The following is a 130,983-nucleotide window of genomic DNA, read 5'->3' as shown; positions in this document are numbered from 1 at the left end:
TGTGTGTGTGTGTGTGTGTGTGTGTGTGTGTGTGTTGTAGGACATATTGGTGAGAAGCCTTGGTTTTAAGCTTGAGGACACACAAAAGACTACATTTCCCAACCTTCTCTGTAGCTGATAGTCATGTGACTGAGTTTGGATCACTACAATGTAAAGAAGAGGAAGATACAACTTCTAGGAAATGTTCTAGCTGGGCGTTGGTGGCCCACGCCTTTAATCTCAGCACTCAGGAGGCAGAGACAGGCGGATCTCTGTGAGTTCGAGGCCAGCCTGGTCTCCAGAGCGAGTGTCAGGATAGGCTCCAAAGCTACACAGAGAAACCCTGTCTCAAGGGGAAAAAAAAAAAAAAAAGGAAATGTTCTTACAAGCTACAGGCTACCTATACATGCTGTAATGGCTGGAGCCTCAACAGCCATCTTAGACTATGAGATGAGAACTACATGAGGCGAAGCGATCCACCTGCCCAAAATTGATTGTGACAGAAAAATGACCTTCCCTTGTTTTAGCGACTGCTGTTTGAAATTTTCTGTAATCCACTGCTGACTTTATGCTGTAAGAGTCATACCTTCAATTCCTGGAGGCAAAGGTTCTGTATTCTTACAAGCACCATTATACACTGTATAGAGCCATCCTGTCCATCCTTCTCCTACTGACAACAATCTGAAGTATGGATTGGGTCTGCCCGACTCCATCCTTCAGCTTCAGGAGGTAGAGTCCAGGCCTGGGTACCACACAATTTGGGGCCTAGGGCCCAGTGGATTCTTTCTACTGTGCCCACACAGCCTCTGCATCAATGCCCATATTCTCAGCATGTAAAGGCTCTCCCTCCAGTTCCCTTAAGGATGGCCTGGCTCCAGATTACCTGCTCCCCGTGTGAGGGAAACAGCCCTTACCAGGATGTCTGTATCCTCAGAGTCCTTCCCTGAAGCCAGGCTGGAGCAGTTGCGGAGTTTAAATGCCCAGTACTCCTTGGCAGTGACAAAAAAGTTCCAGGGCAGTAGGCCCCCAATTCCCAGGCTGAAGAAGATGATGTAGGTGCCATTGAATCGGTCCTCTGGCCTCTGCAGGCCTGGAGCTGGGTAGTCAAGTAGTTTCCCCAGCAGGGCTTCCTGGTCAGCATTGTGAGGGTTGCTCAAGGCTCCGTAGGTAGCATTTGAGCTCTGATATATATTGTCTTCAGAGTCAGCCACTGTGGGAACAGAGAGAGATACACAGAGCAGGTGAGCAGGCATCGAGGCTGGGGACTGACTTATTCTAGAAGATATCTCTAGCCCATGTTGGGTCTTCCCTGCTGTCCTTGAAGTCTGAATGGAGAGCTTCAGGTTTTAGGATCAGGAAGAAAGACAAAAATCAGGCGAGAAGGCCAGGCTATCAGAACTGTAGTGACCTCAGAGGTCATCTCAACTATGCAAAGACAACACAGGGAATGAATAAGTACGGGACAAGTGGTGTGAATATCCTTGCAGGTACAAATGAGGCAAACAGGGCAGAAGGGTGAGCCTGGGTTAAAAGCATTCACATAGGAGTCAGAACCCTTGATGGGCAAAGAATGAGCCTCCTGCTCTTCTATTTTACACAAAAAGTGTAAGCAGAGGGAAACTACACACACACACACACACACACACACACACACACACACACACACACACACACACACACGTGCGCTCGCGATTTTGTACATGTGCTCAATATACCTTGGAAGACACACAGGGGTCTTCCAACAGTGGGTGTCTTTGGAGGGAGACTGTGACAGTGAGGGAGCTTCACTGTTAATTCTTAGTTTTTGTGCCTTTTGAATTTGGGCAATGTATATTAGCTATTCAATCATCAAACTGGGCCAGGAATAGTGGCACATACATGCCTATAATTCAGTAGGACCCTGGAGGTGGAGGCAGAAAGATCAGGATTGAAGGGCAACATCTCCTACATAGAGGGCTCGAGGGATAACCCAGACTAAGTGAGACCCTGCCTCACAAAGAAACGACTTCGGTACTTCAGAATGCCACAGTCACACCCAACATATGAGCCATGACAGTCAGGTGTTAGGTACTATCCACAGATAAGAAGTCTGAGGCTCAGAACGATCCAGCCACTTGTCCAGGTCACAGCAGCATGAAATGATTCAGCCAGGCAGTCTGGGTGCCCCCTGAGGATCCTCAAGCCCCACCCCCAGGGATAGTCTAGGAATGTGACTCTGCTGGTTCCAAGTCCCTGTAGACCTCCCTCCTGAAGGCATCCTGCAGCAAGAAGCTCTGAGCAGAGCAGGCCCAAAGGGACCATCATCAACACTGCTGAATAAATGGACCTGCAGGGCCCGGACATCACCCTGGACTACTGCAGCTATGCCCTAGAGCAGGCAGGCAGGAGGTTCTACAGTGTTCTGTCAGGGTAAGCAGGGCCCCTCTATAGCCTTGAGTCACATGGAGACCAAAGATGACCATCTAACCACAGTATGTATAGAGGTACACACACACACACACACACACACACACACACACACACACACACTTAAAATTATTGTTAAAAACATGTAAACAGGAGCTGGAGAGATGTCTCACCAGTTAAGAACATTTGCTGTTCTTCAAAGGACCTGAGTTCAGATTCCATCACCCAAGGCAGGTGGCTCAACTACCAGCTCTAGGGGATTCGGTGCCTTCTTGTGGCTTTTGAGGGCACCTGAAAGACCTTGCACATGCCCACACAAGAACACACCTATGTACACCTAATTTTTTAAAATGTAAAAGATAACCATGAACCACAGAGGCCACCGGAGTACTGGCAAGGAGCCTAGAAGTTCAGGCTAGAAGGGTGGGTGCAGGGCCCAGTGCAGGTAAGCCAGACCCACACAGGGCCAGAGTCCCTTCTCAGCTGCGGTGTGTATTCATCAAGGACCATTCAGCCTTGACCAAGCATCTGAAGTTGCCAGGGATCCTCTCTAATCGGGTCACTGGCGGTGCAGCAGAATGAGCAAAGTCTTATTACTCTTTATAAAAGGTAGCTGTGGCTTTGGATGAACAGAGAAAGACAAAGAAAGGAGGGGAGACCAAGAGCTTCCTCAGGCCAGGTTGCCCCTGCCCATGTAAGAGCCAGTCAGAGCTGGAAAGGCTGGGGACAGAGAAGATGCCTGGCCAGCCTGTGTGTCTCCATGACTCCTGAAGAAGCAGGCTGGGGACGAAGAGCGAGCCTGACAGCAGGCTGGGACAAGTTCTCTCCACAGAGGCAGCTGTGGTACCCGATCAGGCCCCGCAAAGCCTTCTGGATCCTTCAGGCTGACCCGTCCCCACACGCAGGACCAAAGAGTGAGGCGGGGAGGCCAGGTTCAGCCACGGGAGGAGGAGACCCAGACAAATATGGGCGCCACTGTACCCGCACTTACTGTCGCTGTTGCTGCTACCTCCACCAGGTCCCGGCCCGAGCCACTGCAACTAGGGCTCAGCCAGGCCCGGGCTCTGCCCTCACCCTCCCAGCCTCCCTCCCGTCCCCAGCTCTCTCCGCTCCGCCCAGCGCTTCCGGGTTCGCTGACACCGCCCACCGAGGCCTTCCCAACACGCGCGCCCCCGCCTGGTGCACGGCTGCAACTGCAGGCGTCGATTCGCAAACTGCAGAAAGAAAAGCTCTGGGCCAGGTCCCGCCCTGCCTCCCTGTTAGCATCTCCTCCGCCCCACCCGGGAGAGTCCCCCACTCCACCTCGTTACCTGGTTCCACTCTCTGATCCCCACAAACACTTCCAGAGCAACATGCAGCCCCAAGGATGAACTTGGCCTCCCAACCTAGGTGGAAGAGACGCAGAATTTGAAGCTACTTGGTAGCAGTGAGCGAGGCCAGCTCGTGCACTCGGGGCAGGTGTGTGTGGAGGGGCAATCCAGATGCCAAACCTGTTGAAGGAAACTTTTCGGAGACCCTGAGACCATAGTTCAGGAAAGAGCGGAAGATGGTTCCGGAGCTCTGAAGAGTTGGGCCGAGTAGGCGCTAAGGAGCGGACCTGCTTTGTTTTGTCTTCTTTTTGAGGAAAAAGCGGGATGGGTGGGGGGCACGAGGGAAACATCAAGAGTGACTGGGTGGGGGGCGCGAGGGAAACATCAAGAGTGACAGAAGTCTGGTCTCTCTACCCATTCATACCCTTACCAGCTGGGGGACCTGGAGCAAGACTCTTCCTCCATCGCCCTGCAGGGGGCGTGGAGATGCTCACCTAGCACCCAGTACTTGGAAGGGGCTGAGGTTCAGTCCCACCTCAGCTGCAAAGTGAGCTTGATATCAGCCTAAGCTACTTGAGACACATGTGCACACCTACAGGCAGACATGCACATTCATATGTGCAAACATGCATGTACACAATGCATACATGTATGCACGCAAGCACATACATCACACATGCATGCTCGTATGTACACATGTACACACGTGCACACTCACATATACACATGCACGTGAGGTGAGGTTCAAAAATAAGCATATCTCAAAAAACATGGCCTTAACTTCAGGCTTAAATAGCATCCTCAAGTGCAAGAGGAAGAAGCGGGTACTGGAACACGGCCCTGTGGGAAAGCACAAGCTAGAATGCTCCAGACCACCATAGGCACATCCCCCACAGGGCACAGAGTGGGTAAGGGCACCTTAGGACCAGGAAAAGGAAAAGCCAGCAAATAAGGTAGAGTGTGCAGTTCTCCTTGTCTCCCTGTGTCATTTACTGCAATAATAATAATAACAACAACAGTAATAATAATAAACGAGTAAAACCAACTTGGGGAGGAAGGGGTTAATTTCACCTTAGAGCTCCACTGAGGGAAGTCAGGGCAGAAACTGAATGCAGGAAGCTAGAAGTAGGAACCAAAGCAGAACTCAGGAAGGAACTTCAGCTTATACGACTTTCTGTCAGTGGTTTGCACAGTCTTGTGTGTGTGTATGCTTGAGACAGGGTTTCTCTGTGTAGCCCTGGCTATCCTGGGACTCACTTTGTAGACCAGGCTGACCTCAAACTCACAGGGACCTGCCTGTCTCTGTCTCCCAAGTGCTGAGATTAAAGCTGTGCGCCACCATTGCCAGGCTTCAGTATTATTTGTTAAACAATTGAAGACCACCTGCCCAGGGTAGGCACATGCACCCGGAGTGGCTTGGATCCTCCACATCAATCATTAATCAAGAAAACGCCCCACAGGCCAATCTGATTGATGGTGGCTATTCCTCAACTGAGGTTCCCTCTTTACAGATGTGTTTGGGATTGTGTGGAGTTGACAAAAACTAACCAGCAGAGCAGAAATGGAGAGGACTATGTTGTTGTTTTGCTGCAGCTGCTGGCAATGAAACTCGAACCACAAAACTCAATAAAACCCACGTGGAGTTTACTGGGGAAAGGGAGCAAAGAGAGGGGTAGGTGTTGGCCAACCGGGAACAGAGATGGAAGGGGAAGGGGGAAGAAGGGTAAAGAAGGAGGAAAGGGGGGGGAAGGATGGGAAGAAGGGGAGAACAGGTGGGAGTGCTTGCTTAAAAAGGAAAGCTTGCACATGTGTACAGAGTCCTTATGCCGCCATGTAACACATGAGGTAGCCATGCAACACAGGGCCCTTTGAGCTGTCTAAGTATCTGCCTGAATGCTGGTGTGGGTACCTTGCCAGTTGTCAGGGGGTGGGGCCAGCATAATTCGTGAATCCTTATAAGCTACCCTTACACACAGAGGCCTTCTTTGTATATGTAAAGTCCCCTTACCAAGCTTTTCTTAGCATGTGTCTTAGGGTTACTATTGCTGTGATGAAACACCGTGACCAAACCAACCAGAGGAGGAAAAGGTTTATTTGGCTTACACTTCTGTATCACTCACTGTTCATCCTTGGAGGAAGTCAGGTCAGGAACTCAAACAGGGACAGGAACCTGGAGGCACGAGCTGCTGCTGAGACCATGGAGGGGGGCTGCTGACTGGCTTGTTCCTCATGGCTGGCTCAGTCTCCTTTCTTATAGAACCCAGGACCGCCAGCCCAGGGATGGCCCCACACACAATGGGCTGCCCCACCCCTCCTTATCCTTGCCCCCATCAAATCACTAATTAAGAAAACACCTTGCAGCTGGATCTTCTGGAGGCACTTTCTCAATTGAGGCTCCCTCCTTTCAGATAACTCTAGCTTGTGTCAAGTTGCCATAAAACTAGCCTGCACAGTGGAATGAAGGGAAAGAAGAAGGGTTGTGCGTCTTTATTTACTTTATACTGCTTAGATAAACACCACGACCAAAAGCAACTTGGGAAGGAGTGAGTTTAGTGGCTTACCTGCCCCAGTCACACACAGTCCATATGAAGAGAAATCAGCACAGAAACTCAAAAGGCAGGAACTAAAGCAGAAGTCATGGAGTAAAGCTGCCTTCTGTTTTGCTCAGCTTGCTTTTAATACAACCCAGGACCACCTTCAGAGGCATAGCACTGCCCCCAGTGGACCAATCATTGTCAAGAAGATGTCCCATAGACTTTCCACCAAGCCAATCTGATGCAGGAATTTTCTTGGTTGACATTCCCTTTTCTAGAATGACTCTTGCTTGTATCAAGTTAACAAAAACTCACCAACATAGTCAGCATTGTAAAGATTCAAGCCTATGAAAGCATCTGGGCCCTCTTCTTCCAAGACTGGAGGTCTACAAGTTCTCCCTTTTCTGCCTCTACCAGATGGCTTCGTTTACTTTTCTGCTCCTGTGATAAAACACTCTGACTAAAACAACACAAGGGAGAAAGGGTTTCTTTTAGCTCACAGTTCTGCCTCTCTGTCTCATCAGGGGAGTCCAAGCAACATGAACCTGAAACAGCAGATTGCATTACATCCATTTTCAGCAGTGACTGCTTGCTTGCTCCATCCTTATACAGTTCAAGATTTCCCCGGCTAGAGAATGGTTACACTCATGGTGGGCTGGTTTTCCCACCTCAATGAGTGTAATTTAAATAATGCAATCACCGATGTGGCCAGGGGCCCATTTGCTAGATGATTCTAACATCTGTCAGGTTGACAGTTGACAGGGATCATTACACCTGCAATCTTTGTCTTTTTGTTCTGTTTTGTTTTCTTTTGTCATGTGGTCTTTTCCTACAACTGGCCAACATGTAGAGAATAAGAGACTGTGGAGTGCTCAGTCCTAAATGGAGCGTCTAATACCACACCCTTCCCTCTCAGGGCAGACTCGGGAATCCCTGAAAAAGGGTGGAAAGATCGTAAGAGCCAGGGGTGGTACATGACTGCCAGGAAACAGTGTTCAGTGTTCAGGGGCACAACAGGGCACAACAGGGAAGTTACACATATGAACTCATGGGCACAAGACCCGTGCAAACTTAAGCCAGACAAAATCCCATCACGGAGGGAGAAAGCTAGGCAATTCCACCCCTACCAGAGAGGTGCCAGGAGAGGGAGAGTCAGAGTTCTTTAAGGGCATGACCCCTGATAGATTGACCACTATCCAGGGGGCACCACACTAGAAAATTTAGACAACAGAAATTGAACTCCATGAGTTGAGAGAGAGATGGAAATAGATAGAGAGAGGAGATCATGAGCCGGAGAGCACAGCAAGTTGGGTAGATAGGGAGTTGGGGGTGAGTATGATCAAAATACCTTCTATAAAACTTTAAAAAGTAATACAATTATTGAAAATTTAAATCCATAAAAGAAATCGTTATACACATTTCCAGAAAAGTTAGTTTATATCTTTCCTGTCCGAAAAACAAAACTGCCCCCTCTCCACCCCCCACCCCTCAACTCCACCCCCACCCCTGCAAACACACACGTGGTAGGAATACCTTCTCTGGAGTCAGCCTGGCGTCCATCGGGATTTACCGGTAGATGCTGCCATCTTGTGGCCATTTTCCTGTCATTGCACAAGCTCCTGGTTTAGGCCCATCAGTATCGCCCCACCCCACCCGCCAGAGTTCCAGGGCTCCCAGAGGAAACACTAACTACTTCTAATATTCCTACAATAACTAGTTCTAATCCGTCTCTCCAAAGCTGACTCAAGTCATCTCTCCTTGCTGTGTGCTGGCTCATCAGCCCCCTCAGAAATTCTGACCTTTAGGAAACTCTGGCCCTTGAATCCTCTGTCCCTGCTTCACCCGTGGTACACCCCTTTACTTTCATCCTGGGCCTACTTAGAGCCCAAGATCTTAGTAACTGGGATTATGGCTGTGCACCACCATACCTGGATAATCTTCATCTCTATGTGGAGAGTGTCCAGGTCATTTTGTAAAGAAATCACAGCAGACCAAGATACTGTGCCACAGAGACCCCAAGACACTCCACTGCTACAGCCCCTACTGGGGCTTGTGTTACTACTCTGTAGTTTAATTCTACGGTGTTTGAGAACTCAGAGAAGCTCCCTCTTCTTGTTGTCACAGCTGCTGTTATTTCTGTCCAGATGCTCTTTCCGCTATCCCTTGCTCAGCCCCTCTTCATGCTTGCCTCCACTAAAAATCTTTTCTGTTTCTGTCAAGGTCAGTCTGTTAACCTCTACAAGGACAGATTCCAGGGTCACCTAATAACTCAGTGGGTAAAGGTTCGGGAACCTATGTAAGTGGTGGGTGGAGAGAACCAGCTACACAAAGGTACAGGTGCGCTCTCTCTCATACACATTAAAAATAAATACATATTTTTAAAAGAAGGGTCTCTTCACAAGGTCTGGAATTCTAGTTGGTTTTCTTTTCATTTTTTAACGGATGCTAATTCACCATTTGCTTCCAATGGTGATTTCTGTGACCCAACGCTGTCCCACTGCTATTCCCATTTCATACCAGAGGAGGGCGCTCCTGGGATGCCTGGAGAAAAGCATTCCAAGCTCCCTGGGTTGAGGGCAGAAACAGGAACACCAGAACTTTAGGGCACCAGATCCTTGCTGATTCTAACTGCATTTGTTTTCAGGCGCCACCTAGTGGTTGCTTTCTTATTGTCCCTGTGGCGTGCTGACCCCACGGCGCAGAATGTGGCTTGGCTACAGAACCCAGGGCCAGGAGGTTCTGAGAACCTTTCCTTCACACCAAGCTCTACTGCCCCTATTCTGCTGTGGCTCGATGCAGTTTTGCCAAAGTGGAGACCTCCTGCCCTCCCTGGGAAGTGCTGCAGTGGCTTCTCTCACCCCTATCACAATCTTTAAATCTCAGTCTAGGTAAAAAGTTCCGAGATCCAGGTTCTGTGATCTAGAGCCAATAGTGGCTTTGGAGACCCCATCGTGTGTCCTCCCTGCTTTCTCATGCTGCCAGCCACTGGGCTTCACAGCTCTGTACCCAGGTCCTCTCCTCCCCATTAATCCCAGACAATCTCTATCTCTTCTTCTCCCTCTCTTGAGGCAAGAAGGACCCTTACTTCCTGTCCTCACCCTGCCCCTGGTGTGCCATCTGTAGGTTTCACTTTTTTACACTATGGGTTGTCCAGCCTGGCTCACTCCCCATGCCCTACCTCCAGGACATGTCCTGTCAGATCAATAAATTCCCCTTGAATTTTCAAACCACAAACAGTCACCCTGGGGCATCTTCTGGGGCCTTCAAAACTCGCTGAATGTGGCTGCCTCTGGTCTTGACAGCCCAGGTAATGAAGGCAGGTCAAGTGGCGGTGTATACACACTTGTGCCCTGCCCCCCTACCAGACCATAGACACCCAGAGGACACATGGATTTCCCTTTTCCTATTAACTTCTCACCTCGGGGCTGCCTCACATGCTCTCCACACTGAGATGGCCCTAGAGCCAGCCACAGGTGCTGGGGAGCCAGAGCTGGCAAGGAACCTTGATCTCTGGAAACACCCTGTGTTAACTTAAGAGGAGTGTCTTACCAAAGGACAATAAAAAAGCAACCACTAGGTGGCAGCACTCTTACGTGTGTGGTGAGCTGGTGGGCATCATGATCCTCCATTAACAGGGTCAAGGGCTCTCCAAACTCAAGGGACTGGAGGCAACAAGGACTGGGGACTACCAACTGGACCCACAGGGTGAGGCCTGAGACCCCCAAGGCTATGGAGACCAGTTTAAATGGAGGTAACTATCAGTCATGAAAAATAAAACGTGCACGCCTCCACCTGCAGGAAAATTGACAAAGACCTACTGATTAGCAGGAACCACCTGCTGAGAGAACAACGATGTCAATGCCATCTGTCTGTCATCTGCGTGAGGATGCTGCCACCCTCCTCCTTAGATGAGTATTTGTCTGGGTTGTAAATGTCCTGCCTGTACAGCATCCTCCACCACAGGTTGACATGCTGACCTGACCCCCCACCCCCACCCCAGCCTCAGTTGGGGCTCATCCTCATGAAAGGGGAGGTAGAGGGGTGTTCGTCTTAGTCCGTGATCCCTGCTACCTACGCTCTGGGCTTTAGGCCCTGGCTGGTGACCACAGCGAGGTCCAGGCCCTTCATGAGGATCTAACTTGCTGTGCAACTGTGAGAAAGCCCATTCTTATCTCGGCCCATTTTCCCTTTTGTAAGGTGAGGCTGTTGAGCTGGATCAAGGGTTGGAGCTCTCAACTTGTGTGGAAGAACAAGACAGTCACACACAACTGCCATTAAAAGACACCAAGAAGACATCAAACCAGGACCTGGGTTTTTTCTTTTTTATTAGACTAGGAAATATAATTTATTTCATAAAAATTAATCTCGTTACAAGAGGAATGCTAAAGGCTATTTACAGTTTGTTTACAGGATGAATGGGTGGGCCTGGGACCATCCCCCACCATATTGGAATCCAGGGACACAGAGCCATGTTCACACCCCCACATCCAAGTTCGCAGCCACTTGCCCTCTGAGGGTGAGTGGAAGGGGCTGACTCAGATGCCTGGGAGCGTCAAGATGGGGACCAGAGGGCCCTGGAAGATCAGGATGAGGAGGGTCCCCATCCCTTGGGAGGTGTCTGGCCAGAGCTCAGAATCATGGGCCCCATAGGAGGGCAGGAGAGGCACATAGGAGATACACTGACTGACCCTGTGACTCGGGGACAGCAAACAGGCATTCCCACCTCCAGTGGCACAATCCTGGGCACAGAGGCCATGTCCACATGCGGAAACAGGTGTGTGCGATCTGGGAGGGGTGCCCTGATGTGCCCAAGTTGAAAAGCACAGGCATACATACATACATACATACATACATACACACACACACACGCTGCACGCACACAAGCAGGCTTGCAAACACACACAAACACACCCAAGATGACACACAAATACCCTGCAGAACCCGGCAACACCAAGCTGGCCAGAATGGAAAAAGGAGGCTCCAGCTCACTGAAGGCAGGAGTGGAAAACCCAACCCAAGAATCCTGGCTCAATCCAGAGTTGGCAGATGTTACCTGGGTTGCTGCTACCAAACTGTCCACTTGGAGCCCTACCCCAGGCTCCAGCTAACTGGGACCTATTCACCAAGTGTTCCCATCAGGGCCCAGGCAGGCAGGTTTCTGAGGATGGGTGGGCAAAGGAGGGCATACAGACCACAATCAACTTCTTTCTACTTGATTCCCTTCTGAAGCCCAGAAAAGTGTAAGACACTCCCCGCCCCAGGGGCCTCACGGAGTTCCAGGATAAAAAGGACATTGGAGCCCAGAGAAGGCGGTTATGTGCCCTAAGTCACACAGCACAGCTAGAACTTAAATCCTGGTCTTCTGACTCCCAGAAGGGACAGAGGCCCCTTCTGTGCATGGGCTAACAGTGACCAGCAAGATCATGCCCACAGGGATGGGCATCTTTGGCAGGAAGAGCTGAGAGTCACTGTCTGAGGCATTGTTCAACCTAGGTGCAAGGATACCTGGGTCCCAATCTCAGAGCCCCAGGCCTCAGGAGCTGCAGCGGAGAAGCCAGGACACAGACGCTGAAACGAAACATGCTCCCCCTTAGAAGCCCCAACTTTCAAAGCCCAGGACGTGCCCAAACTGGCCTCAATGGCCAAGAGTGAAGATGTCTACTTAGAAAGGCTACCTTCATATCTCCTGACCCCAGCAGAAGAGTGAATGGCTGAACCAAAGACTAGATAGAGTTGCAGGGGTGGGTGCAGCGTCCCCCTAGACACAAAGCCATCCAGCCTGAGAGGGAACCTGGAGGCCCCTCCCTCTCTGCAGGAGCCTTACCTGTGGGCCACATTACTAGATCAGGAATCACTAGGGCAAGAGACATGAAAGGGTCTCCCCAGGTGACAGCCTGCCTGGGCCTCCAAGCATATTCTCAGAAACCCAGAGGAGGCCACAGACAGAAAGGCATCTGCCTAGGGCTCTGGAGGAACAGAGGCCCCAGCTTCTGCCTTCGTTTTTAGGACTCAGTGCCATGGCTGAAACCCTGTATCGGCTCCTTGCACAGCTGGAGAAACTGAGGCATTTTCAGAATCCAGTCCACAATGGATTCAAGAGTAACAAAGCATTTCCCTGACCACACCCATGCACACACACATACGTGCACACATGTGCCCATGAATGCACTCGCCTGTGGCCCAAGTCACAAGCATACCTACCCACTCTTAAACACACTGGAGAATAAAAGTGCCCTACCCCCTCTTTTTTCTTTTCTTACTTTTTTGCATGTTTATTTCTTAAAAAGGACCTATCCAAATATCTGGATAATAAATCATTTGCGTTTCCTAAGAAACTGGTTGTTTTTTTTCCCTTGTGGTTTTTGCTCACTGAGTTCTGAAGCTTGCATTCATTCATTCATTCTTTCATTCATTCATGCTTGCTTCCTTCCTTTCTTTTTTCCTTTTTTTTTTTTCCTTGCACACAGGAGACAGCAGTTTCTCTGAACTCAACTCAGCCTTTCAAAGAGGACCCAGGATAGGAGAGAGGTCCTTAGCCAAGGACAATATGAACACAGAATTGAAACCTGTGGGCTCCCAAAGTCACAGGGCTGAGGGTGCTGGGTTGTGACAGGGGGAAAGCCTCTGGCCTTAGGCTGCCCCAGAGGCCTCAGCCTATCCCAGTGCGAGCCAAGAAACGGTGGGGCAGAGGATCCCGGCCTCTCATCAGTAGAGCACAGAGGTTTTCTAAGGCTGGTGGTGGTCTGAGGGTGCGGCAGGGAGAGGGGGTGAGGGACCATTCCAGCTATGAGCCAGGGATGGCAGAGGCTGGACACCCCCACGGGGAGGCTGCTAGGCCTCCTTGTACTGTCTCATACTGGTCTCCACTGTCCTGTGGTCACAAGCACTCAGCAGTCCCCATCAGTAGCCATGGCCACCAGCATCTCGCTCTTGCCCATCTCCTCCAAGGCACTGGCCAGGCTGTTGAGGTCCCCATCATCTTGCTGCTGAGCTTCCCAGAGGTCCAAGATTACACCCGTGGGACTAGTTTTGGTGGCAAAGTAATTCAGGTACCTGTGGGAAGGAAAGGGCAAAGTTGGCTTCCCTGAGGTGATCAGCCTGTGAATTGGGAAAATCTTCAGAGCCCTAGGTCTGAATCCCAGGTCCTCCAACTGAAGGCTATGCAGCCCTACACAAATCAGTGTGCCCTCTAAGACTCATCCCCTCTCCAAAATAGGAACAAGGTCAGCTATCTCCTGTTAGAGTGTGAGAATACAATAATCCTGAAAAGGCTCACGGATGGACAGCCGGACTTCCTACCAGCAGTGTTTAGAGGTGGGCTTTGAGCAAGTGCCTGGGTCATAAGCTTCTACATTCATCGACAGATAAACCCACAGAGGGACTCAATATCTGAATAAGCGCTGGCAAGACAGTTCTGTGGGTAAATGTGAAGACTTGAGTTCAAATCCTTGGAACCAACATAAAAGTCATATGCATTGCACAAATGTCTGTAATCACAGTATTCTTTGAGCACCCCATTTCAGGGAGATGGGAGGCAGAGAGAGGGTGGCAGCTCCTGGGCTAGCCTGGCACACACGCTCACCCAAAGCATCCTCTCATCTTGCTCACTGCCATCATCAAAAGATGCTGGGACCCTGCCAGACCTTCCTGGCTGGCATGCCACACGCTTCCCCGACATTCACTTTCATTCTGGGCCTGATCCTGAGGCACAAGCTCCTCTGAGGATAGGAACAGTGTCTTAGTGGTCTTTCTAAGCCCCTGCTGTTTCTAGTAACCAGGCCAGCCAGTGGTAGTACATGCCTTTAGTCCCAGCACTGGGGAGGCAGAGGCAGGAGGATCTCTGTGAGTTTGAGGCCAGCCTGGTCTATGAAGCGAGTTCTAGGATAGCCAGGGCTACACAGAGAAACCCTGTCTCAAAATAATAATAATAATAATAATAATAATAATAATAATAATAATAACAACAACATTTAACGTGTGGGGGGAAGGGGGGGTCAGAGGATAATCTCCTATGTCATCATCCTTAGGAACACCATTCACCTCATTTGAGGCAGGGTTTCTCATTGGCCTGGAGCTCACTCTTCAGTTAGACTGGCTGGCTAGCTTATCCCAGGGACCCTCCTGTCTCCCATCTCCCCAGTGCTGGGATTGTACATGTGTATCAGCAGGCCTGATGCTTTGGCATGTGTTCATCAGTTCCTCATGCTTACACATCAAGCACTTCACTGACTGAGCCAGCTTTTCTACCTGCTCAAGGCCAAAGGATAAGGATTTCTAGTAAGTGACCATTTAACATCTTTGCCATGTATATCTGACATTCAGAGTTTCCCAAAAGAGCCTGAGCACACCCCTTGTATGGCAAGGAAGCATTTGCCTACACTGTGGAAGAGCAGGGCTTAGAGAGCGGTGGCGGTCACTTAAAGTTCACAAGCCTATTCTCTGAGAGGAACATTGGGCAGAGGGGCAGTGACCTCAGTGCATACAACCCCAGCTGTGGATCTGTCACTGATTATGGCACAAGGGGAATGGAGCTGGGAACTGGCCTTGGTCTGCTGGGATACGCACCCCGCTTCCCTGCCAGACCCCAGGCAATAGGGGGTGACTGTGGCTTGGGATACTCACCGGTCCATTGACAGTTTCTGTGCCAAGAGCCGCCAGTCGTTGCCCCGTGAGCTAGGGGCATCAAGGCTGTTGCAGATCTTCTGGCGGATGGACAGTGGTATCTTGAAGGCATAGGGTCCCAGCTGGGTGGTCACAGCATTGACAGGAGCAGAGCAGAGTACATCCAGGGAGCCAGCAGGCGTCTGGAAGGGTAGGGAAGAGAATGAAATAGCCACACGGCTGGACAGAAAGAAGCTCATCCAGTCTTCCTGCCTGGATAGGGGCTTAAGGGCTGAGGCTGTAGCTTAAACTGGTAGAGTGTAGATGCCCTGAGCTCTACACTCACTTTTGTCTTCTCTAGGTTCTCTAACCATCCACTTCTGGAGGGTAAGGGTTGCTCGGTGATCCATGTCAGGTGTGATCTTGCTTGGGATCAGCCCTGGGCACATGCTGACTTAGCTTTGAGAAGAGGAGGCCCCAGGAGTCATGGCCATGGCCTAGCCCATGAGAACCAGCTTTGTCACAGGTGGAAAACAGAATCAAGAGAGGACAGGTGACCTATCTGGGCTGGAGCTGGCTTGAGAACTGTGCTGAGTGCTTTATACTATACTGGTTATCTTAGGAGTCCTGACTTTGTCTAAAGCTCGAGTTAGTGGTTGAGAGCCAAAGGCCAGTCCTTACCTTGGCCAGGTTCAAAAGCCAGCCTTGCCTGTTGGCCAAATATAGTATTCTGATACTCCCTTCCCTAAGACCTTTTTATTTTATTGAGCTGGGGTCTCATGTAGCCCAAGCTGTCCTCAAACTCACAATGTACCTGAAGATGATCTTGGATCCTCTTGTCTCCACATCCCAAGCACTGGGATTGTAGGTATGCACCACCATGTCTGGTGTAGTTGATGGTGGAGCCCAAGACACCATACATGCTATGCAAGCACTCTGACAGGTGAACTACAGCCCCAGCCTCGAGACTCTCATCTTCTACACGGGGACCACCATAACCCTCTCCCTGTGGGTGTGACAACCTGATATGGTGATATATGTCATATGAACCGTGCTCAGTTAGTGATGGTTGCTCGTTCAAGGTGACTTGGGAGGTGAAGAGGAGATGCTGGGGAGTGAGGTGAGTTTATGCCAGAGCCTCAGTCCCCTGGGCTGTCACTGACCCTCACCTCTGCCAGCGTGGTGTGCAGCTGGAAGATCTGGCCTTCCCCTTCCACCTGCCGCACGCAGACCTTACAGGTGAACTCGGTGGAAGCCAGGCTGTGCCTCTCCAGGGTGAAAGTGCAGTGCAGGGCTTTCTGGCTGCCGTTCCAGATGTGGTAGAAGGGAATCTCCTGCAGGGGAGACAGGGCTGCAGGTGACACTGGGCATTTGCCAGAAGTGTGTGGGAACCAGCCTCAGGGAGTAATTCAAGTCTCTCTACGAAATGGTTTTAGTGTAGGGAAAGCTGGCTAGCTAAATGGTGCTGACTCCTCGGTTCTGGGAGGGAGCTGAGAAATGGGCCTGTGCGGGAGGGAGGGGAAGACAGAAGTGTGTGTGTGTGTGTGTGTGTGTGTGTGTGTGTGTGTGTGTACATACATACATGTGTATACATGTATACATGTATACATGTCAGCATGTATACACAAGCAGGAGCATGGAATACCTAGGGCCTCAATGGTGGCATACATTGCAACATGGAACAGAGAAACATGGGTACCAACCAGTGATAAGCACAATCAGCCTGCGAGGCTTGTGTTTGTTTAGATGGGTCCGGCCCCAGACCAGCAACTTGAAGTATAAAGCACCTGAGGCAGGATGTGGAGGTGACGGGCATGGGTATTGGTGTGGGTGGAGGCGAAAGACGGACTGAAGATGTGGCTGTCAGTTGGGGTTGGGCCTGAAGATGGCCGGAAACATGAGGATAGAGTGAGGAGACGGGACGGGGATGAGAGACCTGGGAAACAGTGCTTGCTTCACTGCAAAGGATGTGGTATCGGTTCCTCTCTGCCCCTCCCCAGGCCTAGTGCTTACCTGGTACTTGGCCAGAAGCTTGCTCCTCCAGTGGGCATGGGGGATGTCGTGGAGGGAGAGGCGCAGGTTGTGGTAACTGTCCTTAAAGAGCAAAGGCTTGGGCTCTTCAACCAAGTAGCCTCCCAGAGTCCGCTCCAGCTCTAGCACCTCCTGTTGATGGGGCAGTGGGAGGGACTTGTTACCCTTGGTCCATGGGTCTTTTATACTGCAACTTGCTAGACTGGGGTCAGACCCATCTGATTCAATTAAAAAGAAGGTGTTTCGAGTGAATGGATAGGCAGATACACAAGTGGATGAATGGAAAATGAGTGGGCGGATGGATGATGGGTGGATAAATGGATGGATGGATAGATAGATAGATGGATAGACAGATACATATAGAGAACATTGTGTGGGTAACAGGAGCTTGGAAGGAGAATTAGATAAATGTATAGATGGGTTGAGCATACAGGTAGGATGCCAACCAAGTATATGACTAGGTGAACACAAAGATGATGGATGGATGGATAGATGGATGGATGGATGGATGAATAGACGGATGGATGAATAGATGGATGGATGGACCGACAGATGATTGAATGGATCACTGGATGGATGTGTGGGTTAGGTGGGTAAACAGATAAATGGATATACAAATGAGTGGTATTTGAATAGAAGAATATTTGGAAGGAAAGGTACATGAGTGAAGAGAGGAATGGTAGCTGGATGGCCTTGTAGGCTATTTATCAAGTAAGTGTTTTGGTAAGAAGAGTGAAAAGAGTGAGTAGATGAGCTTGAACAAGGAAAGGATGCAATCAGGCCCAGAATGCGACAATTTCCCTGTTGACCTTCACACCACCCTCTGGCCAGGATGAGCACTTAGCAAGCACCCATGCCACCAGCTCCAGCTGCAAGAGATTGCCAGCAGTGCCCCACCCCTTTTGGAGGCCTCTTGGAATGTCAGGGTAGTACAGTCCCCACAGGGGATGTTCCTTCTCCCACAAGGCCTTTTCACCTATGTTGCATCAGTTCCTAGCTTGGAGCCTGAGAAAGCCACGTGAGACTCAGAGACAGCGTTGACTAGGAGAGACCCCAACTCAGGGTCTGTCCAGGCTGTCAGAAAGAACCATGAGGCTTCTCAGAGTCCTGGAAGGATGGAGAAGAGAGCCAACTCTATATCCTCTAGTATCATGTGAGGATGGGACAGGGTTAGGAGAGGAAGGGACAGTGGCTTTGAGACATGTGTGACAGGAGGTACCTACATTGGTCTCCACATCTGCCAACATTATCCCCCTCCATCTGTCCAACATCTCCTCACCTGCCCCTGCCTTTCCTTCACGTCTGGTCTCCATTGGCTTTGCTTTGTGTCTGCTAGAAGCCTGGGCTATCCTTGCTCAGTCCTGTCTGCCCATCCTACTGACTAACCACAAGGGCCAACCTCATCTCCTGGCCACTGCCTGCTGTCTGGGCCTTGGCCCCAGCTTTCCAACTGGCCTTTGCCTCTTGTTTACCAACACACACACACACACACACACCATAGCTGCAGGCCGTTCCTCAGAGCACCTGTGAACCGGATCTGCCACAGCTGGGTCCCTTGCCACTGGACAGCATCCCAGTTACTAAGTATAACCAGAGCTTACTAAGTAAGCAGCTCGTCTCTCCAGCCCTCTCTCTCACTACACAGTCACACATACACACATCCTATACTGTCCACACATGCTGAGTTGCACACCTGTCTTGGCAGAATGTCATTCTGCTGGTTGGACATGTCCTCTTCTCTACCCAGAGTGACAACTTGCTATCCAGGGCTTAGATCTGAGGTACACTTTCTCAAACTCCTCAAAAGAGATTTCCCTGTTTGTCTCCACCTCCAGCCCAGAGTCAGGAGCTGTGGCCTCCATCCCTGTCTGACAGTCCAGTGCTGTTCTGATGTCTGGTGAAAGTAAGAGTGACTATGATGGAAGCCGTTGCCAGACAGAAGCCTGGCAGGGACTGTGCACCCTGGGAGGGGTGCCAGCAACTGATGGGCTGTGCTGATGCCCCTGCAGTGCCCCCACAAGCTCCCACCTTCAATGCCACAGGCGTGTCCTCCAGACAGTAGACCCTGAGGCTGTACTCCAGGGAGGTACAGAGGGCTGGGGCAAAGATGGCCAGCTGGAGCCTCTTGACTGCAGAGCGGGAGTAGGACTCGCCAGTGAACACATAGGTGCCTAGCTGGTCCAACAGGATGTGACAGGACTTAGCCTCCAGCTGGCAGTAGCAGGGGGTGTTCAGGGTCTCCTCATCCAAGGTCACTACCTCCTACAAGGGGAGAAGAAGATGTTGTCATGTGGGCAGAGAGCAGTCAGGAGAAGGGCAGTTCTGAGAGTCAGCCGCTCCCCACCCAGCGTCTCACCTCCCAGTGGCCCTGATGGGTCTGGGTCTTGAGCTGGAAGATCCAGTCTCCGGCGATGACTTCAGCACAGTGGGGCACAGTGAGGATGACAGGGCGGCACAGGAGGAGGCCCGTGGGACCACAGGTCACTGAGGGGCTCAATACTGTTTGGGTCCCCTCCGAAAGCGGGCTTGGGAAGGGTAGAGGGACTCAGTGAACAGAAGCTAGAAATACTCATACAGTATGAACATACCCCACCCCTGAAGGACCCCAACTCCACCCAGAGCCTGTGCCAAGCCAAGTCTCTGCTGCTCGGGGGACAGACACCACAGTGGTGGGAAATAGGGAACTGCATTCTAGGTTTTTGCTGTCACATCAAAACAGTCTCGGCCAAGGCTTTGCCCAGCCTCAAAGGTCTGGGGTTTTATAGAACATTCTGGTCTTTCTTTACTTTCTTTAAAACAAAACAACAAAATACATAAAAGTCATTTGAGGCCATTAAGAAAAAAAAAAAAAAAAAAAAGAACATAGTGGCACACGCCTTTCATCACAGCACTTGGGGAGGCAGAGGCTGATGTGAGTTCGAGGCCAGCCTGTCTACATAGTGAGTTCCACAACAGCCAGCCAGGCCTACATAGTATTGAAAAACAACAACAAAACCATTTTGGAATGTGTGTGTGTGAGAGAGGACAACTTATGGGAGTCTACATGCTGTCACTCTGCCCTTGGGAGAGCCGGTCCCAATCTACATAACCACCAGTGTGTCAGGAAGGCGATGTGCCTGTATTCTTGGAGGCGTGGCACCCTTACAGGTTCCTTAAGCAAAACCCTTCTTAATGTCTACCCATGTTGTTTCATGAGCTGTCTGTGACTACAATTCAGATGGAATGACTTGTCATGAACAACATACATGGTGTACGGACATGTGAATCACTTGTTCATGTTCTAGGCCCATGGTCAAACTGAGATGTTCTGTTTTTCTTACTAGCTGTGCTAGTTAATCTTTTCTGTCAACATGACTGGATTTGGGGTCACGGAGGAGATGCAACCTTGACATGCCTGTCTGTGAGTGTGTCCCTGAGAGGGTTCAGGAGAGGGGGAGAGACCTTTTCTGAAGGTGGGCAGCATATCCTCTGGGTTAGGGATCCAGACTGAATGAAAAGGAAAGGAGAGGGAAATCTTGGGCACAGGCGCTCACCCCTCTCTGCTTCTTTCTGGCCATGGATGCTTCATGCTCCTGTGACCACAGCTAGAGGGGCTGGCACCATGATGGGCCCAAATTAATGCCTACCTCAAGTTCTTATCAGACATTTGCCACAGCAATGGGACAGGAAGCAATATACTCCCTCATTTACAAATCCCCTTTTTATAGGAAGGACTTGCTGCTGCTGGGTTTTACCCAGTTAGAACATACTTTCTCTGGGGGACCCTGGACAATGGGTACCAAGCTCCCAGGGGTACATGGAAATATCTGTGCCCAGGGTGAGCAGAGGGGAAGAGGCGTTGCCTGGCCAGGGCTCTAGTGTCTACTCACAGGGTGCTTTCAGCTTTGTTGATAAGTAGATACATCTCATAGAACTTGCCCGGGGGAATGGCTCCATTTGGCACCAACAGGCTGACCCCTAGGGAGGAAGGGAAGTTCTCATCAGGAAGGGCTTAGAGGAGGCAGAGGTGATAAGAATAGGACGGGACCTGGCTCTAGCTTAGGGAAGGGACAGACTATAGATTAGGGAGAGGTGGGGGCAGACATAGGGAGCAGCCAGGCCATTCAGCCATAGCTGGTATACCCAGGAGTACATGGGCCTCTAACATTGCTGGGGGGTGGGGCGTTCGGAAGACCCCTGTGCTAGCTCCATGCTGGCTTGGGACAGCACCTTGAAAAGCTGCCAGCTGCTACTTTCGCAAGTCAAGATGGGCAGTCCTGCCCTGCTGCCACTCAAAATTAGGACCTCTCTGTGGAATTCTAATGATAAGAGCTGTTCTTCCAACCTCACAGGGGCAGTGAGGCCCCGGCAGGCCTGGTGTCAGGTCTTCTACCAGACTTCTCTATGTGTAATCTGCCCTGAGCTTCACTTTCCCATTTGAGCAATAGGACCAAGGGCCTACCTGTGCCAGGAATGCTCAGCCTCCCACCCAGGCAACCAAAGGTGCCACTGAGGCTGCTGCTGGGGTCTCGAGGTACGCCCAAGAGCTGTTGGGAACCAAGGCTGGCACTGCGCAGGTGCAGCAGGTGGGTGTCCCGGGAGAAATCGCCTGGGTATGTGCCAGGCGGTAGGACACCCAGCAGGTCGGCTCCATCAGGCAGGCCAGATGCAGAGCCAGTGGTGCTGGAGTTATAGACCTTGATCTTGAGGCTGGGTAGGGGATCCAGCAGGGGTGAATTAGTCATAGGGATCTTGTCGGCGGAGTCCTGCAGGGCATACACAGGCCCCCGGTAGATGCCAGCACTGGCTGTCAGGTCTGGAGGGGCGGCCGGGTGCAGGAGCTGTGGGTTGTCTGCAGGGGTGAATGTGAGAGTCAGAGTCACCTTCCTCACCCCTCACCATACTGGCCCTGCCCACTCTGTTTCCTTGGTGCCTTCTGCCCAGTCCACATGTCTAGTCATAGAAGGCTCAGTTCCCGCCTGTCACGGGGAGTCTTAGACAGATGGGGAAAGACATCAGGGGGCTGTCAGGACCCCAGCTCTGGTGACAGCTACACAGCTCTAGGGTCCCCCAACCATTCCTGCTACCCCAGGTTTCTCCAGGTCCTTACTAGGCCTTGCAGTCTTGAAGTTGACAGGATGGAAACCACCAGTGAGGGCAGCAGAGGAGTCGGTGATGTCTGTGTCAAAGTCCCGGCAGTTTCTTCGGTACACCACCACGCCCACTGCCATGAGAACTGCCACAACCACAAAGACAGCCACCACGAGGCCTGCATACAGCGCCACATCTCCTGAGGGTTCCAGGACTGTAGAAGCAGGAGGGTTAAGTGAGGGGCAGGCCCTTTAGGGTCCCAAGGAAAAAAAATCTAGATTCTAGGCTTCACCTGCCAAGACAGAGCAGTGGCCTCAGGCAAGCCTCACAACCCTCTGAGTCCATCCCTTCCCCAGTAAAGTGTCCTCTGATCCCTGCCCTACTGCCCACCTTCCTGGCATAGTGCTGAAGGTAACACAACCAATAGGTCTGATTCACAAGCTCACTCATGGCTCATGGCTGCAGCCAGGGGTATGGGGCTCAGAAACTGGAGGGCACACAATCACACCTAAATGCAAAACTCCAAGCCTACACCTTCCATATGACCAAAGTCCGGGCTCCCTGAAACCTTAATCAGTCTCCTCGGCTATGCCAAGGATGGGAGTTGGAGAGAGCGGAGGAGCATGGTGTGAGAGGCGAGGCAATGGATGGAGAGGTGGTGAGGAGATGGGAGAAAAGGGATGGAAATGGGGGAGGCCACCCACGGCTACACCTCCTTCCTCCAGCAGGGGGCTGCAGTTGAAAGTAAGTACTCATTATCAGGCAGAAACACCGCAAGGTCAGAGGTAGGGTCCACAGGTCAGTCTAGGAGGGACTATCCTGTCCACACCATCCCTGGTGTACTCAAGTAGACATATGCAGCTACTGAAAACTGAACTGTGGCCTGTGTGACTGAGGAGCTGTGTTTTCTAATGAATGTACTTTTAATGAAGTGAAATATGAATTTTAAAAGCCACCTGCAGTGACTATCACATCAGCCAGCTCAGGTACAGCCAAGATGGGGGACACCAGACAGCTGCTCTTTGACCTTGTTTCTTTTGGGACCTGTGCTTCATTAGAAATAGGGAACTCTGGGAGCATAGCCTGAGTTCCACCGCCTGGCTGTCCGCACCGGTAGGCGAGCCCATGCTGCCGCCTAGAATGGAGCCCATGCTGCTCCTGCTCTGGGAACCTGCTCATTTTCTACACTGCCTAACAGTCCTCACTAGGGGTCCCCAGAGCATCCTGACAACCAGGGAGCTGCTAGAGATTCTTCCTCAGGACTGACCTATCCCCTCTGGGGGGAGGGGGAGCTCCTGTCCCAGCAGGATCAGGCTCTTCCCTAACCTTGGCTCCCACACTCTATCATGTCCTCACTGGCACTGGGGGCCACTTGCTTGGCGATTTATACTCTAATCAGCCACTGGCTTGGCCTCTCGGGGCGCTGGGCTGAAGCCTTCCCTGCAGGTTTTATGATTCCAGAATGATCTGAAATTGTTCTTTAATTACCACAGGCTGGTCTGAGGGAGAGGCTGTGTTGCTCTGATATTGCAGTCACAGCGGCAAGGGCCCTAGGGGCAGGAGTCGTCCCTTGGGAGCTGAATCAGAGCAGTGCCACTGGTGCCAGAGTTAACTTGGGAGGTGTGGCCCGGCTGCTAAGGGTACAGTGTGGGGCAGAGGTAGACAGGCATGACACTGTCTCCTGGCACGTCTCAGAGAGGAGAGTGATTAAGACTGTCTGCTTTGGCCACAAAAACATTTGGGTTCAAGTCCTGGCTCTGCTACTTGCTGGTTTGCTCCTTGGACAAATTTCTTCTCCTCTCTGAGATTCACTTTCCTATTCTATAACAGGCGGATTAAGGGGGAGTCCTGGGGCCTTTCGGTCGGCCAAGAGTCTGGTTGCCTCTCTGAGATGGGGGTGTGGCAAAACACATGAGGTACAGGGATCTTATGGGTTTGTACTAGGGGGGAAATAAGAGTCAACTCTCCCTGCCTTGTACCCCACACCCATGGAAAGCCAGCCAAGGAGAACCAGGGATTCCCAGAAGAAAGAGGACAGTCATGAAATGGACTTACGGTGGCTTTTAGGGTCGTTTAGAGTTCTCTTATCTGTCAAGGGAAATAAAGGGAAAGACAATGACACAGGTGACAGAAAAAGGATGGTAGAGAAGGTACTGGGGTGTGGTATGGATGAGATGAAGGATGTGGGGGTCAGACAGAGGCCCTATGGGCTGCTCTGCTCAGGTGGGCACAGTGGCCCAAGGCTGGGCAGGGGCAGAGGGGTCTGTCACCTGACTCCAGAGCACTCACTCTGCACGCACAGCCCATCGGTGCAGTTCTTGGAGTCAAGTAGTGTTCCACTGCAGTCACGGCCTCCGTTCTGCGGTGGGGGCGCCATGCATTCACGACTGCGCCAGTGCGCGCACTCCGTGCTGCAGGCTGACCACTTGCTCCACTCGGTCCACGCTCCATCCACTGTGGGGAGCACAGCACATGCAGTTATGCATCTGAACAGCAACACAGAAACAGTAACAATGCATACACGCATGCAACAAACACGCCAATCAGTAAAGTAACAGCATAGGCCACACTGCTTGCTACATACAGTTAGACGCACTCAGTGGACGAGAACAAAGATGCTTAAGGTTACTGGCACAGAGAGAGCCCAAAACCCGGGTGAGAAAACGGCACACACATGGACTGGAGGGACAGCTACGCCGTTAAAGGCTAGGCTCACAATCAAAAATATAAGAAAACAGCACACAGTCACATATACACAACCAAAGGACAAGCATAGCTGGATGGACAAGGATGGGGGGGGGCAAAGGGCAGATGAACCTAGAGAAGGGAGAAGACAGACAGTCAACAGTCATCTCAACAGATACATTCAGGGAGCTCTCTGGGACCCTGGCAGCTCTTGAAGTCAGGAGCTCTATCTAGCTTCGGTTCACTGCCTCTGATTCCAGTTCTCTAGCCGCTTGGGGCAGAATCAGATGCTAGAGGCGACAGAATATGCTGAGGACCTGGGGTCTGGACACTCTGTTGCTCAGGGAGAAGGTGCTACATCTCATAGGCAGAGGAGCCTGGGCGGGCTTGTGACTCCTACCAGGGCACACAGTGGTACAGGCTGTCTTCTGGAAGGCTTGTCCCTCACAGAAGGCACCTCCATTGAGTGGGGCTGGGTTGGTGCAGGTCCGTGTTCGCTTCTGCCAGCCTCGGCCGCATCGATTAGAGCAGGGTGACCACTCTGCCCAGCTGGACCAACCACCATTCACTGTGGGGATGGGTCATCACACAGTTAGCATGGATCTGGGTTCAAACCCATGACCCACCTTTACTAATCCAGGCACTCTGGTTGGAACCCTTCACTTATGGGGCTGGGCACTGAGATACCACTTCAGTACCTGAAAGGGCTTAGGAGGTCACTGTCTAATCTTGGTCTACTGTACAGTGACACAGGAAGGCTAGGTGGGTTAACACTTAACCTAGGTCACCCAGTGTGTGGCAGGGTACCTGGACTTTGGCCTGGGACTGAATCCCAGGAGAGGACTTCCTAGTACATTCTAGTCACTGCCACTATGATTCTTCCCGCCATCTTTGGACTCAAAGAAATAGCAGAGAGCAGCGTGCAGGCCTGGACAGCATCCTTACTAGGACAAAATGACTTGAGTGTGGGGATCTGGTTGTGACCCTGCCTTGGGCCCAACTCAGGAGAAGTGGGTCTTTTTAAGAGGTGGCCAAGGGGCCCTGAGAAGTAGGGAGTGCTCCAGGCTGGGGACTCAGAGTGCCTGACTTGGCCACTTATCTCTCTAGATTTCCTCTCCATACAGTTCAGGGGGCCACTGACCTCCTGGAGCTCAGGATAGGTGGGATGTGTTGCCTCAGGCCTCCCCCTAGCACCTGAGAGCTCCCATCTTAGAGGACACCCAGGATAACCACATCATATCCCAACAAGCACCCCGTCCACACCGTAGACGATGACTGTGGCAGTGGTACTCCGGCGCTTGGCCACGATATTCTTGGCCACGCAGGTGTAGTTGGCTGTGTCTGATAGACGAGCCTGGCGGATGATGAGATTGTGGTCAATGGTGAGCAGGAAGTTGGTATCCTGAGTGGGGTCAATGACATCTTCATTCTTGAGCCACTCTACCTGTGGAGGGGAGCAGTGAGATCTCATTATTTGCCTGCTGGCACTGGGGCTGGGCCTCCTACAGAGGGAAGGAGGGGGCCAGGCATAGCTAGAATATCCGTCCTGCCTATGTCCACGCCTAGGGTCACGCCTGGCAGCAACAGGTACCAGCACCTCTGTAGGGAATATCATTTACCAGCAGAGTGATCTTGGGAGACCCAGGACCTCAACTTTACCAACTGTAAGATGGACCCTGAACAGCACCCATTCCACGGGGCAGGGGTGAATTGACACGCTGGGCTCACAAAAGTACTAAAAACACACAGGCTGCTAGCGTCTGTCCTACCCTAAGCTCCCGCAGCAGGACCCCTGGGTTCAGTCCTCAGCTCTGCTACTCATTAGCAGTCACAACCTAGGCGGTCACACCATGCCTCTCATCTCTAGAAGGGTGGCCTAGACCATATTGCAGGGCTGCTGAGACCAAAGCCCAACAGGCAGCAATCACCACCCACTGAACCCACTGCCCAGGAGGGCACAAGAAGAAACCTGGGAGACCAGTACCAAGTTTGGGGGCTTGATAGCTGAGTCCCGAGTAAGAGGTCTGTCCTTGGGTGCAAAGCCACATGTCCCCTTTGAACTTCTACACCAGTATGGGGCGTGAATGGGGAAAGAGGAAGTTGGTGTCTAGCTGAGAGACTGGACATCTGAGCATACACACTGAAACCTGCTGATATCTACAAGTGTGGTTTCTTGCGTCTATGTCAAGTGGGGGTGTCAGGGACTAGGCATGGGGCCTACCCAAGGAGCCCTGGGGTTCTCTTCCTGTGAGGTAGCACCTATGGAAGGCTGGACGAGGGCTGGTGTGAATGGAGTTCATGAGAGGCAGAACCACAGAGGTCTAGAGGCTGTGGCATCCCAGCTGCTGGTAAAGGCCCTGCCTGCCTGGCCACATCCCCCTCACCTCAGCCACGGGCACTCCCTCCGGTGGGCGGCACTGCAGAAGGACCTCATGATCCAATGGCACCTCCTTTGCCAGAGGCTCCTGATCGAAGTTCTTGCGCAGGTCTGAGAGGAGAAGGGCCAAGTATAACAGGTGAGGGCTGGATGAGAGCATGAGGTGACCACTAAGGCCACTAGGGGGCAGAGTATATCTAAGGACCTATTTGCAGGCACCCTTCACCTGGGAAACAGGGTCTGCTCCCTGACTCTGGGACCTTGCCTAGAAGTCTCTGGTTTTCCTTCACAGGTGGCAAGGACTGTTGGAAACCCTGGGGCCTGAGGCCTGGTTTCTGGGTCTAAGAGCCCATGTGGATGGCACCCAAATGTCCCTTAGCGGACATTTCTTTCTCTGATTTCAGTGGGCAGAGTAGGTTAATCAAGGTAGCATACAAGCAATGCGGATGTAGGCTCGGCGACTCTTGGTGGTTCCTGAAGAGCTCCAGGCTACACACTGGCACCAGTAGTCCTCCAGCCCAAACAGTTCCTCCACCTGCTGCCGAGATACCTCGATCTGCACCTCTCGCACCCGCAAGCCTGGGAGAGAGAAGTCGAAGTCGGGTCCTTGGTGGCAGGGGAAGACGCTATCTCCCTTCCACCCCAGCCTGCAGAATCCACTTGGAGCTATCTACAGCTGTTCCCCAGGTCTGTGTTAAAGCTAATGTATCCTCAGCCTTCTGTATCCTCAGACCCATTCACCACCCAGCTAGCCTGTGCTTGTCAAACACACACACACACACACACACACACACACACACACACACACACACACACACGTTCTACAGATTCCCTCAGAAGAAAGACACAGCATCTCCACAGGGCCTCAGAACACTGTCTCCTCCCTGGAACTCTACTGTCCCTTCTATGCCCAGGGCACTTCCATTTGGGCTACCTGCTGGTCCAGGCAGGAGCTGTAAGTAGGCCTGACCTTCTTGTCTTAGTCACAACTGTCCTCCCATGAATGGGCCGTGGGATCAGTCACTAGAGGAACAGCTAGTGGGTCCAACAGAACCCCAGTTCCCATGGCTTTTGATAGCAGGAGCAAGAGCCATGCTGGCACTGTTATTAGGAACCATGGGGTTGTTATTGCCATCATGGATCATCATCATCTGAGGACCCCAGCAGGTAAACTGCCTCTTGGTTGGGCTAGAACTCACTGGGACGAGAAGGGACTCATAGGCCAAAGAAACTAATTGTAACGACTAATTCTAAGAGGCCAGGACAACGCCCCAGAAGAATACAGAGGTGTTTGGCAGGGCCCAGAGGGCCCTGGTACTCTGCCTGCCTGGCACTATACCTGTGCCATCTTGTTGCCTTTCCACTGGGACCTCCTGCTATAATAGAAGGAAGCACAAGGGGCTCAGAGAGGCTGAGTGACTGCCTCATAGTCACACAGCCAGAGTGATGTCATCTGAGTGGTGGGTTAAACTATTTATTCTCTTCTGTTTTGATTGAGACAGGACCTCACTTTGTGGATCTTGGAGAGTGTCAAACTTTTCATCCTCCTGCCTCTAAGGCCTCCTCCAAATGTTGGGATTGACAAGCCTGCTTGTTTGGTTTTGCTTCTAATTCTTTTATTCACCAGATTTTGGACAAGAGTGGGATATGAAGTCTTTATTTTAGAATCCTGGTACCATGCTCACACCTGCAACTGAACCTCGGGAGCAGCACTGAGTGTTGGTTAGGTCTGGGGTGTGGCTTTACATCAGGGTGGGCCTGAAATCAGGGCTTTTCAAGGCAAAGCAGTAACTGAAGGAGAGAAAAGGTGGCTGGGTCTGGAGGAAAAATGTAGGAGACAAACAGACGGACAGAGACTGAGAAGGGAGCAACAGGCAGAAAAGAGCAGGAGAGAGCAAAGTCAGAGCCAGGCCGGGTGTCAGCCAGACCTGGGTTGCCCAGGTTTCTGTTTGTCTGTCAGGAGTCTCCCCTCTGTCGGGGGTCTCCCCTCTGTTAGGGGACACCTGTGCGTGCTCCCTTGCTAGGTTCTGGGAAAGGCATTCTATCAGGGCTCTCACACTAGTGACAGGGCCTGGTGACAGGCACCTTCCCTAAACCAGGGGCACTGGTGCTCGCCAGCAAGCAGGAGATGTTTAGAACTGCTGAGCCTCCACGTGGCAGCAGGGTGGGCCTCACCTCAGCAGGAAGGGCCCTTGTGCCTCTTCTCATCCCTGAGGTTCAGTCACTGTCCTACCTGCAACCCAGTATCACTTGTTTGATCATTCAGGTAATATTTACAGGACAGAGCAGCCCCAATCTGCAATCCAAAATGCTCCCCCAAATTTACTTATTTGTTTTGAGACAGGGTTTCTCTACATAGCCCTGGCTGTCCTAGAACTCACTCTGTAGACCAAGGTAGCCTCAATGTGAGATTAATCTGCCTCTGTTTCCTGAGCTGCGATTAAAAGCAAGTGAAATTTTATTACTTAAAATATCTTTACATTCAGTTAGTGTGTGTGTGTGTGTGTGTGTGTGTGTGTGTGTGTGTGTGTGTGCGCGCGCGCGCGCTACAGCATGCATCTGGAGTCAAGGGACAGTTTTCTGAGTCAGCTCCTTCTACCATGTGGATCTAGGGACTGAGCTCACGTTGTAAGACAAGTGTGCCTTTACCCACCAAGCCATCTGGCCAGCCAACTTCATTTTATCTTATTTTGCCGCGTAGGGAATTGAACCCAGGGCCTTTTGAATACTGGCAGGCACTGAGCTACAGCCCCAGCCTGTTATTCTTTTGCTTAAATTTGAAATTCGAAAGATGGACATGGACTATATAGAGAGCTCATTAACGAGTTTATTATAGGGCCTTGGAGCGAGAGGGGGAGAGAGAGAAATGGAAGAACAGAGCAGGGCAGAGAGTAAGAGAGAAGAGAGACAGAGAAGAGGGCATGAGTGAAGAGAAGAGCGGAAGAGAGGAGAGGCGGCGGGGGTAGGTGGAACTTTTAAAGGGAAAACAGCGCATGCGCACTGAGGTTCCATACATGCGCAGAGTCCTCACACAGGTCCGTACATGGTGAAGGCTAGCACGTCCCTGTGTGTGCCCCGCCCATCATCAGGGGGTGGGGTCAGCCTGGTGTTGGTCCTAACACGGCCCCTCTTCTCACTTTTTGAGACAGTGTTCCCAAAATAAACTTGAACCTGTCATCCTCTTGCCTCAACCTCCTGAGTAACTAAGGTCACAAGGCTGCATTCCAAAACCAAAACCTTCCAAGCACTGACAGAAAGTTGCAGAAGTTTCAGGTTTTGGAACATTTTGAATGTTGCTTTTTTTTTTTTTTTTTTTTAATTAGGGGGGACTATCTGATTCACATCTGGGCAAATTCTCAGTCCAAAAAATCCTGACATCTAGAACACTTCTGGTCCCAAATATATTGACAAGGGTGAGTCGTTTCTGTTATACCAAGAACAACTTTTGTCAAGGAAACACATCATGAAAGTAACTGGAAAATGGCACCATTTTCCCCCAGTGGAAAGTTATGGAAGGGCAACACCAGGGTTGAATCTTGTACAAGACTGGCCACTGTGTGGGAGGGTGGGGGAGCCCTAGTTCCCTGCTGGGGACTTGTAGCCAGCAATTGGGGAACCAGAGGGGACATTGAGGCCCAGAGGAGCCAGGCAGGGTTGGCCTCACCTGTGGCCTCATCCAGGCTCTCCTGTGTGATGTGGTCGTTCTGGCTGACCCATTCGCCATTACACTTGAAGTAGATCTGTGTGGCGGGAAGGGCGCGGCAGCGTAGTTCCACGGGCTTGTTCTTTACAATGTAGGCATCCTGAGGCTCCTGCAGGAAGTGAGGCAGCTGCTCGGCGGGGGCTGACGGCAGGGAGTCTGGGAGCACCTGACCACCTAAGTCAAGAAGGCCTGTGGAGAGAGAGTACCATGAAGTGCAGGCTGGACACCCCTCATCCTGGGCACCTGCCCTGTCACTCATACAAGATCTCCTGAGCCTGCAGCTTCCCTATCCTGCTTTGCATCTAAGAGGCCAGATTTTGAGGGTCTGGGGTGTTAGTGGTCCTTCTAACTGGAGAAGTCCGGGAGGCCAGAGGTGAGGACACCCCCACTGGACCTGCCCACGTTTGCTGTCCTGGCTCTGCCTGGCCTCAATCATCTCTCACAGGCTGAGGCTAAAGCACAAAGCAGGTCAGTTCTGCCCCGAAGCCACCACTGCCCTCTGCAGCCCCAGCCAGCATGGCTGGTGACACAGAAACCCAGGACCAGGGTGGGGGTTGGGAGATGGGGGTGTGTGTAGTGCCAAGCCCAGAGCTCTGAGCATCCTGCAGCCTCCTCCCAGGCTCACACCCTTAGCAAGATAGAGGTGAACCTTCAGAGCATACGGCTAGGCTAAGCGGGTGGCCACCCCTCCCCCACGTGACCTGATGGAAACGTCTCTGTCCCTGGAAAGAACAGCACCTTAGGAGGTGAGACAAACAGGAAGGGAGGAAAGCAGGCCAGGCCTATGATTGGTCACAATTCACTTAGGAAAATTGGCTCTGCATCACAAATGCAGAACAATCAGGCAGCTCGGGACAAGCAGTAGGGGGCTTGTGCTCTGAGCTCACTACTCCTGGGAAAGTGGAAATAAGCACAGGGTGCCATGTGGGTTTTTTTTGTTTGTTTGCCTGAGCACGTGAGGCCCCTCCCACCAGCCATGTGCTTGCCGAGGCAGTGGGGCCCTGGGAGGTGCTTGTCCCTCAGGGTCAAAAGGCTGTGTGTGGCCCTAAGGAATCCCCCTGCAGGCAGAAGGGCAGGGGACACACATGTCTGTTCTTTCTCTGTGTGCAACAGGCGACTCTCCTAAGACTGGGGTAGCTTTGGGAGAGAAGATCTGGACAAAAGATACTGGGGTGGGAGAGAGAGAGTGTGTGCACAAATATACCCCCACCTAATGGTAAACAAGAAGCCAGCCAATGAGGTGCAAACCCATCTCTTCCAGCATCCTCTATGTGACCCAGAGAGAGAGACAGAGACAGAGAGAGAGAGAGCGCATCCCAAGGGTGTCCTGCTCTTTTGTTGCTGAGGAAGACTGCGAAGGGGTACTTTGAAGATCACTTGATGGTCCTGAGAGAGCCTGCCACTTGGTAAGGACACATTGCCCTGTTGAAGTCTTCCCAAATGCCTACACAAGCAGTGAGCCATCGAATATTTGGGAACAGTTGAGTTATCAAATTCTTGCAACAACCCTGTGTTCCCTTGTCCTCGTTTTATAGAGGAGAAATTGAGGCCCAGAGGGGTTAATCAAGTTGCCCAAGTTCACACAGCAGAGCAAAGGTTTGAACCCAAGAAACAACATCCAGACTGGGCCCGCCCCTCTAGTGCCATAGCAGAAGCCCAGGAGGTGTGGTGGCCTCAACTAAGTCCTGTAGCAATAGCCAAGGATGAAGTACTTGGGATTCCTGGGGCTACCCTGCCTGGCCCTGCTTAGAGGATATTTCCTAGCCCTAGATACACCTCACGATCACCCTCAACACAGCCGCCTACACTTTCTAGTGTAGTAGTAGTAGATCAATTTTAATGGTATCACAAGGGCACAAAGAATTCACAAGTGAGGAATGTATTACATAGTCAGAGTCAAAAAACTCAGTATGGATTTATTCCTAAAAGCTCGTTCCCCGTTTGGAAAAATACCCAGTATAATTGCACATTCATGGTCATCACCGCTCTACTCACAATAGCAAGGGAATGGAATCCGCACAGATGCCCATCAATTTCGATGAACGGATAATGAAAATGGGGTAAACACACATGCCATTCATCCACAAAGAAAAGAGAACTCTGCAGGGAAATGGGTGGATGTGGAAATTTACCTTAAGTGTGTAACCTGTGCTCAGAAAAACAAATACCTCATGTTCCTTCTCACATGTGAATCTGTGGATCCCAGCTTCTAATTCTCTCTCTCTCTCTCTCTCTCTCTCTCTCTCTCTCTCTCTCTCTCTCTCTCTCTCCATTTCAACAACTATTAACTGGAATGGCATGTGAGCAAAGCAGAGTGGACACTATTTGTCCTTTGCTTTGCAGTGACATGGCCAGCTTTGCAGTGACATGGCCAGCTGAAGGAGGGCCAGGTAACATTAGTGTTGAAACAGTGAACTTCTGCTACTGTTTCCCCAGGATTAAAAAAATATTCCACAGCACCCTGAGGTGACATGGCACATAGCGTGGGAATCACAGCCCTAAGTCAGGGGTCCCAGTCTCCCCACTTTACGGAGGCCTTTTAGCCCAGGGGTGTGACCAGGCATCAAGCACAGGCTGGGCCCACACTAGGTGAGTGAGGGTGACCTTGAACTACAGGCCCTCCTGAGATTCCAACTCCTAGGTTCCCGGATCACAGGTGTGTACCATCCAAGCCTGGCTCTTAACTTCCCATCCCTATAGAATGAGAGCTCCATGGGGGTGATTTAAATGCTGCTCTCCCCTGCCCAACATTAACTCACACACACACTTCCAGGGACCAGGGAAGACCCTTCTCCCCTGGGTGGCTTTGACAGACCAACTGCTACTCAGAGATGCCATTGGCTGGCCATTCTAGCCATGACGCTAACCTTGAAGGTCACACAGCCTCTCCACCTCTGGAGGTCTCAGACTCTCTTTTGTCCTGTCTCTAAGGCCAGATTTGAGTCCAGCCACCACCCTGCTCTCCTAATAGTGACAAGTTCCCTTTTCTCTTGGGCCATGGTCACACAGGCAGGTGTGGAGCCAGTGGTCCTCTCAGGCACTGTCTGTTGGAACTCCAAGGCTCCTTAGCCGTTTTACTGGCTGTTCTGGAGGACAGGGGATGTATACCACAGTCCTCCAAGGGACCCCAGTGTTCATGTCAGGGTGTTGAAGAAGATCAGTGGGGATGGCAAGATCCCCTGGGGCTGGGCTATGCCCGGACAGTGAAGAGACTGACTCCACAGGTGCCCGGACCTGTGGCACTAGAGTAGGCAGGAGGCAGAGGACCAAAGAGGAACCAGCTTCCCAGATGCCCCAGTCCAAGCACTCTCTGCTCCTTTCCTTCCTTCCGTCCCTCTCTTCCTTCCTTTAAAAGGGTCAGTCTCACTCTGTAGACCAGGCTGACCTCAAATCTGTGACCCTCCTGCCCCTGCCTCCTGAGGGCTTGAATTATAGGCACATGCCACCAACCCCAGTTGCTCAAGCATTCCTTGAAGGGAGAGTAGCTTTGCTTCCCCTGTGGTGACCTTGACCCCAGTTCAGGCTAGGCAGGAGTAGACAGGTTTTCCAGAGCCCCTGTTCTCAAATCCTCAGTCTGAACCAGAAGATCTGGAGACGGTGGTTTGCCTCTGGGGCCTCAGCCCAAAGAACCAGATGAAAGTGTGTCTTGAGAACAGTGGTGTTGCAGTCCCTGTGGCAGGTGGGAGGAGCTGGAGACCTGCACTTCAGGCTCCTTGATCCACTATCATCTGAACCCCTTAAAGATGGACCAAATCAGGAAGGGGGAGTAATCAATGCCACACAGCAAATTAAACCAGATTACAGTTTAATGGTCAGAAAGATGCCCAGCTGTGGCAGGATGCAGGTATGCGCCCAGTGTCCCACACTGGGATACAAGCACCCATCATTCTTTTACAGTCCAGACTCTGTTCCCAGGTTGGAAGACCCAGTACAAGCTGCAGCTTGGCGGGGAAGTTGACACCACCATCACTGGCCTTTGTCCCTGGGTCCGAGGGACTCTGGCACAGTTCTAGGCATCTATTTAAAGCAGAACAGGGCCATGTGTCCAGAGCTGGCTGGCACAGGACAGGGAGGGAAGGAGGGGGTAAGGGAGGTATGGGCAGAGCTGCCCCACGCTGGGCACACTTATCATCAGTAATGACTGTGGTTCTTCAGCTTCTGGACACCGGCTAATTCTCCCAGCCCCGACTCCCACTGCATGGAAAATCTCTCCCATTCACTGCCTGCCGCTGTGCTCGGTGGGGAGCGGGCAGAGCTGGAGGAGACAGGCTAACTTATTATTATGTTTTAAAAACACAAGCCCCACAGGCTAGACCCCTCCCTGAACACAAAGCTCTGCCTCCACCTGCCCTGGCTCCTATGGGGTTCAGGCTGTGGTCCCCCTCAGAGGCTGTCACAATGCCAGTTACTGATGACAAATGGGAGCTGGACAGCTTGGAGGATACCAAGTTGCTCCTAACAAAGAAGGCCTCTCACCCAGCCCTGTTCCCACACCCTTCACAGAACCATCCATGCCCATGATGTCACTTCCTGTGATGGCCACAGGAAGTGGCCTTTCCAAGATGCTCCTGTGAGGTCCCCTCTGAGGCCCAGGCATTGGGCTAGAGTGGGATGTTACTTACAGAGTGGGGATGGACTGTGTGTCCATTGGGCTACCCAATTCACAGAAGCACTTGGGGAAGTGCTGCACGCCCTCCCTCTACACCTGAACCCTGGGCTCCCTGGCACGGACACCTCTACAGTTAGCTTTAGTGCTGGGCTTGGAGGAGTCAGAGCTGTGAGGACACTGTTGTCTCCTTCCTACTCTCCTGGGAAAGGGGACCAAGGCTTCTCAGCCATATTCCAGAAAATGACTTCTGATCCCACTCAGGACAATTATAAACCTTTGTGGTGCCACCACACACACTAGCCATGCAACAAGCCTGTGTCGGCATTCCATTTTACAGAGCCAAAAACCAAGACTTAACAAAAGCCAAAGGCTACACCCACGATCACAGCTACTCAGAAACACAGCATCGTCTCTCTCCATTCAACCACACCAATGATCCTGTGACCAGTGGGAACAGCTTTGTCTGTCTCCTCAGAGGTGAGGACCAGGCCTCAGCCCCTTAAGCCAACCATGTGGGCCCCCTTCCTCTTGGCCTGATGCTCCCGTGCTCCAGATCTATTTGTGAACACCTCAGCCAAACATGCTCATACCATCTGACTCCCACATACCCTTTCACCAGACACCAGAACCCGAGCCTGGCTGGGACAGAGGTTCCATCCTTGAGGCCACTATACTAATGCTGCCATACCTTCTCAGGTGATGGCCAGTCTCCTTGCCTTTTTTTATTTGTTGATTTACAATTTCAGACTCCACCAAACAGTTGCTCAGGCAGACAGAGTGAGAAGTGTTCTGGTACCTGGATAGGGTTCTCCTGGTACAGTGGACAGGGTGGGAACTATGTTCCTGGTACCGTGGAGGGGCTGAGATGTTCTCTCCTAGTACCGTGGACTGGGTGGGAACTATACTCCTGGTACAGTGGACCCGGTGGGAAGTGTCTTCCCAGTATTCTCTTCGTTGTCTCCTCAGCCAGACCCTGATGCTGGATGGACCCAGATGCTGTGAATAACCCCCCTGATGCTTCAGACCACATGGCAAACACCACCAACCCCTTCTTGTCACCTCGAAGCCGGCAGGCTCTGCCAGACAGACCTTCCCCTTTTTCTTTGACCCCTGGACCCACCCTGCTCCCAGCCTGGGGTGGTCTTAAGAGTCCTCAGCTATCCTTCCAACAGCTTCTCCAATCCTGCTTTAGACATCCACTCACCCTTCCTGTTCTAGAGCCATCCAGAGCTCCTGGGACACCCTTCCCTAACCTCTGCCTCGGGGCCACTTTGAAAAGCAGCCCTTTCCCAGGTCCATGGCTCTCGGGGAACCATCTCTGCTCCAATGCTGTGACCTCAAGGCCTTCCTGAAACAAGCCTCCCACGCTACCCATTCTCATCTTCACCAAGTGATGCTCACACTACTGTCCTTACAGTACATGCCCTAACGCTAGTTAGGTCACTATAAAGAAAACCACTTGAGGGCCTGGAGCCCTGTCTCTCTGTGTAGCTGGGCTCACTGGGGAGGCAAGGCTTTTGTTTGGCTGTGCTAGCCAGAATCTGTGGAATCGGGGTGGCAGTTGAGGTACAGGGAGTGCCTGGGCCACAGGAACCAGGCCCTTTGGAAACCTGTATCCTCAGAGCTCATCTGATCATTGTCCTCTGAAACAGATACCAGTAAGGGTATGTTTTGGCCTAAGATCACACTGCACAGAGCAGCAGACGTGGGCACCAGACTCCACAAGGGGTATAGAAGGGACTTTACTTTTAAAATCTTTCCTTGGGGCCCAGGGCAAAGTTCAGCAGTAGAACACTTGCTAGCATGCACAACACTTGCTAGCATGCACAAGGTGTCGGGTTCAATCCCTGACATTACATAAATAAGTTAAATCAAAACCTTTCTCTAGGGGCTGGAGAGATGGCTCAGAGGTTAAGAGCGCCGACTGCTCTTCCAGAGGTCCTGAGTTCAATTCCCAGCAACCACATGGTGGCTCACAACCATCCATTATGAGATCTGGTCCCTCTTCTGGTGTGCAGATATACATGGAAGCAGAATGTTGTATACATAATAAATAAAATCTTAAAAAAAAAAAACCCTGTCTAGAAAAGTCCAAAACCCTTTCATTTGCTTCTAATGAAAACACTTTTCTGGGTCTGTTCTGATTATAAAGGAAATCACTCCCTTGACATTAAGAATGACTTTCGGAAAATAAGAAAAACCACCACATTCCTACCTTGATGGCTTTTTTCTTTCTTTTCCTTTTTTTTTTTTTTTTTGAGAATTTCATATTTGCATGGCCATGGCCTCTTCCTCCTCCATGCAGCAGGCATCAACTATTTATGCCCACAACTGTAGGAACTGCTCATCTCCAGGCTCCTACCATCCCATACCCTTCTTGGTCTGGAAGTCATTGGTGCTATCTGAATCATGGCTGTCCTTGGAGAGTCCACTTCCCATAGGGCCTTGATTTTCCCATCAGATGGGATCATTTTAATTTGCTTTGCCAATGTCAAGATGTTGGATTTATCAAATTCAGAAGTCTAAAACCCTTTTCTCAGCTGGCAGCCCTGTCAGCTGTTGCTCTCTCTAGAAAAAAGATAGGTGGGGCTGCAAGGGGTGGGTATTAGGGTGCTGGCTAATAGCTTTTGTTGTTTTGAGACAGGGGTCTTGCTATGTAGTCCAGGCTGTCTTTGAACTTGCAGCAATCTTCCTGCCTCCTGAGTGCTGGGATTTCAGGCATGCAACCATGCCTGGCTGGGGCTAACATATTCATAGACAGCTTCAGGTTTCAAGGGCCCCACCCCCACCCCCACTCCAGCATCTGCCTAGCCTGCTCTGTGATGACATGGAGCTGTAAAAGGCTGATGCAAGCTGGAAGAAGGGAATGAAACAGACTCCGTGGGGCAGATGGAGATGTTGCCAGCCCCCATGGGACACAGGTCCCTGCTCCGCCCGCCTGTTTGCGCCTGCTGATGTAATCGCCAGGTCTCCTTGGCTCAGGGCTGGGCCTGTTCACCTGGTTTTCCAAATGAGCTGCAGGCAGAGGGTGAGAGGGCAGGAGGGCAGGGGGAAGAGAGCAAGAGTATGAGGAACTGCATGAGCATGAGCTCCAGATCACAGGGCCCACTGTCACTTCAGGGGAGCTGGTCCCATCTCTGAAGTCCCCATGGCATAATCTGGGACATAACAAGTTCTTTGTTAGTTCTCACCCATGGAGTCCTTGGGTGGAATAAGGAAGGAAAACACTTGAACAGTCCCTGGTCAGCCGCTAGCCTGCTGGGTGACTCTGGGCCAGCTGCCTCACCTCCCGAGGCCTCAGTTTGTTCATCTGTAGAGTGGATGTGGTGGCACTGTACCCACTGAGGCAGTTGGGGGGCCAGAGAGTGAAAGCGCAACATGACACACTATGGCATGTGGATGGCTAGGGCACTTGGGGACAGCAGTAGTGAGTGGAGGAGTGCTTGAGTCCCAGGGAGCCAGGGCTGTAGGCTGGGCAGAGAGGAAGCCCAGGAGCTTCCCCATAGGGAAGAAGCATGGAAGAAGAGTGCCAAGTCCCCGGGGTCCTGGAGGAGCTACCAGAAACATGCTGGGGCAGAGATCTGCTAGGAACCCCAGAGGCACCGGGAACAAACAGAAATGGTGAGACCCGGAGCCTCGGGGAGGCTATGCCTCTGATTACCACCCTGGAGCTGGCCTTCTAGAGCTTTCTCTGCTCCTTCCCTGCAAAGGGGGAATGGGGTCTCTGATCACAGTCTCTCGGTTTGGTCCCTGTAAGCCCCCAGGGCACAGAAAGTCACTGGACAGTACCAGCAAAGTTGGTACTTGGGGGTGGCAGTAGGAGGGCTACCATGGCTAACACCACCACTGAAGCTGGGATTAACTGCTTCCCAGGCCACAGAGTTTGGGAAGCAGAGCTGTTCCCAGGCCCCACACCCAACACTCATTCACCGGCCAACAGAGTCCTCCCACCAGCCCTTGCAGGTGGGAAACGGGCACAGGGAGGTTCAGTTACTTGCCCAAGTCCATAGAGGAGGAGAGTCAACAACCAAACCTGAGACACCCCCACCCCCACACATGCTTTTTAAGCCCTTTGGTGATGCATCAGATCAACTCACATCAATTGTGATCAGCTCCTGTGAGGTTTGGCAGACTTCTCACATGGAACCAAACGAATGACACGGTCACACGGTGCCGGCTCTGTTCCCTGTCCTCTTGCACAAATGCCCTGTCCTCCCTGGAAAAAAACGAATTCTCGCTTGCTAAATAGATGTCCGCACTGCGAGACAGACATCCAGTGAGGATGCAACAGGGACATAGAGGAGGCAACACTAGACAGGCCCCGCTACCATCCTCATTAACGTCCAAGTCACAAATAGCATCTCAATGGCTTCCATAACTTTGCAATATGAACCATCACTGCTATTTACCCAAAGTCACTGAAAGTCACATGGTTGCTAAATGGCAGAGTTAAGAGTCAAAAAGTCAGGTGTTCTATCCAAGCAGCAAATGTGCCACCAGCAAAGAGAAGTGCCCTCTTAGGCTGCTCCCCTGAAAGGAACAGAGAGACATATTATAAAATGCCCTTAACTTCCTTCCACTTCAAACACCTGCCCCTCATTAGCTCAGGGCACAGACGGTATCGCTGGGGGAACCTGAGGCTGTCTGTGGCCTTGGGTAGCCCAGCACACTCCCTCTCAGACCGTCCATCATCTGGTTCCTTTACTGGGCATTTGTGAGGCTCAAGAGGGGCTCGTATCATCTGGGAAAGGAGACAGCCATCAGCTTCTCCAAGTCCCCTGGGATCCAGAGTTCAAAACAATAGAAGCATCGGGTTGCCCTTGATGCAGAGGTTTTGTAGATGGCTAATTTTAGCTGAGAACTCCAGCATTTTCCCAGCCATGTCACTGGTCACTGTCTCGTCCCTGGCCCTGGACAAAAAGGCCTTGCTTTTCCTCCCCAATTGTTCTCAGCTGGGAGCTGAGGACTGCCTGGAGCTTGGGACAATTCCCGTTGTGCCTGTTTCCTGGCTCTTAATAACTCAGGGAATGGTCAGCCTTTAGTAGCTCTCAGTCACTACCACTTCAGCATCCCATTGCTATTCCCAAGAGGTGGCCTTGGTAGGCACAAAACCTGCAACTTCCTTCCAGGCTTCGGGGTCAGGGCAGAGTGAGGGACTGATGTGACAGCCATAGTTCAGAGAGGGTGTGGGTGGCCTGAAGTCACACAGCACTGTGGCAGAGCTGGTTCTGGACTATGCATCTATCTACATATATTGCTAGGCCAATGCTGTATGAGTGACATGCAGAAATTGTATGGCTTCCACCAGGGATGCCTGAATCTGACACTGACACCATCCAGTGGGGGAAAGGCTACCTTCTCCATTTGTTGACTTTTACCTGGCTACTCCTGGATCCTTCCTCAGGCCTCATCTGAAGTCTTCCCCATAACACCCTGCTCTGACTGCAATATCCCCCAACCCAGCCAGGGTCCTGCTCTTGCTCTGGTTTGTTTTTCTTCATTGCCCCCAACACCTCCTCAAGCCTGGGTGCATCGAATAGGCATGCTTCCTTGTTAGTATCCAGGCCCTTTCAGACCCCAGTGTCCCAGAGAACAGAAGCTCTGCAACAGTACATTCAACATATACCACATTTAACCATCTGGGTGGGCACCAAGCAATCCAAAGATCCTGGGACAGGGGCCTGGAAACCCCACTGTGCCAACTGAAGCTGCAGGGTCCCGGGAGACTGGCTGGGCCTAAGAGGCTCTTGCCGCTTGGGACAGGGACATCTTCAGATATGTTGCTAGCAGCATGGCCACACAATGATTTCATTTTGAAAGTCAGATAGCATGAAGGCATTTCTTTGTCTATTGCAGTGCCTCTGGGTTAGCCTGGCATATGGTAGATATTTTTCACTTTTTGAAGCATGGTCTCAAGTAGCCCAGGCTGGCCTTGAATTCACTATGTAGCCAAGAATGACCTGGAGTTTCTAAACATTCTGCCTCTTCCTCCTGAAAGCTAGAATTATTAGCCTGCACCCACGCACCTGTTTATGTTATACTGGGGATCGAACCCGGGTCTTCATGCATGCCAGGGCAAGCACTCCATCAATTGAGCCCCATCTGCAGATGTTTCTGTATATTATAGATGCTTAAGAAGTACCTCTTGAATGAAGTACTGAACTTCCAGGACTCTCCTCTGGAGGCCCCACCTTCCCACACAGACAAGAGGGATAAGGAGTCTTCGGGTGGGTACCCAAAGCCAAGGACAGCACCCACCCCCCAGCCAGCTCAGGGTGCCTCTGTGGCCTGCCCCTGCAGCCAGCCACTCTAGCCGAGCCTGCAAGCCTGCATGGTGTAATTAGAGTGCTCCTTGCAGGCCCTGGTAATGAGGGGGTGTCTGGTGCCAGCCATAATTACAGCCTGGATGGAAGGAAGGCGCTGGGGCCACCTCCAAGCCACATTACAAAGTCTGCAGCGGGACTCCCGCCCGCCTGTTCCCTTTTTATGGGGCTGGTTAAAGGGAGGGACGAGGAGTTGATGGAGAAGCCAGCTCAGGCTGGGGGCTGTGGTCTTGGGAGAGTTGAGAACTGAGAGTCCGGGCCTGTACTGCTTTGAAATTACACTCCTGCCTCACCCCTACCCCACCCACGCCAACATTCCCATCCAAGGTAGAGGTCAGACATGCAAGGACACCAAATGATACATCCATGTGACTCTCGGCTAGACCCAGGGTCATAGGCCATAGGCAACAACCCCAAGATGGCACAGCACACCTATTTACTTAACTAAGGGTCAGGGCTTTAAACAACTTGGTGTCAATCACACAGCCAGTAAGGACAGATCCTCAGCTCAGGCCTGTGTCCCTGATAGTAGTAATTCAGGGCAAAGAGCAGGTAGGGCTTGTTGAAGCTGAGAGCCAGAGTTTGCAAGCTGTACCTGGGAGTCCCACTGAAATCTCCCTCTTTCTTTAACAGATGATAAACTTCAGCAGGGGTGTTGCTAAGTGGCAGGACACCTTATTTAGCATGTTCAAGACCAGACACAGGGGGTTGGATCAACAGGACGGGGGTCCAGGGTTTAGAATCCCAGACTCAGGTTTCTGCTGGTATCCCAGGATCCATTAAGATACAGAGCCAGCAACAAAAAGGGCCTTTTCTATACCATCCAGAGTCTTGACGGACTCAGAACAGCAGGATGTTAGTGTGGATGGGAGACAGTCATTCTAGGGGCAAATTCATGGCTGTCTGGTACATCTAAGGCATGACAAACATCACTAATCAACAGCAGCACATTTGGACAGGGCATCAGTGCCCTTCCCAATATAGAGTAAGGTGAACCACAAGCAGCCAACTGACGAAGAAGCTATTCCACTATCCCTGATTTAATCAGCCCTCACCCACCCTCCCTCAACCCAGGGAACACCCACCGGAGGTAGGAGTGACTTGACTTCCTTAGTGAATGGTCTCCATGCTCAGTCAACCTGCCACCCCAACACATAAGTAGGTTCCTGCTAAACCCTAGTGCAGACCAGGGTCATTCTGCAGCACAGACCCAAAGGCAGCTTTTGTAAGGAAGCAAGCGAGTTCCCTGGAGAGTCGTCCAACACAGCAGCCAACACAGCAGCAGGCATCTCTGTGCCCGGCTCCCATGCCCGCCCCCTTCCATAGTCTCTTCCTGGGCTTCTCTCCCAGCCCAAAAACCTGACCCCAACAATTACTGCCCACTTGTCTCAGGTAATCCACAGTCTCTAAGATGCCTCCCATCCCCCACTCTGCTTGGAACCCTCAGAGTCTCTTCACCAGAACCTCTAATCCAGAGAAAGGCTGGCTTCAAGGGTACATTAAGAGCTGTCCTAGAGAATAGTATGGGGTGGGACTGGACAGGGTGGACACAGCCCTGACAGCCCTAGCCTCACTTTTACAGCTTAGGGACTGAGTCTACAGGCACCACATGGGGGGACAAGGGGCTCTTAAGACAAGGGGAGGGAACCGTCTTGCCTGGCCTGCTTTGCTGAGCCAGGACCAGAGGGCATTTCAGAAGGACACTCTAATTAAGAAACAGGGCAGCCAGCCACTGGGACTATGGGCCACACCCTGTGCAATCAGAGGCCTATATAGTGTAGGCCCAGCCTGCTCTCTGACCTCAAGCAGCTTCCACCTCCTCTGTGGGACCTGGGCAGGGGCCCCAGTACCCCATGCCTCCTTAGACAGTTGCCTCTGGCCCAGAGCACAGGATCCTAAGATATGTTTTCTATACAGCCCTTTGGCCTTGGAGGTGGGAATGGTGCTGAGGAACTGCCTGTCCTGCTGTCTGTCCCAAATGAGTGGACGGGACCTTGCTCCACCCTAACCCTGCCCCAACCACCACCTGTGTCATTAGTCTCAGGTCCCTGTGCCCTTACTTCCTCCTCTATAAAATGGAACTCACACTGGACTCCCAGGCCCCTGCTAAGGTAAAGGTAAAGGTAAACAGAGTCACAGTATGACAGTGACCAGTAGAAGGCTGAGCAGGACAATGGGCTTCAAGTCCTCTCCACAGACTCCTACTATCTGGCTGTCTGGGGTGAGCCTCTCTGCCTCGTCCATGGTCTTGGATAGGTGAACACTACATTCTTATGAATGTTGTCGTGGGGACAACAGCTTGGGTTTGAGCTGAGACCTCTGAGAAACAAGCCAGTGACCAAAAGGGACTTTTGTCATTGTCTCTGCTAGTGGAGAAACAGCCACACAGGTGTGAGGACCTTGGTGAGGAGGAGGGAGGGAACACAGTAAGAGCTAGCTCAGGGCACAATTCCACCCTTGGCTCCTTTGCCTTTTCCTTGTAGGAATCTGGGAAGGATTACCTGGAGGCCCCATGCTATGTGACTTCTGGCAAGGCCCATTCTCTCTCTGGACCTCCTTCCTCACAAAAGGAAGTGCTAAGTTCATGGCTTATCCTGGGGCTTAGGTGTCAGGAGAAGAGGTTCTAGGAAAAGTATATCAACTACTGAGGAAAATGCCAGGGGCTGCCTAGTGCGGGGAGGGGCGGCCACGTTTGGAGGGGCAACTGTAGCCTTGACCCTTAAGAACAAGAATGGGAGAAGCTGCCAGCTTTTGACTGATATGCAAGCTCTTCCTCTCATCTTGGCATGGTAGCAGTGGGCAGGGACAAGCACAAAACAGTTAGTGTGGATGCCTCCAGCCTCACCAAGAGGTAGGGGCCTGGCTCTGTTCTGCCAATAGCTAAGGACACCTACCTCACCCAGACACTGAAGGAGCTCTGCTCTTTGTAAAAGGTACTAACACACAGGACAGGAACTTGCTTTTGACAGCTGTGAGATTTTAGGTGGGTGACTTTGCTTCCCTGGGTCTTATTCTTCACCTGTAAAATAAAGTCTTATTTTACAGTCTAAAGTAGAATAAACCCAATCACATGTGGCATTACTAGATAGATGGCTGACATAAAGAAAAAGCTTAAAAAAAAAAAAAACCCAAGTTAGGTATCACTTTTCTTGGACACAATGTCTAAATCTCTGGCCTTTATTTTCCTGTCTATGAAGTGGGCATATATCCACGAGACCATCGGCAAGGCATTTATGTAGGGCAGGCACTCAGTGTTTGTGGGAGCCACTGAGACCAGGTAACCTGGCAGAGTTCCCTGCACACCTGGTCATAGTCACTTCTCAGCCTTGCAACAGGCACCAAGTTGTTGTCAGGTCCCAGGTGGCTGTTGGGCCCCCAGCCAGAAGCAACACCTTCCCAACCCACACACACACCTCCAAGGAGCACCTGGTATGTGGAGGAAGGAGCTCACCACCTAGCAGTGGGATGCCAAGGAAGAGGGAAGCCAGAGCCTAGGCAGGTGACCCTGGGTGCTGCCCACTTCCCAGTGGGGTCCAGCATGGGGACACAGGCCACCTAGGTGACTGACTGGTTTGGAGGCCCTCAGGAGAAGGAGGTTGGGGACGTATCTGGGCCTTAGAATCTGAACCATGGTCAGCATTTATTCACTTAGGCTTAGAAATCTCAGCCTCAGCCTCCTACTTTTCCCACGAGGTAATAGAATCATTCCATTTAGCAAGTGGGGTGGGCAGGGGCTCCTCAGAGATGAGTGGCAGGCAGATAGCTGGGTGGGACTCAGGCTTCATTTTCCCATCACAGAGGAAAGGCACATGCTGACACCTGGGGCACGGTCCCTTCCTGCTCACTTCTTAGTGCCTAACAGAGAGGCCATAGTATGCTCCAGCTAATGAGGGACCCACTCGGTTGTGGGACTCCAGTGTCCTTCTCAACTAGCCTCTGTAGGACACTATACCAGGTACTGGCCCTTCCCAAACCCTCTCAGCCCTTGTCACCCTTGACCATCCCTGACATTCTCTAAAGGGCCACCCTATGTCATCTTGGCTTCTCTTCTGCTTCCTTGCCCCATGCTGGCTGGAGTGTTCCTGTGGCCCCGCAGAAGGGCAGGAGGGTCTGGGCTCTGGACTCAGCTCAGTAGCTGTGTGAATTTGGATAACTCCTGACCCTCTTTCAGCCTTACTTTCCCACCTGCCAATGATGGGTCAGATGAGACACTTAGATAGTCTATGATCACCAAAGCTTGCTTCCTAGACACAGACTGGGGTGGCACTGAGCATCTGGGACCTCAAGTCTGAGTTCACCTCTTGGCTCCCCACTGGGTGCCTGAGGAATGCCAGGCAAGGCCACCCTCCACACAGGCATCCCCACTGGTCTCCATCTGCTATGTCTCAGAGCTTTCTAGACTGGGCTCTGGCCTCTGTCTGAGTCCCCCTCTGTCCCCCATCCCACTCTTAACCTGTGGTGGCTGCCCCTGTCACTAGATCCATTCCTGGCAGAATTATTTCCCTCTGTGTGAGCTTCCATTAGGCAGGAAGTATACCAGTTACAAGCGGGGCACAGGGGAATAAGGTGGCCATAAATCACCGGACTCTTCCCGCACCACCAATGCTGCTGGCTCGGCAGCATCTCCCTTACTGGAGGAGCTGTGGCTGGGTTGCATGTGGCTCCATGAGGGACCAGATGTATGGGTGCGGCAGGCATCCGATTCACCTAATCACTTCTGAGTAGGCCCTTATGACCACAACAGTTCAACTGTCTTCGTAGTGACACCTGGCTATCCAGAGGGAAGGGCCCAGGATGGGAACAGATTAAGTCATTGAGACTTGAAGATGGGGGTGATGACAACAGCAATCTCACAGAACAAAACTAACTCTGCCTCCTAGGGACATGGAAAGAATGTGACCCAGGAAATGTGGGCGTTCACATCAATGAGTGGAGCCATGCCCCGATTTACAGCTACCTCTTTCACTCCACACCTCCCCTTTTGCTGCCGGGGTGAAGAAAGGCTCAGCAGATCTAGAAGTCAAGCCTGCCATCAGGAAGGGGGAGAATCAGCCTGTTAGCCAGGCACAGAGCCTCTGGCTTCCTCGGTGAACAAAGTTTGGTTGAGGAAATTAAATGAGATCACAGGAGTGATATTAAAAGAGCAAATTACTTTAAAGGGCTTCCGCTTGGTCCAGATCTGACTGTAGATGGATGGCGCTAATTAGCAACGAGGAGTGGCCTGCTAAGGAGAGCGGTCCTCGAACACTGGGGCCCCCAGGGGCTCATGAGAGCCCCCAAGTTCCTCCTTTACCCTAATCCCCCAATTGGTGAGGCACAGTGAAGTACGGAATTCGACCATCTGTCTGTGGCCATCTGCTGGGACTCGTGACAATGAACTTGGGAGGTGACTCTTTCCCCAAATCCACAAAGCTATCCAACAAGGTCTATAAAGTAGGGCATGACTTTTCACCTACAATTCCTACTTCTGGGAAACTCTCCCAAGGGACTGGCTCTGAGCATGAAGATGTTCGCTATAGCCTTAGCAGAGTAAAGAAAGCGCCCCTCTGGCTAAGTAAAGAACACCTACGAATGTGAACTGCCCAGTGCAAGCTAAGAAGGCTGTGCAATTATTCAAGGACGGTCGGGTGGGCGGGGGGGAGGGGGGTGTTACAAGAGGAGATCAGAGCAATATTAAGTACATGAGTAAACCATAAAACAAACCCGGGCATGTGCCTGAGAGGAAATGTACTAACAGGCAGGAGGAGTCGGGGCTGGGTGGGAGTATGAATGACTGTTTTTCAGAACTTTTCTCATCATCTGGAGCAAATGCGGCTGCAGTTATCTGGACAATGTAAACAAGCAAATAAAACCTCTTCCTGGATTCCCAGATACTGTGAGGACAACAGAGACTGGAGCTGTTTTAAAGGACCTGGGGATTCTGGGAAGTGACCCCTAGACACGCTAAGTGTAGTTTACCCAGTGAGTGGCAGCCTGGGGGCAGAACCCTGGGGGCTGAAGCTAGCCACCTATGCACCTGTTCCCACAGGAAAGCATCTCTGGGGACCCTCATTGTTCTCTGGCTAGGAGGAAAGTGAGGGGGGCAAGCTCACCCCAAAGCCAGGAAATAAATCTCTCATTCGAGTCACCTTTATTTGATGGGGACCCAGGGGGGTCTGAGGACTCGTGAGAAAAATCTCCCCAGGCCAGGCTCACGCCATTGAGCAGACTCCAGGGGCCCATCCCAGAGGCTTCCTCTGGTTATTTCCTGGCATTGTTGACCCCATTAATCGCAGCAGCAGCAGGACATGCCACCTAAGAGTCCTCCCTGCTCAGCAGACTGTCGGGACCCAGGTCTTCACAGACCTTTGTGAGATCTGATAATCTGTGAAAGAGGAACACCCCCCCCCCAACACTTCTCCATCAGCTCCACTAGGACACCCCACTCCCCTGGCGGAAGAAGCCTTCAAATTTGCATAAAATTTACATCAATTTGCATAGCCACCTGCTATGGTGGAGAGAGCATTGAACCAAGACTCACACTTTGGAGCCCAGTCCCAAAGATATGATTAACTGACTGTATGACCTTGAGCAAATCACTGTCCTCTCTCAGCACAAGTTTCCCTATCTACTGGACTAGGGAACTGCATTGCCAGGAAGTGTGGACCTGGCTTGGAGGATGGATGGAGTAACTGTGAAGTAACAACAGGAAGACAGACATACAGCTGGGAGTAGGTCCCTACTGTAATCCCTACTTTCGGCAGGTGTTTCCTAAACACTTCCTGGGAGACACCATGAGGGAGCATCTCTAACATCCTGGCAACTGTACTTCTGCCCACTGGATCCCCACCCAGGCTGTGGGGGTATACCCAGGGAAGGATACACACACACCCAGCTGTTCCATCTCTCCTCTGCTAGGCAGCCCCTGGGGAAAAGAGTAACTCTGGCACCCTGGAAATGCTTTCAGCCTGGTGCCAGGGAGCTTGGTGGGACCCCAGGGAGTAGGAGGTGAGGCCCTGGGCTGTCCTGAAACCAACTGGACACATGTGCACACACTCACAGTCACCCACTGCCACCTTAGCTTAGACCAAAACAATAATGGAGAAAAGTGACACCAGTCTATACCAGCCCCTCCTGCAGAGTCCTTGGGCCGGCTGCAAATATTTCCCGGGAAATGGAAGGGGAGGAAGTGGAAAGAAAGCCTCATTCCTGGGGAGCCGCTCTTGCGTCAGGATCTCTTGGGCATGGTGTTGGGGGAAGGGCAGGGCACTAGGCTCTGGAGGTGGACACTGGTTCCAGCTACCCTGTGGGGTCATCAGCATGAAACAGTCAGTGCAGCTGCAACCAGGTTTTGGTGAAAGAGGCAGGAATTTGGTAGCGGGGGCATGGAGCTTCTCAGTCTCAAGCCAAGGTGAGCCAGGTTTTTGACTGTCCCAAGGAGTCTGCAGTAAGTGGACTGGACACACGGGAGCACAGGCTGAGACGCAAAGGAACATGGGGCCGTAGCTCAGATGATAAAAGAGTACTTGCCTCACACACACTGAGCCCTGGATTCCATCCCCAGCATCCCATAACCTGGGTGTGGTGGTACAGGCCTGTCATCCCAGCACGAGGGAGACAGAGCCAGGAAGAGGAGAAGTTCCAGACCAGCTTGGGATATGAGACTCTGTCTCAAAAATAAGGACATACAACTGAGCAGGATAGTGAGGGAAATTGATTTCTACCCTGAGGTCCTTGGAACCCCAGTGCAACTTTTTCTCCTGCTCTCTAGTAACCTTTCTCCCCTCTCCACCCCACCCCCTAGTCCTTCATGTCACATCCGCAGACAGAAAAGATGAGGAATAAATGCATGCAGTGCTTAGCTTACCCCCTCCATTTGATACAAGGTCTCCCTGGCCAGGGAATGGTCCCACCCACAATTAAGATGGGTCTCCCTGTATCAATTCGTGTAATCCAGACCGTGCCTCACAGACATTCTCAGAGGCTAACCTCTCTCTAAACAATCCCTAACTGATGTGCTTGAAGAATGTCTCCTTGTGTGGTGTTAATAGTTACCACCACTCATCATAAGAAGTGTCACTGTGCCAGGCAGTGGTGGTGCATGCTTTTAATTCCAGCAGCCTTTAATCCCATCACTCCGGAGGCAGAGGCAGGTCAATCTCTGTGAGTTCAAGGCCAGCCTGGTCTCAGAGTAAGTTCTAGGACAGCCAGGACTGTTTCAGAGAGAAACCTTGTCTCTTTTTAAGGAGCCAGTGGATAGCCCTGTGAGAACCATAAGAAAGCAGTAACAGGACTTTGTAATTTGGACCTGGATCTATGACAGCCAATACCCAGCGTGAGCATTACTGTGTTCCCACCCCAAAGCAGACATCAGTAAGTGATGCTGACATTTGCAAACAGGTCCAGATGTGGCCCTAGAACTCTCAGCTCAACACACCAGGCAACATTCTTGGGCTTTCTGACAGTTTGGCCAGCACTACCCTTGGGAGTCCAGGGAGGCTGGAGTCAGAGACAGGAGCTCAGCTGGGACTCCAGGTAACACCCCAATCCTCCATTCAGGAATGGGGAAGAGGTCATGGAGGTTTTGAGGGGGCAATGCTTGGGGCCTCCCAAGAGGGCTAGTGTACATAGCCAAGGAAGGGGATACTATTTGGGGCCAGCTGAACAGCTGAAAGCTTAGGGTCAACCCTGAGGGTCAAGAAGGGGAGGGCTCTAATGTCTGCCTTGCTGGCACTGCCCCTCCAAAGGCATCCTGAGGAGCTCCTGTATGGTAAGAGGCCTTCAGCAAGCTGCTGGCTCAGGCTCAGCAGAGTCAACTCAGGGCTTCCACACTCTACTTTAGAGTTGGGGGCTTACAAGCACCACAGCAGACTCCCCAGTATAGGGAAATGGGCACTGTAGCCTCCACACTTTGTATCTGGCTCTGTGGGAGCTTAGGATGCTTCTATACTCCACCTAGGCACCAAAAACAAAGCCCAACCCCGTGTGCACTGGGATCAATGGCCAAGAATATCACCCTGCAGCCCGAGTCTTCCGTCTCTATAATGAGGACTGCCCACTCAGCAGGTGACTGCTTTGCCCACTAGCCACCAGCCTTCACCTTCCTTGTTGGCTGTGAGGGAGGCAGGAGAAGCCACAGATCCTACCAAAAGCTCTCCTGAGTACAAACTGACAGCCGAGAAGCAACACAACAGAAGCTCCAGATGCAAGGGCCTTGACCAGATAGTATGGCATCAGGGTGACTGCCTACAAGGCCAGGGAAGCATCCCAGGCCAAACAAGACTCATGTGAGGTCATCACCCTCTGTTGCTATTGTCCTCGTGCCTGGAAAGTCCTGGGACCCTGCAAGCTGGTGCAGGGGAAGCTGGGCCAGGATTCTGGAGGCAGCCAGAAGCCAACAATCCCAAACGTGGTCCCTTTGACAGCATTGTTATGTCAGGGCAAGAGCTCAGGCTGTGCCAGGCTCCAGTGCCAAGGCCCAAGCTGGCAGCATGCCTGAGAAGCCTAGGTGGAGCTCACATGTGGTGACAGCCTATGCCCAATGAGCAAGCTGGACATGTGGCCACAGTCCTACATTCACGGTATATTCAGTCCTAGGTGCCCTGGCAGAGCTGTACAAGGAGGTACTGAATGTCTGGCCACAGAATAGCTCATATGAATGAATACCCCTAAGAGGCCCAGTGGCACCCATCAGAAGTGGTAAAGTTGGGACAGCAAGTGCCAAGGACAAATGTATATGCTCATCACTTGCAAGAATAGAGGGGTGGTACACACATGTTTGTGTACAGATGTCGTATCTGATGGAGTCAGCGTTTATGTCTTTCTTTGAGGATATATATGCCAGAGAGGACACTGAAACGCCTGTCACCATGAGCATCCACCAGGAGTACAGGTGCACCTCCTGGTGCACCTGTGAGAGTGCCCACTAGCTCCCACTCATGTAGATATTCCTGCAAGGGAGCCACTTTTAAAACAAAGACCTTGGGCTACAGAGAAGAAAAAGAAAAAAAAACAAAAACAAAAACAAAACAAAACAAAAAAAACGCTAAGATACTTGGGACCACGGAGCTCAGCGGATCTCCACAGGTCTATTGGGGGCTGTTACATGAACCGCGTGTCCATTCTGCCTAATGTATAAATTACTAATGTAAATTAAAGGATAATTGAAGCCCTTTAGGCCTCAAATTTAAATTATTTAGCAGGTAGTCAGGAATAGGAGAAAAGGGGAGGGAGAGCTGAGTTTAACACCCAGAGAAAAAAGTGCCAGCTCAGGGGGAAAGGTACCTCCCCCCTGGCCCCCCCCAGCTCCTCTCACCAGCTTCCAAGCCTTCTGCTCTGGGACTTCTCCCTGCTCTGTCTACATAGCCTTCCTCCCAGCCATGTAGCCTCCCAGGAGAACATTCCTGCTTGGGTAAGCACTGCTGGGCCAGAGGCAAGGCTGCCTGCCTCCCTTAGGGGTTCGGTGGGTGGGGGTATGCATTGACTTCAGCTGCTGGGAGGCCAAATCTGGGGAGGCCTCAAGATGACCCCACCCCAGGAGCTGATAGTGGGAGCCAGGGGCTGGAGCCTTGGATTACTCCATGGGAGGAGAAGACAGCCAGAGTGGTTGGCCATACACTAAAAGGAGTTCCCCATCCTTTCCCTGAAGGCTTGAGATGGGCTTCCCAGGGGTCAGTCAGTGGGATACAATAAGACCTCCAAGTCACTGGGTAGTCTTTCTTCACCAGAGCCCTGCATCCCAGGTACACCTAGGTAGGAGAACTGACTTTCCCTGGATGGTTCCAGTTTGGGAATACAGCCATTGCTTCAGGCCCTGACCAGGGCTCAGCAGCCTAAAGATGGGAAAAGCCTACACTCATGTTCCTGAGTCAGCCTGTGTATGGCTAGGGAGAAAATGCCAGGTAGAGCAGAGAGTTCAGGGGAGAGTATTGGGTGAGGCCACTGGACAGTGTTTGCAAAACCCACAACTTGGCTAACAGTGGAGCCCTCAGTGAGTAAGAAGGACATGAGCCAGGGCTGTTGACACCTTTTCCTCTCCAGCTCACCCAATGGCTGACTGAGAGTTCCTCTCCATGAGTCCCCTTTGCTCACTTGGCTCCCATGGCACAGCGCCACTCCACATCGCTGTCCCTGATATCTGGGTGTTCCCTCTTTGGCACTCCTGCCATTTCTGTGACTTCTCTGCTTTGGGACAAGGACATCCCTTAACTACTCTGATTGTCTCCGGGAACTTCTGACGAAAGGTCGGGGCTCAATTACTTTCCAGTGGCTGCCTTTCTGGACAACCTGCCGGGCCTGAACATGCCACACTGGTGGATGGTCAGGGCCACTGATGCTCACACTGGGTCTATGCTGGAATCTAAGCAAAGGTTCAGCCCAGACACTGCTGGCGCCAGTGCTCTTGGAGCATCAGAGGCAGGACCAGACAGGTCCCTGGTCATACGGGGGATGGGCAAGGGAATGGTGATGACTTGGGCTGGAGGGAAGCTACTGAATGCTCATTCTCCTGTGGGCCTAACTCAGCCTCAAGCCACCATGGATACTGCTGTGGCTCCATGATCCAGAGGGGGAGAGTGTGGGGGTGGAAAGGGTGTTGGCTCCTACAGGAACCACTCACTCATTCATTCATCCATCCTCAGTTGATTTTCTATTGTTCACCCAGTGATTCCTGATATAGTGTGTGTTTGTGCAGAGGAGTACCCAGCTCCCACAGAGCAGTCTACCTTTCTCAGGAAGGCTCTCTTACCAACCTAGCCAACATAGACCCCCATCCTACTCTGAACTCACCTGCCCCTGGATTAATCAGACACCAAGTCACCCTGCTCCTTGGGGAAGCCTCACTGACACTCTTCCCGGGGCCCTCCAGCTTGCCGGGACCTCTCCATGTTCCATGCCCCATTCTCCTTTGCAGGGGACAGAGAACCCTTCTATCTCCAAGGCCCGAGTCAGAATACCCCATGCTCTGCTTCTATCTTTCTTGTCTCCAACTCCTGATCCTCCTGCCTCAGTCTCCCACGAGCTGGGATTACAGGTGCATACCACCACAACAAGCTTAGAGTCTACTTTCTGTCACAGATGGGAGCCTGGCTACCCTCAGCTGAGCTATCAGCTAGTGGAGGTCAAGCTTAGGTCTGTCCTCTTGAGACACTTGCTATCCCCACCTAAGCCAGTTGCACAACTCACTGAGAGTCAAGGGACAAGCCCCAAGCATGCACAGGGCATCAGGTCATTTACAGAACAGCAGCTACACTATTTATTCCACTTAATAGGGGACAGGGACACCATCCAGCCCACATAGGGACAGAATACAACTCCATGGTATCCCTGCAGAGCCAAGGACCTTTCAACCAGGAGAGGGGGTGTGTAAGTAAGACCTATATCAGGGGTCAGCTGGGGATGGTTAAACAACTAGAAGTGCCCAGGTCTCCTTTGCCAGGTTGGTATGGTGCCCAGTCTGGTGTCTTGGTCATGGATAAGAAAGCATCAATTCTGGATACATATACTCAATATACCCACTTTGTCTCCCATTATCAGAGGCAGCTAGGGTGTCTCTTCCTCCAGACCACCCCAGAAGGACAACTCAGACCCCAAGCTTGTGTTCTCAGGCCCTGCCTACACCCCTAGGATGGTGATGCAGGGCTCTGCCCCACTGAACTCCAGCTCCACCCACAAGGCAGAGCTGAGTTCTAAACTTGAAGGAAGGTAGGACGTCCTGGGAGCTTAGGGCTGGAGTCTGTGTAGCACTGGGACTTCACACTGTGAACAAGCTTCCAGGTGACAATGACAGAGACACTCTTAAGGCGGTCCCAGCTGAACCCCAGCTTCCCTCTACTTTTCCAAATACCAGCCCCAGCTTCCCGGGGAGCTGGAGTCACGGATGGCACACACACACACACACACACACACACACACACACACACACACACACACACACACACACACACACACTGTGTAGTATAAAAAAGAATTCTTTTCAAAAGTGGTCCCCAAGGGTGGGGGAAGGGAGGTGGATGAGAAAGAAGCCAGAGGACAATAGTGAATAGAGTTAGGATTATTTCCTGAACTCTGACTCCTCGTGGGAACAAGGTTATGAAAAGCTTTTCTTAAAATGGCTATTATTTAGTGGGCTGCCCAAAATAAACACGAACATCCATTGCACAGAGCCAAGCAGGAAGCGAGAAACATCTGGGAGACATCTGGCTGCTAGAGAATAGGGAAGTGGTGGGAAGCCAGCAGGGGAGGGGCTAGTAGGAGCCGGACATCTGCGTGCAGTGGTCACCCATAGTTACACCCTGACACGCCAGCACGCCATGCCTGTGGCCCAGAAACATGCACACAAGCACATGGGGCGGGGGCAGTCCCAGGGACCCAGGAGGACCCCAGTTCATGGCAGGCTGGAGAAAGTGCATTCGGAAGCAGCCGCCCTTGCAAGCAGACATCCTTGAGCTCAGCATCCCCCTACCCAGCCCCCCTACTCTGGGAGGCTTCTGTATTTATGACTGTTTGCCCTTTACCTGATCCCCTCAGTTACTCTTCAAAAACAGAATGGGAAAGTGCAGTCTGGAGGTGACAGGAGAGCTGGGGCTACCCTGCTCTGTTCTAAGCAGGGAGAGACCTAGGATAATTCTTCATGATCCCCTGGATCTGTTTCCTCCTTGGTAATACCAGCTGTGAGTGACACTTCTGCCTGGCTCCCCCAGAGGGAGAACAACCTGGGGAGATTAGGTCTGTAACCAGCATCCAGGCTTAGGATGCTGCCATATACTTGAGAGGTTCCCGAATGGGAAGCCACCCTCTGGCAGCAGACACAGGCCTAGGCTGCAGACAGAAACCTCATGCTGGGCAATGGAGACCAGAGATACCCTGGTTTCTACACTTGGCACCCTGCACCATTTCTCTGTGACAAATTATCATGTGTAGGGTTACAGTGAGATACCTCCCATACCTGGGAGGTTCTGGATGCCACTTCCCAGACCCAGGGGTCCAGAGACACGAGTGTAGAATGCAGGGCAGTGGATGTTTGTGGTCTGCTGGGATACAGCCCCAACCCTCTGAGGAGACATGACAGTCTAGCAGGGGACAGCACCATACAGGAGTCCGAACCCCAGGGCCCCCATCTTCCAGCCTCAAAGAACTGCCATGAGCTGTATCCACACCCTGTCCTGTCTCAGGGGCAAATGATACTGCCTGGAACACTATCTTCCCAAAGAGAAAAGTCCTGCTGAGTAGTTAGTTGTGAGCCCCAGCAGGTGCTTCCCACCTACTGTTCAACCTCTCAATTCTCCCTGTATGGGCTTCCCTCTGGTCAAAACCAGCCTGGAGAACTCCAAAGTGCCTCAGCTTCCACACCTGCACAAGTGGAACTGTCACACCCTGGGGACATGGGTTGTGCAGCAAGCCAAAGCCTACTCAATGCCCTGGAAAGCAAAGCCCCTCACTACTCCACTGAGAGGTACTAGGGTAGTTAACTAAGAAGGACCATGAGCCTCAGCCAAGCAGACTGACAGGTGGGGCCACTGCAGCCTGAGTGTTAGGCTGCATGCAAGTCCATCACCACCATTTGGGTGATCTCTTCAAGTGGGGTCACATCCGTTACTGTCTGGGGTAAAGGGCAGAACAGTGGCCTATCTCAGGAGTTTCAAATCAAACAAACCTGGCCTTACCCTACCTAGGGGCCTGGAGGCATCACTATGATCCTGTGCCCTGGGGAAGCACTGAACTCAGTGTGGCTTTGGGTCTCCCCCCTGGGCAGCTAACAGGAGGTTCCCCACAGCTCTACCAGCCTGTGTGTAGAGATCTCTGTATGGATGGGTCAAGCTAACAACTGCTGTCTCCCTGCCAGGGATCGCTGCTGGTTCAAGTCCAGAGCAACCCTACACAGGAAGGAAGGGGTATAAGCCTGACTGGTACATTCTGCCCCTGTGCCCTCTCCCTACCTGATATGGTACCATGATGCAAAAGCTGGCTGCTCTCAGACCCACAGGCCTGAGATGCAAGTGAGAATGGCACCTGAGGCCTTCAAAGCCTCTGCATCAGGTGGGGCTTGAGTAGGACACCTGCAGAGGGCTCACAGTTCCTCCAGGGACTGCCTTGGCCTAGGTGATCCACTAGGCTTCTTAGACCTGCTTGAACCACCTGTCTTCCAATGGGAGAGAATCACAGCTACACAAGATCTCTGAAGCCCTGGAGGCGGGATGCAAGCAAGACCCTAGCTGTTTGCCTGGCTCCCTGTTTACTCATTGCTAGCTTGAGGCCCTAGTTTCTGCTTCCATACAGGCAGAGTACTCAGAACAGGGCCTGGCACACAGGAAGCCTTTTGATGAACCCCAAGTCTAAAATTAAACAAAACCACAGAATTTACAGCCTCGGGCTGCTAGATTCAGAGAGGGTCCTTCAATCCTGACCTCTAGGCAGGGACCCTCACAAAAGCTACCTTCTTGGGCCCTGGGCCTGAGTATCTAGGCCACAGGCATGCTCAGACAGAAAAGACAGACAGAGAGGACTAGAAATAGCAAGCAAGCACACACATTGCTGCTCTTGCCCTGACCCTTCCTCTCCTGGGGTCTCTAAGACATCAGGCTGAGGAGCAGTGAGGTCATGGAGGGTGCAAGAGGGCTCAAGGTGGGTGCAAGAGGCATGAGGCAGCCATATTCATGCCTCTGCACAGATGCAACCATTACGAAGTCACTGCCTGGGCCCAGGGAATCCCAAAGTCTAAGGGGTGCAGAAAGGGTGAGAGGAGACTAGATCTAACAGGCCCTGTCACTCACATCTTCCTGACCTCTTGGCTCCATCCACAGTATGGGCCTACCCCAAGCAGGCCATGGTACCAACCTTCATGGCTGGGCTACCGGCTACCCTCCCTCTAAGAACTGCCTTTCTTCTTGGAGTCTTAAGGACCCTTCACTGGAGAAATGGGAGATCACACTGGTAGCAAGGGGCTGGCCTGGAGGTGGGAAGGGTGGGAGGTGGGAAGCAGACAGAGGATGGCAATTCCATCAGGACACCAACAGTGCTCTAAATGACCCCAACCCACAGTGGGCCTCCTGGCAGGAGAGCCCGTGCCTTGTGTGGGCAGGCCACATTCGGTTACCTGTGAGTATGCTCTCTAGGGATACTGCTCTGAGAAGCACTTGAGGAAAACATTCGGTAGAAGAGTGGGGAAGGAGGGTTCAAAGGGGCAGCACCAACATTTCCCCCTCTCACTTGCCTAAAGCCCCCTTTCCTGCCTGTTTTCAACGAAGCTCAAGGACAGCCCTGCCATGGTCAGCAGTTCCCAGCAGACAGCCCAGACCTACACCTTTTTTTTTTTTTTTTTTTTTTTTTTTTTTTTTTTTTTAGGAAAGCATAGCTCACAAGCTCAGCAATCATCATCATCATCATATTATTTTGTGTATGAGTGTTTTGCCAGCATGTGCATCTGCGTACCACACATGTGCTTGGTAACCAAAGGAGGTGCTGTGCCTCCATGTGGGTACTGGGAATTGAACCTGGGTCTTTCAACAACTACAAATGCCTTTAACCCCTGAGCCAACTCTCCAGGCCTCAGACCTAAACTTGATCGTGTGGAAACCACAGAACAGAAATTTAGGAAGCTGACCTGAGGAACCTGGGCTTCAAGTCACCCAGAAGCCATCTGGAAACAACTACCACACACCCATTATACACACCCGAAAGGGAATCCTGTTCTTGCGCTGGCAGAATGGAGACCCTCTCACTGACATCCTAGCTGCTCATGTGGCAGCGCCGGAGGGGACAGAGAAACATGCCTATGGGTTAAGGGACCTGACAGGGACCTACACGAGGAGCCCCTAACTGCTCAGACCTGACCTGCCACACCTACCTTGTCCACCTCATTATTCCCAGGCTAGTTTCTAGGTCTAGAGAAACCTGCTACCCACCAGCCAGCCTCCAGGAATGTACTGGGGAAAAAGTTTTGGCCACCAAGGAGGACAGTAGGCGGCCTTCCCTAGGTTACAGGCAGTCTGGGAGGAGAGAGTGCTTAGGGTGACTGGCAGAGGGCCTTCTCAGACCTGACCTTACTCTCTCCCCCCACCTGGTACAGCTCATGGAATGATGAGAGAGGAACAAGGAGGTCACTAGCCACCAATTGCAACTCCACCCTAGGAGGTCCAGGCACTCCCCTCCAAAGCCTGGGAAGAGGTGTGGAAGAGCCTGAACATCCAGAGAGGACAAAGAGGGTATTCTGCATTGAGATGAGAAGAGGAGAGACAGAGGTCACCAATGGCAGGTGTGGCCAATGATCCACACAGACCAGCTCTACCCTTGTTCTTAGGGGGCCCCTTGGAGAGCCGTGGAAGCTTCTGGTGGATTTTGCCAGGCTCTCCAGATCGCTTCTCTGAAACAGCCTGTGCATGCATGAGTTTCACAAATGACCAGTGCCTGGAATTTCACCTGATGGAAAGGCTGAGGTCTCTAACAGAAGTTTGCAAGTTCTCCAACGGGACTGGGGGCCACGGACTTTCCTGTTTCCACACTCCTATTTATACAGATGCCCCAGATTCCTATCTGGGAGTGGGGGGGGGATCAATGGCGGTAGCTGTTTACAGGGAAGTTAATGAAGCTCTGCCATCCCTCCCCTGCACCTGTGGAAAGATAGGGGAGGACCAGGTCCCCAGTTATCTGCCACAGGGTGCCTCTCCCCACCTCCTCACTTCTCCCAGCTCAGGTTACAGCCTGCTCCCACTGCCCTACCCCCTCTCCAGACCCTCTCTGGCTAACCACAGATAAAAACACACTCAAGATAAGCACTGGCATACCAGCACACACCATTCCTCCCCAGTAAAGACTCTTCTAGCTTCCAGACAGGGGTTGCTATGCTGAGGATGGAGTCAGGAGGCTTCCAGCCCAACCTCAGTGCACACTGCTGAGCCTAGGTTGTATAAACATGTCGCGAAGGCAGTGGCTTCCACCAGTGGGTGCTCAGAATGTACCAGGCTCTGTGCTCAGGGCCTTTGGTGAATTCACTGCCATCCACCTTAGGGCTCATCTACCCATTTTACAGATCAGAGAACTGTGGCTGGCTACCCGAGGCCAGGATCAGTAAGAGGGAAGGGCAAGTTTCAGATCTAGGCTCCAATGAGAGCACCAAGCCTGAACTAATGACCGAACTTCATCAGAATGCTCTGAAATCCATTGTGTGGTTGGAAATGAGACAGGGAAGGGCGGGGCAACCTGAAACCAATCAGTTGTCAGCATCTGTTCCTATAATCACACTTCATAGTGACAATAAAGAGGGGACTCTTTGGTCCCAAGGTGACCTCTGCTCACACCCAAAGGGGTTGATTTCTGGCTCTCCAGCTTCTACTGTTCATCCCACACTGGGCTTCTGGCCTTCCTTCACTCTTGGCAGTCCCTCTATCAGCCTGCACACACCCACTCCGACCTCCCCTAACTCTGACAGTCATGGAGCCCCCCACCCTACTCCACAAGGCTTTAGGCCTGGGCCATGAAGACCCCAACTTCTGAACTGTAGGGCCAAGATGCAAACTCCATCGCTCGCTCACTCTCCCTTCCCCCCTCTGACAGTTTCTTTGTGAGTCATGACTGTCCTGGAACTTGCTCTGTAGACCAGGCTAGCTTTGAACTCTGAGATCTGCCTCCCTCTGCCTCCTGAGTACTGGAATTAAAGGTTTAAGTCACCACTGGTCAGCAATATATAGGCACTTTCTCTTCCCACAAGTGGGATTCTGGGAGCTCCTTGAATGTAGTTTGGGCAGTCTGGGCACAGAGAAAAATATAATGAAAACAGGGACCTATTATCATCAAGAACACAAACAGGCTTGTGGTTTTCTAGAGCCTCAAATTCCAGGGACCCTTGAGCCTGGACCTCCTTCTTCATCTCCCCAAAGGAGATAGCAGTCTTTGCACAGATGTCAAAACAAATCTAATGGGACGTTTAAACAGCAGCATGGGCTGGGAGACCCAGAGCACACAAGCAAAGAGGCCATGGTCGGGGCAGGTCAAGGTGAGACGGGAGACCGGGCTCCCAGAAGCCAGCTAGCTCCACAAGATACTTCACTAAGTGGGTGCCCTGAAGACGGCTTAAGGACAACTCCTCCTGGTCCTAGACTGCATATTTACGAGCTGAAAGGCTTGATGGGAGGTGGGGGTGGTGTTCAGCAGGAACCTATCCCACACCACTAGATTCTCAGCCTTCTGGCTCCAGGTCCAGGAAGCCATAAAAGAAGATCTCACTGAGCTTCCCCTCCCCCAGCGGGTGTTTTAGGGGCTGGGGAGGGGCTGGCAGGGAGGCTGGGGGCAGGGCAGGTGGGGAGTCTAGCAAAGCCTGCACAAGCGAAGAGTGCTAGGTGGAATGGCCTTTGCCTCCTCATAGGCTCTACCCTGTACTGGGTGGGGGTGGAGGGGGTGTATCATGGGCTGGACTCATAATTAGGGGACTCTACACCAGGCCAAAGTGAAGTTGGAAGGGTCCAGGAAAGTGGTGTCTGTTCCCTCCTGTCCCTACCAGAAGGCACCCTCAGTGTATAGCAGAAACATGAGAGATCCAGAGACCTAAATGAACTTGCCCCCAAATCACGGGTCAAATCACAGAGTGTGTAAGTGACAAACACAAGACATGGGCCAGAGCAGAGGGCTCACCTCCTAGTGAGGCAGGACCTGTGATGCGGGTACCGGAAGACAGAGGGAGGACCAGACTGCTGGGCTTGGTACTCCCTACTGGTCCCTTGGCCTGTGAGGCCAGAAGCTCTGGGGATAGAGGAGGAGGTTCTAAGGCTGGGATTCTAAGCCAGAAGCCAGGGTATCTATCTTGGAAGACCACTCCCCAGAGTCTCTGGCTGGGCTCTGGGAGTCCTCTGGCACTCCCTCTCCTGGCTCCCAAGTGTCCTGAGCCCTTCCCAGGCCAGCTGCTCCCACAGGATGTGGGTGTCTGGCTGGCGGCAATCTCTACCACATCCGCTCTGGGCACTATGCAGGCCCAAGGCTGCTGAGTGCTTGACCACAGAAGTGACCCCACCCCCAGTCTCCATGTTGGCCTCTTCTGGCCCAGCCTCCAGTCCGCATGCCCACGTCTCCCCCATGAAAGCTGGTCAGTCCTAGCCTTAGGAAACCAGACCTTGGCTTGGGACTAAACCTCCTGGGGAGTTTAGCAAAAAAAGGGATGGATGAGGGCCTGAGGATGGGGGTGGGGTGGGGCTGTCAACTGGTCCCACCTCTGACTTGCTCTGAGCTCTCAGCACAGTCCCCAGTGGCCCCCTGGAGAGGGGCTGTCTGCAGATAATCAGGGGACAGATTTGGAAAGAAGGAGGAAAAAAAAGCACCCAGGCGCCAGACAGGATCCTTATCTGCTGGGGCGGAATGTCAGAGGCAGCACAGTAGTGCAGGAGGCCGCATCTGCAGCCTGGGAGGGCAGGGGGACCTGCCTGGGTCCTAGGGGACAGACATGCGGGGAGGGCTTTCTGGCCCAGACAGGCAGGAATGTGGCCTACCCGGAAAGGACTAGATGTCACATCCTGCAACCTCCCCTAGCTCTAAACTCTCACCTCCCCCAACCGAGATGGGAGAGGGTCCAGAACACACAGACCTAGCAGTCCCTAATTGGCAGAGCTGTCTGAGTCACAGGACTAGCTGGGTCCTCTGGCTGGCTGTATTCCTATACCCCAGAAACCCCATACATGTCCTGCTCTGCATTCTAGGACACTCACCCTCTCCCACGAGCACACACACACACACACACACACACACACAGATACACACACACACACACACACACACAGATACACACACACACACACACACAGAGAGAGAGAGAGAGAGAGAGAGAGAGAGAGAGAGAGAGAGAGAGATTGAGGAAAAAACACACAAAGGCAGGACCCAGCATCCCCAAGAAGGCCAACTCAGTGAAACCCCAGCTGCAGTTGACTCCAGAGTTTCAGAAGGCAGTTTCTGGTGGGCACAATTTCCCTGGAATACACTCCCTGGCCAGGAGTTTCCTGGGCCTTTTCTCTGTATCAGGGTCAAGAACACAGTTCCCAGGTGCCCGTCCAAATCCAGGATTTGCCACTGTGAACCTGGAGCAAGTAGTCTGAAGCACCCACTGCCGGGAGGCTTCAGCATCCTTAGCTATAAAATGAGCTTTCCAGACTTAACATTGCATGGCTCTATACTGGACCTCACAGCCCCTGAGAACAGAAACTAACTGTAACAAGACAGTCTGGAGACACAGATAACTCACACACACACTGTTCACAGAACATCAAACTGTGCCCATGTGTTCTGAGGCATCCTGGGGGCACCTGTGGGTCCTGGTTCTAGCTTCCTGATGACCTCAGTTAGAGGCAGTACTAGAGGGCATCTCTTCTGTGCCCCACCCCCAGTCCCAGGAGGTTCAGCTGGCCAGTCCCTGTCTGCTGCGGAGCTGGTCCCCATTAGCTGCTCTTGCTGCTGAAGAAGCCCAGAGCCAGGATAAGACAGTGGTTGTCCTTGGGGTTAAAATGATGGACAGAGGCCTAGGGAGTCATAGAGGAGGTGAGACAATGGGAGTGGGTGGGAGTCCAGGCAAACAGGTTTGGCCAGTGGACGGGACATTGAGAGCTAGCAGGAACCTCCTTCGTTTTCCGGGCTGTTATTCTAGGCAGCTTTTTATTTATTCAGAGGTTGGGGATGCGGCTTAACAGCTGTCAACCCAATATTTATTACAGGCGCAACAGCCCATACCGTGGACCCTGTGATGGGGTGACCACAGGACCCTCTTACCCCATCACCTTGTGTGGAGCATACTTGAAAACCTGCAAGGAAAGGCTGGAGACCTGAAAGATAACCAAAGCCAGCTCTTGGTTTACTTTGGGGGAAACTGAGGCCTCATTCCAGCTCAAGGTCATGGAGCATACTGGTTACTGTAAACGAATGCTCTGAGAGAGAAAGATTTCCAGACCACATTCAGAGATGTGATAGTAGCCTGCCTGTCAGCCCAGGCTAGGTGTAGGTGGAGCAGCTAGACCAAATCCCGATGCAAGACCCAAAGCAGCCTTGCTCCAACTCCTAGTCTCTCCATCTCCTCCTCTGCATAAGCAGGGTTATACCACACACCTCATACCCTGGCAGGAAGACTGCAGGAAACTGGAAGCCACCCTGCAGCTAGAATTTGCTTATTCATTTCTGCGTGGCCAGGGATGTGCTAAGAAGGCACTCAGGGTGGGGGCTTATGTCTGCCCATGGTCACCAAGTGCCTTCCTTATTAGGTTTCTAACAAAGGCTTCTAAAGAAGGCAGAGGCAACCAATAAATCTTCACCAAGAGTCCCTTCCTAGCTGACTGAAGACATGTAAATGACCCAGTGCATCACTGGGAGTGCCAACTGGCGGAAGTGGTGGTGACATCATGCGCCCATCCGGCTCCAAGCCTTCCAGCAGCCTGAGGTCAGCTCGAAGAGCCATGGCACCTCCCCCAGCAGCCCCAAGCTGAGCCAAGTGGAGCCTGGCACTGCCAGGACTAGGGCTGGGCTGCCAGCTCGGATTCCATGAGTCCTTCCTTCCTCACATACCCTCTCTGCCATGGCTTCTCCTCGGGTCCCCTCCTCCATCGCATCTCTGAACAGCATTCCCCGGCAAACGTGAGGCTGCTGCTTCTCATATAACACATGAGCTGTGGTGTGAACTTCTGGTAAATGAAGATCTTATTTAAACTGCATGCTATCAGGGGAGGAGAGGAGACAGGTTCCAACATAGCTCAGCTGTCTTGCCAGAAAATGGAGGTGCTGGGGGTGCTGGGGCCCAGAGCCATCAGGGTTTCTGAGGGGTGCTGGGAGAGGGGCAACAGGGCCCTGGACAGCAGTTTGCATTTGGGGGGAGGGACAGACAGGGTATCAGTTTCCAAGGAGGTTACTCCTCCTGGGAACTATTTGCATGTGGAACAAAAGGATAGCCTAAGATCATAAGGCATCCAGAAAGGCAAAACAATGATGGGATTTAAGAGTCCAGAGCATACCTGGCCCCAGCCCTCTCTCTGCCTTCTTTGTATAACAGAACCACAAAGGTGCTCTGACAGATCCCAACACCCAGGTCCAACCCTACAGCCACTGAAGTCAGAACTTCTGGGTGGATCTGGGTGCCCCAGGATCCCACTGGTCAGGTAAGTTGGAGAATTAGAGAAGAAGAATCACCTGGGGCCTGGCAAAGTCTCGTTGTCTATGCCAGGCCTAATTCCTCAAACCCGGGTGGAGAAAGCCAGGTGTGTGAACTCTGGAGCAAACTCTAGCTGATGTTTCCACATGACACAGTATTCACTTAGCAAGCAACTGCTCACTGAGGGCTGCTCTGTGTGGGACACTGGTCTGAGCATTGGGATAGATGAGGGACAAAGCCCTGCCCTTGTGGAGTGAGAAGCCAGGCGCCTGATAAAGAAGAGACCTTCTGTGTGTGCACACACACATGACAACTCCAGGTGGTAGCAAGTGCTGATGGGTGGTTAAGAAGGAGCTTTCTAGAGAGGACATATTAGCTGACACATGACAAAAGAGCAGTCAATTAGGTCTCGGGTTGGGGTTCCCGTACTCCATACTGGGGCAGGTTTCCTTATGTGAAAACAAGGGCTTTTCTCCATGAGCCATGGAACCTGCACTCCTGAGGAACCACTAACATTCACAGGGTACCCATGGTGGCGCCCTGCTGTGTTCAAATGGCACCTAGCTGGATAGGAACCACGTGAGGTCAATGGGCATGGCAGTTGTTCTCTACTCCTCAGGAAATTCTACAAGCTACTTACTGGGCTATGGAGACATTAGAACGTGTTCAACTGACAAAAGCAAGGGTTTGAGTCTAAGCTAACCCTCCATCTAACCGGTAGGGAAACCGAGGCTCAGAGAGACAGGTACTGTTTGGATGTGGCATCTGTTTTGAAAGGGTTAAGGGGACAATTGCCCTGCTGTGCCCTAGCTTGCTGCCTTCTCAGTCTTCACCAATAACAAGCCCACACTGAGTTTCTCTGCCACTCAGTTGCTCTCTGTGTAAACAACCTGTTCTGGCCATGGTACAAGCCTGGGACACATCCAGGGCACCTACATGGCTCCCCGAGTTTGTGAGGGAGGGGTGGGATGGCCTTTCCTCTCACACTATCAAAACCACCAGAGATGGGTGGAATCCTAGAGTCAGCTAGGATTAATCTACTAAGCAAGTTCCAGACCAATGAGAGACCCATCTCAAAAAGAGATGGACAGTTCAGTCCCTAGAGGTTGACACCCCAGGCTGTCCTCTGACCTCCCCATATATATATGTGCAGCTTCACATAGGAATATATATATACATACATACATACATACATACATACATACACACAAACACACACACATACATATATACATACATACATACACACACACACACAGCACGGAGAAACACTGGAGGGTGAAAATACAAGTTTTGGAAAGCCTGCAACAGACCATCTCTCCACACCTCCACCTCAGGACGTACTTGGACAGCATGGAGTGATCCTCACACAGCTCTTGCTCAAGTCCAGGGACACTCTCATGTGCTCTGTGGTGGGTCTGCCATTAGGACTGTGCCTCCTGCCCCCTAAACATGAGAATTCCCTAGAAGGAGCCTTAGAAGGAAGTCCAGGGAAGTGACACGAGAGTGTTCCAAGCACCCACGGATTTTGTTTGGTTTCCTTTTCCAGCAGACACCAGGGCGTCCTGGCAGTGGGCAAGCACTCTGGTACAGTGGCCAAGGTGGGAAGCGGGGAGGCTGCCAGTGGCCCTCTGGGAAGAGGCAGACTCAGCCACACCCCTTCCTCTATAAGGCCACCCAGGGCAGAGCGGACAGCACCATCAAGGTGTTGTCAGCACTCAGATGGCCAAGCAGGATTCTCAGGCTTGAGCAGGCTCTTCCAGTCATTGGCCCTAGGGACCCTGGCTTGCTCACTCCACTGCCACACTTAGGTTGTTCAGCCCCACATCTCCTGGACGATGGTGACTGCAGACAGGGAATCTACACTTCAGAGGACGGCTCCAAGTCCTTCAGTTTACTCAGCACCCATCACTCTACAAGTAAGCACACAACGTCTTCCTCTGGGCTCCGCATGCACTCGGCACTCACACATGGATGTTTGCAACTGCAGCAGTACACTCATGTGCATATACCACACACATATGCACCACACATACATAAAAAATAAAAGAGCGGCCGGGCATTGGTGGCGCACACCTTTAATCCCAGCACTCGGGAGGCAGAGGCAGGCGGATCTCTGTGAATTCAAGGCCAGCCTGGTCTCTAGAGCAAGTGCCAGGACAGGCTCCAAAGCTACACAGAGAAATCCTGTCTCGAAAAAATAAACAAATAAAAAAAAAATAAAAGAGCGTGGACCTGGACAGTAACCATAAGCACAACTAGGGGATGTTTCCTCCGACCTCCACGTACATAATCTAACTCAGCCTTTGGTGGTTTGTTAGAAAGTAGGCTACCTTATTACCACATCTCAGATGAGAAAACTGGGCAAACGATAAATCCACCCGGTCAACCGAAGACTACTGGCAACTGAAGGATCCTGGGGATTACAGGACCCCCAAGAAAATGCATTCTTTGTCTGAGATTCAGAATAATTTACAGATGTTTTGCATCTGACTCTAAGCAGAATGATCCCAGAACTGGTGAAGAGGGAGGGGACCTGTGTCACCCCCTACAGAGTCAGCACTGGGGTGGTTAGGTGGTGCTCAGCGGCCAGGTGTGCAGTCAGTCAGGAGGCACTTTGTGATCTCCTGGAGTCCACACGGCACGACCCTCACTGTGCACTCTTCCAATCTCAGCGCCCTCTATCTTGATCTCTTGGTCTCAGGCTCTGGACAGCCTGCCCTGCCCATGGAGGACCAGAAGGGAACAAATGCACAAGCCTGCCTAATCGTTTTCTAAGAAAGGGTGGCCAGCAGAGGCTTATGTAACTTCTACCGGGCACAGCAGATGGTGCGCTGGCTCACGTGCCATCCAAGCCGGAGCTGACACTAACCCACCCTGACATGGCACCTGGTCTCCTCTGCTCATGAGCACAGGGCACATGCCAGGGCATAGGGGCATGGAGGGTGTGGAAAGTAGCCCAAACGTTCGTCATTCAGATCAGTAGTCACGGCCCAGCCAGGCCCAGCAAGAAGCCAAGGCCCACTCACTAGTAGGCAGGTTCCAGCCATGTAAGAAGGGAACATGGTGCCCCTCTCACTGTGCCATTTTCGGAGCAGTACCATCCCTGGGTCAAGGCCTCTGGGGGTTCAGACAACAGTTTCCAAAGCACAGGTCTTTGGGAGATGCGGAGCTGTTTGCTTGCTTGGCTTTGTCCAACTCAGTTCCCTTGTTTCTTTTCCTGGATTTGTAGACTGGGATGGCTGGAGGGTCTGTTATCTGTATGTCACACCGAGACTTGGCCTTTGAGCCAAAGCTTCCAAGCTCCTGGAAGTTCTTCAGATAATACAGGCTCTCTCACTGATAACCCCTGGGATCTGCAAAAGTCCCTCCATGGGCCAACTTGAGCCTTAGCCAAGATGGCTGCAAAGAATCTCAGAACTCCCTAGGGTGATCCCTTCCATCTTAGGTCTAATACAGTCTGTCAAGCAACACTTTTAGGAAGAAGGGAATTATGGGTAGCGTCCCCCCCCCCCATGGTCCTGTCTATCCCACAAAATCTTCCCAATGACCACCAGGTCTGCCACTTTCAGACAGGAGAGCCCCAGGCTCAGGGAACTGCACTTCTGATTCCAGGTTGGACCCTGCTTATTTGACTATAGGAAGCACAGAGAGGACAAGGAACTGTTTGATGCTACCCAGGAGATCAGTTTTGGACTGAGACGTGAATTAGGCTTCCAATTTCCCCCAAGGTATTTCCTGCTATTCCTGTGTGTGTGGGGGGGGGGGAGAGGAAGGAAGGGAGAAAAGAAAGGAGGGAGAGGAGAAGGGGGAGAGGAGGAGGGGGAGAGACCAGACCAAGTATGGATGGCAAGCCAGGAAATGTGAGGCCAGAACAGATGAAATTTGCAGCAGGGGTCAACGTGCACAGCAGCCCTGGCTGCTCTAAGCTGCCAGACAGGAGTTCAGATCAGCCTGTGACTCCTGGCAAGGGCCAGTGGGTACCCAGCTGTGAGGGTGGTAGCTGAGCCAGGCATCTTGCTGCCTCAGCCAAGGGCCTGGGGATATTTATCTCCTAAGAAAGCTCTTGAATATGACTGCTGGATACACCACAGACAGCCCTGAGCAGCCTGACCCTGCAGCCAAATCTGCTATCCTCACCAGCTTCCACTCATGCCAAGAAGCTAGGGGCAGTTGCTGTGGAGGGCTGGGCCTGGACTCAGCCTCTGGCCCTGAGCCTCCCCACATGCTGCTTAGTCTGCACCTGCTGTAGGCAGCAGAGCCAATGTCCATGCAAGGGGCACTCTGTGCAGCTACGATCAGTGATCAATGGGCTTGGGCATGCAAATAGGATACAAGTTTATTTTTGAAATAAGAGTCTCATTACGCAGCCCTCGGTGGCCTGGAACTGGCTATGTAAACCAAATTGGTCTTGAACTTATGCTACACCTGCCTCTGCCTACTGAGCGCTAGGGCTACAGGTATGTGTCACACAGTGCCTGCTCAAATGAAAACATTTTACAGCCCAGCAAGTGTCTATCTAGTCTGTTCTCTCCCTACCCAGCAGGAATCAGGACACCTAGCATTAAAATTTGGTTAATTCCTTGTGGCTTCATTAGATTTACTGAACAAATTCTTTCTTACCCAAGGGTCCTGGCCACTGAGTACATAGCACTTAATGTGCCCATCTTGGTAAGTACTTAGTGAAAGACAGCAAGAGTAGAGGAAGGAAGAGACTCAGGCAAGGCAGAGAGGAGGTGTGAACAGAGGACCAGGAATCTCCCACTCTGCAGTTACTCATCCAGGCAGACAGGCACCTGTCAGGGCTCCCTCCTGGGCAGTGGCGTCTGCACATAGCTTTCTCACCATCTCACTTTGCAGCTACTGAGCACCAGACACTGTGCTGATCCTAGGACTTATCAGGGAGTAAAACCAGACTCAAGCTCCCCAGACACTTAGTAAGCACAGCTGACATCTCTGCCCCATCTTCTGGTCATTTCAACCCATCACACCTCCCAGTCCCAGCGACAAGGGAAGGGGAGACCCTGGCGTGTGGCTACTACTCCCCGTGACAGACCCCACTCGGGATCACTGACAGCTCTGGCTCTGGCCGTGTGTCAAAAAAAAAAAAAAAAAAAACCACTCGAAGGTGCTTGGAGCAACTTTCCTGGCATTTCTGACTCAACTTCTTACAAGCTCTGCATCTCCAGCTAGGTGCTGAAGCCCCAGGCTGGGCAGCCAGGCGCCTCTGATAGCATTACCAGCCGCTTTGCTTCAGTTCCATCGCTTGACGCCAGTAATGCCTCCGGGCGCCACCCGGGGCCTCTAGGGATTGCAGACTAGTGGGTGATCAGAACTGAAGATGCCTCTGAGCTACCAAGCAGCGGGTGGTCACCAGAAGCAGAAAAGACATCCTTTACCCTAACACCCCGATCCCAGATCTCTCACCAAGGGAGGGAGATCCTGCCACCAGGGGCTCAGTCCCTTGTTTTCCCACCAAGTCATAAGGGAGAGCAAAGCCCATCACCCTCCCCCAGCGGAGCTCAGCCCAAAGGAGTAGAGCAAGGCAAGAGGGAAGGCAAAGGACTTCAGAGGACCCCAGTTGGTGTCACATGGCTCACCAGGGGAAAGCCATACTGTCAGGTTGGTGTCAGGGAACCCAGAGCACCAAGAGGCTGAGCTACCTAGCCCGGGAATGGGAGGTAAGCACATCCTCTTAGCTCCACCATCCTGGGCTCTTTTCTCAGTGTTGAGCAGAGGCCCCAGGCCCCACAAAGTCTTCTGGACCAGACAGGAATCTACAGGTAAAACCAGAGCCTTTCTTGTGGGACGGTAGAAGTAGGTGTTCTTCCCTCCGCTCTCATTGTCAAACAATCCCTCCAGGCATTCCCTCCTCTCCACAGCCCAAACTGCTGACCCTTCATGGGGCAATCAAGAGCTGTCCTTCCCTCCTCCAGGAAGTCCTTCCTGACCTCAGGCCTAACATGCATTTCCTGTTGTTTCTAATTCCGATGGTAACAAAGGAACAGGCAAGTGTATCAAGTGTAGGGCTGAGCTGGAGTTCCTATGTCCAGTGTGTACCCTGAATCCTCACTTTTACCCCATGAATCAGCTTTCCTTACTCCGAAAGCGAATGGAATGGAACCAGAGTCAGGCTGTCTGCCCCATTAGAGCCTCTGTAAACCCCATAAGCCTTGAGGGGTCCCTTTCCTCCTTCAGTTTCCTGAGGCCCTACTCTCCAGGGCTCTCCATCTTTGAGGCAAGAGATGCCTTCGGAGCAGGGAAAGTGAACTTAAGTCCTAGAAGGTAATTTATAGACAGGCAGACAGAGAGAGAAAGAGACAGAGACGGACACACAGAGACAGAGCAACCAAGACCCAGGGCTGCATAATGCACACATGGGCTTTCCAGTCAATAAATTGACTTTCTGGATGGGCCTCTACAAACACAAATGAAGTGAAGTGGCTCTGGGTCTCGGCTACCTCTGTCTGCTGCTAACTGCTAGCTAGAAAACCCCAGAGCCCTTAAAGATCTATCCACCTTCTACCTCCTTCTTTCAGGCTCCAAACACAGAGAGGGTGGAAGCTCAACCAATCCTGACCCAGAGAGGGAAAGGAGGTGAGCCAGAGTCATAGAGCAGAGGATAGTAAGACCCAGTTTTAATAAGTTCAAGGCCAGGAGGTGCTGGGCCACCAAGTCCTTAGGCTCCCTGACTTCTCTTTCTAAGCATGACAATAGTGTGAGTTGTCAACTACATGCTAGGGACCTCACAAAAGTCCTTCTTACATAATCTGCAAAACAATCCTATGAGGCCTTTAATCCCAGCACTCGGGAGGCAGAGGCAGGCGGATCTCTGTGAGTTCGAGGCCAGCCTGGTCTCTAGAGCAAGTGCCAGATAGGCTCCAAAGCTACACAGAGAAACCCTGTCTCAAAAAACCAACCCCCCCCCAAAAAAAATCAATCCTATGAGGACATTACCACACGTGTCTCACAGATGAGGGAACTGAGGCATGGTACAGTTAGGTGAGCCAGTAAATGACATCCTGGGATCAGATAGACACTATGTGAGTCTCCTTGAGAATCCTAATAGGCCACACCAGGCCCCCTACCTGGCAGCTAAGGCCTACCTAGGGACTGGCCTCTGCAGAGGAGGTGCCAGAGATGCCCCAGTGAAGACTGGGTCTTGGGGGTCAGGACAGCAAGCAGGGAACTCTTCCATAATACCCCAACAGGAGCCCACCGCTACTTGCTAGGCTCCATCCAATTCCAAGAGCAGCAGAGAGCAACCATGTAAGAAATCCTTCCATCTCAACCCCCCACCCCAGGTTCTATCATGAGTCAGAGGCACCAGGGGCATCCTCACAGGTCATCCTGAAACCTGGATAGGGGAGTGATGGGACTTGACTCATCCCCACCTTTAGGAAGCCCCCAGGCTTTGAGAATTTTTTTTTTTTTTATGCCCTCCTCTGTTGCCTTCCTACAGCATCCATGACTCTTAGGGGCCATTTAGCATTTCTGGAATGGACATTAGGGTTCCCCTATAGACACTGACCTCCTTGGGAGCCAGGGTTTAGGGTCTCTGTGACTGATCTGGGCCCAGTCTTGTCTCTTCAGCTTCCCAAGAGAGCATCCACATCCCGAATGGGATTTTCGCAGGCCTACCCAGAAAGGGGTTTTGTAAATTATAAAGTGCCACACACATGGGTTGGGGTATGAGTCTCCTGTAGCCAAGTATCACATCTCATCTGAGAGTTAGACTGGTGGCAGTCCTCAGCATGGACACAAACAGGAAGGACAGGGAGCCCACCACAGCCCTCCCACAACCGAGGTAGTATGAGCAATGTGGAGAGCACCGTGTGCCTGTCCAAGTCAGGCCACACACCTGCCCAAGATGCAGAGAGAGCCCCTCATGCAAGCTCTGCAAGCTCCTTCCCCCAGAAAACTTCAGAGAGCTCTCTGAGGGAGATGTGCTACAGGAGCCACACTCAAGTGGCAGGGCACACCATCAAATCATAGGCCACCCCACTCCCTCAATAATGCTGAGTGAACTGGGGCTGGAGGAGGAAGAGGCGGAGCAGGGCTCGAGACTTCAACACCTGGACCAGCAGTCCTGCCCCTAAGCTATCTACAGATAACCTTTCTTGGTCCCTCTAGGGCACAAGACCTCATCCTCAGCCTCTTCCCAGGGAAGGCCTTTCCAACACTCAGGCCAGACCCTGCACACTGCAGGGTGCAAGATAACACTAGGTCTCCTAGGGCTGCAGGGCAAATGGCAGGTCCAGTCCTGAAGAGGAATCCCCAACAAGGCATAATGGATGGAGCTTCCCAGACCTTTCATGACTCACGGTCCCTACATTACACACGCCTATTTATACCCAAACAAAAAGCAACTACGCCCATATAACATTGCAACCCCCCCCAACATGATCAAACATCCACACACAGATGCACACGTGCCACACCCTCCTATACAAAAGGTAGAAACCACAGCACACTCTGGTCCTCCTGCACACTTCACCTACACACACACACACACACACACACACACACACACCGAAGAACGACATGACTCTCACCTTCCCCCAAACACGGTTCTACCTGCCACCTTCCCATTGCACATTCTCACAAACACTCCTCAGCGCACAATCTCACACCCACAGGCCCGCCTTGCTGGAGCTGGGGAAGTTGCGATGCGCTAGGGGCAGTTAGGAGGAGCTGAGAAAGAGGGGCGTCAGGAAGGAGGGGGAGCACAGTGCTCAATGGTTAAGCAGCACCTTTTTAGCTCCTAGGACTGGGCAGACCCAGGCCAGTTTAGATTGGCTGCGGAGAAAGGTGCGAGATGGGCACGCCGCGGAACGGGAAGGGTTTTGGTGCAGTGTGGTTGGTACTTAGCAACACCAGGTGACTGTACAGACTCCAACCCCCAAGCCTCCGAGAGGCTAATCAGGCGGCTTTGTAGAAAAAGGGACAAAAAGAAGCTCTCCCAGCAGCCAGGAGCTTTGGGAGGGAAAAAAAAACAAAAGGAGGGAGGGGGTAGGCAGCTGATTTATGCTTGCACTTCAGCAAATGTTTTCCCTGCCATTAGCCTCGGGAAGACCAGGAGCCAGAGGAAGGGCGCGCGTGGGGGGTGGGGACCTGTGGCTTAAGGAGCTCAGCCTGGGCTTGTCTGGCCGCGGGCTGCAGCGGAGTTCCGATCCTCAGCCTCCAGATTCTACGATCCAGATTTGGCCTGTCAACTAACTCCCTGGGAACAGCTGGCAGTCGGCTTCAGAGTGCCAGTCTTCTCCCAAAAGGCTTGGAGGCGGGGCGGGGGGAGGGGGGCTCACTTGTTGCCCTAGTTCAACAAAATCTCCCAGGTCAAGGGGGAAATCCCCCAGGCTCTGCGCTATTACAGGCGCCAAAAGGGCAGGAGGTGGCGCTCCAGCCCAGACTTCAGGACCCAGCCAATCCGGAGCAAGGTTCCCCGTGCCTTCGGACACAGGCTTCTCCCTGAATGATTCTCATCATGGCACTTTAAATTCCCTCTAAAAGAGAGGGAAAAAGCACAGCCCGCACTTGTTTGGGTTCATTCTGCCTTCACAGCTTTAATGACTCCATTTGTGGAAGCTGTTTAGGAAGCTGGGGGAAAGGCGTTGGAGAAGGATGCCAGGAGGAAGCGCCAGCTCAGGCCTGGCAGCCGCCTTTCCCCTCCCTCTCCCCTGGGGCCATCTGCCTAGGCAGCAGTTTCTCTGGTGGGCTCATGGCCACCAACCTCGAGTCGCAGCCCGGTGGTACCCTGCCCCTTGCCCTTTCCTGCAGACCTTAGAGCTGCAATTTGTCTCCTTTCTACCCCAAAACCTGCTGATCCCCAGGACACTACTGCGACCGGCCAGCCCAAGGGGAAGACTGGGTACTGTTCACTCAGAATCACCAACTTTGCTGTCCAAGCACCTGGGATGGAAGGGCTACAGCTCACCCTGCTTGTCCCCCAAGGTCCAGGACGGTCCATAGTCACCCTAAACATCAGGGTGACTCAGGGAAAGCATGTTGGGGGCCCAAACCTCATCCTAGCCCCGATGGACAGTAATGGAGTCACAGTACCTTTCACCTATGGATTCCACAGCCAAAAGGCGGAAGAAACAGGGTTCCAGGAAGTGTCCCCAACTCTACAAATGAATGTGGCCTTCTACAAGGCTGCCATTTGACCCTGTAGACCAGGAAACTCAGCTGATGACACATGTTTGGCTAAGACCACTATCGGCCATTGGTGTCATTGTGAGCAGCTACCTGGGTCTTGGGGCCTCATCCCTGACCCTAGTCCAGCTGTGTTCTGTTGAACAGGGATCGGGCTCTCCCATCAACTCTCTTTCCCCATTCCTGCTCCAAGTCCAACCTAATCCAACTGTCAAAGTGATCTAATTTAGATGAGGCCTCAGTTTCATTCCGCATCCTGACCCCCAGGGAAACTGTCCAGCCTGCATGTGGTGGAAGGATGAGGGAGCCTGTGACACCAACTGAGGCAGGCCCTTGAGCTCTGCGTTCAAACCCAGATCCTACTGAGCTCCACTGTGACCTTGGGCAACTCCAGACACCTTTTTCAAAGCTCCAGCAGGGAAAAAACAAAGCAAAACAAAACAAAACAAAACAGGGCAACTGTTAGGTCCTATGGAATTCCCCATTGTGTAGGGGGAGGGGGCGGACCAGAGCAGGGAGATTACAGGAGAAATTCCTCCCCTGAAGTGGTACATCCACTTTAATGAGAAAGCCCATTAAGACACTTGATTTTTCCATTTGTTTAAGCAAGATGGGTGCTTGCTGTGGTGCAGAGGGAACGTAGGATAAGGCACCAAGCCACACAAGCAGCAGCAGCAGCAGCAGCAGGGCAGACACTCGGAAAACTCCCATTTTAATTGCTCCTTTAAAAGACTGATCAAGCGCTCTGGGCTCCTTCTCAACCATCCCAGCCAGAGGCCTGGGAAGGGCTGGATGGGGTGGGGCGGGGTGGGGTGGGGTAGAAGGAGACTCCTGGGGCCAGCCAGTGCTTTTGAAGTGGCCTCTCCCAGCTAGTCGCTAGCTGGCTGGCATCTTCCCAAGGGTCTGAGGTTCTAGGGGTCTGGTTGATTTTTCTATCATAAAACTTAGTGCTTAAAAGAAAAAAGTTCTCTGTGCTGTCAAGGAGTTGACTGTCATACTCTCAGGAGGGAAGTGGAATTGGGGGGGGCGGGGAGGGGGGTGCCTGCTACTTTGGAGCCGTTCCCTGTAATCTCTCTTGCCTCAGCAATAGACAACTATCTCATGGCAGTCAGGAAGAGTGTGGAAGGCCAGCCCCCTGTAGTTGAAGTTGGTCTAGCTAACATAAAGGAGTCCAGCATAGTAGTCCAAAATTAGTGTGAAGTGAAGACAAGATGCAGGGAAAGTCTAGGTTCTGGCCTTGCTTTTCCTCATCAGTGAAATGGGATCAGGAGGGAGACACTGAAAAAACCCAAAGAGCGTTCCGTTCCGGTAGAAAAATGCTTCATGCCTGTGGCATTGGGGAAACTGGACTGTGTGAGAAGAGGCGTGTTCTCCCTCCAGAAGGTAGGTTCCTAAGGGCAGCACATTCTGGGCAAAGGAAGGCTGCAGGCAGACCCCAGCAGCTGGCCCTTCTCCAGGCTGGTGGGCAGGAGGCCCCCACCTTGCTATGTAATGAGCACAATTCCAACACCGCTTCTGCTCACTCGTGAGAAATCAAAGCTGGGTATTAGAGGCCATTTCTGACTGGGCACCATTCGTGCCCAAATCCATCAAAGCCCTGGGCCTGGGGTTTCTTCCGGGGAAGCCGGGGGCTGAACGCTTTGTTAAGCAGAAAAAAGCAGGCCATCTCCAGCATTCCTGGCCCAGCCCACCTACCCAGAAAACTCCACGCCCACCAGTCCCATTTTTCTCCAGATGGAGCCCCAACCCTAGTAACCTTGGTATCTATTCCGGATCCCACTGCCCTACTGAAAAATATATATGCAGCCTGGCCCGTGTGCCATTTCCAAAGACTTCACTCCACCCTTCAATCACCCCAGACAGCCTTAAACTGAAACTAACATCCAATCCAGCACCTCCCACATCTAACTGCACCCTTTAAAACAAGGCTGGTCATTTAGCTTGCCTCCCCCCTTCCCCATCATTACCTTCCAACTTCAAAACGCTGCTTTAAATACCCGAGTCTGCCCAAATCATAATTAACTTGGATCAAATGATTGAGTGTTGTAACTTTACAGCACAAGGCTTGCGGGAAAATAAGAAGAGGGGGATGTGCTAGAAGCAAGCTTTGGCCGTGGGAATCATTAATTCCAGAGGAGGGACCTTTAGCTCTTTAAGAAAGAGGGGTGGGGAGGAGGGAAGGTGGGATGAGGAGAGCTCAAAGTGCTAGTTTTCTTGCCCTATTCTGAGCCTTTGCTTAGAGAGAGGCCTTTGTACAAGATGCCCCTCCTTACCCCCCACCCAGCTCGGGGAGTCAAGGCACCCTGTCGGCAGTTCACCTGCTTGGGTACCAGAGAAGCTAGCTCGAGTGTGTACTTTTCCTTCCCTTGAAGATGCAGCCCGCTTTGCAACGCCCAGCAGAGCTACTACAGAGCCAGCAAGACACGTCTACGTTCGCGGCCGGACAGGAGGATTAGGGAGTTTATAAACTTAGGAGTCCACCAAACCCTCTTAGAGCATCTTGCTGGGTCCAGGTGCGGTGCAGAAGCGAGCTCACCTGGTTTATTCCCGGAACAGAGACACTGCCAATAACCCACTTAAAAATGGTAAAGTCGGCAGGGGACATTACGTCCCTCCACTCTCTACCAGCGCTCACCCAGAAACAATCCACAAACCACGAAACCCTTCCAAACCCGCCGGCGCCGCACCTCGGGAGAGGATGGTGTGCAGGTCTCGGCCCCTCCCCCTTCAATAGCTAAAGCCATCGGGCCTCCGCTCCCCCAAGGCGGAGGGGAACAAGCGCTTCCACCGCTCCGCAGTCTCCGGCCCTCTCCATTTGACCCGCAGAATGCTGCGCGTGCTGCCCGTGAGAGCCCGCAGGAGCCGGGACTCAGACTCAAGTTGCAGACGAATGGCACAGAACACCCATTCGGCCCAGGTAGCGACAGTTTCTAGGTGGTAATCGGGGGTCACCTGGAAATGAATCAGACCCCATTCCATGGGCAAACAACTATCCCTTGGAGACATGAGCAGAGAGCTTCGGGCTTACGTGGCACCCCAGGTAGCAACGCATCGCCCCTTCTCCCGAGCACCGAAGCTGCCTTTTAACTTGGGCGCGCCTACCGCGTTCCCGGAGCGAAGCGACTCCCCAAGAACCACCCGAACTTGCAGTTGGACGCTGGGACCCGCCAGGTCCGCATCCCCGCGTTCCACACCCTCTCGCTCCTACCTGCTAGGCTCAGTGTCGGGTCCCAGCAGAAAAGCAACGCCAGCAGCAGCGCGCCCCGCGTCCCGCTCCGGGCCCTCATGCTCCTGTCGCCTGGCCCGGGCGTCTCTCCCTCGGGGCTCTTTCCCGGGCCCCAGCCTCGCCGCCTTCGCCTTCGCCTTCGCCGCCTCGCCGTCCTCGCAGGCGCCCGGCAAAGCCAGCCCGTGCCCTCCGTGGGCGCAGCGGAAGCCACGCTTCGCCGGGAAGCCGCCCGGTTGCTTGGAGCGCTCCGGGAGTCGGACGCGGCTGGGGATCCCGGCGCCGGTGCGCCCTTTCCGCGATCCCCCGCTGCGAGCGCCGTCCGCGCCCAGCTCCGAAGTTGCGCGATCCCAGCAGAGTGCGCTCAGCGGCGCTCGCAGCGGCCGCGCCGTGAAGTCTGTCCGAGTGGGGTGCGCGCTCCTCTCCGCGCCCCGCCGCTCCCCGCGGCTCGGCGCCTTTACCCTCCCAGCCGCCGGCCACAATGCCCAGCGCCGCCGCGCGCTCGCCCTAGAGTCAGCGGACCGGGGCGGGGCCACACGCGCTATGGGGCGGGGCATGGAGGGCGGGGGCGGGGCCATGGGGCCCTGCGAGGGGGTACCCCACCGCTGTGCAGGCGCGGCCGAGCTGGGGCCCATCAGAGGGGACCCTGGAAGAACGTAGGATCCAGAGCACCGAAAAACTAGTCCGCTGAGAAAAATCTCAAACACCCAAATCCTGGTGGAACCGGTGATGTAGGTGGGGAGTTACCGGTTGTGGGCATGAGTATTTGGGCATGAGTTAGGATCATGATTGGTTCCATCGGTCTGTATGACCTAGGACAGAACTGTTTACATGGGATCCGGAAGGATGGCTCACCCGAGGACGTGGTGAACCAGCCAAGTGATAAAGGGGAGTGTGTCGGGAGGGGCCTGCTGCTGCCTTTTGGCTCAATGTAAACTTGGTTCTGCTCCTTATACGTGTGACCTTGAAGGAGCTGCTTAGTTGGTTCCATCACTGTCGTCTGTGAAATGGAGAATAATGATGTTAACTGTCTCATAACTGAAGGAGGAACAGAATGTAGGAAATAAAAGTAGGCGTATAAATGGTGGCCTCTGTTCCCAAAATTCTCCCGGGAAGTCCTGATCACCCAAAGGTGGCCAGATGAGGCTTGGACGATGTCTGTGCATCAGCTGATGTGAACAGCTCTTTGGTGTGGCAGTCCATGAATGCATATCACTTCAGCCAATTCCACAATTCTCTAGAGTAAGTACCATAGATACTCGTTTTACAGAGGACAGAACTGAGACTCAGAGATGTAAAGCCGTTTGTCCGGGATGACACAGCTCTGAGTGAGGGAAGGAAGGGTTTAGGGGAGATGAGCTTGAAAAAGCTCATAACTGAACATGGTGGGCACACCTTCAATCCCAGCTTACAGGATGCAGAAGGAGGAGGATCTCTGTGAGTTTCGAGGTCAGGGCCACATAGTGATACCTTGTCTCAAAGAAAAAGAGACAGAGACAGAGGGTGGGGGGAGGGAGGGAGGGAGGGAGGACTGGCAGATACCAAGAGTCTCCCTGGCGCCCAGATAAACGGACCACACCAGCTTTTCCTCTTTGCATATCTGGACAGTCCTCAAATATGGAAGCAGTGTGCTTCTTCATGAAGACAGCAGCCTCGGCAGGCTCTGAAGTTGGTAGGAGGTGTGGGGGGTAGTAGTGGTAAGGACATCCATAGAGCCAGGTATTCCCAAATTGTTCCTAGATTGGAGAATAAAGGGTTTGGGAGGCATAGTTGCTGGCTGGAAGGTTGAAGTGTGAGGGCAGAGAAGCAAGGAGACTCATTCTAGCTGTGTTGCCACCCCCCCCCACACACACACCCAGGAGACAATGAAAGCAGGACTTCTGGACACCCCCTCTCTCCCAGCTCCACATACTAAAGACTGGAGCTCTATAGGAAGCGGTGGATGTAAGAAACAGCCCACATTATGGCTGGCCACCCAGGGCCAGGAGGGTGGCTATGGGTGGAGTGAACTCCCGAGGCAGGACTTTGGTTTCTGTGGGCAAAGGTAAACGAGTTATTTTTAGCCTGGCCAGGAACAGTATGAGCAAGAGTAGTGGCTGATCACACCCAGCCATCTCCACCCATCCCAGACCACAAACACACAGCCCTACACACCCCTGGACAGTTAGACATACCTGCAAAAGAATATACAAGTCAATATACAACACAGACACACAGGTGCAAGACGACCTTTCCTGAAACACCCTGTGTGTAAATAGACATCCACCCAGAAAAACACCCACAGACCAAAGCCCACGGGACCAAAAAACCCAAACACACCTCCAGGCACACACACATAGACATCTGACTGGAAAGACAAACAGGTATTTGGATATTTAAAGACTGCCAGGAAACACCGTGGGTGCATGGGTACCAAGACTCACATCTCATTCTCAGACCCTAGACACAGGCATAAGGTCAAGGGTTCTATGCGGTGTTGTAGGTCCTTCTCCCTCCATGGGATATTAGAGACTTTTCTTTAAAAGTTGCTAATTCCTGCTGGGCAGAGAGGGGGTGAGGAATAATAAGCCTTTCCTCCCTTCTTCTCAGCCCCTTTCCACCCTTCAGTCTGGAATCTCTCTCTACTTTAAAAAAAAAAAAGCAAATTTATTCTAATTCACAAATACAAGCATTACACAGCTAAGTGTAACCCTTGTCGGGCTGGTCCCACAAGCTCTTTCATCTCAGTGAACACCTCGGTACTTAGAATGGCCATTCTGAAGCCAGGGAGCTTCCTTAGGGTTCTGCATGCTCAGTGTCAATTACACTTCTTATTCATTTATCCACCACAGAAAGAAAAAGAAGGGAAGAGAGAGAGAGAGAGAGAGAGAGAGAGAGAGAGAGAGAGAGAGAGAGAAGAGAAAAACTATAACAGAGTTAAAACTAGATACAAAATAGAGGTATATTTTCTTTCATGACTCCTGTGTACTTTTGGCTGCCTTCTGTCTTTCTTCATCATCCAATTTCTCCAATCTTAGCATCTACTCACAGAGGTTTGTCTCTCTGGAATTAGCCCTTTAAGGGAATCTCTCATAACTCCTCCAGGCCCCTTCCTGTGTTAAACCACAGGAAGATGCCTCTCCCAGTCACCTACAGTTAGGGGGCCCCCTCCCCAAGACTAGCCTAGGCAACCTCATCTTTGGCCCTCAACTGGGAATGGCCACTTCCCTCCCATGTGCAAGGTAACACAGTGGTGAAGTTGTACAGAACTTTCCAGAAGTGTCCCCAAACCTTGTGCCATGACACTCCATCTGGAGGGAGGGGGTGGTGCTGTTTCTAGTTGAGCAAGAACTAGGGCACTGGATTGCCAAAGTTGGCCTCTTTTGGTGGGGAGAGGTTTGGAGACAGGGTTTTTCTGTATAGTTTTAGAGCCTGTTCTGGAACTCGCTCTGTAGATCAGACCAGGCTGGCCTTGAACTCACAGAGATTCTCCTGCCTCTGCCTCCCAAGTGCTGAAATTAAAGGCTATACTACCACCACCCCACCGACTCTGTTTTTATTTATCATGACATCATCAATGATGTTTCTTGCCCACAGAAGGATGCATTATGATGCAAGAGAGAAAGAGAGGTTATTGATCCAAGGCCCACAATGGCTATGAGAAAGAGCCCCAAGGCTCTACCTCCATGTCTTGGAAGCCTGGGCAAGGGGTCTAGGGTCCGAGGCTGGAGGCAGGGTAGCCTTTGTGGGGGCACAACTGCTTTGAAAGACTGAGCCACTACTGACCCTTAATGGAGGCTGCAGATGCTTCTGGTACCACTCTCATATTTTCCAAACAGGATAGCATGCAGGACTGGAAGGTGGAGTCCAGCTGATGGATGTAGCCCCAGACCCCCCGCTGTTCTTCTTACCTGCTGGGAGATCTCCAGCCACTTAGTTGCCCTTTCTGGGCATCAGTGCCCTCCGTTGTAAAAGGGAAATAATCACCACTTCGCAGGACTAAAAGGAATGTGCATACATCCTCTAATCTAGCTGAATAACAGCTACCTATTTCATAACAATTATGATTTGAAAGCTGCCTTTGGGGCTCCCTGCTAGAGTAGCTGGCAGCTTGTGCTTAGCGTCTCTAGCCCTGGCTATTCTCGCATGTGCCACCAGGCGGCGCACTGCAGCCTCAGCCTCCTCAGCACCGCGGCAGGCTCTCGAAGCAAGGCAGAGCTGGGCAACTGTCCCCCTATCCACTCTTCTGAGACGCTCCCAGGATGGATTTCTGTTCCCCGGGGGATGGGAGTTGGGGATAGGCTTTAAAGGATCGGTATGCGGGTTCTTGAGTGGGAAGATTTGAAGTTAAGTTCACATAGTCTCTCCTCATTGACTCAGGGGCAGAAGGACCCCTAGACATTTGTAAGCCTCAGAAGAGAGGTGTCTGTGTTAGAAGTCCTTCAGTCTGTAATAATAATATTAGCATAGCCAGTGCTGATCCTGACCTTAGTCTTTCACATGCTAATCACACACGTGATAGGTGCTGTTGGGGCCCTATTCACAGATGAAGGCCCAGGTAGTAAGTTAACCAAGATCAAGGTGAGGGCCATGGAGAGTCCCACTCCGACACAGTGGATCTCAACTCCTCTTTTAAAAAATTGAGATAAGGCCAGGCAGTGGTGGCATAAGACTTTAATCCCAGCACTCCGGGGAGGTAAAGGCTGGCGGATCTCTGAGTTCAAGGGCAGCCTGGTTTACAGAGCCAAGTTCCAGGACAACCAAGGCTACACGGAGAAACCTTGTCATGAAGAAAGAAAAAAAAATGAGAGTAGGGGGCCAAAGAGAGGACTAAGCCAGTAAAGTGCTTGGTACAAAACCAGGAAGGCCCAAGTTCAGATCCAGAACAGCCAGTAAAAAGCAGGCCTCAGTAATCCCTGTGCTGAGAAGAAGGGTACTGGAGGGTCCCCGGGACTGGGACGCTGTCCAGAGGCTCTGCTATAGATGATCTCCAGGTTCAGGGAGAGTCCCTCTCTCAAAAAAATAAGGTGGGGAGTCATCAAGGAAGACACTAAATGTTGACCTCTGGCCCCCACATGCATGTACACACATGTGTACACACAGGAACACATATCCCACCCAACACACTCACACACACACACACACACACACACACACACACACACACACACACACACGGCTGGTGAAATGGCTTGTTGGGTAAATTAACTTGCAACTATACCTGATGACCTGAGTTCACTCCCAGGATCCCACAGGGTAGGAAGAGAAAACTAACTCCCAAAAGTTGTCCTTAGCCACTGTGCTGGTTCTAATTTTCTTTTATTTTGAGACTGGGCCTCTTGTAGCCCAGGCTAGCTGTGACCTCCTGATCTTCCTGCCTTTACTGCCTAATTGCTGGGATTGCAGGCCAGTGCCACCATGCTGGGTTTCAAATTCCTTTTACTGCTAATTTATGAAAGTAAGTTTAATTTTAGTGAAGGTTTTGATTTGCAGAAAAATTTCAAGAACAATGCAGAATGTTTCCCCACATCCCTTGGGCAGTCTTGTTTGTCACGTCTAGCACACATATGGAATATTAGTTTCAAGTGATAAACCCATGGCAGTACATCACGATGAACTAGAGTTAACACAAGTTACCTTGGTTTGTGCTTTTTATCCTTATTCTATGTTGGGGTCCAGTCCAGAACCCATCCCATTGTGACTGTGGGCTCTGTTGGCTGTGGCAGTTTCTCAGCACCCCACCTTATTTCCGATGACCCTGACAAGCTGGGATTTGCCCATCTTGACATTCACAATCATCTCCAGCAGGGGTTCTGATTTTTTCTATCTACAGCACTTCAGCTTGTATAGTGGCCACTGGTTATGTGCAAGCATACCTTGACATGACCTGGGTGGGTTCACTGTCCTAAAGTTGGGATGCTGGGAGGTCCCCCCAGGGGTAAAATGAAGCTGTAAACGTGGAAAAGGGATAAGGAGACATTACAGGCATTAAATCACAGGGACAAAGGCCCTGAAGCAGATGAGTGATAGATGAGGCTTGTCAGGAAGCCTCATGACCAGACCATACCAGGGAAGGAAGAGACCAGAAGGGGCAGTCCCAGCCACCCTGTGTGCTAGAGCTGAGATCCGACCATGGAGATAGAGGGAATCACAGTTGCTGAGTGACCCGCAGAAGGCCTCGTGGGTGCTGTGCCAGGGAGCATCTTCGGGTTGTGTATCACAGTAGTCTGAGGAGGGGTGGATGGTTAGAGAGGTATCCACAGAGTGGTCCTAGAACAAGAGTATCTGTCCCAAGGTGACAGGAAATACATAGCACAAGGGATACCAAGAGGGAAAATGAAGTCTGCGGACTTTGTGCCACAGCTTTGGGAACTTGGAGTCAGGAGGAGAGACGGGAGATGAGGAGGCGGTATGGGTTGTGAGAAGTCGTGAACTGGAGTACGAATGCTGTGAGTTCAAAGCTTCTGTGGACTCCCCAGCACACAACTGTGGGCATAGCACTGACTGGTGCACTCAGAAGTGGTCATTATTTAAAAAAATAAGGACACTGGCTGATGCGCAATGAAAAGTTTCTACACCCCAGTAAGCCTCTCCGCCGATACAGCAATCCAAATCAGACCAAATCAAACTGAATTAGCAAAAGCCCACGTTTAATGGATACAGCACTCCCGGATGGCCTTCCAGCTCCAAGTCTAGTTTCTGGGGGGCAATTTAAATACCCTGTGGGAGTGGTCTTTAGCATCTCTGTGGGAGGGGTCATCATTTGGTGGGCTTTCGGAGATGCAGCAGGGTTTGGAGGGAGATGGGGGAGGGGTCTTGGGTGGAATTTCTGCCATAAACACACACGTTGAGAGTTTCAGCCCTTACAGCAAGGAATACCGCATGAATTAGCTGTAAATAACTGTGATAAGCAAGAGGAGGGAGCCATGATCATTCTCACTTTGAAAACAGAAGAAATGAGACTTGGATGACCCCACTTAGCTAGGATGACCCTGCTTAGCTGCTGGGATGACTGTGCTTAGCTAGGGACAGAGACAGGCTCAAAGCCAAGCAGCTGGTTCCAGAAACCATGAAGCCAATGAATGTGGCACTCAGGACTCCTTGATCCCTGACACAATCTGAGGGGCTGTGGGAAATCCCATGTTCTTCTGTTTAGGCCATGTTTCCTTACTGGTCATCTTGGTTGCTTTTGGAAGGAGACATTAACTGTGAGCACATTAAAGTGGAAACTGAGGAGCTGGAGGACAGCTCAGTGTGTAGGTGGAGTTTTCCTGTCCCCACTGCCTGCTCCCAAATAACTGACTCAGAGACTTAATATAAATTATAAATGCTCAGTCAATAGCTCAGGCTTGTTAATAACTAGCTGTTACAACTTAATCCATTTCAGCTCATCTATGTGCTGTCCCAAGCTCGTGGTTTTTACCTCTATCCCATTTTGTGTGTCTGACTCATTCTCCATCTGGCTAGTGACTCTCTGACTCCACCCTTCTTTATTCCATCATTCTCAGTCCGGCTTTCTAGCCTAACTGTATCCTGCTCAGCTACTGGCCTGTCAGCTTGTTTATTAAACCGATCATAGTGACATATAGTCACACAGTGTACAGAAGGATTATTCCACAGCACCAATGGGTAAAGCGACTGAGACCAGAGCATGAGGACCAGAACACATGTGCAGCCAGATGTGGTAGTCTATGCCTGTAATCTCTGCACTCCTGCAGCATGATGCAGGCAGAGACAGGAGAATTCATGGGAGCTCAAGGACCAGCTAGCCTGCTGTGTGTATGAAACAGAGGACAAGAGACCCTGCCTCAAACAAGCTGGGGGGTGAGGTTTTCCTCTAACTATACACACACTGCCTCCCGAGTGCTGGGGTTAAAGGCATGAGTCACTATATCTGGCAAGAGAGAAAATTTCTTACACTCAGCAGTTAAGAGCACTCAACTGCGAGGATCCATTTTCAGTTCCCAAAAGCTATCTCAGGACTGCATGTAACTCCAGTTCCGGGTGAACAGACGCCCTCTTCTGGCTGCTGTGGATATTGCAGCCATGCAGAGCACATACAAATAAGCAGGCACCTACACACTCACATTAATAAAAATAAATCTTTTTTACATTAATAAAAATAACTTTTTAAAAGGAAAGTAAAATTCCCAAAGAAAAGGAATTATCTGAGGTCTCTGTTGGGGACAGACTGTGTTCTCATGACCAGCCCATCCCACCAGTTTCTCCTAAGTCCTAAGTACATAGAAGTCAGATAAAAGGAGGGAACACATGTAACCACCCTGGAGAGAGAGAGAGAGTGAGAGAGAGAGAGAGAGAGAGAGAGAGAGAGAGAGAGAGAGAGAGAGAGAGAGAGAGAGAGAGAGAGAGAGAGAGAGAGAGGGAGAAAGAGAACAGCCTTTTTCTGCTTCCTCATAGTTGACTGTTGAGACATTCCAATTTCAATGCATTCAGGTGAACAATGAGATTTCTTATTTAATAAAAATATCTAGAATCATCTTAATCTATATTTATCTTGAAACTGTAAGAATACAGCTCTTGGCACATATAACGTCCTTTTGCTGTGCCAAATATGTCCAATTTCAGTATTGCTTATATGACACCTCCAATATTGCTCATGCAATAATAGACGGTTTATCAAATTAAATGCAGCATCTATCCTTTTCAGAGAGGGCAAGGCAACATAAATAATTCACTCCATGAGTTCGTATTTAAATCAACTCCCTTAGAAAACACAGCTTTCTTGGAGAGTCGTGATTCTGTATGGTTTGCATTGAGGCAGAAGGGCAGCCACCGAAGTTATAGCTGTCACCTAAACTGAAGGCAAGACACAATTCGGAAGGAATCTGGAAGACAGACAGCCTCCCCTGCCATATTTCTTGTGGTCCCGAGTTTTTGATACTGCTGTCGGTTCTCTTGAAGACTGAGCCAGCACTGAAGATAACGGGCTGTCATTTTTCAGGACAGACGCCAGATACCTCCTCCAGTGGGAACCCTTCCGAGCTGATTCACATGAGCTTTCTGGAAGGGCAGGAGGAAGGAGGTCCTCCAGTGAGAATGGTCCCTGGGGATGTGCTGCTGGCAACCAGGGCCATTTTCCTTTCCACTTTGCTAAAACATACACTGAAAAGCCTCACTATGAGAAGTAAACAGTTTAGTGACTTTAAGTACATTTTAGAGAAGATAAGTTATGCCAGAAAGAGACAGGGGTGAGGAGAGTAGGGGGAGACACAGTGAAAACCCCTCCTTTCTGAACCCTAATGAAGCTCCCCCATCTATTGTCAGCACTGGGATCTGTTCTCATTGGAAGTGAAGTACTCAACGCATCTGCTTCTGAATACTTACATTTCCCTCAGTTTTGCTCATTTGCCACAAAATCTTTTCCACCCTGGACTGTGAACTTGAACCCGTCTAGCTTTCATCCGAGGCAGCTGTGGATGGGCTGTTCCGAAACCGGTTGCTCTACCGGTTGGCATGTTTAAGCGAGATCACACTGGCGTTCTATGTGTCAGTTCGGAAATGTATGCTGTCTCTGAGCGTGGCTAAGATTTCCAGATTTTACTCATTTCTTTGAGTTGACAAGTTGTGTGATATGATATTTTCAACCAGGGAAAACTTGAGTGGCAAATGAAGGGAGCTATAAAAATATTTCCAGGGGCTGCTGTCCAGAGATAGCCCCATCACTCCAGGACATGTGTGGACATTAAGACCTGGAAAGACAGGGCTGGAGAGGTGGCTCAGTGGTTAGGAGCACTGGGTGCTCTTTCTAAGGACCCAGGTTCAATTCCCAGCACCTACATGGCACTGTAAGTCTGTAAGTCCAGTTCATGGGAATCCAGCGCCCTCTTCTGGCTTCCACAGGCACCAGTCATGTACATGGTGCACACAAATACATGCGGACAAAAAACCTGTACACATAGACAAATAATCAAACAAACAAGAGACCTAGAGAGACACTGCTGGGTGTGGATCCTCACTGAGCCAGGGAACACCGATGGTGGAGAAAGCCAAGGTCAAAGAAGGGTCAAAGAGCCATTACAGCCAGGTTCTGTTCTCTCCTGTTAGGGCTGCCTCCCTGCCTCCCTTAAAAATGCTGTTGAGGTGTAACTTATACATTCGGAAATGCAAATCTTAAGTGTGAAGTTCTCTGGAATCTGGACAAGCACTAGGACTAGGAACCCAGTTAGGACAGGAACACCCCACCCGCTCAGAGAACCCCCCCCTTCCCGGCCACACTCAAGAACTCTAGAAGACTGCAGGTGAGCCTTGTGTATCCCCAGATGTCACCAAACAGAATCAGTCTGTCCTCTGTGAGAGCTTCCTTCTCAAAGCCTCGTGACACGTTAAACTAGCTCTTAGTCGTATTAATTACTTGAGTGCACTACATTTTTGTTTCCCTGTTCTTTTAGCTGTAGATGTTTGGATCGTTTCCCATTTTAGTCTAGCATGGACAAAGCCTCTGTGAATATTCTTGAGCAAATACGATTTTTTGTTTTGTGGACATATGTTCTCATTTCTCCACAGTGAATACCTGTGGGGGAAACTGCTGGGTCATCTGGTTAGTATATATTTAGCTTTCTAGAAAACTGCCAAGGGGCTGTAGAGGTGGCTCAGCGGGTAACAGCATTTGCTGATATTGCAGAGGACCTGGCTTCAGCTCCCAGCATTCACATCTGGCAGTCACCACCACTCCAGCTCTAGGGGATCCAGCACCCTCTTCTGACCTCCACGGGCACCTGCACACACACACACACACACACACACACACACACACACACACACAGCATACATTCACATAACCTCATTTATTTTTTAAGTTTTATTTTATACCCAGGAGTGTTTTATCTGCATGTGTGTGCATGGTGCCTGTGGAGGTCAGAAGAGGGAGTCACAGCCCCTGGAACTGGAGTTTCAGATGGTTGTAAGTGGCCATGTGGGTGCTGGGAATTGAACCCAACTCCTCTGGAAGAACAGTCAGTGTTCTTAACCACTGAGCCATCCTTCCAGACCCCACATAAAAATTTAAAGATAAAATAAAATTGGCAAAATGTTTTTCTGTTCGTATTTTGTTTTGTTTTGTTTTTTGAGACAGGGTTTCTCTGGTTGTCCTGGCACTCGCTCTGTAGACCAGGCTGGCCTCGAACTCACAGAAATCTGCCTGCCTCTGCCTCCTGAGTTCTGGGATTAAAGGCGTGCGCCACCAACGCCCAGCTGGCAAAACATTTTTTTTAAATCATTTAAATCACTTAAAAAATGATTTAAATCATTTTTTTTAAATCATTGCCATTTGCATACCCCTATTATCAGTGTGTGAGAGGTCAGTTGCTCTCCACCCTTGCCAACATTTGATATGGTCAGCCGTCCTTCATGTGAAGCCGTCCTTCATGTGAAGCAGGAGAAGGAAGTGATGTCAGTTTTAGTTGCTACTTCCCTATTGGTTGCTGAGTTGATACTGGGCACTGAACACTGTGCTTATCAGCCATTTGACAGTATTTTTCTAATGAAGGGTCTGTTGAAATCTCTTGCCTCATTTTTATTGGGTTTTATCTTGCTGACTTGCAGGAGTTCCATGAATAACCTCCACGGGCACCTGCACACCTGTCAGCTAGAGGTGATGTGAGTCTTTGGTCTATCTTCACCTATCTCTCTCTCTCTCTCTCTCTCTCTCTCTCTCTCTCTCTCTCTCTCTCTCTCTCTCTTTGAGACAGGGTCTCTCTGTGTAGCCCCGGCCGTCTAGGAACTCCCACTATAGACCAAGCTGATCTTGAACTCAGGGATCCACCAGTCTGCCTCCTGAGTGCTGGGATTAAAGGTGTGTGCCACCACTGCTGGCGATACCTCCCCAATTTCTTAACAGTCTTTCAAAGAGCCAATGCTTTATTTGTTGTTGTTGTTGTTTTTGGAGAGAGGGTGTCATAGAGCCCAGGCTATCCTTGAACCCTCATCCTCCTGACTCCACCTTTCCTTACTTCTGACTTTTAAAGTTTGGTAGAGATCAGCTCTTTATGTTTGTGGTTCCTGTGTTTCCCTCCTGAAGTTTTCAGATAACTAGCCTTCCATTTAAGCCTGTGACGCAGTCCTAATTGTCCTTCATGGGCAGGAAAGGGCTGTCCTGGTTAGGGTTTCTATTACTGCAACAAAACTCTACGACAAAGCAAGTTGGAGAGGAAAGGGCTTATTTGGCTTATCCTTCCATATCATAGTCTTTCAATGGAGAAAGTTAGGACAGGAATTCAAGCAGGGCAGGAACCTATGGAGTAGTGCCACTTACTGGCTTATTCCCCAAGGCTTGCTCAGCCTGCTTTCTTATAGAACCCAGGACCAGCAGCTCAGGAATGACACAACCTACCTTGAGCTGGGCCTTCCCCCATTGATCACTAATTGAGAAAATGCCTTACAGCTGTATCTCATGGAGGCATTTCCTCAGCTGAGGCTCCTTCCTCTCTGATGACCCTAGCTGGTATCAAGTTGACACACAAAACCAGCCAGCACAGTGGCCTTTTCTCCGCATGATTAACCAGGGGCTCCAACACCGTCTTTTGGAACAGCTTTCCTTCCCCCACTGAGTTTCTGTGGACACTTTGAACCAGTGGGCTGTGCTGTGTTCTGGACTCTCAAAGGGTGCACCTAACCTTACCCTAATATCTCACTCTGTGTTATGGTAGACTATAATTTTTAATTAGATTCATTTATTTGTCTGCTTGTTCAGTGTTGGGGGCACATGTGCTATGATGTACGTGTGGAAGCTTGTGGGAATTGGTTCTCTCCTTCCACCTTGGACGCCCTGGGAATCAAACTCAGGTCTTCAGGCTTGGTGGCAAGAGCCATCTTATTGGCTCTAGAAAGGTTCAGAGTTTATCTTCAGGTCTCTTACCCTGTTTGCAGCTTTCAATATTATTTTGACATTCTAAATTTCTACTTACCTTGGAATCAGCTTGTTAAGTTTTTACAGTGAAAATAAATCTTAACACGAATGGAATGTGTACTTGTCTAAATATGAAATGTCAAAAACATTGCCTAGTATATAAATTACACGGCCAATGACAAGAGGATAATCCTCCAACTTAATTATTTTTCCCAGTGCTAAAAAAGGTAAGTCAATTGATATGATGTTTTGTATTCAATGCAAAATGTATAAGGGACTTCCACAACACATAAAAGAAGCAACAGTGTCGGAGGCTTTGCTATCATGCAACAAAATGGGAATGATTTGTGAACACATAACACTAATCCGTCTATTCTCCACCCAGGCACCTGCCTTACAGCCTATGTCTGTAGGTCAGAGGACAACTGTCAGGAGCTGGAGTTCTCTTTGTCCACCATGTGGGTCCCAGGAATGGAATGCAAGGCTTCAAGCTTGGCAGCAAGTGCCTCTAACTGCCCAGTCATCTTTCCAGCCCTCAAACCTGTAACTCTTGCATACTAATATGTTTCTTTTTTAAAGATTTTATTTCTTTATTATGTATATAGTGTTTGTATGCCTGAATGCCAGAAAAGGGCACCAGATCTCATTATAGATGGTTGTGAGCCACCATGTGGTTGCTGGAAATTGAACTCAGGACCTCTGAAAGAGCAGCCATCGCTCTTAACCTCTGAGTCATCTCTCCAGCCCCCTAATATGTTTCTAATCATGAAGAAATATGTGACTTCCATAAGCTATTCAATCATAATACATATGTATTTTACATGCCATATTTTATTATCATTGCCATTATGTTAGGGGACATGGGTGGAGGTCACAGGGTAGCTTTGAGAGTGGGTTCTCTCTGCCCATCTTTTATGTGGATACCTGGCTTGCACAGGGAGCATCTTTCCTGGCTGAGTCATCTTACCAACTCACATGTGCTATTTTAATCTACATCTCAGCGAAACAGAATTCATGATGCAGTTTGGGTACCTCAAGGTCCTTTCCCATGACCATCAGGCTTTATGATTTATTAACACAGAACATCTAAAGTCACATGTGGAGGCCCCCAGAAGTCTTGAAGATGTCATCAGCCTTTCTACCCAGGAGGGTCATGGGGCTGGTCTCAAGACTCTCATTCACTGACAAGTCAGTGATCCCATGACCAGAGGAAGGGTGGGCCTGTCTCCCTCCACGAAGAACTCTGAGATCTGGCTTCATTCCAGGTTGGGTCTAATGGGGCAGACAGAAGGCTGGGACAAGCCAACCCCCAGGAAGCAAAATGGGATCCACTGGCATAGCTGTGGTGTAGAAATCTGCCCTGGGGTAAACAGATGCCCCCAGAGCCAGGTGAGCTCAGAGCTGCTCCATGTAGGCAAGGCCTGTATCTCGGCTATGTCTTAATAAATTGCCTTAGACACAGCTCACTGAAAGGCGCCAGGCTTTTACAAAATGGGTTATGCCCTGATCCTGGGATTCTGGCCACTTGCTACTGATCTGCACACACTGCAAATCTCCAGGTCTTTGGCCGGCATCAGGTGCCCCCCTCCCATCCAACGTCAGAGGATCCTTGTTTCTTTCTCAAATGGGAACTTTGTTCATGTCCCTATTCAACTAGACTGGGGTTCTCAGACCTGTTTCTCTTCTTTGTGGACCTCTTGCACCTGAGCTGAACGTTCATTCTGAAGGTCCATTTTGAGTTTCAGTGAATGACTTCAACTGGCGACCCCCAAATGCTATTCCATATAATCCCACAGGAAGCTGAGGTTGCAGGAAAAAAAAAGAGAAAAAAGAAAAAGAAAAAAAAAGTGATACCAGCTGTTTTTCGGAGCCCAGAAACATTAATATTAAATATTATTATTAACAAAAGAACGTTGGGGACTCCAATAGGATAGCATGGAATGTAGGCATTAATTTACTAACATCACATATTAACATCCAGTCTCCCAAACACAAACAGTATCTTTCTTCATTTTCTTAATATTTCTCAGGGTTGCTTTATAACTTGGAACAGAGATTTTTATTACATTTATTAATGTGTTTTTAATTTATATGCTAGTAAAATGTTTTAAGCCTCATGTCCTAATTGAGTGTGGACTACCGTTAATTTTACCCACCGATCTTGTACACCTTTCAACTGACTGTGGCAAAGAACTAGTTCTGGTCATTTTGTTCTCAAGTGCTTTGGATTTCAGACTGCCACATCAGACTCTGCTCCAGGGACTGACCTGAGCAAGTCATCAAGGGAACGAAGAAAAGGCAATCATAGAGACATATATCAATGCCGGGATCTGGTGCCCGGGTTCTCTGATGAAGGAGCCTCAGCACCTCAGAAGCTCAGGTGGTTGGGAGCTGGGGTTACTCCATACAACTGAACAAGGTAGAGTTATTGCAGATAAACAAGGAGGCAGGTTTAGCCAGTCTCAGTAGGAGCAGTCTTGGTGTGGTTAATATCTGGGGGCGGAAAACTATGGTGGATATTTTCTGCACACACTGTTAACATTTGCACTTGGACCAGAAGGTTTTGCTGTCCCTCCGAGCCTCATCTGGGAAAGGCTTTCATTCCTGTGGGGCTGAGGCCTGAGGATCTATGTCAACAATACACATTCACTCAGGGCTTCACTTGCTCTCTACACCAGACATACATCATTGATTGTCTTTGAATTAAGTAAAGCATCTTTTTGTTCCTTTCTGATAGTCTTGCAGGGTATTTATTTTTCTTGCCTTATTGCACTAAAATCACTAGTACAATTTTGGACAGAAGAGCCAAGAATGGACATCTTTCACACGCTCTGGATCCAAGATGGGAGGTGTTTATAATGTTTACATCCCTCTAATGTTTATATATTGAAGTCTAGTCTCCACGGCTATGGCATTGATTAGAAGGTAACAGGCCTTATGACATTAGGTCTCCAGGGCTATGCCCTCCAGAGAATCACTGTGGCCCTCTTGGCCCTTTCATCTCTTCTACCAAGTGAGGGCAGTGTTATTGTTTCCACCAGGTGAGGGTGGAGCAAAAATGCCAGCTATGAAGCAGGCCCTGCCCAGACAATGCACGTGACTTTCAACTCCCCAGCCTCCAGAAATATAAGACATGTATTTCTATTATTTGTAACCAAGGTAGACCTCAGGTATTTTGTGATACAACAGCTTTACATAGGAAAAAAAATCCATAAAGATGTGTTTTCTTCTAGAAAATGAACACTTGTGGGTTTAACATTTGGGTCAGTGATCTATTCTTAGTTACTGTTTTCTTAATTTTTTTGTAGACCAGGCTGGCCTTGAACTCCTGGAGATTTGCCTGCCTCTGCCTCCCAAGTGCTGGGATTAAAGTTGGGGGGACACCAGCACCTGGCTTGTTTTTAACTTTTATTTTATGTGTATTAGTGTTTTGCCTGTATGTATATATGTGCATCATGTGTGTGCCTGGTTCCCGAGGAGACCAGAAAAGGGTGTCAGGCACCCTAGAACTGGAATTAAAGACACTTTTGAGCCACCATGTGGGTGCTGGGAATTGAACCCTTGTCCACCAGAAGAGCAGCCAGTGTTCTTATCCTCTGAGCCATCTCTCCAGCCCCTGAGTTACTCTTTTTAACATTACGTAAGACTCCAACTTATGGATCTCTTTGCCTCTGCTCCTTTTTTCCCCCCTCTCTTTCTGTTTTGGTTTTGTTTTTCAAGACAGGGTTTCTCTGTGTAGCCCTGGCTGTCCCGGAATTCACTCTCTAGAGTAGGCTGGCCTCAGACTCACAGAGATCGGCCTGTTTCTGCATCCTGAGTGCTGGGATTAAAGTGTGCCACCACCGCCAGGCGCCCCTCCTCCTTTTTGTCCTCTCTTTCCCCCTCCTCTTTCTTTCCCTCTTCCTCAGCATCTTCATCCTTTTCTTTTCTTTTTCTTTTTCTTTTCTTTCTTTCTTTCTTTCTTTCTTTCTTTCTTTTTTTTTTTTTGGAATACCCAATCATCCTGGCACAATTTGTGGAAAAGACCATTTGATACTCCTGACTTGTCCTTTTGTCCAGGTTGAAACTCTGTTGTGCAGCCCACATATGGGTTGGTCTCTAACCTCTTCACTTGTCTGTCTTTACACCACTCCGCCCTATTGTGTTTGTGCTGTCTTCTAAATACATCTGGAAAGCAGGCAGCATTAGCTCTCCAGCGTGGTACTTCTCTTGTAAGGGAGTTCTGACTGCTCCAAACCCTGTGCTATTTCCATGTAAATTTCAAGACAGCCTGTGGATGTCAGCTAAGAAGCCTGCTGGGACTATGATTGCCTTCTATCTCTACACCAAGTTTGAGATCTGATAGATCTTAACGATATTAGGTGTTTAATTTGTATCAGCAATGTTATCTATGGTGTGTTCAAAAATGTCATCTCTCTAGTCAGATTTATCTCTAAGTACCTCATAATTCAATGCTATTGCACCTGCTACTTAAATTTTTAAAAATTTCAGCTGTTCTTTGTCAGAAGGTAGAAACACAATCGACTTTTTAGCATCGATTTCTTCTGCAACATGGTGAAACTTACTTATTAATTCCTCTAGCTTTTCTGTAGGTTCATCAGATTGCTTTTTTACATAGAGCAGTGTATCATTTTTAGTAGAGAGAGCTTTATTTACTCCTTGTCAATTTGGTTGCTTTTCTGGTCTTTTACTTGCCAGAAGGGCCTGGCTAGAACCTGAAAGATGCTGTATTGAATAACTGAGCACAGGTCTGATGAGAGGATTTAGTGGGTAAAAGTGTTTGCTGGCAAGCTTGAGGTCCTGAGTCCCAGCCCTGGAGCCCACATGGTGGAAGGAGAGAACCGACTTCTGAAACCCACACAGTGGAAGGAGAGAATTAATTACCATGGGTTGTTCTCTGACCTCTGAATAAGTACTGTGGCATGTGCGCACCCTTCTCCATACACACAAAATAAATAAAATGTAGAAAAAAAAGTGCCAAGAGTGGACACCCTCAGGTGTTCCTATTCTGTCTTTCAACCTTCCCCACTCAATGCGTGAAACAGAGGTGTCTGAAGTGTCCTTGGTCTCATCCAGGATCCCTGAACATCCAGTCCTTGCTTGCTGAGGATTTTCTTTTCGTTTTATCGATCCATCCATCTCTCTATTTTTTTTTTTATTTTTGGGGACAGGGTTTCTCTGTGTAACAGTGCTGACTGTCCTGGAACTCTCTCTGGAGACCAGGCTGACCTCCAACTCTCAGAGATCCGTCTGCCTCTGCCTCCCAAGTGCTGGGATAAAAGGCATGCGCCACCACCACCCAGCTCTTTTCTTTTTAACCAGCAATGGATGTCAATGATATCACATTTGTTAAGCCCCTTTTTCTTTCTGGCAGGACCTTGAACTCAATGTTCAAGAAAGGCCCAGCAAGTTGCCACTGTCTTTCTCAAAAGCTGGGCAGTTTAGCACATAAATGCAGAGGTTACGGAGCCAGACTTCTCACTCTGGCTCTTCTGTCTTTGTAATTTTATCTTATTTTATTTTAGCACTGGGAACTGAATCTAAACTGTCTCAAAACTGCTAGACAAGCACTCTGCCACTGGGCTATGCCCCCAGCTCCTTACTGGTGGATTTTAGGGAGGGACTCCATTCCAGTCTTTTTATTCATGATTTATTTATTTATTTATCTGTCTTTTTCTCTGTAGACCAGACTGGCCTCAAATTCACAGGGATCCACCTGCTTTTGCCTCCCGAGTGCTGGGATTAAAGGTGTGCGCCACTACTGCACACCTGGTTTATATTTTAAGACAAGCGCTCACTAAATTTCCCAGGCTGGCCTTTACCTCATTCTGTACTCAGGCTGATCCTGAAATTGTGATCTCTTTGCCTCAGCCTCCTGAGTAGCTGGAGTGACAGACCTCTGGAGGCACATCCCTGGCTCCTCAGTTGGAGAGCTGTGCAGCTTTGATGGAGACTTTACCATCTCAGACTCAGTTGGCACACGGAGACAGGCAGTGCTGCCTCTCATGACTGTTGGAAAGTGTGTGACCATTGTAACTAGCACAGTGCCTACTGGGAGAGGACTCTGCCCTAGTGACATTCCTTGAAAACAGAACTCACCCTTTCTTGGAAGGCCTCCTTGGTCCCATCTGTGGGTACCAAAGGGGCCTTGAAGGGGCTATAGTTTTGCTTGCCTACATCAATGTCATCAAAGTCATATGTGCCAATGTGAACAGCTGGCATTTTTCTCAAGCCTGTGTTCTGCTCCTCCTCCCTAAGAGAGGCACATTGGATTGCGTGACACACACACACACACACACACACACACACACACACACACACACACACACAGAGAGAGAGAGAGAGAGAGAGAGAGAGAGAGAGAGAGAGAGAGAGAGAAAGAGACCCTGTACCTTGGACTGTCACCTTATCCAGAGACAGGTCTTTATGGATTCATCCATGTTTAGATGAGGTCATAGAATGGCTCTGATCAATGTGACCGTGTCCCTACAAACAGGGCAAACTTGAACACAGCTGCATACAGGCAAAGGCAGTGTGAAGGCATGTGTGTGAAAATGGACAGTCAGGATTCTCTAGCAAAGGCCAAGAAACTGCCCTCACCAATGATGCTGGCTGCTAGAAGAGGCCAGGAAAGAGGCCAGCATGGTTTGGAGACTTACAGGGAGCACAGCCTGCCCTTGAACTTGAACTGCTAGCCTCCCAAAGGTGCTGTGGCTGTTTCAACTACTGAGTGTGGGTGCCTTGTTAGGGCAGGCCTGGGACCTCATCAATCACTGGTGGGCTTCTAAGCGGACATACTCAGCTTTGAAATGTGAGTTCTGGGTGACTAAACTTAGGTCTCCATGCTTACATGGAAAGCACTGTATTGACTGAACGAGCCATCTGTTCCATCCCTGGAAATGTCACTTCTTTCTTAATTAAATTTGATTTTATTGATGGATTTATTTTTATAGATATTATATTGATTGTGGGAGTACATGTGGTCACTGGTGCCACTGTGCGTGTGTAGAGGTCAGAGGACAACTTCTAAGAGTCAGTTCTCTCATGTTACCTAGGGGGGGCCCGGGGATTGAACTCAGGTCATCAGACTTGGCAGCAAGTATCTCTACCTGCTTAGCCATCTCTCCAGTCCTGGAGAAGTTACTCATATTGGCTCTGATATGCTGCCATATTCAAGTCCCTACCGCCTTCTCTGAGCCCCCTTATCTGAGTGCCTCCACCCTTTTGCCCCAGCCTCTCTCAGAAAAGCAGCTCCAAGATTCCTCTCTGGCCCTGTCCTCCAATCCTGTCCTACTCTTGCTCTCTGGGCAATCACCTCTGACCCTCCCACAGGAGCATCTGTACCCACAGGGAAGCGTTCATCCCTGTATCCTCCCTGGGAGCTCGTTGGTGGGCCTGGCTCCATGTTTACCTGGAGGATGCTATAAATCCGAGGTCCACTTAAACAAACACCAAGGCTCCTCCTGAAGGTCGGATGACCTGCTACCCACCAGAAGGCTCCCCTGGATCAGGTGATAAATCAAGTATATCTGAGACCCAAAGCCTACCTGCCCTCAGTCACACCATCTACTGGCCACACCCAGGGCCCCTGTCCTCTGTCCTACAACCTCTTCCCATCATTAGACACTGTGTTCTGGCAGCACAAACAAGTCCTCTTCTTGGTGATGACAGAGTCCCAGGACTGGGCTGGTCTTTTCCTGTTGAACAGTCACTGTGTCTCCGATGGAGCCAGGGCAGGGAAAGCATGTGGGAAACAATGGTTCAGCTGTGAAGCCAGCACATCTTTGGCACCTGCTAGTGACTGTGCAAAACCACATTCGCTTTCCCCCTCTTCCAGCTCTGCCTTGGAAACTGCTGGTGCTCGGCCACAGGGACAGGGCCCAGGGAAGCCTGGCTCCCAGTGTGACTCAGGCAAGTCAATCCTGGGGCTCATGGTGGTGTTGTCCACTGAGCTTCTGCTGTGTGCTGAGCTCTTTGCTTGTGTCATTTCCTCTTCTGTCAGGTCCTCCCAGGCACCGGCCCCTCCAAGGAGGGAAGCTTGGTGTTGCTTATTAACAACAACCAAAGCCAACATGGACAGCAACGAGGGCTGCCGGGTCACTATCAGGATGCTGCTGCTGCTGCTGCTGCTGCTTTCTTCTGGGTCTCAGTTTCTCCAACTGTGAAATAAGTGACTCTATGGCTCTTGGGCTCCCCCCCCCCGTGTCTGGGGCTTCATTATAAGCAGAACATACAACCAAAGACTCTTTAAGGCGTCACTTAGGCCTGGTAGCTATTGTGTGACACTAGTTTTGAGTGATATGAACAAATGCCTACTCTTCCCAGATAGAGAACTGATGGCAGCCCGAAGTAAAAAATGTCACTGAAGTCCAACTTGGTGAACCATGAGTTTATTGGGGTTACCTATAGCAGCATGGGTGAAGAGTTACTGCAGAAGCTTGGATGACTCAAAGGCAGCCACATCACCAAAAGCCCACCCCAGCACGTGTGAATACTCATAAAAGCTGCAACCCTGGAAGTCTCCTCTCCCCAGCACCCTTAATGCTAAATAACTGTAGGAAGGAAAGGGGTCTTGTGAATCTGATAATTTTAAGGGATTTTCCTGAGACGTGTGAGTTGTCTACTTATTGAGTCTTAAAGAGCTTCCCTTTAGAACTTCCTGTATCTTAAGGAGCTTCCTTTCAGGGTGGAATATTTCAACCAGGAGAAGACTGCTATACAACAGAGGCACACACTTAGCATACACACAGCAGAGGCAGGAGGATCATGGGTTCCAGCTACAAAGTGAGTTTGAGGTCAGCTTGGGCTACATAAGATCCTGTGTAAAAACAATGTGCCAAGGCCTTTGTTTGTTGTTGGCTTGTTTCAACTGTACAGAGAACAGAGCTTGGCATGGGTGGTGGGAAGTGGCTGAGGAAGGGCTGCTTCTCACAGACTGGTACAGTGGCTGGTACATGTGGCAGAGCACAGAGGTGGGCTTATAGAGAAGCTTGGCGGCCCTAGGCTGCTCCTGCTGGAGGAACAGCCTTTGCTTCTCACAGGCCTACACCCTCAGTAGTCACTGGTGTTCATGTGTGCAGACACTAGTTCCTTTTGCCAGCTTCTTGCCTGATCAGTCCTGACCTTGCCGAAACACAGAACCTGCATCTAACAAGATCTGAGCAAAACAGAGTCCAGAGGAGCCAAAGGCATGCAGAGCTATGGCACAACTTTACACCTTGGAAAAAGCTGTGGGATGGAGAAGTAGGGACAATTAATGTCTCAGTGGGACCTGAAGTCTTTCTGGTGTGTCATGACTCACTTCCTGGAAGACACTCACCTGAAGGGATGTGGAACTTCCTGAGACACCTGTTTTGGGAATGCTGTAGTCACGGTCTTGTTTCTGTGAATAGTAAGTGTCCTATCTGGTAGAGTTGTGATTGTCTCCAGATCCATCCATCCTAACCTCCTCATTTGACCAACAGGGAGCTTTTGTTACATAGCAGGATGATGGCCTGGGTTCCAGTCTTTCTGGCTCCTGGGCTTGCCTGCACTACAGTGTTTTGCAAACTATATTCTAGGGAGCCCTGGGCTTCACCCAGTATCAGCCCAGCAGTGGCTACAGAGGGAGAGCTGGGGTAGGGGTGTGTGTGTGTGGGGGCTCCCAGGCTCCTTTTCCATTCATCTCCTTTGGACAAGTTAGTTTATATAGCAGGGGCCCTCGAAAGTGTCAACACTGACAAGTAAAAGGTTGGGAACCACAGTGAGCCCAGACCAAGAATATGAGTAGCTGGAGAAGAAGGCAAAATGGAGGATGCAGGGGTGTTCCTCTGCGAGGCTGTGCTAGCAGCATGTGCAGTGCCCGGGGATGACTCAAGCAGAGAGGGGCGGGGTGTTCTGGGATCTCCTTTAGAAAGAGCTTGGTCTATAGGGACTGAGCATGCTCAGTACCTACTACAGCAGTTAAAGGAGAAACGTCAGTATGCCTCAAGATAGACGTATGGTGACTGAATACACTGATGAAATGGGTCTATTCTGATTTTTGGTTTTTGTCTTTTGGTTTTTTTCATTGTTGTTTGTTTTTGTATTTTCAGTGCTAGGGAGGGTACCCAGGACCTTCCCCAAACCAGGCAAGCATTCTACTGCTGAGTTACACCTCCAGGTGTTCAGAGAGGGGTGTTTGAAAGGAAACAGGAAGCAGAATGTGCTGGGCTGTGATATCACCCAGTCTAGATGTGGTGGCACCATGGAACTTATTTTCTATCTCCTCTATATAGCTGTCTGATGGACACTGGGTGTGGTATAAGGGGACCCATGTAGAATTTGTCCCCAAGTTTTCTCTTTGTAACAGGCACCAACTCAGACAACCCAGAGAGAGAGAGGATGTAACAGGCCAGGCCAGCCAATCAGGTTCCACCTTTGGCCTGAGAAGAACTGACCCAGCTTCCTTTCACTGGGCAGATCTGTGTTGCTCAGGGTAGTTCAGGGCAGACCCAGCAGCTAGACCTGGTAACCTGAGTGCAGACATTTCCAGTTTGAACTGGGATTGCATTTCACTGGGCTGCACCTTCCTTCTACAGCATCAGAGCTAACAGGTGTGATATGTGCCACATTCTAGGAACTGTGTACCTTTATTCTCTCCTGGGCACCTCCTCCTCCAGGAGGAGGGCTACCATGGTGGCGGGGAGCGGGGAGGCAAGCAGGCAGTGACCCCTGCCCTGGGCCTGTGCAGATACTAGGTGAAGCAGAAAAGCAAGTGAGGCTCGCTTTTCATGCCTGGCCACACAGAGGAATTCTCTGGGTGTGAGGCCTGTTGACAGCCAAGGGAACGGGGACAGCAGAACCTGAGAACAGACCCCCAATCCTCACACGGCAGTCCTGGATTCTGGGTATCTCAAATAAATATACTCTTCTCATCTTAGAATCACAGCATTCTTCCCCCTCCTGTTGGAGAACACACAAACAGGATCCTACATGTCCCTGGGGTCATGAAGATACCCTAGGGTGACACTCACCCAAGCCACTTAGTGGCTAGTGCATATTCTAAGGAGGCACTGAAGGCCAGCATTCGAGATCTTCATCACTGCCAAGCGGTAAGTAAATGTAATGCTGGTCACATGCCCTCTTTCTTGTCAGTGGCATTAGCAGATGCCCTAGAATGAAAAAATAGTTCTAGCATACGGCAAACCCTCTGAAGAACGGGAAAAATAATCAGCTTGTTGCCACACCTTTTATCAGGTGGGCAGGAGACTCGTGATAAAATGAATCATGGACAATGTAAAGCAGAAAGAACATTCATAGTTCCATTGCAAGTGTGAGCATACATGTATATGGGATGAAAACATGTACAGGGCAAACCTGACATGAAGAGAAATAAGATAACCTGGAAAAGGTCAGAGCCCAGCAAAGCCAAGCCAGATACTGGAGAGGGGCCACAGTCGGAAGTTACCCCCCCCCCCAAGACCATCCACCTGGCCAGCTGACAGCCAGAAAGAGCTTGAAGCCACCATCAGTACAGGCTTCCCCGATGTTAAAGCAGGCCATGCATGTCATCTTAAAGTTTCTGTTGTGTGTGTATGTGTGGTTCATGTGCACATGGGTGTGTGTGGAGGTCACAGGACAACCTCCGGTGAGGTTCACCTTGCTTTTGTGCTGTCTGTCTTTGAAGCCTCATCTCAATTTGGACACTATCATTTCATTAGAATTATTTGATCAATGGCTAGATTTCACACAATTTACCTCACTGAAGTATTTGCATTGTTCTAACCACTAAAACTTTGTTTTCTAAAAAGCAAATCACATGCTTGTTTTTAAAATGGAAATGAATGAACCAGAATGGGAGACTGGGTTCCCTAGTGACTCTGGTCCCATGTCAGGTGCTCAATGGCCATTGGTGGCCATGGCTGCTGTGTTGGCAGCATACTCTTCTTCCCCCACCTCTGCTAAGCTCCTTGGTTGCTACCTTTAGACCCTCCTTACAGACCTACTTCCCAAGAGTCCTTGGTCTTCAGGGCCATCTCTAGACTTTGCCTCCTCTTTAGGGGGTTCCTCAGTGAAGGGACCACCATTCCCATGAGAGCCTTGCTTGTCATTCCTTGTAGGAGGGGTTGGGCCAACAATCTGGTCTCACTGTAGCCTGTGTTATTTCCTGTCCTCGAAGTTCCATCAGCAGGAGAACCAGGCCACACCCATGCCTCCATTTGCCCAGCTCTAGGCCTGTGTCCCCCATTTCACCCTCCCTCCTAGTATCTTACAGACAGACAACCACAGACACATGGATTGTTACAGCCAGCCTGTGTGAGATCCCCTTAGCCTTGCTCCCCATCTTCACAGATCTGAACCCCTTAGAGGCCGAGGATGGAGAAGGCAGGATGTGGGAGAAAACCCGCAGCTCCACAACTTTCACTCCAGTTCTGGGTCCCCCAAGCCTCAGTTTCCCTACATGTCCAATACAATTGCCTAGTTCTTTAACTATGGTGACCTTTGAAGGGACAGTTGGAGGGAGTTGCCCAACATAGCACATACCTGGATTGCCCCTAGCAGCCTAGGAGCAGTCACTTGGTCACACTCTGGACCTCTTCTAATAGATGACATCTTTGTAGGAACCTTCTTGTCCCCAAGTCATCCTCTGTTGATTTCTCATCCAAAGAAAGACTGGCTCACTGTCTCTCCATCTTATCTTTGGGAGGACCTTCCTTCTTCTGCCCTGTGAACTTGGAGCATGTCCTATGAGCCTGGCTATCAAGTGGATCTGTGTCCTCTTCCTTTTCAGGAAAATCCTCAGTCTCCCTGGGATGCCTGTGGATGCTGCCAGCCAAGGGTTCCTTGAACCCACCCAAGCATTGCAAAAACAGTAGAGTTACATACGAATTTTCAAACTGGACAGGCCCACCTCTTCCCAGGTCTGTTTGGGTGTCCCCTCTCTCTCCATACTCTCATAAATGCACATACAACCACACTGAGGTATGTGGCGAGGGAACAGACAGCTTGAACCTGCCTGGCACATACCGATGCCCAGAAGCTGAAAGAAGGCAGAGAGAGTTCCAAGGAGAGCATGTGTGAGATGTATCCTCCCAGGACAGTGTGGAAACATGACTGAAGGATCCTGTGAGAGAGGCCACCCTAGAGATGCCCCCCACCCTAAAGCAGAGACCAGGCTTGCTACCTCTTCACAACACCACCGCTTAAAGCAAGACAATACTGACAGGACCATCTGCAAACTACATCCAGCCACAGCCTTGCTCCTCCTCTGATGGACAGCTGTCACGCCATGTTCAGTACGTTTTATGGTTTTGTTGATTATGGATAGGAAAGCCCTCACACAAACCAGCCAAAGTATGTTCATTTGTCCCTGGCCTGCCCTTCCCTTGCTGTTGCTGATAATTCTTGTCCCTGTCCACTCTGGGGGACATTTTTCAAAACTCCCTAAGATCACATAAACAGATGGATTTATACCTATGAACATTGTGATGGGTCCACTCAATATTGTGACAATAGTGTTATTTCTGGTCACTGTGCAGAGCTCTCCAACATTTCACAGTGTGGGGACAGCTGTGTGGTTTGCCATGGAAAGCTGGGCCTGTCTATCACCCCAATCATTTGGGAGTCTAAAGTAAAAGGCTCTCTTAGGTCCCACAGTTTGAGACCAGACTAGACAATATATCAAGACTCTTGTCTCTTGAAGAGGAAGGAGGAAGGTTGGAGCGAGAGGAGGGTAAGTGGCGGGGAGGGAAGGAGGGACACAGGAGGAGGGGAAGAAGGGAAAGAGAAGAGGGAAGGGGTGAGGAAGGAGAGGGGAGGGGCAGCAGTGGTATTCTACGAAGGAATGTACTGTATGTAATTTGGTTAGCTGGTCCTCTGAATGTAGAGTGTGTGTGTATGTGTGTGTGTGTGTGTGTGTGTGTGTGTGCACACGCACTCATTCATGGCGAATTTAGAAAATACTTTAAGGCCACCTTAGGCCAGTGGCCTTTGTGAGGCAGGAAATGCCATCCCTTGTTAACAGCTGGTATCTTTGACATCAGCCTTATGACAGAGATTGGGGGCATGGATGTGAGTGTGCATGGTGTCTTCTGTTCACTACGAACAGTGTGTAGCGGCAGCACACGGCCTCCCTCAGAGTGACTCCCATCGCGGCTGCTGGATCCCTCTTGTCCCACTATGTTCAGGAGAGCCAGGAATAGGCGAGTACTGGGCAGTTTCCTTCCTGTGCCTTGTGGATGAGCTTAGAGCAGCCCTGTCAGGGAATGCTGCTCAGCCCTGGACAACCTGGCAGCCGGAGACTGAGGTACTAGATGCTGGAAACAGCCTATAAGAACAGTCTCCTCTACAGAGCTAGTCTGGCCCTGGCCCAGCTGCTAGTCCAGCTGCTGTGTGTAGATAGGGGTAGGGTAGGATGCCCAGTCCCTGAGGAGGCAAAGGAGAAGCAGCCAGGCCTAGCGTAGATGGGAGGGAGCTGCCCCTCTGATGCCTTGGTCACAGCTCTCATCTTGGACCAGGTAAAGGGAGAAGGTAGCACTATGGTGACATCCTCTAGGCTGCAGGGGGAATACACCCCTCCCCCTCCTGCTGGGGACAGAGCTGGGCTGCCAAAGGAGGGGGAGTGGTGGGAGAGGTTAGAGGCATCCAGGGACCCCGGAGGAGAAGAGATGCTATTAAAAATATAATTTGCTATGTGTGTTTTTTCTGATTACAAAAAGCAATGCATATTCATTGTAGAAAATTTGGAAAATAGAGATAAGCACAAAAAAAAGAAAGAAAAAAAAAGCAAATAAAACCTGCTCCTAATCTCCCCACTGGGGGACAACTACTTACACAGCCAGTGTGATGGTCAACAGCACAGGCAGGGACTATAGACATAGTGCGTACAGTCTGTATAGTACAGTGTGCATCACATCCTGGGTTCTACTACAGAGTAACAGCAGGTGTGGTGGCACTCAGGCAGCAGAAGGAGCCAAAGTTCAAGGTCATCCCTAGCTACAAAGAGAGTCTGAGGCAAGCTGGGCTACATGAGACTCTGTTTGAATATACACAAACACAGACACATGCACGCACGCACACACACACACACAGAGCTGGGGCCTGAATCTCTGGGCTGGAACCCCTGCTCTGCTATAACTGGATACTTGATCCTGAACAAACACCTGACCCATCGGGTGCCTCTGAGAACAATTGGTCTTCTCTGGTCTTGCTAGAAGAACTAAGTGAAAATGCCTAAATTCTTGACACATATTAACTAACCAATGAGACTGGGTATGGTGATGATCACTGGTGATCCCAGCACCTGAGAAGTGGAGGAAGGAGTTCAAGGTCATGCTAAGCTGTATCAGGAATTTGGGCTAGCCTGTGCTACATGAGACCCTGTCTTTAAAAAAAAAAACAAGTAATTACAAAAAAAAAAAAAAAACAAAGAAAGGGAAAGAAAAAGAAAGTGAATTGTGAGTGTCAGCCATGCCTATGATTGCAGGACTCTGGTCATCTCCACTGACTGACGGACAGACGTCTCAACAGCCTAGCTAAACCTAGGCCTCTCAGTGTATCTTCTAGCTTTCTCCTAAGCTGAGAAACAGGACCCCTGTACCTGGGTATCTGGGCACTTAGAGTTGTACCAAGCCTCAACTGGATATTTACCAGTCCATGGAAGTAGTCCTCAGTGGCCATCTTCTTTGTCCATGAATGAGGAGCAGGAGAAAGGAGGGAGGCCAGGGCTGGGGAGAGAAGGAGGGAAGAGAGGACTGGGCAAGGAAAGATGGAGGGGGTAAGAGGCAGAGAGAAACACAAATGTTTACCTTCTCCTAGCCCTTCAGCCTCCTGCTAAACCACACACCTTCCTACAAAGTTACGAGGCTCTGCTACCCCACCCCACCCCAAGTCCCCGGCTGCTCTGCAGCCCCTCACCAGCCGTGGCCTGGCCTGTCAATAATTCATTGCCGGCAGGATACGATCTCTATCAATAATGCACGCACAATAATGTTCTACAGCTCTGAGCACAATTGTGCTACTCCTAATGTATGAGGAGCTGGGTCCAGCTCCCCAGGAGCTCCCTTAACAGGATGCCCAGGGCCCGAGAGAAGAGTGGAGCAGGCCAAACCAGAGCAGCAAAGGCCTCTTCTGTGGGACCAGGAAGGATCCCAACAGGGCCAACCAGATCCTGACTCTCCTTTTTAACACCCCACCCGCAGGCAGGGAGCACCCCCAAGCCCAGCCCCACTACAGGCACCTACATGCTGCGTTCAATTCTACCAACCCACCTGTGAACCAGTGCCCTTGCCTTGCTCCACTCCCTAGAGGCCAGAGGAGCAAAACTCTACACTGGGGAGGAAGCTGGGGGAGCATTTTGCACATTAACTAGGTCGGACAGAGGTCTGGGATCTATTCAGGCAGTACAAGCGTGTCATGCAGAGGTAGTCAGAAAACAGCTTGCTGTAAAGATAGGTGGGCAGGCATCATGCTGTGCATGGAGCTGGCTGTGTGAGTCTGTAGGAGAGAAAGGTCTCACACCCTCTCTAAACTGAAGATAGCATGACATGGGTACTTGGATCCAGGGTGCCACACTCACTTCTGGATATAGCTTTTTCAATGCAAAAGTTTTATTTTAAAACTGCCATTAAACACTAAAGGGCAGACTCCATGCCCAGCAATAGATGGCAAAAAAAACAGGTGGCATTTTTGTATATTATTTGTCTTATATTTATTTGTGCACTTCTACCTTACTGGTCCTTTGCTGTATATTGAGGTTTCTGATTTTGTGGGGTTTTGTTTTTTTTTTTGCTTGTTTTATGCAAATCAATGTTTTGCCTGCATGTAGGTCTGAGCAACATGTCTGGGAGGGCATTGGATCCCCTGGAACTGGAGTTATGGGTGGTTGTGAGCCACCATCTGGATGCTGGGAATAGAACCCAGGTCCTCTGCAAGAACAAGTGCTCTCAGCCACTGAGTCATCTCTACATCCCCTCTGATTTTGTGTTTGTATGGGCTTTTTTTATTTTAAAAGATTTTATTTATTTATTTATTATGTATACAACATTCTGCTTCCATGTATATCTGCACACCAGAAGAGGAACCAGATCTTATAACAAATGGTTGTGAGCCACCATGTGGTTGCTGGGAATTGAACTCAGGTCCTCTGGAAGAGCAGTCAGTGCTCTTAACCTCTGAGCCATCTCTCCAGCCCTTTGTATGGGCTTTTGGTGTGTGTGTGTGTGTGTGTGTGTGTGTGTGTGTGTGTGTGTACCTGTGCCAGCGTTTCTTATTTTGTGCTTTTTCTTTTCTTTTTTAAAAAAATGTTTTTTTATTTGCCTGGTTATGAAGAGAAAGAAAAGGAAGGGGGGAGTTAGATGCCAGGGAGGAGGTGGAGAGGATTGGGGAGGAGATGTGAGAGGGGAAACTATGATGAGAGTATCTTGTATGAAAAAAATAATTTCTAATATAAACAAAAACTAAGATCAGGGCTGAAGGTATAGCTGTGACTGTGTCTTTGAGGGGTCCCCCCAAGCAAACCCACCCATGGGCTACCTTTCCAAGCTGTCACTTACACTCCCCACACAGGTTTCTGTCTGTGTTTTCCCAAGAAAATGGATGTCTCAGTGACTACAGTGTGGCCTGGAGTTTGGCCTGGATTCGGGGAACCTGGTGATTGGCTCTCTGCCCTTTGGGGCCAAAGAGGTTGCCACCCAGGGAGTCACATTGGCAAAACTTCCCAAGAGCCTAGAGACCCTGGTGAGGCCCCAGCCTTCAGCTCTGGGGTACTCCTTAACCCTGTCCCTCCCCACCCTGACTAACCCAGCCTGTGACGCCCACTGAAAGCTCAAAGTCTAGCCTCTGGAACCGAGAACTGCCTCATACTAACGTGGGGCTGACCAGCACTCCTGCTTCCCAGGAGAGAATGGGACTCCCAGGATGAAGCTTCGACCCAGCAGCCCCTGGGGGAGACACCCTAGGACTGAGTGTGGGTAAGGCCAGCTTCACTGGCTGTGAAAACCACTGGAGTCTCACTCTGTCAACAGCCCCCTTTCCTTACCATTGTTGAGCTGGTCTTGCAGCATCCTGTAGGGAGAGATCTACATACCTGTACCTGGTCACAGGTACATAGAAGGCATGTGGAATAAAAGGCTGAGAAAAGGGGCACATGCTTTCTTTCGGGGTTCCAGTTGGGTCTCAAAATGCTGAGGAGACTAACCTGGGGTTTCAGTGTAAGTAATCTTCCACAATAAATAACCACCATCATTATTATTCCGTGTCCTATAACTCCTTTACAGCATCCGCCTGATCAGAGTCATTCATGAATGACCCAAGTCAGGGTCTCATTGTAGCCTAACATCAGCGAGCAGGTGAATTAATGGCAGGGCCCAGACACATAGCAGCATGAATCCTGGTCACACAGAACCTCGGCCACACGGACCTCTTAGTGCTCTGGCTGCTTCCCACTAAAACACATGTGCAATTGCTTCTTTCCAGATTCCCCGTATCGGGGAGGGGTGAGCCTCCTCTGCACACCTGTAGCCCAGCCCCTCCTGAAATATTAACCTGCTCTTTATCAATGTTTTATCCGTTCTCTGCTCCACATCACCCCTGTGACCCATTGCTCACAGTCGAGCCTGGAACATGAAAAATGGATGCGCTTGCTCCACCTGCCCTGGCGCTTTGGTCCGGGTTTGGGACTTAACAGGAAGTGATCTTGTTCACATGTTCTTCCAATCATTCAACTCCCCAGCCTCTCAGCCCCTCCTGCCCCTCTGGGCTCAGTATTACCTTGCTTCTGTTTTTCTCTCCGCCCCCGCTCGCCTGGTGCTCACCTCTGTGCTGTCTCCACTCTCCACTCCTGGCAGGCAGAAGGAGTGGTGTTTGACTCCTGCAGCTCAGGTTCTAACCCGCTGGCCTAACACAGTGAATGATGGTCGATTCTCTCAAAGGGGCAAGAGTCAGCTCTGAGGGTTGTTGTTCCTCTAATTTCTTAGCACAGGGCACCCCTAGTGGCTCCCCACTCCACCAGTATCCCCCTAACCCCTGAATTCTCTAAAAAATGGGATTGATGACCCCAGCCCTGGTCTTTTCACCAGGTGGTAGAAATAACAAAATTTACGAGAAAAGGCAGGAGGAAGCAGAGGCTGTTGAAGTTGGTTCTCAGCTTTATCACACCATGCTCCTCCTCAAAGACTTTCTATGGCTCCCTATTGAACGTGAAAACTCTTCTGCCCTCACCTGCCTCCATTTTCTAAGAAAGTTCCTTCAAAACACGGCTCACCTTACCTTGGCTCCCTTGTCTCTCATTACTTCCTCTCCAGTGGGTGATCCACCTTCCCAGACCCTTGCTAAGGTGCTCTTTAGAAATGTTTCCTCCTGAGCCAGGCAACTCATTCTGCAGCCACTAAGGGTTCCTGATGCCTGGAGCCAGTAGGCCCAGGATGGAGCCTGGGCTTTGGCATCATATCCCTTAGGACTCTTGTCAACTGCCATCTATAGAAACAGCAAAACCAGACTGGGCTCTCGGGCTCACAGTTACCTTTGGGATGAGCCTCTTGGAGCCCAGGCGTAGAAGCTACAAAGTCTCATTTTGCATTCTATCTGACCATTGCTCCTGCTTCTGAAAGCCACGGTGTTGGTTTCCCAGCACAGGGCAACCTGCTTCCCCACAATTGCTGAGGCAACCTTCCCTGCTGGTCATTTATTTTCTCATTAGTCTGGGCTGGGAGGAACCATAGAGAGCCACCACCCTTGACTCTGGGTGGTCATCTGTCCCTTTGTGGATCTCCCAAGTGGCTACTCCCCCCGCCAGGCTGCATACCTTTGTAGAGCTGGAGACCCTGCCTTTGTTCTCAACCTCTCAGCACAGAGCTTGACATGTAATAAACATTGGCTGAACTCGAGACTGTGGCCTCTCCCCGAACCCAGCTCCTTGAGTTTGCAGTGAGGATGGCTGCCATGTTCACACTCTTTTACCTTGCTTCTTCATCACAGAACTGTGATGCAGGGAGTACCTAGCATTGTCTTTCCGTCCTCGAGAAATAGCAGCACCACTGTGTTAGGGACCAACCACAGCACTTGCTCTCGCTCATTTGTGCAATGGAACAAAGCTGCATGCATTTGAAACAAAGCGAGAAGGGCGGTGCCAAAGGCTGAGGCCAGGCATACAGGTGTTTTGTTGCATGGCAGGTGGCTATGGTTAACAGTGCTGTATAAAAAAATAAACCTGCAAGAGGGGATTTAAAATGTTATCACCACAAAGACTCAGTCGGCGCTTGAGTGGCAGATATGCTAACTATCCTGATTTGATCATTGCAATGTGTATATTCATGTCTCAGACATCATGTATACCCCGCAGATATTAATTGACACAGTTATGGTGTCAATTAAAAACAAAATAATGGGCTGGGGATATTGTTCAGCTGGTAGAATGCTTGCATAGCATGCACAGGCCCCGGGCTTTATCCCCACTTCTGCGTAAGCCCCGTGTGGTAGTGCATGTCTGCGGGGATGTGGAGGCATGACGGTCAGAAGTTCAAGGTCATCCTCAGCTACATAGTGATTTGAAGTCAACCTGGGACACATGAGACCCTGTCTCAGAAAAAAAAATAGGGCTGTCAAGATGGCTCTGAAGCTAAAGGTGCCTGTAGTCAAGGCTGACCACCTGCCATTGATCTGTGGAACCTCAAGACGGAAGGGGAGAACTGACTGTCATAAGTTGTTCTCTGACCTCCACACATACCATGGCACAAACATGTACACATACACACACACACACACACACACACACACACACACACACACACACACACACGTACACACATGTATACAACATAAATGAAATTAAACATTAATAAACTTGGAAGATGACCAACCATCCCCCAATGCTAAAGCCATCCCCCAGCGCTAAAGTCAGGCCCCTCTGGAGAAACAAGAATAGCAGCTCTCAACATGCTGGTCACAGACTGGCATGCTGGGTGCCACCTGGGAACACACGGGAGAATATTTTCCATGTCTAGCCCAGACGTAATGAATCAGGGTCTCTGGCCAGGGTCCAGCAATCATGTGTTAACCCTGCAGTTGATCCTAATGTCACCACAGGATCCAGAACAACTGATCTAGAAGGAGGCAGGAACAGCTGTCTATAAAAACCTTCCTGCAGAGTCCTGCGTGCCCGCATGCCTGAGTGCCCGCCTCCTGCTAGCTCTCCTGCCCACTGACCCTTGGAGGACATGTCTCTCCATGCAGATCTCAAATTGAAGCAGGTCTCCAGTGAGAGGCTGAAGTGATCTACATTAGATCAAGCCAGTGGTCCTCAGGGGCAAGAGAACTGATTAAATTGAGGAAATGCCTGGCCCATCTCAGGCTAGAGGAGACTTTGTGACACATGAATGATGAAGACTGATAGGAGTGAGGGTCTGGAAGAAGCTGTGGCCACCAGACTTGGGATGTCCAGGACCTGGTACTTGGAGAGTTCCCTGGGAGCCGGCAATGTGGAGGATGTTGGGGAGAGTGATCAGATGCTGGGAAACAGGCTAAGCACCATAGGCATATGATTCCTGAGACAGTGACGCAGAGGTTCCCAGTTGGTATCAAAGTCCCTAGTCTAGCAAGGCAGGGAGCTCCTTCGAAGAGACCCAACACCAACTCGATGCTGGAGGCTACAGGTGCATGTGGCCTTGGGCTTCAGAGCAGGGAAGAGGCGGGGATGGGGGGTGGCAGAGATGCGAGTCTGTTGCTGGGATGCATCCTGCCTCTGGTGCTCTCTTAGGCCTGGCTGGGGCAACTGTTTGTGAATACCCTGGAGGCCGCCTCTGTTCTCTGGAAACATGCCTACAGCAAATAGCCAGGCTCCTCCGGCTTCCTTAGGGATGCTGAACTCTTCTACCCCATCCCAGCTTCTGACCACTCCTCACAGAGAGGTATCTAAGACTATCTAAGACAGCTTCTTAGGGCCTGGGGTTTCTTATCTCTGACCTTTTTTGACTTGGCTTCTATCCTTAGACACATCTAACCTCTGAGAAGCTAGAGGCTTTAGAAAAGTTAGTACAGGAACAGCTAGATGCTGGACACATAGAGGAATCTACCAGTCCTTGGAATTCTCCTGTCTTTGTCATCAAAAAGAAGTCAGGTAAGTGGAGAATGCTGACAGACCTGAGAGCTATAAATAAGGTAATTCAACCAATGGGCTCTCTGCAACCTGGAATGCCATTACCTTCCTTAATACCTAAAGGATGGCCTATCATAGTCATTGATCTAAAAGACTGTTTTTTCACAATACCGTTACAGGAAAATGATAGAGAAAAATTTGCATTTACTGTACCAACTCTTAATAATTCACAGCCAGTTAGGAGATATCAATGGAGGGTTTTGCCACAAGGAATGCTCAATAGCCCTACTTTGTGTCAACACTTTGTACAGCAACCTTTGGGAATAATTCGTAAGAAATTTCCACAATCTCTTGTTTATCATTACATGGATGATATTCTTTTATCAGATTCTAATAAGGAAACTTTGGAACGTATGTTTGAAATGGTGAAGGAAGTTCTGCCTCGTTGGGGATTACAGATTGCACCAGAAAAGATACAAAGAGGAAATTCTATTAACTATTTAGGTTACAAGATAGACTTACAGAGAATCAGACCTCAAAAGGTACAAATTAGGAGAGATCGGTATCAAACTCTTAATTCTCTTCAGAAATTATTAGGGGAAATTTCTCAATTACAGACAATTATTGGTGTAGAAGGACATGACTTAAAGCATTTAAAAATGGCCCTTAAAGGTGATAAGGACCTAAACAGTCCTAGAATATTATCTGATGAGGCAGAAAAAGAGTTACAATGGGTAGAAAACAGAATATTGAATGCACATGTAGATCGGATAAACCTTAATTTAGACTGTATTCTGGTTATCTTGCCATCCAGAGAATACCCTTCTGGAATTCTGATGCAGAGGGAAGACACTATATTGGAATGGATATTTCTGCCACATAAACAGAATAAAAAGTTAAAGACATATATAGAAAAGATTTCTGATTTGATTTTAAAGGGTAAATTAAGACTTCGCCAGCTGACTGGAAAAGATCCAGCAGAAATTATAGTACCTTTAACTAATGAAGAAATTTCTTCCTTATGGAAAGATAATGAATATTGGCAAATAGCTCTTACTGACTTTTTGGGAACAATTAGCAACAACTATCCCAAAACTGACAGAATTAAATTCATAAAAAAGACAGTCTGGATTCTTCCACGTATTGTAAGACAAACTCCCATTTCTGGAGTTCTTACCTTCTACACTGATGCCAACAAATCAGGTAAGGCAGGTTATAAAGCAGGTGAGGTAAGTAAAGTAGTTCAAAGTCCATATACATCTGTACAGAAGGCAGAATTATATGCAATTCTCATGGTACTTAAGGATTTTACAGAACCTCTTAATATAGTTACTGATTCTCAGTATGCAGAGAGAGTCGTGTTACATATTGAGACTGCAGAATTTGTTCCTGATAATACAGAATTAACTTCTCTGTTTTTACAATTACAGGAAACTATCAGAAACAGAAGTAATCCTATGTATATTACACATATCAGATCCCATACGGGTCTGCCTGGCCCACTAGCACAAGGCAATGATGAGATTGATCGTTTATTAATTGGAAGTGTGCTAGAAGCCTCAGAATTTCATAAGAAACATCATGTAAATAGCAAAGGTTTGAAAAAGGACTTCTCTATCACTTGGCAACAAGCCAAGGAGATAGTGAAAAACTGTCCTACTTGTTCCTTTTATAATCAAACTCCATTGCCAGCAGGTTGTAATCCTAAGGGCATTCGGAGAAATGAGGTTTGGCAGATGGATGTCTTTCACTTTGCAGAGTTTGGAAATTTGAAATATGTGCATCATACCATAGACACATTCTCAGGGTTCCAATGGGCTACTGCTCTTAACTCTGAAAAAGCTGATTCTGTTATTATACACCTGCTAGAGGTGATGGCAGTTATGGGTATACCTGCACAAATAAAAACTGACAATGCTCCAGCATATGTCTCTACGAAATTGGAACAATTTTTCAAATATTATAACATAAAGCATGTTACTGGTATACCACACAATCCTACAGGACAAGCAGTGGTTGAGAGATCTAATAGAACACTTAAGGAGATGCTCAACAAACAAGCTTGGAAGACTAAACCCCCCAAACATAGGTTGCATAATGCTTTATTAACACTAAACTTTCTTAATGCCAATGAAAAAGGACAAACAGCTGCAGAAAGACACTGGACTACGGAAAAAACTGCTGAACTCAATCAGCCAGTATACTTCAAAGATGTACTAACCTCTGCATGGAAACCAGGACATGTATTACGTTGGGGTAGGGGTTTTGCATTGGTTTCTACAGGAGAAGAAACACTTTGGATACCATCAAAGTTGATCAAGATTCGACTGGAAAAGGGAAAACCTCTCAACGAGTACAAATGACAGGTATTCTACTAAGGTATATCTTATAAACTAAATAGAAACCTCCCAAAGGAAAGGGAATTGTTTTGCTTTTATCTTCACAGGAAAACTCATCTTCAGAAGGCAAAGGACACTGCATGGGTAGATACTTAAGAAGACAAGGTAGCTATAACCATCAATTAGAAGGAATGTGCCATACAGTAAACTTTACAGCTGTCTCTCAAAAAACTCTTTATTTCCTAGTCCCTATTCAATTAAACCAATGCTGGATTTAGAGGTGGATTTGGCTTTCCTCCTCTAAAATCCAAGCACATTATTTAACTAAGCTTTACTGTTTCTGTATTGTATCAAGAAGCCAATTGATGTAATACAGAATAAAATAAGAATTTGGGGACTGTCTTTGTCTTTTCTTGGATCTTTCTCTCAAGGTGTACACCCTTTCATAATTGTTATGCTCTCATGGTTGCATTCCCTAGCATGTGTACATACACAAGCAAACATTTCTCTGCTAACTGTTCATGTTTGAGTCCCACACAGCCAATGAAGACCTGCCTGACAGCAATCCCTGGACACCCTGGAAAGAAAATGGGCCACAGCTCCTCGACTGCACTGGATCCAACTTGCTCCATTTCAGCTGACACTCCGGCCAGAGGTTCGGGTACTGACTTCAATCAAGTTGAGGATTTCAAGCGAGATCTTCAATCAAGTGAATCCCATCTAACATGGACTGGATACTAACATTTTCTTTCTACAGGACCCCACATGACTATCATCGTCCCATTTCAGCAGGAAGTAACTTGGAAAATGCTACGCCCCCTTTCCCCATTGTTGTCACTTAGGATAGTGTATATACCTAGTTAGGAATAGCTTCCTATTGTTTATGACTTTAGGGTTTAGTTAAAATAGATAGTTATCTTCTTAAGTTTTAATCCTCTTTTAGACTAAAAGGGGAATTGTAGGGGAAGCTGTAGCCACGCCTTCTTAGGGGCTGGCTACAAGAGTACCTGAGGGCTTGTGAGGGCGTGGTCAGAGTGAGTAGGGGGACTGCGTTTTCGGTTTCGGTCTCTCTTTGCTTCTTGCTGTACAGACTACCACCGGCTGTGGTTCGCTCTGTAAGTAAGGCTTTTCCCTATTAAATACCCTTATATTTCTACCTGACTCCGTACTGGTAATTTCTTACTATACATCTGTCCTCTGAATGGTCGTGGCAACAGTTAACATTAAATTGTCAATTTGATAGGATCAGGGAAGTGACAAGCTCTTGGGTATGTCAATGAGGGATTACCTGGATTAAATATTGAGATGGGAAGATGCACTGTGGGCCACGGTTCTGGACCGTGAAAAGGCGAACAAGTGTTCATCTCCGCTTCCTGACTGTAGATGCAAGGACACCTGTAGCTTCCTGCTTCTGCTGCTGTCTGTGCCTCCCCCAACATGATGGATTGTACCCTCAAATTGTAATCAAAATAAACTTTACCTTAAATTACTTTGGTCATGCATTTTGTCTCAGCGATAGAGAAAGTGTAGATACCTACTCTCTCCATCTTAGCAGCCCCCTCAACAACTGCTTTGTCCTTCCTCTGGGAATTTTGTCAGTCCCAACTTCTAGGAAGCCACTGTGCTTATTAGTTAAGCCAATATCCATTGTATGCACTGCTCAGCTATCTTCCTGCCTCGCTGGGTTCCAATGCTACCTTGGTCAACTTGTTGTCTGTTTCTACCTCCACGATCTAGTGAGCCACACGTGACCTAGCTGTGTTCCTCTTTCCTCGCTTCCCGAGGGTGTTGGCTACTTGGCTAATGTCCAGTGAAGCCTGACTGTCCATCTCTGGGTGACAGGGTGGAGACCCCACCAAGTGGCTATGTGGAAATAGCTTCCTAGGGCAGTGCTTTCCCTGGCTGCCAGGCAGAGAAGTAGAGAAGGCCAGCATCGGGATGTGGTTGGCCAGCCCTGGAGAGTACAGTTGATAAAATGACGGTTTTCTTGTCAGGAAACACCTCCTGAGTTCCCCACCTGACTGGCTGCCTGGATCTGAGATCTTCGAAAAAGGCCTGGAGGCCTTCATTACTGCAGGTGGGAAGCCAGGCCCCTCCCTCATGGTGCATTTAGGGAGAAGCAGAAGTCAAGACCCTGCATCTTTTCACGCTGTGCCGAAGCTGCAGCTGCTCTGGGATGGAGTCATCCCTCCATTGGTCCAGCCGGTTCCAAGCAATAGGCTTCTTAGTCTCTCCTCTCCAGTTCATCATCTCCATCTCTAGGCGTGGTCCTGGTGTGGGGAGATAGCAACTGTGTGCGTCATCTTCAGTGTGGGGACCAGGTCTAACCTTGCCCCTCGAGTATTTACTAGAGTATTTACTAGTATTTACTATGTTTGCATAGTGTGGCTCGATGCTGGCTTTGGCCATGAGGAATAGATGCATGCATGTCACGAAACGGCAAGGAGGCCACTGAAAGTGGACGGAGTTCATTTGATGCTGTGATTTACTGACTCTCTCACCATCTTCCTGAGTGGTCCTTGTGCCTTCCGTTCGTAGGCAAGGCTGTCTGACCAGTTTGGAAGGCTCTTGACCATCCTATAGCCAAATGTGGGTCCTGTTCTCCTCCTTTTAAGTTTCTGGCTCTGCCAAGGTGTCTGGGACCCCAGAAGACTGTGTTCTGTTAGGAGGTTATCTGAGTCACAAAAGAACTGCTGCTGTCTGAGTCCAGCAGACCCTGTCATCCAGAGGGTGAAGATAAGTTGGGTAGCATGGTCCTGAGCTCAGTGCAGTGGAGGCTGACGTGAGAGATTTTTCAGGAGGCTGGACTCAGCTTCGGGCTTGGGAGTAGCTTTGGCACCAGTCCAGGAGAGGAAGCCAGCAGCTGCCTCTCACTTGGGGTTATGGATATAAGACACAAGGCCTGGGCATGCATACACACAAAGGAAAATGGAAGGCTGGGGAGAGGATGGAAAACTCCTCTGATCTCTGGGATGACCTCGAATTAGCTGAGGTCTTCGAGATTCGCCATCTTAAAGCTTTCTTGGTGGTTTCAGCTACTCCTGCACTTTGGGTTTTGTGGGCTCAGCTAAGAATGGGCCAGTGACAGGGCTCTGTGGCTGTAGCCAGCAGGTGATCATATGGGATTGGAGTGAGGGGTTAGGTATGATGGGAGCATCTTTAGTTGCCATCATCACTAAGGAGACTATCTTAAACTTCTAGGCCTCTCTGCCCTGGTGTTAACAGCCTAGAGACCTGAGGACAAAAGAGGGGCTGTGTCAAGTCTGGAGATGTCCCACTGGGAAATGCAGTCTAGAATACCACAGGCTTCTAAGGGACAGAGATCCTAAAGCTGTCTGTGAACAGGGCCTCTGTTGGCAGAGTGGGTGCTGTGGCTTCGCTCCTCTCAGCTGGGTGGGGCTGGTTTTGAAGCCTTTCTTCTTGTTTAGTCTTCTTGTTACTCAACATCACAGGTTTGGAATATAAATGGTTTTCTCAGATGCCAGCTACTCCCAAGTTATCTCACTTCCTGAGATAACCAGGAAATGAAATCAAACAAAAACCGGGCTTCTAGTTTTGCTTTCTGATGGCCACTCTTAAGACAGAGTTCTTGCTCTTTATTTCTTATGGTTTAGACTTCCTTCTGGGATGATTTCCTCTCTGGCTGAGATAGCTGCTGAGTGAGGGTCCCCACACTGTAGAGCCTACACTTCACTATCATTTTTAGATAGCAAAGAATGCCTTCGCTAAATATATAGAATTATTTTTACATTATAGACCATAGAAAATATTTTAATAAGATGGAGGAATTGATCCCCATATTTCTAGGCAAAACATAATTGGGTTCTGTCAACTCAGGACACTTGGTGCTGTCACCTGCTGGCAGCCCAGGATGAGACCGTGCCTGCAGGGACATTCTAGGGTCTGGGGCTAGTTAGCTTGTATGAAGGAAACTGTGGTAGTGGCTTCCTGGTTCCCATGGTCTGGGTCATGACAAAAGTGTCAGCTCCCTGGGAGGGGAAGATAGCCCAAAGTCTGTTCTTTAGGCCTTTGTGAGCTTTTAGCATGGCATCTCAACTCTTGTTTGATGCCTACACTGGTTTTTCTTATGCATTAGCTCCAGAGAGCTAAAGGTCACATTGGGTATACGCAGCCACTGAAGCAAGCAGGTGTATCAAGCTTTAATGATCTTTCTGGCAGAATAGATGAGGCCCTGGGGATTGAGTTTGGGCTAAGTATAAGTGAGGAAGCCAGTTAGCATGAGAGTGACATTCGGTGGAGACAGGAAAAGTAGATGGAATGTCAGAAGTCACAGCACTGGTAAACAGGTCACAGGGAGAAGCCTAAGTATTCAGCCTCACAACCAAAAGGAGTGCAGTCATGTGGGTTAGGGCATGTTTGAGAGACTCTGGCTTCAGATTCATGGGAAATAGTTCCATTTCAGTCCTGGGCAAGCATAGCCCATGATGCCCCTGGACCACTGGGATATGGACAGTAGGGTCTGGACAAGCAAAGTCACTCCTAAGTCAGTGTCAGGAGGGTGAGCACTGGCTTGGAAGAATGGTTACAGCTAATGACAGAAATGGCAGAGGCGCCAGAATAGGGTGTCCAAGAGTCCAAACTAGATGACTAGGAAAAGGCACAAGTGAAGGTGTAGAGAGGCAGATGGCCAGGTGGTCAAGGGGGAGCTTCAAGATAGGTCATATGTGGATGGCCAATGAGTCTAGAATGGGGGCACCCACGTGGCTTACTGGAGTGTATGAACTAGCACCATTTAGATGCTGTTAAATCAGTGTAATAGAGGCCGAATTAAAGACATCAGCCAGGATGGAGGGTGAATAACTTAAACAAAACGGTGTTCTGGTGGCTTGCTCACAGTAGAGCCCTCCTCTTGACAGGCAGTGGATATATGGCCTGTCAGAATCAACCTTAAGGCCCATGTGGCTTTCCGTCTCTGTAGTCTCCCTCCTGCCTCCCTCCATGCTCAACCCTTCACTTTTGGTCTAACTCACTGCATCTTTTTCTGTGTCCCTCCTCAGTGGCCCTGTCACATTTCTCGTGGCCCATACCTGGTTCTAGGCCAGATTCAAGCTCAACTCTTGATGAGACCACTTTGTAGGGGACTGAGGCCTTTTAGGAGTGTGTACCATCCAGCAGGACTCATGAACACAGTTACCTGGCTCTACTGCTTCATAAGAGATTCCAACATGGCAGCATTCTACAACTGTCTAAAAAGTTCATCCCATTTGCCTATCTTTATATTAATAAATTAAACAGTTTCTAAATTAAAATATAATTCTATCGTTTTTCTCTTCCCTCTTTTCTCCAATCTCTCCATCTACCCTCTTTCTATCTCTCAAATTCACTACCTCTTTTTCTTTGTTACACAGACACACACAGACACACACACACACACACACACACACACAGACACACACACACACATCCCTAAATACATAACTATAACCTGCTCAGTCTATGGCATAGGAGACCTCAAAGCCCACCCCCACAGTGACACACTTCCTCCAACAAGGTCACACCTACTCTAACAGGCCACACCTACTCCAGCAAGGCCACACTTCCTAATAATGCCACTCCCTTGGGAGGATATTTTCTTTCAAACCACCACACCTGGTGGAATGTTGCCCTCACAGCCATAGATCTGTTTACAGCAAGTGTCATGGAGACCACCATTCAGCAGTAACTAGATGTGGCATTGCAGATGCTTAAACTGGGCCCAAAGAACATGGATGGAGTACCTCTATATGAATTCACAAAATGGGTAGATGGGCACTAAATTGTGTACATCAGAGCTGCCTGCAGCGTGATTATCAGCCTTTAATAAGATAACGGACAGGAGACAAACCTTCTCTGAATAATACTACCAGGCTTAAAGAAGTCAACTTCTGTTAATTTCTGCAATGTCAGTATTTAAAATTAGGATCCTGAGGAGAAGCCAGGTCTGGTGGTATGGGCCTGTAATGCCAAAACTCAGGAGGCTGTGGTAGGATACTGGTTAGTTTGAGGCCTGCCTGTAGTAATATCCTGGCTTAAAAAATAAACAGACTTAAAGTAAATCAGAGAAATGGTTCTCCTAAACCAGGAACATGTTGGTCACCATAGGTAACCTCACATTCAGACCTGGACTTGTGCTAAGTTCTAGTCAACATGACCAGAAATGCCTCCTACTTGAAAGTTTCCCCCAAAGTCTTGTTTTCTTTCTCATCTATCGTGAAAATTGAGGATAAAAAATGGAGGGCAGAGCCACAATGTGGAAGGAGGCTGGGCTCCCAAACAGGTGCTGAGGATTCTAGCCAGGAATATCTATGGTATTCTGAGAAGGGAAAGTACAACTTCTTAGCCACCCATATGGATTATTAAGTCAGCTAGTGCTAATTACAACAGGTTACATAAATCAGTGCTGCTGAACATGCAACACTTAGTTGCCTTAAAGCTTGATTAATTTATTGCTTCTGAGATGACTCATTTTCCAGTGTTATGTGTTAAAAGTAACCTAGTTGTCATAAAGCCTCAGAGCTGCTCATCAACTTCAAAGGAAGTTGAGTCCAAAACCATGTGAGGAGATTTGGTGTACGTACTCTGGAAGAAGGCAGGGAAAGGAGGGAAGCAAGTGAACTTTGGGAGATTCTATAGGATGAGAGTTTAGCTGTTAAGAACAGGGAAATTAGGAATATGCATACCTGCCCTAATGTGTTTTTTAACAATACCACAGTAAAACTGTTCTAAGGCACACATATGTCAGTTGGACCGTTCTGAGAGCATTTTTGAAGGGTGGACATTTCTGCCAAGTCATGGGGGGAGCTTTTGGAGAATCCCCTGGACTGCCTTCTGCTCTAGAGGGGCTGTCCTAATGGGGCTGAACTTGAGTTACAAAGCAGTAGCCACCGTTGGAGCCACAGAGGCCAGAGCCCAGGGGGAACAGCACCTGTATACCCAAGTGCCCAGGGAAGAAGACAGTGATAAGGGTGGAAAACCAGAGGCCAGTGGGCCTGAGTGTCCCTGGGCATCCATTCTTCTCTCTTGAAGACCTTGCTTGCCTCAAGCGACTTCTTACATGGTGTCTCCGGGCATTTTTGAAAACTAGCAATTTCTTGGAGCCTAGTCATGTTCAAGGAACAACACACTATTATTTCCCTTTCTGACTTCCTGGGCCTTTTAGTGTGAAGCCACAGATGCACAGTGGCATTAAGTCTACAGGGTAAGGCACGGCAACTGTGTATAGGATGTGCTTTTATTGAAATATTATGTCTCTGAAATTCAGGTGCACTGGGTGGCCCTGTGTCTTTGTCCCTGCCCCCAAGGCTAGCGTCCTAGTAGGGAGATATCACAGCATTACCACTTACCCCTCATGGGTAGGCTCTTTATAGGTATCCTCCTGCTTCAACTCAAAATAATCCCCACCTATGAAGGCCACACAGTGTTCTGGGTTGAAGCAGCCATCAAAACCCCATTGGCTCTTTGAGAGTGGCTCTCTTAGCTTATTGAATATTCCAGAAATGTATTCTTGAAGCTTTCCTTCTTCCCAGGAGGTATGTAAGTCTTGGCAGGTGTACTTTATTCATCAGGGATGTCATGAGATAGTGGCTTGGTCTTCTATTCACAATCAGCATCCAGCAAAGGCCTGGCCAACACCCGGGGCTCCAAGCCTCGCTGAAGATGAAGGAAGAGCCTGCAGGTCCAGGCAGACTCTGAACTGTTTCCTCTCCAGAGAGTGCAGTTCAGAAAGTCTGTAGAGGAAAATATAAATAGCTGCTTGCATGTTGCTGTGTTTTCAGACTTGGCTTTTGCATAGACAACTGCACGTCTGCTCTTTAATTGGACCTGGCTGTCCAATTGCCTAGACATCCATGGGTCAACTCTTTTTCAATTCCAGTTCATACTCACCTGGTCCCACTGGACCTTAGTGGTGGTGGACTTGAAAGAATTACTCTGTGTTGTCTCTGATCATTATGCATAACTAACAGGGTAACCTTGGAAGTTACCTGGAAGGGTATATGGTGCTAATTGATGCTGGGGTTTGGCTCTGGGAGTGTATAGCTGGACCTAGCAGTCATCTGGGAGACTGTGCTGGGAACCTCAGGGGAATGTGCAGTTCCAGCCTGGGCTATATGCTGGGCCTCTGATCAGGATGCTCTGAGACTTAGGGTGTAGGTGGAAGCAATACTGGGCTCTAAGCTCATGACTGGATTGAGCTGGACTTGCTGCCATGCTGGTTCTCTGTCAGCAAGGCTTCCTAGGATGTGGAGACTACTTTTCTCATGAACCTTTTCCTTTACTCAAGTATCATTCAACCCAGGAGCTGTAAGAGATTGTGGTAGTATCATTGATATCACTGTGGGTCCTTGGTCTGGTGCTCGACTTCAACACTGTTTCCTGAGCTGAAGACTGTATTGGGCTCTCCCATCCAAGACAGTAACTCCCTTCAATTAGGCAGCCCTATGTTGCAACTGCTCAAAGAGAGGTTGAGTTGAGGCAGTTTGCAGCCTTTATGCTGAAACAGAGATCTAAAGCCTTTCAGTGAGGTCTCCTCTGCCTCTAGTCAGGTGCCTATGACCTCTGAATGGGAGGTTTCAGCCGTCAGCTGTGTTTGTGCTCACAGACACAATGGGGGCGGGTAATGGATCTGGGGTTTTCGAGAACCAGTCATAGGAATGCCTGTGACTCAGAGGGAGGGCTGGATGCCTGTTACTATGGTACTGGTTTTTGAAATAAGAAAAAGCTTTATTGTAGGTCAGCTGACAAGGAGACAGGAGGCACAGACAAATCGGTCTCTGGTTGGCTGGTAGAAGAGGAATTGCATCAGTCCAGGGGACAGGGGAGCTAGCTAGCATGTGACTGGGACCAGAGAGTTTGCAGTTTCTTATTGTGGTCCCTCCTGTGACTGTCAATGGCACTCTTATTTCATAGATAGGTCCACAAGGCCCCATTCCTGTGTCTCAGGTTGTGCTGGCAAGACTTTTGCCCCAGAAGGTTCTCAAGCTGCTCATATGGCCCAGTATGACAGTATTCTTAGAATATCTAGGTTCGTGGCTAGGCTCTTGGCCAAGAATGGGCTCCTCTGGAGGCTAGAAGTGCAATGAGAACATGCATAGTGGCCAATGCTCCTTCCTGTAGTCTGGTGGCACCCTATAGAATGGCCTGGGCTAGAAGGGGGCTAAAGGGAGGTTGCAGTGGAGTATCTTCAGAGTTGGCTACTATTAGGTACCTTAGTGAGTTCTCATCTGACTATATCAATAGTATTGGGTATTTCTTTTATATCCAATCCCAACCCCCCCCCCCAATCCAGGACTTTGAGTCATCACATGACTCAAGAAGAAAATCATACACATGACCTTTCTTCACACACCCCCAGTGGTCTCAGAGTCTTGGCAGCCATTCTAGGTGTCCCAGAGAATAGAGCTGGTCCTCATACAGGTATCCTTGAATTGGTTCTGAAAAGACTGAGGGTCTCATCCTTACTGTGGATGATGTCCAGATGACCACAGCTAGGACACCCAGAGAAGTTGTGAGGTGAAATACTCAGGCCTGAGGTTCATGCTGGAAGCTTCATGTTCTCATATCAGTGGATGTCTGTACATAGGAATGAATCTTGTTGGGACCTTCTTCTCATCTGTCCTTGAGTCTAAGGCTTTTTGTGAAGCCTGGTCCCATGTATTTCCAGGACCATACAGGTTGGTCTTCACACTTGCTCTGTGTTGAAACCATCTTAGAGACAACAGAAGTCCCAAGAACATCCTCATGGCTTATGCCCTGGCTTCTTATTTTGCTCTGTGTTGACTAAAGACTGTACATAAGAATCTGCTGTCTGGTTTCTTAAGACTTGATCTTTCTGCTTCTGCCAGATCCTGTATCCTGAGGTTCTTAGAGGAAAGAGCCATGACAACTGAGGCCAGTCATGGCAAGGTTAGAGCCTAGGCTCCAGTCTTTCCTTGGATGAATCCAGGATCTGTTGACTCCAGGGAAGTCTCTCTTGGCTCCTCATAGGCCATCTTATTGACCATTGAGCATGGACCCTAATCTAGGCCCCACTTCAATCATTAAAGACTTAGTATTCTAGCCCCAGGGGTCTTCCCAAGACCTTGGCTGAGAGAGGCAGGTATGAATCAGAGAATAAGCAGGTATAAATAGAGCTTGCCTTTGCTATCAAAGTCCAGCTCTGTGTACCAGTCTCTTCCTGCGCATGTTAAACTGCTGGAGATGACATCACGCACCACAAACCAAAGTTGCATAAAGTAGCCTGAGAAAATTGGCCCCTCTGTTTTAGAGGACAGAGACTGAGCTGAAGTGCTGGGAAGCTTCCTGGGGGGCTATGAAGAGGCTCTCCCCCAGGCTTCCAACCTAGCTTCAGGTTGATTTCTAGCCATGGCCTTGTTTTCTTGTAGAAACATCACCCCAACTGCCACTGGGCTCATACATTTGTAGTCTGATTTCCCATCATGAGGACAGCAGTTACATCATACTCCAGCTCATTCTAATGACTTCACAATAACTTGACTTCCTCTGTAAAGGTTTCGTGCGCAGTTGGTTAGGAGCTCATGGGTTTGCTAAATCTAAAGCTAACCCACATCTGTGCCCCAGGGAGAGTTAGGGCTGTTAGACTTCTGCTGTATCCACTGTCACACTGAGGCTCAGTAGACTGCCCAGCCTCAGCTTAATTCTGGTCTAATGGTAATTATTCTACAACTTGTCTGGTCTGATATCCTTGGATTTGGTGATACAACCCTAGAAAATGTCATGGGGTCAAGTCAGCCATTTGTGTAGATAATATTAGAAAGTTTCATATGCTTCGGGATCCCCCTTTCTTCCTAGGTCACTACTTTAAGTAGTGACCTAGTAGTACTTAAGGTGTCCCATGAACTTGCCTTGGTGTGGCAAGGTGATACTTCCTCTTCTGGAAGCTCATTCTAACCAGCTTTGTCCTCCCCAGGCTCTGGCAGTCCATCTGTGGTGTTTCTGGACAGCATATGCTGCTTTCCCCCTAGATCCCATGTGGAAGTGGTCCCAGAGAAGCTGATGTGCCTAGTGTCTGCCCTTGGACCTGACCTGAGCCATACCTCTCCAGCCCCATATACCACCTCCAAGCATTTGCAAAGCCTTGACTTTGGTTCCATAGCTCAGGTCAGCTACGGAACTCTTCTCCTTAGCTTCAAAGTCTCAGTCTCCGGGCTTTGGGACCTAGCCCAGGTACAAGACTGAGACCTTTTGACTTAACAGATCATTATCAGTTTAACAGTGGGACATGGTACAGGGACAGTGAATGCTTCCGTGGAGGGATGGGACTCTAGGAGCCTGTTGGGCCTTGAAGGCAGCTGGTAATTAGGAAAGTGTCAGTCACTTGCTGGCTTCCCTCCAGGTAGGGATCTGTCCATTCTTTCTCCATCTTCTGTCTTTGTCTGGCCTTGTTGCTCCCTGGGATTCATACCCAGAGCCAAAGTACTTCAAATACTGAGAGGCCAGAGCATTTCCCTATTGCCCAGCATGTGTAAGAAGAAGAAAGGCATCAGATTGTTCTTCAGGTATCCTGCCTGCCATTTCCTGGAGGTAGAGATGTCCTCTTGCTTGCTTGTGGAAACTCAGCCATTTAACATCTCCCCAAAGTTGGCCTGTGGTTCTGAGAATTATCCCTCACTTACTGGTTCAGCCTGAGTAGAGGGGTTTCAGTAATGTCTAACTGGGGGCCCTCATGTTCTCCTGGACCAGTCCCTGAGGCTGGTAGCTCTTACTCAGGGTCCATTCTGAAGCCCTTGGTTGCTGTATCAACTGCTGTTGCTCTGTCTTCATGAGCACTGGGAGATGTCCATCTGTCTTGCTGCTCATGTGGAGATTTCCATGTGTGATGGCTGAAGGAGCATCGTTGATCTTTCTCTAGAGGTGTTGGCTGTTCTCCCAGGAGCAGTAGATGACTCTTCCTATGGGAAAGATGCTTCTAGAATAGGATGAGTGCACATGAATATTTCAGGAATTCATGGTTACGGCTTCTCAATGATGCACGTGCACTATTGTTATGAAAGAGAAGGATGGTAGCTGTCTTCAAAATGAACACACAACCCCAGATCTTCTTTATCCATGTAAAGCTATAAACACCAATCTTTCCTAAAAGTGCTGGCCACTCTCTCAAGAGACCTATACCAGAAACGTTTCTCCCATGCAATGAATTCTTGAAACACTATTCACAAGCTTCTGTTACAGGCATTGCCAATGCACGTGTTCTATTACAATGAAAGAAATAGATGTACCCATGTTTACATTGGACCACATCACGCCAAATCTACTTCAAATGTGTAGTGCCTCAAACTACCATCAATAGTATGTGACAGGCAATTTGTTTACAAGTGTTAACACCGTGAGTTTCTCCAGAGTTGCTGGGGGACAGATTGACCTGCCTCATTGATGCTGGCCTCCACAATGAACTAAGCTTGTAAGTACTGTTTTGTCTCTATACCAACTCACTTGTTTTGCTGTCACTGAATGAATGATCATGAAGCTGACCATTGGTCTCTCTTGGAAGTGATGCTTCCTGGGGTTCGATGGTTGAAGACTGATCCTCCCCAGATTCACCCATAGGACTTACAGCACCTTCTTTCCACAGCGCAAACCTTCCCTGTTCTGTTCCTCCTCTCAAGAATGGTTATTTTCAGAATCTGGACAGGCTGGCTGCTTATCCTTCCTTGTTTCTCCTGTAGCCAAGTGTTTGTCCTGCAGAGCTGACTACCCTTTCTATATAAAGAGCTATTAATTTTTATTTTACATGTATGAGTGTTTATATGTGTGTATGTTTGTACACTAAATGTATGCGTGGTACCTGCAGGGGCCAGAAGAGGGTGCCAGGTTCCCTGGAACTGAGTTATAGACAGTTATAGTGCTGTCATGTGGGTGCTGGGAACCCAGCCTTGGTCCTTTGCAATAGCAGCCAGTGCTGTTAACCAAGTAGCCAACTCTCTAGACCTCCTGGTTCTCCCTTCTCAACTTCTTCAACCTGACACTTCTAAGAACAGCAGCCCAAGAGAGATATGGCAGTCATGCTGTTCACATGAAGACTGCTGCTAGCTTGATTCTTCATGTTCAGTTGAACATAGGTCCAGGGCTTTTCCAAGAAAGTCTTTGGTTCTGATAAGATTCTGGTCTCCTTTAGACCTTTGAACATGGATCTGTGCCCTCCAACTTGGGGTCTGAAATCCTATGTAAAGAATTCCATAGACAAAGAATGGACTTTGGCCTGTGTTAGGGGTGGATGTGGCATGTGGTCCCAAAGTATCTGCTTCGGGCTGGTGGGAGTGAGATAACCCCCTGAGCCTCCTGCTAAGACTGCCTTCTGCCCTTGCTGACTCAGTCTGGTCTGCTCCTTCCTCTGTCCCATGAGCCTCTGACCAGGTCTTGGGTTGCACTGATTCAGACTCAGATCTTGTAAGGATGCCTGATGCTCAGATGCTGCCTTACTGACTTCATTTCTTTATGTTGACACATGTTTGTTCTTTACCATAATCTGGGTCCCTGCTGTTTAGCCCTACTAGTTATTCCTGAGAGCTACATCCTGATTGGTAGGTAGGGAGAGAGAGAGACGGAGACAGAGACAGAGACAGAGACAGAGAGACTCTGAGCTTGGCATGACTTTTGAAACTTCAAAGCCCACCCCTCAGTGACATACTTCCTCCAACAAGGCCACACCTCGTAATCCTTTAATCCTCTCAAATAGTGCCATTCCTTGATGACTAAGCATTCAAATATATGAGCCTATGGGAGCCATTCTTACTCAAACCACCACTTGAATGCCTTTCCCAAATCCTTTCCTGGGAATAGCCACTCTCCATCTCTCAGTACAAACTGCGCTGAGAACAACTTTGCCTTATCTGCCTGGGGGACCAGTATTTTGGTGGCTACCCTTTAGGAGAATCAGATTGCTTAACAAAATGATACCAGATTGTTCTCTGGAATAGCTGCCCAGGGCATATTCACAAGCAAGGCATCCATATTCCCGTCTCCCTGAATTCCTATTAAGAATCCACATAATCCAGCTATCTAGCACTCAGCAGTCTAATTGGTATGAAGGGATTCCTTTGTGTCATTGGCATTTCTGAGTTTGCACATTTTCTTAGGAAGCACTTTGTATAGTCTTGACCTTGTCGTTCCTTCTGGGGTTTCCCCTTGGTCTCATTTCAAAGGACATTCTCTCAGTTAAGATGCCGACCCCTCATGGAATTTAGATAGTCATTCTGGCTTCTGTAACCTAATTCTGAGCTCAATGGAAACAGAGTGGTTATCCTGATCAAATTCGCATCTCTGTTCTACGGCTTATGCCATTACTCTTACCGAGTTCTTTGCTAGCTTACAGCCACATAATACATAACTTACATTCCCTTCTATTAGGTTTTTAATAAACCCAGACTCTTAACAAAAATAGCTATGTCTAAGAAACTTTTCTAGAAGACTGGGTGCATAGAGTGGTATGGTTCTTAAACTTGCTGGGTAACAGAGGATGGTTTTGAACGTCTGCCTCCACCTTCCAAGTACTGGAATTACAGGTGTGCTGCTACGCCTGGTTTACACACAATGGTGTAAATTCAGTCTCCTTTCTCTCTGGGATAAGCTTGCTTCCCTGCCCTACTTAGATGAGTCTGTCCTTGGATTGTGACCATCATTTTCACATGTGTGCATCTGGGCCTTACTACTTGGTTTTGTGTGGCTTTGTGCCCAGGGCTTTGTCTCTGGCCCCTACTAACAGGACAAGTCCCTTTCATGCTGCTTTGTGGTTGATTTAGCTATTTGCAGACCCTTTTCTCCATAGAATTTTTGAGTAAATTCATATTTAAAAAAAGAATTTGAGATTACATTGACTTTACAAACTAATCTGGAAATAACTAAGGCTTCAAATAGTTTATGGTCTTAAACTAATTCTCTTATTAGATCTTAAGGGAATGCCTTAAAAACCTTACAACTTGACTTTTCCTGGCTTGCTAAATCTGCTAATTCCTAAGTAGGGGGCTCATTAGTAGATCACTGGATAGACTTTTTCATTTGCATATGTAAATGAGGACATACTGTGGTAGACTTTACTGAAATCAACTCTCATTTCTAGAATAAAAGCTACTGGGTCACAGCATAATCCTAGGTAGTGACCTCTTTAGTGTGTGGTGTTCTTGTTCACAGAAGGCATGATCTGAACTTCCCTGGCTAGGATTTCAGTGACCTTCCATAGCAGTAAGAGAGTCATTCTTGCAGAAAGCTGAAGAGATGCCAAAGAAAGTAGGACCCACACCTGTCACCAAAAAGGGTTAGGATGTGGGTGCTAGAAAGTACTGGGTCAAGGTGTCCACACTAGGAAAACCCGTAGACATAAGTAGGAAGACTGAGTTTCGCCTCACACATATCTCTGATATAGGGTTTACCTGCTGGAAACCCCAGACCATAACCAAATTAAGAAAGGATCGATTTTCCAGTCCCATACAGGCCTATCAAAGTGGACCTCCTGCCAGCTGACTTGGTGTGTTGGAAGTCTGGCTATGACTAGGGTGCACTCCCTCTCTATCCCTTTGGAATTGTTCTACTAGTAAACTACTGCCTGTTCTACATGTAGCCATCTTGCCTAGCTGTTCTACTCTCATTGATGTTGATGTGATAAAACTCTGACCAAAAGCAACTTTGGGAAGAAAAGGATTTGTTTGGCTT

At 50.1% G+C, this 130,983-nt stretch overlaps 2 protein-coding genes across 7 annotated transcripts in view; both read right to left on the bottom strand.

Annotated features, from left to right (window-relative positions):
- Positions 1–3,494, bottom strand: part of Slc29a3 (solute carrier family 29 member 3) — a 42,096-nt gene extending 38,602 nt beyond the window's left edge. For all 4 annotated transcript variants that reach the window (XR_004772354.1, XM_035452626.1, XM_035452627.1 and 1 more), the window contains exons 1-2: positions 3,377–3,494; positions 894–1,189 (exon numbers count right to left, since the gene is read on the bottom strand). Coding sequence is in view for 3 of the 4 variants with exons in the window: in XM_035452626.1 (XP_035308517.1) it covers positions 894–1,189; position 3,377 (297 nt within the window). In the remaining variant the exon portion in view is untranslated. The remainder of the gene's footprint in view (positions 1–893; positions 1,190–3,376) is intronic.
- Positions 3,495–10,537: 7,043 nt separating this feature from the next.
- Unc5b (unc-5 netrin receptor B) lies at positions 10,538–78,286 on the bottom strand. Of its 3 annotated transcripts, XM_027388299.2 has the most exons (17): positions 78,072–78,281; positions 30,658–30,885; positions 27,429–27,572; positions 27,001–27,104; positions 25,880–26,060; positions 25,017–25,184; positions 24,221–24,385; positions 23,987–24,019; positions 21,951–22,145; positions 21,303–21,692; positions 20,731–20,818; positions 19,218–19,386; positions 18,890–19,123; positions 16,844–16,993; positions 16,000–16,164; positions 14,852–15,033; positions 10,538–13,282 (listed from the first exon to the last, which is right to left on the bottom strand). In XM_027388299.2, exons 1-17 carry the CDS (start codon positions 78,148–78,150, stop codon positions 13,117–13,119), a joined length of 2,841 nt encoding a protein of 946 aa, XP_027244100.1. In that variant the 5' UTR covers positions 78,151–78,281; the 3' UTR covers positions 10,538–13,116. The 3 variants fall into 3 exon arrangements, with proteins under 3 accessions (XP_027244100.1, XP_027244102.1, XP_027244101.1); XM_027388301.2 differs by lacking the exon at positions 25,017–25,184; XM_027388300.2 differs by lacking the exons at positions 10,538–13,282; positions 14,852–15,033 and adding an exon at positions 15,561–15,836 and having other exon boundaries at positions 78,072–78,286.
- Positions 78,287–130,983: the final 52,697 nt, after the last annotated feature.

The sequence above is a fragment of the Cricetulus griseus genome (assembly GCF_003668045.3).
Source record: "Cricetulus griseus strain 17A/GY chromosome 1 unlocalized genomic scaffold, alternate assembly CriGri-PICRH-1.0 chr1_1, whole genome shotgun sequence".
NCBI lineage: Eukaryota > Metazoa > Chordata > Mammalia > Rodentia > Cricetidae > Cricetulus > Cricetulus griseus.
This window is presented reverse-complemented; position numbering and strand designations above follow the sequence as displayed.

Excerpts from the sequence above, each read along its gene's own strand:
- Unc5b (XM_027388299.2), bottom strand. The coding sequence starts at position 78,150 with ATGAGGGCCCGGAGCGGGACGCGGGGCGCGCTGCTGCTGGCGTTGCTT. Across the intron at positions 26,061-27,000 it reads AGGGAGTGCCCGTGGCTGAG|GTAGAGTGGCTCAAGAATGA; the intron begins GTGAGGGGGATG and ends TCCCCTCCACAG. Across the intron at positions 21,693-21,950 it reads CTTCAAGACTGCAAGGCCTA|ACAACCCACAGCTCCTGCAC; the intron begins GTAAGGACCTGG and ends TCACCCCTGCAG.